A 118,007-nucleotide genomic window follows, 5' to 3' on the forward strand; every position below is an offset into this window, starting at 1 on the left:
GCCCTGTATCATCACATAATAATCTACATCCATCAGATATGTTGTGAGAATATTGTCCACATGCTACACAGTAGCGTCCAGGTGATAACCTATAAGAAGCCTGATAATCCCGCTTGGTATTCCTTTGAAAATGCCTGTCCCTGTTATCCCTGTGATGAGGTTTGGGATTGGGTGATTTTGTAGCCATTTCTTTAACGGTGGATTTTCTTCTATGATAATTTGAGATGGCCTCTATTTTGGCAATTTGTCTGTCTCTGTAGTTAGCTCTTCTCTCTTTAGATTTCGAAGTGTTGGTGGTGTGGATTCTCTTGTGTTCTACACTCGTTGTACAGTTTGTGCAGAGATTCCTTCCAACTTCAAGTGAACCACTCGTGGTAGGTCTACCAAGTTGTATTGTGTTCAGTTTCTGCGAGAGTAGAAGTTCTTCTGCTGGTTCTGCTACTTTTGTCCGCCTGCGGGAAACAGTTTTCCACGAGTCTGATAAGTTAGCTTGAGTTGATAGTGAGGCCAGAGATATCGCATTCAATTCAGGGCTCATATTCCTCTTGCCAATTTGTTCTGATTCTTCTAGATTGGATATTTGTATTTCCTCATAAGCATCGGAGTCTCTAATGTCTGTATTAGCTGAAGGGGTATTTATACCAGGTGTTGTCGAGCGTCCCCGACAAGGAGTGGTTTCCTTACCAGCTTCATCATCCTGCTGGCCTTGCTTGCGGGCAGATGACATGTTAATAGTTGTAAAGTCTTAGAACTAATTGTAAGTTCTTTTAGATGCCAGTGGAATGTTGTACTATTTTTATGATAAAAATAGCGGAAGTTCGAGAGGAGTACAAATAATGGGTATAGTTTAAAACAATCAAGAATCTGTTTAAGTTAACAATTCTTTGCTTTAAATTGTGTTTAGCTATAGATGGGTATGATATATGCTTCACCTATAGTTGTTTCTACGTCGTATATACGTGCGTGTGAGCTTTTGATTGATATTCTAAAGATGTGCGCTAATGCACCCTTATCCTTAATTAAGCTCAACTGTAGAAACACTCCTACTTAACTTTTATATAGTTTTATTTATGGAGTCAATTTGAGCTAGTTAGCTATTCAAGTTGGTTATTAAGTTAAGTAATGTTTGCAGCGGAGTTAATTTGGGTATGCTTATATACTATCGCAAATTAACTTTTAGTTTGCTCAGGAGTCGACTTTCCTAGCAAATTATGGTTGTCGAGAAAAGAAAACAGCAATTTATAATCCTTGTTGAACTCTTACTTCACTCTAAGGATATGTGTTTATAGCCTACGATCTACTTATTCCTGTAAGGCTATTATGAATATAACTTACTAAGGTTCACTCCCAAAGGATCGTCTATATTCTAATAATATTGCAACAATTTTGCCTGAATGTCAAAGATCTCGCCACCTCTTACTTATAGTTGTATTAGGGGTTTCCTTCCAATCCTATAACGTAATTTGCGCAAAATTGGGGCTTCACTTATGACTTCAATTCTTATAACTGTAGTAAGATATACAATTTAGATATACCTATATTTATATATGTAAAGATTGTTTTCAAAATTATCTGACCGGATGTAATCTAATTATAATTAGTAGTAATACAGTATTCAAGTGCAAGTTTACTCTGAGGAAGTGTGAGATCCTACACTAGGTGGCCAACCTATAATGTGGAGGTTGTCAATCAAACTTCAAAGGAGCTTATCAACTTTGAATTAAACAATATTTATACCTTATGAAAACTAATCTGACTGATTTTAGTGCACCCTTTTTTTTCTAACTTATCTAAAAGTAATCTGTTAGGTTATAAAAACTCTGGGCTATATGTAGACACACTTTTATGTTACTTGGTTATAGTCTATGTGCTAGTAAGCCTAAGTAAACATACGTTTCTCGATATGTAAAAAAAATGTATGATTCCGGATATTTAAAGACAGTAGGGTACTTTTCCGTAGTACTTCTGCTACTTCTTTTAGAGACGTCCTACTCTCCCAAGGTAGGCTGCTGCAACCTCCTGCTGCGATTGGTTTATAGAACTTTGTCTCTTAAAGTGTGCTATTCAGTACATATAGGGCCTATATTGTTGACTATACTTTTATATCACTAATGGTCACTATCACTAGTAATTAACTTGTCTTCACTTTCACTGCTGAATCCTGGTGGTACATGAAATAGAAATGTTAGCATTAGCAAAGTAAGTAAAAATTTAGTTTTCATGTCCTACTTATTGTTGAGTGAACTATTTATTATATTTATGTATGTGTTTGTAAGGAACATACAAACAAAAAAGATTTTCTAAGTTAAGATTGAATTAAAACTTTCTAAGTCAAAATAAAATAGAATCACTCTAAGTCCAAAGTTGGAAAATTTTGACTAAGTCCAAAAAGTTTCTAATGAAATTATTCTAAGTACAAAATCAATAAATTTCGGCTTAGGAAAAAAAAATCTGAAAATATTTTAAGTACAAAATTAATAAATTTTGACTAAGTCAAAAAAAAATTTTATTGAAATTATCCTAAGTACAAAGTTAGTGATTTTTGACTAAGTCCAAAAAATTTCTTTTCAATGAAATTATACTAAGTACAAAATTAGTGAATTTTGATTAAGTTCAAAACTTTTCAATGAAATTATGCTAAGTATAAAAAATAGTGAATTTATCTTGAGACAAAAGAAATAGAATTACTCTAAGTCCAGACGTGGAATATTTTGTCCGAGATAAAATTTCCTAACAGTTCATTCACAAAGCTACTTTAGAGATTGCCTATAAGTCAAAAGAAATAGAATCACTCTAAGTCCACTATTGGAATATTTTGACTAAATGCAAATCTCGCTAAGTTAAGGATTTTAAAATTATAAAGTATTAGAGCGTTAGAATTATCCTTCACCAAAAGAAATAGAATCTCTCTAAGTCCATAATTGGAATATTTTGGCTAAGACAGAAATACTCTAAGACAAAATTTTCTTTTAAGTGTGGAAAATGAAATTTGCTAATCTAGTTGGAAAAATCGTAATTATTACAAGTCCGAATTTTGGTAAATTTCCAACCAAGTTCACAATTTCATAAAATTACTATAAGTCCAGAAATTCGAGATTCTCTCTGTAACAAAAGAAATAGAAACGGTGCTAAGTCCAAAAGTGGAATATTTTGCCCAGAGTCTCAGGAAGTCTCTGGAGTTATTTCTCTGATTGCATACAGCAATTTGTCTACACTTATATCATTCCAACCGATCGATGTTGAGAATATCTTTGAGACTTTGAAATACTTTGTTTAACTCAAAATTTTAGAGGCGATAGTTATTTTGATACATCCGCATATAAATCAGAATTGCATTAAGAATATAAGTCCTAGGCATGTATAAGTAAGTGCAAATCTCAGAAAATCGGTTCTAACGGCACCAAAGTATTAGTACAGTTTAACTTGAGTATAAATGCTACAAGTTTGTAATAATCTTTTGGCCCTTTACTACGACTCAAGAGTACTAACTGCTTTCGGCATATTGTTTCAGAAACATGGCTCCAAAGACAATATGTATCCCAACTAACAGCGTTTCCCGTGTTCTATAGGATTTGCTCCTAAGTTTTCATTTAATAAGACAGTTCAAAATGGTCCTTTACAAATAGTATTTTGATAGCTTATAAATGAAAAGTTACTCCATGCTTGATTCTTAATAAGTTCTGGTTTAAGTATCAAAGATTCAAGTATTTCAACACTTAGAGAATTTCCGAATAAGTAAAAATCATACTAAGTCCGAAGATTTATATATATACTCCGCCACCTAGCACAACTCCTAAATTTCAAAATTCTGACTAAGTCCAGAAATCAAAATTTTGCACATAGCTCAATCATAGATTATTCCAAATCAAGTGTTTTACTAAAGAGAGGCGGACATGGAGGTGCCGGTGTGCTGGTATTCTCTAGGGCCTCTAGAGTGTCAACCAGTGCGAGTGTCCTTATAGGGCGGCGACCAATGGCCACAAATATGCTAGCATTCTCTAGGGCCTCTAGAGTGTCAGCTAGTGCAACTGCTCGTACACGAGGCTCTCAATTGCATTTGTGTCGTGCCTTTCAGTCCCTATCTCTTCAAACGCCTCATAGTCCTAACCTTGCTCTCAAATAGTTTCACAGGTTTTGGTAAATCCGATTTTGCCATAACTACAATTATTTGATTTTGGTAAAAATACCTGCCTTAGGCGGTTCGGGTACGGTAAGAAAAAGAAAAAAAAATTTATGAAGTAAAATGTTTTCAAGATACAACCGGTAAGTTGCACCATTGTGTGTGCGAATGGGGCGTTTGTCCATAGTTAGGTATGGAGACCGCTCTTCTATGAGTACTACTAAAACCTAATTTTAATGCAATACACATAGACATTCTCATCGTCGGTTCGTTTGTTTAGAATGCTTAACCCTCTATTCCCACAAGTATAATACGAATTTGGTTGAGCTGGTGGAAACTCAACAAAAGACCCACGCGAAGTATTATGTTGCTTTAACCTAAGAATAAATGGTTGGTTTTGATATTCGATCAGAATTGTATAAGTATATTAAGTATTAAGGAAGGAAAATGTTTTTATAAAGTGTATTTATATCACAAGTGCATAAGTTAAGTATGAAAATATTTACAGGATAAGTGTTAAAATTATAAGTAGAGTAGGACAGAAATATGCCCTAAGTCCCAAGCAGTGAATTGTGCTAAGTGTTAGAGTTCTAACATAAGGCCTGAGCTCAATTCATGCTAAGTACTAAGGGGCCTAAATTTAAACTACAATGCATGCCAAACAACTAAGTCATTACCTTTTAAAGCCAGAAAGAGAAGTTGATGGTAGGAGAGTTAGTAAATAACTGAATAAATTCAAGAGGTACATGCTATAACATTAGCTCTGGACCAGGATTTTAGTGTTTGTCTGTGCAATTAAATATCTGTGTGTTAATATGTGACGTAAATCAGGCATGGTTGTAGGCATACATATTTGAACTAGTTGTTTGTATGATTACATTAACTATAAACATAATATCTTTAATAAACATATACTATTAGCAAATCACATACAGATTACCATGAATAGGCTAGCGTTACCCATATATGGTGTCATATAGGTAAGGATAGGCCTATGAATGCATAAATTGATACAAATAATGCCTTGGGCCTAGCTAAAGTAATTGTGTCTTGCCCCTGAATGCTACTAGTTAATTGCAGGGCACGTGTCAATCAAAGGTTCATAATATGATCTATAAAGTGTTGACTTTATATCAAGCATAGATAGATAGTTGTGGATGCGAAGCATTTCTGTAAAAGTCTCATATGTACGTTCAAAGAATTTGAAAATTGAGGATCGCATCTCCAATTCCTGGGACAACAAAGTACAATATTATAAGCGAAGCAACTCTATAATCAAGTCCTAAAAATGTAAGTATGTCCATAATCATTATCCTGTATCAAGCAGTTTTTCAACAAATTTACTTACAATTTTGCTTTGACTCTTATACATTCGTATTCTGATTATTCAGTTCTGACATTATACAAGTGTTAATGTCCGTTTCTCCTACCGTTTCAGAGCTTCGCTTTTATGGATGTTGTCATCCTTGTTTAACAACAAATTTTTATGTGATCTAATTATCCAATTGATCTAATTTTTTGAATACTGATTCCTGGGACAACAAAGTACAATAGTATAAGCAAAGCAACTCTATAATCAAGTCCTAAAGTAAGTATGTCCGTAAACATTAACCTATATCAAGCAGTTTTTCAACAAATTTACTTATAATTTTGCTTCGACTCATATATACATTATATTCTGCTTATTTAGTTCTGACAAAATACAAGTGATAATGTCAGTTTGTCTTTAATCTTACCGTTTCAGTGCTTCGCTTTTATGGATGTTGTCATCCTTGTTAAAAAGAAAAAGTATGAAATAAATATTTTCGGGAAAAGGTATTAATTCTAGGAGCTTTTTTTCTTAGTTAAATAGTTATAAACCTTTCCAGGACATATGAAAAACTCTTTAAGGTAGATAGAAAGATAATAGGTATTTCGTATCATGGGAATAAATAAAGTAGCGGATTTCGTCGTATTTTCACTGTAGCTTGTCTTCTATTTCTAGCCCCTGCGAGGGCTCTAACCTTGCGGGGAAATCATTAACATCAACCTCACCTAACATGATCTAAATGACCTATGATATTAACAGATTGAAATATTCTGTTCAAACATATTTTGGGATAGAAATATACAATTTTTTGGAATAAATAAAATGGAAACAAGGATGAAACTTTTGTTGACAGTAATAGAATTAAATGAGAAAGATACATTGATGAAACAGCGATGACAGCATCCATAAACTAAAACGGTAGGATAAACGGACATTAATACTTGTATAGTGTCAGAACTGAATAATCAGAATATAAATGTTTAAGAGTCGAAGCAAAATTGTAAGTAAATTTTTTTGAAAAACTGCTTGATACAGGATAATGTTTGTGGACATACATTTTTAGGACTTGATTATAGAGTTGCTTCGCTTACAACATTATACTTTGATGTCCCAGGAATCAATATACCAAAAATCAGGTGAATCGGATGATTAGATCACATAAAAATTTGTTCTTAAAAAAGTAAAAAAATAAACATGTTTAAAATGGACATACGGACATTCTGGTAATGCTTATAAAGTTGCTACACTTTCTAAATTGTACCCAACTACTATAGGAATCACCATGCAAAGTTTGAAATCTATAGGACAATTCTAACATGTATAAATTAACGAAAAGAGCTATCTCACTGTGACAGACGGACGGACGGACCGACCCTAATTATAGAAAAGCTTCGCTTTTAAAAATAAGGGACAACAAAGTACAATATTATAAGCGAAGCAACTCTATAATCAGATCCTTAAAATGTTAGTATGTCCATAAACATTAACCTGTATCAAGCAGTTTTTTAACAAATTTACTTATAATTTTGCTTCCACTCATATAAATTATATTCTGCTTATTTAGTTCTGACAAAATACAAGTGAAAATGTCCGTTTGTCTTACCGTTTCAGTGCTTTGCTTTTATGGATGTTGTCATCCTTGTTAAAAATATTTTTGGGAAAAGGTATTAATTCTAGGAGCTTTTTGTCTTAGTTAAATAGTTATAAACCTTTCCAGGACATATGAAAAGGATAACATTTTCTGTCCAGCGTGTAGCGAGATCCTTTGTTAGATGCAGAAACGCACACACTTAGACATACTTCACGTTACTTTTATATAGATCGAAAGAAAAACTCTTTAAGGTAAATAGAAAGATAATAGGTATTTCGTATCATGGGAATAAATGAAGTAGCGGGTTTCGTCGTATTTTCACTGTACACACCCTGCCTTAACCAAATAAAGGATAAACAAAAATTACCATGAAAACGGACAATGCAGCGTTCAAATAGGACCTAGTGCCAAGTATAATCCATTGAGAATGAAATCCTAGCTGTTCCTTCTTGGCAGATATTTCAGTTTTAAGATTTAAGGTGAAAATCATTAAATTTGCCTAATATACAAGGCAAATCTACCTTTAATACAGGGAGATAAGATACATTTTTTCTTTAAATCGCACTTATGAGGACACTTTTTAAATCAAATAATATCTTAGTCATGTAAAATCAATGAAGCAGTTGTGATTTGACTCGAATCTGGTTAACTTTTCTATGTGTTTTACCTGTTTTCTTAATAATCTCTAATATTAGGGCATAGAATTCTTTACACAATGTGTATTCACTTAGAATAGAGATGTCTAGAGAACACTCTGACAATCAGCCAATAGGATAACACTGGAAGAACAATCTGGCTATGTTTTTGGTAGAGATGTGTACAAATTTTGGCTCAAAAGAGCAAAAAGTTTTCATTTTGTTTGCATAATGAGTCAGCTATAAAAAGTTGCATATCTTAGGATAAAGCTTTGCTTGGTAAAATCATATCCTGTAAAAATGAATTCCCGCATATAATGTAAAATATAGACAAAGGATATATAATAATAAGTCAACTATGAATATTGTATTATTGTTGTATTTCTTAGATAAATAACTCAGATTATGGGTTCAGTTTGACAATCTAAATATACTATACTGTTTGGTACAAACCCCTCTTCCTAATCCTTGCTTATAGGGAAGCTTAGGATTTGGCAATATTTAGCATGAGATCTTCAGTAAACTTAATGTAACAGACCAAAAGTTCTTGGCTTATATTCATCAACCTTAAGGAGTTAATCTTCAAAATCTCTGATTGGTACCAAACAGTTAGAACAGGGAAATGGATTTTTGGATGTCTGAAGAACTAAGATAAGAAGAATCCTTCTCCTCCATCAATAGTTATAATCATATTCACACTCAGCACAAACCGTAGGTTCCACCAAGGCAGCAAGTTTTTATTAAGTATAAAGCTTTACAACAGCCTAAAGCAGAAGAGAAAATGAAAGGTGAAACATTAACTTGAAGGAAACCTCACAACAACAGAGTAGTAGACATACTTTAATTCTTAGTTAGCAAAGGTACATTTGGTACAATTAGAATTAGACTTCCATTTTATTAAACAAATTTAATTAAGAAAAGCTTCTAAAAGAAACTGATTAATTACAAATTATTACTATGCATTTTTGAAATACTTCAAAACACAATATTAAATCAATGAAGCCTGGATTATCATACAGACAAGGAATCAAATAACCTGTATTATCATATCTTAGACCAATAGATATAGTATATCTAGATGGTCAAACTGGACCCATAATCTGTCAAACTTGAAAAATTCTAACATACAAACACAAGTTTTTTTTGTTATGTACAGTCAAATCATATAATACAGCAATGAAATATTTCCACAAAATAATTTATAGAAAGCTAACTTTATCCAAAAGATTCAACTATTCATAGTTGACTTACTATATATGTTTTATCGTATGTTTCACATTATATAAGATAATACATTTTTACAAAATATGTTTTACCCCAGCAAAGCTTTGTCCTATAAAATGCTACTATTTATAGGTGACTCATTATGCAAACAGAATGAAAACATTTTGCCCTTTTGAGCCAAAATCTATACACATTTCTACCAATAGCATAGCCAGATTGTTCTTCCAGTATTATTCTATTGGCTGATTTACAGAGGGGGTCTCTAGATATCTCTATTCTAAGTGTATAAACATTGTGTAAAGAATTTTATGCCCTAATGTTTGAGATGATTAAGAAAACAAGTAAAACACATAGACAAGTTAACCAGATTCGAGTCAAATCACAACTGCTTCATTGATTTTACATGACTAAGAAATTATTTAATTTAAAAAGTGATCTCATTAGCGATTTATAGAAAAAAAGTATCTAATCTCCCTGTATTAAAGGTAGATTTGCCTTGCATATTAGGCAAATTTAGTGATTTTCACCTTAAATCTTAAAATTGAAATATCTGCCAAGAAGGAACAGCTAGGATTTCATTCTCAATGGATTCTACTTGGCAATAGGTCCTATTTGAACGCTGCATTGTCCGTTTTCATGGTAATTTTTGTTTATCCTTTATTTGGTTAAGGCAGGGTGTGTGTAGCTTGTCTCCTATTTCTAGCCCCTGCAGTTGCTTTAACCATTTACTTAACCAAACATGACCTATAATATTAATGGATTGAAATATTCTGTTCAAACATATTTTGGGACAGAAATAAACAATATTTTGATAGAGTTGCTACGCTTTCTAAATCTTACCTAACTACTATAGGAATCACCATGCAAAGTTTGAAATCGATAGGACAATTCTAACATGCCTAAATTAACGAAAAGAGCTATCTCTCTTTGACAGACTGACAGACGGACGGACCGACCCTAATTATAGAAAAGCTTCGCTTTTAAAAATAAGTTTATAGAACTTTAGATAGAATGATAGTTCTACTGTAACCCCTTCCCCTTATATTCAACCTAAAAAATAGACTGTGGGGCTTTCCTTATCCCCCTTGGACATTCTTATAGACATCATATGATTAATTCAGGGAGATTGGACTGGTACCAAAAGTTTTCGTCCATTGTCTTATCCTTTTAGATCCCAGACTATCAACATTTGTATATATCTAGCTTTGACATATAAATTAAACATAGAAGATAAACAAGCAAAGTTATATTATTGTGTCAGGGAGGGTGGGGACACTGAAAATCATATTATCAGTGTTGCGGAGCCTGGAGCTGTGGTGCCGCCATATTTTGCTGGAGCCGGAGCCGTAATTTTCATTAAAAAACGGCTCCGGCTCCGGACTAGATAAAGAAAGAGATTTATTATAAATTATAATTTGGTAACTCTGTTTTGTCATGTGCAAATGCACTTTTTAAGTTTTTCAAGTCCATTTTTATCAAAAATTAAACTTTTAAAACCTTCAAAAGTCAAAAATAGACGTGTGGAAAAAATATGTCGAGTTTTTCTTGATTTTAGATCGGAGCCGGAGCCGCCATCATCACAGACGGCTCCGCGGAGCCGGATCTGGAGCCGGAGCCGCACCAAAATCAACCGGCTCCGCAACGCTGCATATTAGTATCCAAAGTTTATAAACAATGTTATCTCATTCGTTGGCTCAAAAACCTAGGGTTAGTTTATTTAAACTAACAGTGTCAAAATTCATTAACCAATAATATTAATCTAAAGAAGGGTATTTTGGTTTTACATAATTGGGTTTGTACATCAATAAATAATCCATTGTCTTATCCCTTAAAATCCCTGATAGCTGTAGACACTTGTGTGTGTATTCTAAATTAATTAGATTATCATAATTGTATTTACATACATACCAACATGTTATGTCACAGTTTTAATTAATACTAGCGGCTACGCCTCTAGGGGCAATTGATGGGGGAGGGGGTTATTTTCAACGACCAAATCTTTGTTTTAAACTTTAAGAGGTGTTACCCTCCTCCAAAATAGTTATCTTGGGGTCTATGAAAAGCGACCATGTAAATAAGAACCATATCAGTTAAGCAGTTAGCGAGATCCTTTAATACAAACAAACAGACAGACAGAGATCATGTTACTTCTATATAAAGATAGCTCATTCAAGGATAGGACAATGGTATCATATATTGTCCGTTTGTCAGTCTGTCAGTCCGTAAAGCTAAGAAATGTGATTTTCTTAGCTCAAGAAAATCCCCCATTCCGTTTCTAAATGAAAGACGGACGGACAGACAAATTAAATTATAGAGTAGCTTCGCTACTAATAATGATGACTGCATCAATACTTATGCAATGTAACAAAATATTATTCATTTTGGTCTTAATTTGTAGGTTGCAAAATTCCTTTAATACAGGATACTTTGTATTGACGTACTAACGTTTTTATACGTAATTGTAGAGATCTAAATTGGCCCCTCAGGGCTAATAAAACTAGTTTTAGTCTTATCATTTTTAATTTTAATATTCGCGGGAAGCTGTCTATAATACAAGACCTCTGTCCCTGGTTATTAATAACCAACATGTCGTCTATGATGATCAGGAATTAATTAGAATAACAGAACAAATACAACCTTAATGTTATAATTCATCCATGGAGGGAGAGAATAATGGAAGATAAATAAATTATCCTCTCAAAACTTTTAAAACTAGTTTCTGTCTTTAAAAATTGTGGAATTTTACGATGAATAAACAATTATAGTTATTTCATTTTGTGTAAAAGATAATACAATAATAAACATTTAAGCTCAAGCTCATGTTCCGACATCCTTGTATTTTTTGTTAGATTTTGTTTCCAACTAGTTCTACAAAAGGTCTTCTTCAAATAACATAATTTTCAAACAATGAAAAATATGCAAGTTTATTTATTAATTATGTATTTATTCAAGAGTGAATTATTTTTGTTTTTTTAATTCCTAAGACTTCTAGTAATGGTCTATAGAGGTATATAATGTTCTTAAAAGAGAAATTTTTCAGCAATTGAACCAAACAAAAACAAGCAAACTTAACCGAATCCATAAATTGATTAGATGCTTTGCTTTATTGAGTCAGACGTTGTTACATTTTGGATAAAATGATCAAATAATAAGTTTAAGATTTATAAATCAATAATTGATTAGTTTGTAATAACATATGGGCTTTAAAAAATCATGACCAACTTGCAAAACCTGGTAAATTATCATTAGAATTTCTACAATTGAAATACATTGTGTTAATTAATTTATTGTTAGTAGCTACCCAGGACGGAATTAATACCATAAAAAAACCTAGTTTTTACCACTTTTATGGTAAAATTTTACCAGCCTATACGATTTAAAAGGTGGTAAAATTTTACCGTAATCGTGGTAAAAACACTTTTGGTGGTACTCTGTGACGCTTTTTACCAGCGATTTTTACCACAATTATCGGTAAAATTTTACCAGATTTCCGGTAAAATATTACCATTTTAGGACGCAAATTTATACCAGATTTTGACCAATTTTTACCACTTTTTTGGTAAAATTTACCGCAAATTTCTGGTAGATTTTACCGAAAAAGTGGTAAAACTGTTCAACACCTGGTAATATTTTTGCCCTAAACTGGTAAAATTTTACCAGAAATAGGGTAAATATGGTAAAAATTTACCAATAATTGTGGTAAAAACGGGTGGTAAAAATCACGAGAAAGTGGTAAAAAACGACCTTAATTATAGAAAAACATCGCTTGTAGGTATAAATCGCAAAAATAAAAAAAAATTGTTTTCATTTTTATCTTTATTGATTGAAACAACACTTAAACATATTTTTCTTGATTCTACTGCTCTGGCCGCGAAAACTGTTGCGCAACCTCCTGGATTTGCTGGGCACCGGCCCCATTCGACCTCGTATCATGTGATATTCAACCTGGAATAAAATTGCTCATTAGTTAATTAGATAATTACAGGGATATAAAGGGATAAGACAATGGCTGATAAATTGATCTTCATCTCTAATGATGATACACATCGTTACCCCTTCTGTAGATTACAATAAGTGATTGAAATGTTAGGACACTCAACTTAATGAACCAACCAATAAAAAATCAATAAAAGTACCCAAGGTTGTTAGGCCAAAGAATAAGAAAATGTTATTTGAAAACTTTGGGGGCTAGTGTAATTTACAGCCCAATGTCCCATCCCTCCCTACTAAATATCTAATCTATAATACAAAGTAGAACGATGTCTGTCCGTCCGTCCGTCCCAAAGATAAAGCCTATACTCGCTGTTTACGCAAATGTGTCAGAACTTCCCCCCCCCCTTACTCTCACACCTAAATTTTTTCTTTTGAAAGCAAAAATAAAAGTGTGTAGGTTCGACTCCCCCTCTCCCCCCTCATTCATTTCCTACAGGCATCTTGACACGTGGCAAAAAAATCAACAAACTTATCTAACTAAACATCTTTGAAAACGCAGAATGAGAAAAAATAAAGGGAAAGCTTACCTGGAAAACATAATCAGTAACAACATCCGTGGCTAACAAGAACAGGATAGTACTCGGCTTTACTGATTATATGCTTCACGTGGCGTATGGAGCCTTCTTTAAGAAGTTGAGCACAGATTTTAGCAAGGCAGCCCGCTGGGGTAGGCAGTGAAAACCAGGCTTGGGTACATCCTAAATAGAGATAGGTTGTTAGAAGATTTTAGCAAGGCAGTAAGAATGTTTGGAACTTTATACAAATGTCTAACTACGTTTTAAATCAACCATCTCTCTCCATAGGCATTAATCAAGTATAATTTCCCAGGGATATAAAGGGATAAGACAATGGCCGATAAATTGATATACATCCCCAATGATGATACACAAAATTGCCCCTTCTGAAGATTACAATTAGTGGTAGAAACGTTTTAGCAATCAACATAATGAAGCAACCAATTAAAATTAAATAAAAGTCTCAAAGGTTGTTAAGCAAACGAATAAGGAAACGTTATTATAACACTTTGGGGACTAGTGAAATAAAAAGCCCATGCGTTCCTGATAATTTCCCCTGGAACAAAACTGACCTGAACTTCTACGTGTCTGGGGTCAACAACAAACTTCTCCAGGAGCATAACTTCGTCACCAAAGGACTTCATCGGCTCGCGCTTGGCAGACTCCAGCTGGGCCTCGAACTCGCCAGCGGTCATGGCAATCCTCATACCCTTGCCACCCCCTCCGCGGACAACCTATGACAATATCAAATAACAGTTTTCCACAGGTAGAAAAATAAAAACAATATAAAATTTAGCAGCTACTCTACAATAAGGTATGCCGTCACTCCGTCTGACTGTACTATATATCATTACACAATGGTAGAAAAATATAACACTACATTTCTTTACATACATATATATAATTTATATAACTTACATATTCCTTTTTTTTTTAACATTGATTCCCAGAATTATACCTAAGGTATAATGTTATAATCGAGCCTTGAAGTTGAAATATATTATGTCATTGTCCATATTAAACATCCTGTTTTATATTTATATTATTTACTATTTTATTGCGGTACATGTGGACATACTTGTCCTTGTTCCCACCTTGATCATAACAGGGAACCCGATCTTGTCTGCCTCCGCCTTCAAGGTGTCCAGGCTCTGGTCCTCTCAGTGGTAACCGTGGATTACAGGTACGTTAGCGGCTTCCATGATCATCTAAAAAACAGGTTAAATATTAGAAAAATTGTAACGACAGACTTCTTTTAAATACACAGTTGCTTTTCCTAGAGCCTACTTGTGTTTCGTCTTAAAAGAGGATGGTTGGAGGGTTTTTACCAATGAAAATTTTCGAGGTCATTTTTCCAAGAAGCGGTGTCATACCCCCCCCCCCCCCCCCCCGCCAAAAAAACAGCATAAACATTCCCTGAAAATTATGGAAGACCAGAAGATTGAGATCGTACAGGACAAATGAACAGACATCCTGTTACTCCGGTATAGTATAGAGTGTTATTTCTTTCTACTTGAAATCAACCAAAATAAGTTCCTGAGTAGCTACTCTATCATTTACCTTAGATGTAGACTTGATACCCATATCTCTAATGGCAGTGGACGGTGGACCAACAAATATAACTCCTTTCTCCTGATAAAAAAAAAAATTTAAATTAAAAGGTAGGTATCATTCTTATTAATATAATATTACATTCTTGAAATTAACCAGAAAAAAACGTAAGCAGTACAGTGGCGTGCACAGGGTTTTTACGGGAAGGGATGTAATCTTAGAGGTTTTTAAAAAACGGGGGGGGGGGAATCTACATAATTTTAATTTTAAGGGGTGTGTTGTCAACCCCATTCCTCACACTAATGACCGTGGACAAGATAATGAACGAAATATACATATATAAATCCCCAAATATATTGAACAAAACAACACCTTAGATTAGTTCAGACACTGCTAGTTTGAATGAACCAATCAAGATTTAAAGTTGTGAGCTAACGTGCTTATAAAACTTTGGGTACCAGTATAACTTCCAGTCTAATATCCACTCCCTCCCTGCAGTCAAATGGAAAATATTACCTGTCCAGGGATATAAAATACACGTGGATATTATTAATGACATATCATGGAAATTAGGTTCCTAACATGGACTTCATATATTGGTCAGTTCGTTTACCCAGAAGGAGGTAAGGGGGTGTTGTAAGGGAGGAATAAGGGTGTATCTTTATTTTAGCCCGCTGTGAGTACCGCTTTATTAGAGTACATGAAAAACTGGTGTAACATCCAGGTAATAATATATCCATTTACCCAAGAATCTTAAGGGATAAGACAATGGTCGACAAATTGATGTACTGTACATGTACAACCCCATTGATGATACACAAAATTACCCCTTACATAGATTACCTTTTGTGGTTGATACGTTTGGACACTCAACTTAATGTACCAACCAATCAGAGATCACTTAATCCCCAAAGTTGTTAAGCCAACGAATAAGAATACGTTATTATAAAAGTTTGGGGACACGTGTAGTTAACAGCCCATTGTCCCCTCCCTCCCTGCATTTACCTGGCAAAGATTAGCAAACTCGACATTCTCGGAGAGAAATCCATAGCCAGGATGTACAGCATCGGAGCCGGTTTCCGCCGCAACCTAAGATAATACAGTGTATGGTCAATAGTAACTAAGCCCCTAGAGGCCTCTAGGGGCACTTGAGTTAGTGGTGAGTTGAAATAGATCCCAACATTTTTTTATTTTAGTTTCAATAGAAAAAGTAAAAAATCCATCTTAAGGCTTAAATATGATCAGAAAATAGAATAAAACCAACTCAGGACCTATGTGATGCCTACCTAAAATAGAGAACCCAATCGGATCAGTAGTTATTTAGAAAAAAAGTCTTACTGCTTTATATAATAGGATGATGCATATAAGAGTTATTCTAAATCTTAATAGGTAGATTCTTCCAAGTTTCAATTTAAATTATCAATCACACCATTAAGCAAAAAACAACACCCATTTTTTTGCAATGTGAAAGGTGTGGGGAGGGGGGGGGGGCTGGGAAAGAGCCGACCCACTACTTTGAATTTTAATTTTTCAAAGTTTTTAAAAAATAAAATTTTTGGGGTAATTTTTCTTAGGCCTATAAAAAAATCCATGTATAAATTAAAACCTTTCCGAGACATACAATAAGCTTCAATGTAGAGGAGAGACGTGTACGTACGCTAGATATTTCGCTACAAACGAAGACAAACAAACATCCTGTTACTTTTATTTAAGGATTATTTTAATCAATCAATTCTTGTAATGTCCATCTAAAACTAATACCTAACAGTATAATGTCAGAGATATAAAGGGATAAGACAAAACAATGGTCGATAAATTGATGTAAATCCTCAATGATGATTAACAAAATTACCCCTTGGATTAATATTAGTGGTTGAAACGTTCGAACACTCAACCTATTGAGCTAACCAATCAAAATTCACTAAAGTCCTGATGTCGAAAGTTGTAAACCAACGAAAATGTAAACGTAATTATAAAACTTTTGGCACTAGTTTAATAAACAGTATCTCCTCTCTCTGGTATAATATACCTTTAAAATAGTATCTCCCCTGAGATAGCTCTGTTGTGAGGCAGCTGGACCAATTCTAACAGGTTCGTCCGCCATGGCTACATGCATAGAGTTTCTGTCGCTGTCACTGTAAACTGCCACAGTTTTAATACCTATAATAAATTTTGACTAAAACACAATAAAATGTAGGTAACAAAGGAAGGGTTGGGGCGGAGGTGCCACTTTATATAGGAAACAAATAAAAATCGTCGGAAAAAGCCGTTTTTTAAGCAAACAAAAGCGCGTTTTGCTCTATCTGTGAGATATTATGAATAAGATAATGTTAAGATTTGATATTAAGATGAGAAAAATTTACGTTCACAGTCCCTTTAAAGACACAATACCTGTAATAATAATACCCTGGCCTTTCTCATTATAAGCCTAGGCAGAGCCATGCTGGTGAGTGATGCTAGCCCAAGCGTGGACCGTGGTGAACTGTACTTCTAACGCCAATACCTAATTACAGGGTTACGAAAGTTAATAAATTGATGTTTTTTTTTTTAATGTTAATATTAAATGTAATATAGTTTTGTAATGACATATAAAATATATATTCGATAGAATATAAAAAAATATAGTGCATTCAATATTAAAAAAAAATATTTAAATATATATATAGTTGTTAACCATATAGAATCTATTTCCGGCCGGGTTCTTAAAAGATATTGCCGCGTTTTTTCGACATTTTTTACGCTATGAATAACAAGCGCGACATTCGCGAAATCTAAAAGAGTATACAATGATTTATTTAATTATTTCGCTTTTGATGGTACGGCCTTCATAGAAAAAAAAAGATTATCTTCAATCCATTTTTGCTGCATATTAATTAATGCATCTTTTTAGAGCTGTGTTAGACATTAGAAAAATTGCTAAAAAAATAATTTAAAATTCAGTATTTTTATGTTATATACTCTGTTTGAAATTCTATCGTCAACGTTCAATCAATTAATGTCTAAAAAACGCCGAAAAAATGTGGCATTCATCTTTTAAAAACCCATCTCGGTGGTATTTCCGGTTGGCAAAGACAACATAAATATAGAAATCATGAAACATTGTTGTTCCACAATTTTGCCACATTTTTAAACATCTTGCTTAAAAAAAATCTTCCAAACAAATTGTAAATTCTACAAATTTAAATATTTAGAGAAAATTGAGTAGTAATTTACTTCTTGATTCAAAATATTTGATTAAATTGAATCAAAACTAATAATTATTTTTGGCACTCTATATTCAAATAATCATAAGCAATTATCAATAGTGCGCATGCGTGCACAGAGGTGCCATAAATTTCAAAACTTAAAAATATAAGTTTTGTAGCGAAATTACTCTATAATTCGAAATCTCTGTCTTTCTTTTAGAAACATTCAGGGGAATATACGAAAGCTTATATTTATATTAAAGATGAAAAATCGATAAATTCAAATGCACACGGCACATCTGCGTAAACACACAGACCTGGATTTTTTTTCTTTTAATTTTAATTCGTATGAAGCTAGCTCAAATAAGTAAATATTAAATTTGATATATTTTTGACGATGCGGGAGGATGTTTTAAAAGAAATGATGAAATAATTTTCAAGGTTTTAAAAAAAAGTTAGCTTCTTTTATGCGAAAAAATTCAATAAAAAGTAAAAATTTTTACCAAAAAGTTGGTCAAATTTTACCAAGTTTTTTTTTTTGGCAAAGTCCAAAAATTTGGACTTAGCCTAAAAATTTACCTTGTCAATTTTTACCAAAAAGTTGGTCAAATTTTACCAAGTTTTTTTTTTTGGCAAAGTCCAAAAATCTGGACTTAGCCTAAAAATTTACCTTGTCAATTTTTACCAAAAAGTTGGTCAAATTTTACAAAGTTTTTTTTTTGGCAGAGTCCAAAAATTTGGACTTAGCCTAAAAATTTACCTTGTCAATTTTTACCAAAAAGTTGGTCAAATTTTACCAAGTTCATTTTTTTTGGCAAAGTCCAAAAATCTGGACTTAGCCTAAAAAAATACCTTGTCAAATTTTACCAACTTTTTGGTAAAAATTGACCAAATTGCATTTTTGTCTAAGTCCGAAAATTCGGACTTAACCTGAAAAATAGAGTTGTAAAATTGACCACATTTTTGGTAAAACTTCCAAAAGTGGTAAAATTAAAAAAAAAAAAAAAAATTTAAATTTAGGCTTCATTGTATAGAAGTCATTATTTTAAAGTACTACAACTGATTATGAAGAGCTGTTTTGTATTTAAAACACAAAAAACGGGTTTTTTTGTTTCGTCAAATTTTACAAAAAAAATGGTAAAATTTGACTAATTTTTTGGCTAAAATTTTTGCTGGTAAAATTTACCACGAAACTGGTATATTTTACCAGGTTGACCAGCTTTACCACTTTTCTGGTAAAACGACCTTTTTTTCTGGTATTTCGTAGAACCTGGGTATAAACTTATCTATATCTAACTGTGTCTGTCCATCCGTCCGTCCGTCAGTCTGTAACGAGGAAATGAGATTTACTCAGCTACTAATCAAGTAAAACCTCTGATTTTTTAGCCCTTTACTGATAAATAGATTATTAAAGAAGATAATTTGTTAAATCGTTTTTTTCTGAATTTCTTATTATTAACAGTTCAGTGAATTTTATTCATTTTTTGACTGTTAAGAATATTTCACTTATGCATACTTTATTTTTAAACTTGTTCAATGTTTGAAAATTATATGTTTGAAAGAGACTTTTATGTTATTATGTAGAGGTGGTTGGGAACGAACTCTTACAAAAACTGCAAGGATGTCAGAAAATAAAGTGAGAAGAATTGTTTACAGTTTTCCACATTTCATTTTAGTTTTAAATAGAAAAACTGTTTTAATTTATTCTCGGGGCGATTTTTTGGGGCGAAGGGTGGAGGTATTTTGCTCTCCAATTAGTTATAAACTTTCTCTGGACCTATAAGAATCTGTAAAGGAGAACCAAGTCGGTCCAGTGGTTAGCGAGATCTTAGGCTACAGACAGAAGCACTTACTGCAACCTCCTTTTTATTTTTATTTAAGGACTTGTGGCAACTCTTCGAGAGGCCTCTAGGAGCAATTGAGGAAGGGAGGGTCGACCTTCTTATTTAAATTTTGTTTTAAAAGACGAGACTAAAGCCTTATCCAAATATCCTGTGTTGAAGACGACATTATACGTTTGAGACATAGTTTTTCTCTACTTATTATTTCCCCTATAACTCAAAACCACTAAGAATGTCTTCTAAAATAACAGTTATGAATTTAAGGATGTAGTTTATGTTTAAAAATATTTTTTCTCATAATTTCAGAGTTCTAAGTACTACAAAAAGGATTGGTTAAATATGGTAAAAAGGGGAAATTTTGTTAAATGTTTTTTTTCCCGTGCCGTTTGTATTGAGCAGACAGATCAGCTGATTTGCTCAGCTTTCATACAATATGGCCCCCGTACAGCCACGACCAGGCATTTTCAATTCAGACATTTAGTGAAATACATCTAAAAATTCATTGAATTTTATCTCTAAAATGGAGTTTTGTTAATATTTTTCTGAATCATTGCTTACTTTTTACATTATTTAATTATTCTTATGTTTATTTGATAAGCGCTTCGTAATTTCAACCTTAAAAAATGAGTTATATATTAACACTTATCTTTTTAACATTTGTAGGCATTTATACATATATAAAGAAATTAAAAGAATTATGTTTTAACAGGTTAAGATTAATCTTTAGGAGTAAATTTTTTGAGGAATGGTGAGTTTGTTTATTAAAGTGAAGACATAATATTTGTCCTAGAATAAATTGTTTAAAAAAATTAAGAAATAAACTAATTTATTAGGTTTAAAAATGTTTAATTATAGATTTGAAGAATGAATAGGTTGAAATGTTTGTTACTTTGCTCATTTTCTTCTTTAATCTTTGCTGAGAAGTCTAAGATTGCCATTATTGGAGCAGGTTTTGAATTTTGAATTATTCTTATTTCATAATACTAGCGGCTACGCCCCTAGAGGCCTCTAGGGGCACTTAAGGAGGGGAGAGTCGAATTTGATAACCCAATTTCTTATTTCAGATTTTAAAAGAAAAGGTAAAATAAAGAAATTGGGGGTGGTGGTACCCTCCCCCAAAATAGTTATAAACCTCCCCGGGACCTATGAGAAGCTACCCTGTTAAGGAGAGCCCGATCGGTTCAGCGGTTAGCGAGATCCTTCGGTACGTACACACAAACAGACAAACAAACAGACACACAGACAAACATCCTGTTACTTTAGTATAAGGATATTGTAGCTTATTCTCTAGCTGTACTAACTAAAAAATTCTTTGAAAATTGTTAATAGATCAGTGTAGCCGTTTTTGAAATCTTAGCTGATATACTGACAGACCTACATCCTGTTATAAGTATTTAAAGGCTAATATATATATATATACATATGTATTTGCTAAAGCATAAAATAATAAATTGTTAATTAACATAACAGTTCATTTTCTGTCTAATTTTTTTTCTAATCAAATATTTTGTCTGGTTTAGGAATTGGTGGTTCCTCTGTTTCCTTTTACCTGACAGAAAAACTATCCAAGTCAGATGTCAGTATTACAGTCTTTGATTCTGGTCGTGTTGGTGGCAGGCTCGCCACCACAACAATTGCTGGGAGGGAATACGAAACTGGAGGATCTATTATCCATCCTGCCAATAGGAAATTACATTTGAGATCATACCTACTTTTTTTTTATAAAACTAAGTACCAAGTAGTCTGTACTGGAATTATTTTTTAAATATTTTTTTTCTTTTGTAAAGCTTGCAAAGTACAAGTGCTTAATTTGAAAAAAGCAAAAAGTCAATAGAGTTAAAATAAGTCTTACGAACTAAGATAAAATTAATTAATAAGAATTCTCATTTGCAATTTCAAACTTAGGCTAATGGTAGAGCACTTGAATAGATGTGACTTTAAAAGATCACGTAGCCATGAAGATGGCCCTTTTATTATGATCAGCAAAGGTGAAATCATATTTCAAGCCTCAGATGGGTTCTTCGACAAAATAAAGAGTGTTATAAGATATGGGTTGTTTTCATTGCTGAAATTAGATTATTTTGTCGGTAATTTGTTGGAAAACTTTGATTCTGTGTATCCTAAACTCGAGGCTGGACAGGGATATGATACTGTAGCTCAATTACTTGATGCTATGAGTCCTGTGAGTAAAAGTGGCGACCAGTCCAATGAAATGACAAAGCTGACCAAAGTTTCTATCAAGCAAAAATTACAAGACTTGTCAATTTCTGACATTCTAATTAACGAGCTAGGCATGGTTGCGCCTAAAGTTAATTATGGACAATTTCCTGAAAACTTACACGGATTTGTTGGATCTGTTTCATTGGCAGGTATTCAGGGTGGCCTATGGAATGTGCAGGGAGGAAATTACAGGATTCCAGAATGTTTATTACAAAAATCTGGCGCTAAATTAGTTGCTGCTTCTGTAGTGTCCATTAGCAACAATGCAGGGACTAATAATGTCACATATAGGCTTGAAAATGAAGAGATTACTGAAGAATTTGATACTGTTGTAGTTGCTACTCCTTTGACTCCCGACAAAACTATTTTAAAAGTATTAATTGATGGCCAAGTTCAAAGTTTTGCCGGATCATTCCAACGTACTCTTGCTTACATGGTTCATGGAGAATTAAATCCAAGTTTTGGGGTTGACTCTGATGATAACCTTTTCTTTATCGATCCTGAGGAAGTTGTAGCTTCTGTAAGCAAACTTATTCCAGTTGATTTTGACCCAGAGAAGGACACAACTTTACCCCATGTCTTCAAGCTATTCTCTAGAGAAGAACTATCAGATGCAGATTTGTCAAAATACTTTTCATCTATTAAAGATAAGCAAATTATTGATTGGTTAGCTTATCCAAATTACAGCACATATCATGGACTCAACAGCTTCAGATTAGCTACGAATCTATTCTATTTAAACAATATTGAGTGGGCAGCCTCTGCAATGGAAATGTCTGCATTAGCTGCCAAGAATATTGTCAACCTAATTGTAAATCAACCTGTCAATGAAAAAATGCCTTTTGAAAAGGAGCTGTAATTTTTTTCTCCATTTTTAAACAATGCAATACTCTTAAAGTGTCCCAATTCAATATTTTTACTTGCTCAACATAAAATCTACAATTTTATTGCCAAAATTGAAAAATAAAGCTCTAAAAATCAAATCTAATATAAAATCAAATTATTATTTAATTCTAGTTTTAATGCATTTACTCCAAAAAGAGCTGTATTTATTTTTTTAAAATTCATAATCTGTGATATCGATAAGCCTTTTATACTTATTTTTACATTTAGTACTTTGTTAAAACCAGGAAAGAACCAAAGATTTTATAGAATAAGTATTAGAATAGACGAAGCTCAATATTAAAGCTCATTATTTCTGAACATTTGAAGTTTGTTTTGTTGAATCTTTGTTTTTTTTCCTCAATTAAAACTACGTATTTGTTAACCATTAATGTGAAATTTCAGAATTAGGACAAGATGGGTTTGGTTGGCTTAATCTACAATGGCATTGCCAAGAGGACTTCTACCTTAGTGCTTACAATGACAGGTTTGTTTTTAGTTTAGTAATAGTTATTTCTCGAATCGTATTATAAACAGCTTTCCGCGGATATAAAAATGTACAATCATAAGATTAAAACCAGTTTTAATCTTATTATTGTACATTTTTATATTCGTAGAAATCTGGATATAATACGATGCTAGACATAGTTTTTTTCGTATGGGTGAGAACCGGTTCCTATGCACCGGATTTGAATGAATACGAGAAAATCTTTTTAAAAATTTAAATAGAGAATTATCATGGAAGATATATAATAGTCTAGTTTGATGGAATGAATTTTTCTTCATATAGAGTTTGTAAATTGCTGATATTTGTATTTATTCATGTTCAATGATATACCTAAATATTTTATTGTTACTTCGTTTTTTAACCCTGAGGGAGGGAGAATCTATAAAGGGGTAATTTTGTTTATCATTATTGGGGATATATAACAATTTATCGCCCATTGTCTTATCCCTTACGATCCCTGGATAGAAGTATTTTTTTAAACATTTTTATTTATAGAAAACATAAAGTCACACTGAATCTTGTTTTAACTGTCAAAGAACTACTTTTTTCGTCTACCAAAACATTTTTATGACAACGCCATAATTTTTAGTTGGAGCACTTTTCTTCGAGCGTGGCCTGGACTGGACTGCCGAGGCAATCTTCCAGGAGGTGAACAAGGGCAAGCTGTGGAAGGACATCAAGCACAAGTACGAGGTTGCCCAGGAGGAGGAGGAATAAGACAACTCAATAACATTCTTCTCACCACATATAATAGTCGATTGTACTCCTTGGTTTGTTCTATCCTACCCTGGGGAGTTTTGTTTAGGGTTTGGAATCTTAGACAAAACTCCCCATAATTGTAAGTGATAATCACCAATTCCCCCTTTTCCCCCTTTCCTCAAAAAATAGATCAATAAATTATGTTTTATGCTAATATTCATATTTGTATAAAACATTGACACGTATTTATATAGTAGTTATTTAGAGATGACTAAAATCTAGTTGACTTTTCAGACACAAGATGGCAAAAAATTTGAGTGTTCTTGCCAGACAGTTTAGCACCTCCACTGCTAACCACGCCTTGGTAAGTTTTCATTCTTGTTTCTTTAATTGAAAAAAATATAATTTAGTTAGGTACTTTTAATTAACAAGTTAATTTTGATTGGTTGGTTCATACAGTTGCGTTTCCAAACGTTTCAACCACTAAGGGGGGGGGGGGGGGGGTTTGTACACTTATACGAAATAAAAATTTAGTCCTGGACGTTAGAGCTTGTTTTTATAGTTACCAACCTAATTTTTTTTTGTAAACTCTCTTTTATGATTGGATCTATCCATAAAACTTTGAAAATTGAATTTTGGGACTTTTCCTTTAGGGGATAGTGGAGCAAAAAACCCTCTTATATAGTAAATACTAAAATTTTAAGTACTGAACTTATTTTTTAAGATATTAAGCTGATTTTTTTTACTGGAAACTATTTTTACATAACTGAAATAAGTACCTAGTAACTACAGATTTCATATACGCACTATCCTTCTAGGGGCTTTTGGGGTAAAACAAACCCCCCAAATACCAAATTTATAAGTTTTGAGCTTAAAAGCCCCTCGAAGTAAAGTGCAAAAATTAAATATGTGGTGGCTAATCAACTTATTTAATAAAACTAAAAGATTCCATTTAAAAAATCAGCTCGATATCTTAAAAAGTAAGCTAATAACTTAAAATTTTAGTTTTTGGAGGGGTCTTTTGCCCCACTAGCCCCTAGAGGGAAAGTCCTAAAATTTAATTTTCAAAGTTTTATAGGTAGATACAATCATATAAGAGAGTTTACAAAAAGAATTAGGTTGATAACTATAAGAACAAGCCCAAACGTCTAGGGCAAAATTTGATACTAAATTTTCATTTCCTATAAGTGTTCAAACTCCCCCCTTCTTGTAGTCTACAGAAGGGGTAATTTTAAATATCTCTGGGATGTACATCAATTTATCAGCCATTGTATTATCTCTAGATTCCTGCTTTTTAAGGAATTTATGTATCCTTATTGACGGACGTAGGTCATACACCATAGCTTTAGAGTAGATTCCCTTCTTATAAAGAAGAACCTAATAAAACTGTTTTTATTTCTTTCATTTTTATTCATTTTATATCTTCAATCTTGAATGTTTTTAAAGTCGTATCCTATAAATTAAAATTATCTTCATGTTTCAGTTTTTTTTTGTTTTAAAATTCAATTTTGTTTTTAGGTGCGTGCTCCTGTACAAGTGTTCGGCATTGAGGGCAGATACGCCACAGCTCTTTACTCCGCTGCCTCAAAACAGGTTATTCTTGTTTTCAACTTGCAACATTTTTCGAAGATTTTTTTTTCACAATTTAGTTCGTCCTGAACTTATTTTTTTCGACGTTTTTATAAACAAAAGTGGTTATGAACTATTCTATGAAAAATACGACATTGGGGTAATCTCTTAGGTACTGTAATATTAATTTAGAAAAAAATAAATACGTCAAAAAAGGTGTATATTGTTAAGGTGTAATATCAGCTATAAATGCTTATTGGTCTATATTGCTGTTTTTCTGTATTGCTTTGCGGTAAACAATTTTAGATCTAATTCTTCGGAAATCTCTACTTAAGTATCCAAAGTGTCAAAGTCAAATTGTTGGCTTGATAGATATTGTTAACAGACAGACACAAAGACTTCTAGGCACTTTGCTGGAATAAATTTTGTACCTGCTGGTTATACAGTGTGGTGATCGAATCTGCTTGTCCTGTTCTCTCCAGTCTCTAGTCCTCCAGTCTCGGGGTTACCACTGTCCTGTGGCTGTCCGGACATAGGTTTCTGCAATAGGTCGTGGTAGTGGGGGGCAGGTTGATGTTGGTTTACTAAAATAATAAAATATTAATAAATGAACCAAAATCTGAAACCTAAATCTTTATCCTAGCTACCAGCCTTAGTTTTCCCTCCCCTTACATTAGGTACATGGAGGGGTTAGATGTACAGTATTTGTATTAAAGAGAAATGGCTGCTCTACCTGTATATTGGATAGTGCCAGACAGATTTCTCTTAAGAGTCGGCAGACATTATAGATAGACGGTCTGAAAAAAGTTTTGTTTTTGAATGAAGGGAAAAAAGAAAGAACAGACCGAATATTTATAATATCTGCCGCAGTAGACTAAAAGCAACCTTCTGTTCTGGCTCGACCTAAAAATGGACAGCCGTTAGATTGGACTGCACACAAAGTAACTTTTATTTTGGTCTGTAGGTACCAATTTTTTAAAATTTTTTTTCTGTACTTAAAATTTTTCTTTAAATGTTATTAATCCATTGTTCGTATTTAGAAAGCTTTGGATGCCGTAGAGAAGGATCTGACTTCCTTTGTTGATGTCCTGAAGAAGGATGGCAGACTCGCTGACTTCCTCTATGATCCTTCCATCAAAGTCGCTGTAAGTATTTCAATTTATCAGAAGCGCAGCTTTTCTATTTAATTAGGGTAGTCCGTATATGTCTTACTTAAGAAAAGGAATGTTAGTCTAGAATTGATAATTTAATGTACTAAAAGCTTTGCTATACATAACTAGTTATTAATAACCTCTACTATGTCAGATACTTGCAAGTGCAATAACAAAGAGAATGCCTTGGCCTGTAAACACTCGACTCGATACCAATTATGATATTAGGACAAAGTTCGTTAAATAAAAAGTTAGATTTTAATTCTTAAGGGGATGTGTGATTTTACCCTAGTGCAGTGTTATCGATGCATTTATAAGATAACTCAATTTCTAGTCACTCTAATACCTAGTTAAAAAATTATTATTTTAGCTAAAGAACCAGGGTCTTGGCGGTGTTGCCGACAAGTTGAAGATGAATCCCCTCTCCAAGAATCTTCTGCTCGCCGTGGCCGAGAACAACAGATTCAGCTTCATCCCCGCCATCTCCACAGCCTTTAGCACCATCATGGCTGGACACAGGTAGACACATGGATGGATAAGTGTTTGGATAGATATAGATGTTAGGAAAGATGGATAGAAGAACAAAATGAAGGATAGATTGATAGAATAATGGATAGATTAACAGAACACACCCCACCCGAAGGTGTGTCAGGTTAGAAAAAACCCCCCGCGGAAATGGTTTACACAGGATGTACTGGGACCTTATGGTGAGTTTAGAACATGCTTTCCCTAAATTGAGTTATTACCTTCCCATAGTAGAAAATTTTAAAATTACTTTTGGTGATCAAATTTTACTTTTATTTTTAGACTACCTTCACCTGAACTGTTTTATTGTCTTATTTTGTCTTTCATGTTTATCATGCAAATTCACTCACATTACAGTTGAAATGACAGATATTGGGGCTTTCTAAAAAGGTCTCTAACATTTTTCTAGCTCCAATACTTTTTGAGATATCTTATTTCAAAGTATTGCTGTAAAATCATCTTTTACTCAGCAAAAAGTTGAAATATAAAATTAGTTATTTTAGAGTAAATTACATGTATCTTCATATAAATCTCTCTAATATTGCTTCAAATTGACCAAATTGGACAGTTAAGGTGCCTAAAACTATCTAAATTCAATAGACAATCCAAATACTTACTTTTTAAGAATATATAAGTCAATTGGAGCATGCTGAAGTGATTTATAAAAATGCTAAAGGAAAAAATATTTCCTGTTTTTTAAGTAAATTGAAATTTAATTGACTTTAGCAAGGATTTTAAGGTAGGTTATGGTGTATAAAGTAGTCACTTAGTAATTGGAAAGCCAATAAAACACAATCAACTGATATTTTGAACCAATAAAAACATATCTTAAGAAAAATAGACATAATCCTATTATATAAAGTAGTAAACGTTTTTTGTCTGTCCCAAAGGATCTCGCTAACCACTGAACCGATATTGTTCTCCTTTACAGTGAAGCTTCTTATAGGTTCTGGGAAGGTTTTTAACTATTTTTGGGAGGGTTTTATACCCCCCTCCCCCCCAAAAAATGTTTTTTTTAACTCTTTTTAAACTCAAATTTAAAATGAGATAAGGTCAACTTTTCCCCCTCCTACCAGTGCCCCTAGAGGCTTCTAGGGGCGTAGCCGCTAGTCATAGAAAATAAACCAAAAATTGGTTAGAATTTTAAGCATTTCCAAGCAGTTTACAAATGTAATCTACTAATTCTAGTAATTTTTTCTAAAAATAGTTGATTGGCCTTTTAAATTTTTTATAACCTTATGAAACTTGGGCGGGGGCGAAAGTGACACTTTTTGAAACCAAAACTAAAAATCAAAGGAACTCAACTAAAAAAAGAGTTACAGGTCTGACATTTTGCATGGCAGTTGCTTTATAGGGGTACAATATGGAACTGTGAAGAAACGGCGGCGCAACCGCCGAAAACCGCCGAGAAAAGGCCAAAAAAATTCGGCGGAAACCCCCCCTTAGTTTTTGCCACCTTATTAAAGAAAACATAGTACTTAAAAGACTTTCATGGATAATCTCACATATAATAAAAGAAACAATTTATTCTTAGGGCACATATTTTTTGTTGATATACACTATTAGGTACTCTAAACTAGTACTGAGATTTTAAAATTAATAAATCATAATTAATTATGAGTTTCTTGTACCTTAAAACACCTTTTACATTATTAGAAATGCCTTAAAAGTGATTTTTTATTAAAATTAAATTACATTTGTTTCTTTGATATTACATTTTAGCCTTCTCCTGTTGACTTATAAAGTCTCAAAAAGTGTGGATTTGGATTGTCCATTGAATGTAGATAGTTTTAGGCACCTTAACTGTCCAATTTGGTCAATTTGGAGCAAAATTAGAGAGATTTATATGAAGATACATGTAATTTACTCTAAAATAACTAATTTTATATTTCAACTTTTTGCTGAGTAAAAGATGATTTTACAGCAATACTTTGAAATAAGATATCTCAAAAAGTATTGGAGCTAGAAAAATGTTAGAGACCTTTTTAGAAAGCCCCAATATCTGTCATTTCAACTGTAATGTGAGCGAATTTGCATGATAAACATGAAAGACAAAATAAGACAATAAAACAGTTTAGGTGAAGGTAGTCTGAAAATAAAAGTAAAAGGGGGGGGGGTAAAATGTGGTGACTCGTGCCACGACATACCAGCAATTTTATTTTGGGTGCTACTCCCTTAGTTTTAGAGATAATTGGATAAAATCTTTTGGGCTGGGTCAGTAATTACCCCAACTAGAGGTATCTTTCAAAAAAAACGGCGGCGGGACCGCCGCTCCCGCCGCCCGCCGCCGTTTTCCGCCGCCACCAAAAAATTTTTTTTTTTTGCATTTCTCGCCGAATTAGGCAATTTGGAATCATTTGAGACCATGTTATTTTTTTCAAAAAATTTTCCCCTTACAAGCAGCCCTGCGGGGGGACTTAGTCATTTTTTTCAAATTCTCGTATATCAAGGTATATCTTAAATACAGTACTTCTCCTGTTATTTTGAAGATATTGAAACAAAATCTTTTTAGGTTAGTAAGTAAAATATATTTTAATAAAGAAAACGGCGGCGGGACCGGCGGGACCGCCGCTACCGCCGTCCGCCGCCGTTTTCCGCCGCCAACAAAAAAATTTTTTTTTGCATTTCTCGCCGAATTAGGCAATTTGGAATCATTTGAGACCATGTTATTTTTTTCAAAAATTTTTCCCCTTACAAGCAGCCTTGCGGGGGGACTTGGTCTTTTTTTTCAAATTCTCGTATATCAAGGTATATATTAAATACAGTACTTCTCCTGTGATTTTGAAGATATTGAAACAAAATCTTTTTAGGTTGGTAAGTAAAAAATATTTTAATTAAGAAAACGGCGGCGGGACCGCCGCTCCCGCCGTTTTCCGCCGCCAACAAAAAAAATTTTTTTTTGCATTTCTCTCTGCCATTAGTTACTGACCTACCTAAAAATATTTTGTTTCAATATCTTTTAAATCACAGGAGTACCTACCACTGAATTTAAGATATACCTTAATGTACAAAAAAGTCCCCCTGCTGCTTGTAAGGGGAAAAATTTTTGAAAAAAATATCATGGTCTCAAATGATTCCAAATTGCCTAATTCGGCGAGAAATGCAAAAAAAAATTTTTTTTTTGGTGGCGGAAAACGGCGGCGGACGGCGGGAGCGGCGGTCCCGCCGCCGTTTTCTTAATTCAAATATTTTTTACTTACCAACCTAAAAAGATTTTGTTTCAATATCTTCAAAATCACAGGAGAAGTACTGTATTTAAGATATACCTTGATATACGAGAATTTGAAAAAAATGACTAAGTCCCCCCGCAGGGCTGCTTGTAAGGGGAAAAATTTTTGAAAAAAATAACATGGTCTCAAATGATTCCAAATTGCCTAATTCGGCGAGAAATGCAAAAAAAAAAATTTTTTGGTGGCGGCGGGAGCGGCGGTCCCGCCGCCGTTTTTTTTTGAAAGATACCTCTAGTTGGGGTAATTACTGACCCAGCCCAAAAGATTTTATCCAATTATCTCTAAAACTAAGGGAGTAGCACCCAAAATAAAATTGCTGGTATGTCGTGGCACGAGTCACCACATTTTACCCCCCCCCCCCGCTTTGATCACCAAAAGTAATTTTAAAATTTTCTACTATGGGAAGGTACTAACTCAATTTAGGGAAAGATGTTCTGAACTCACCATAAGATCCCAGTACATCCTATGCAAACCGTTTCCGCGGTTTTTTTTTTCTAACCTGACACACCTTCGGGTGGGGTGTGAGAAAAATGGATATATGTACAGAATAATGTATAGATGGACAAGAATGATGCATAGATTGACAGAAAGATGAATAGATAGACAGAAAGATAAATAGATAGCCAGAAAATTTTAAATAGGAAGATACATACAGATGATAGGTAAACAGAAGGAAGGATACAGGATGGATAGATGGACAGAATGATTGATAGATGAACAAAAAATGATTGATTTGCAATTTTAGACAAAATTACCCTTTTTGTAGATGAAAAGTATTAAAGGTTTGAATACTACTAGTTTAGAATTAAGCAACAAAATTCAATAAAAGTACCCAAAGTTTTAAGCAAACAATTAAGAAAAATATTTAAACAATTTTACTGATTGATTTATTATTCAGAGGTGAGGTTGTGTGTGAGGTGACCACTGCCAAGGCTCTGGACGCCGGCATGGCCAAGGAGGTCGAGGGAGCCCTCGGTGCTTTCCTCAAGAAGGGAGAGAAGGCCCTCATTACCTACAAGGTACGTAAGAGGGGGAAGGGGGGATGCTTTGTTATAAGGGATGTATGTATAATGTATATAAAGGGAGGGGGCGAAAGTGACACTTTTTGAAACCAAAACTAAAAGTTAAAGGAACTCAACTAAAAAAAGAGTTACAGGTCTGACATTTTGCATGGCAGTTGCTTTTTAGGGGTACAATATGGAACTGTAAAGAAACGGCGTCGCAACCGCCGAAAACCGCCGAGAAAAGGCAAAAAAAATTCGGCGGGAAACGGCGGTTTTTGGCGGTTGCGCCGCCGTTTCTTCGCAGTTCCATATTTTACCCCTATAAAGCAACTGCCATGCAAAATCTCAGACCTGTAACTCTTTTTTTAGTTGAGTTCCTTTGTTTACTTTTAGTTTTGGTTTCAAAAAGTGTCACTTTCGCCTCCCCCCTTTCTTTCCCTATGAAAAATATTCACCCCTGCATTGTGAAAAGTTTTTTACTTTAAAATCTTAGAAAAGCACAGGGTTTTCTGAAGATCTTTCTAAACTGTATTGTCCGTCTAGTTATTTGCAATTGGACTATAAAAATACATTCTATATTGTAAAAGCTCAGTTTTTAGCCATATTTTCGTTAACATTACCAACATATTTTTCTAATTTCACATAAAACATTTCTATTTTATGTAGGTTGACCCTGCTATTGTTGGTGGTATGGTGGTGTCCATCGGTGACAAGTTCTGTGACATGTCCATGGCCACCAAGCTGAACAAGTACAGCGAGCTCCTGAAGGCCGCAGCTTAAGAAGAAATCAAGTTTACCCCCCCCCCCCTTTCACACCTCCAAATTTTAGAATTGTAAATAACACAAAATGGACACAGAACATTTAATATTAAGTACCTATCTATTACATTATATTTTGTGTTATTCATAATTTTCAATAATAACTCCTAAAAATATTGTTAGTCCAGTTAGTCGGGACGGTGATTAGTTGCATTCTTATTTCTATGTCTTTATATCGACACTATGTCGTAATAATTGCGCCATTGTTGGGATGTAATGTTGATATTATTTAAATATTTTCTGAATGATAATTTTCAGATCCAGCAATAATGACCCTCCCTGAGCCTGTCCGTGTCTCTCCTCTCATCAAAACCTGCAGGTTAATCATTTTTTTCTTTACAAAACCAGGGGTGTATATTCTGCAAATTTGACCCTGCTGAGGCGGGGCTGCTAGGGGAGTAAAAAATAGAAAATATTTGGTTCGGGGGGGGGGGGGGGGAATGTGAAAATTTAGAGAACTGAAAGCATTTTTTTCCATTTTTCTCCCCTCTTTGGTGAAAAAAACTAAAAGAATATGTGGGAAGGGGGAAAAAATGAATAAAATAAAGAGTTTTGAAAATATTTTTTTTTTATTTCCTTCCTTGCTGGAAAAAACTAGGAGTGGAAAGAAAAAAAATTTGCAGCAGGGGAAAAAAATAATCTTATACAGAATATACACCCCTGTACAAAACTCTTATGCATAATATCTTAAGGGATAAGACAAGGACCATGCATTCTATTTATTATGATAAATAAAATTACCCTTTCTTTTGTTTTGGTTAAATAGTTTGGAAACGCTAGTTTACACCAACCAACTGAGTATAGTACCCAAAGATTCTAACCTGACGAATGAGATGACGTGTTTGTGAAACAATAGGTGTCCGTATGATTTATAGTCCAATGACCCCTCCCTTCCTGTTGTTCACATCTAAAGGGGGGGGGGGGGGGGCGAAAGTGACACTTTTTGAAACCAAAACTAAAAGTCAAAGGAACTCAACTAAAAAAAGAGTTATAGGTCTGACATTTTGCATGGCAGTTGCTTTAAAGGGGTACAATATGGAACTGTGAAGAAACGGCGGCGCAACCGCCGAAAACCGCCGAGAAAAGGCAAAAAAAAATTCGGCGGGAAACGGCGGTTTGCAGCGGTTGCACCACCGTTTCTTCACAGTTCCATATTGTACCCCTATAAAGCAACTGCCATGCAAAATCTCAGACCTGTAACTCTTTTTTTAGTTGAGTTCCTTTGTTGACTTTTAGTTTTGGTTTCAAAAAGTGTCACTTTCGCCCCCCCCCCTTTTTAAATTAATCTTCAAATAATGATGTTCAGTTAGGTTTTTCTGTTGGAAGATCAACTCTCAGATAATGCTGGTCCTATCTTGTTAAACTTTTTTAGAAGCAATATAAATGACTCTTGGGTTGGTTTTAGGAAATTTTCTCTTCTCCAACCCCCGTCTCTTTAGAGGCTAGTAAGGGGTGAAACTTGTTGCATTAGAATAACAAGAACGTGTTTGTGTTTAGATGGGGTGCTCTTATTGCTGGTATCTGGTGGGGAACCAAGAGATACGCTGTCCTCAAGGCCCAGGAGGATGAGGTAAGAAAATAATTCAACTAATAGTTATTTCTCGCATCGTATTATAAACGACTTTCCGCGGATATAGAATGTACAATTATAAGATTAGAACTAGTTTTTTTAGCCCCGAGGTGCCGAAGGCACCGGCTAGAAAAAACTGGTTTTAATCTTATGATTGTACATTTTTATATTCGTAGAAAGTTGGATATAATACGATGCTAGACATAGTTTTTTCGTATGGATGAGAACCGGTTCCTATCCACCGGATTCGAATGAATACGAGAAAGACAATTATGTCTGCAATTAAAAGTAGCATATTATCCTAATAACAAATTAACAGGATGTCAGACTGTCTGTCTCTACCGAAAGATCTCGATAACCTACGAACTGATATGGGTTTCCTTTACAGTATAGCTTCTCAATGGTCATTGGAAGGTTCATAACCATCCTTTCAAGAGAAATCGCAAAAAAACATAACTTAATAATCTAGCGGCGATGAAATATTTTTTGGTAAACAGCAGTTCTTAAAATAGATTGAAAAGATTTTTTAAAAGAAAAATAGTTCATAGTTGATATTTGTCCTTTGAAGGAACATCTGGTTAGCTATCGATTAATTGTGGTACTATGTAAGAAATTAAATTTTTTTTATAAAGAAATATTTTCTAAAAATAGTTTTTTTTAGCTCCGTGCCTACAACGCTAAGATGCAACCCATCTGGGATGCCGAGAAAGCTGCCAAGACCGCCGCTGCCAACAGAGAACAGCTTATCTACCTGGCCAACGTCACTGGCACACCCATTCCCGCTGATTTTTAAATGTAAGTATGTCTAATGTTTTGATCCATTAATAAAAAAAAAATAAGACAAATGTATTTTTTGCACTTTAGTACCTAGGTATTTAATATTTTATGTTTTAAATGACAAAGTATTTTAATTAAAGTGTTATTAACCGGAAGAAGTTTTTAGATTACATTTGGCTTGATTTGGAAGATTTTTTGTGTTTGTGTTAGAAGATTTTTAATATTTTTCTTTTTAATTTCAGGAAGAGTGAGTGAAGCATTTCCTACCCTCATAATGATACCCATTCATCTCCTATTTACCTCTTCACACACACAAACAATACAGTTTTAGTAGTCAACCATTTAGAAATAATCATGTACTTGTGTATTAATCGTTATAAGAGCTGGCATATATGATCTTGTAATAAACGTGTTTCATAAAAATGTTTGAGTTTTTCTTTGCTGTTGTTTCAGATAATTTGCAAGCTACCTCTAAAAATGTTGTGATATTGAAATTGAACCTTTATTTAGATACTAAAAGTATCTAAAAGTTCCAGGTTTGTTATTGAGGTCTTTAATAAAACAAGGATGTTAAAATCCAATGTAGCGCACAATAATGTTGCACAATATGTATAAGTGTTATAAATTGACATAACTACCTTAAACATAACATAAATAATGTGTTTTAAATCTAAGTTAAAGGGCAATAGGTACGAAAAAGTGCAAGTATAAGGAATATTTTTGTTTGATATAGGTACCATGTTTCTGTCAAATAGGGCTGATTGACAGAAAAAACAAGGATGACAACATCCATAAAAGCTGAAACGGTAGGACAAACGGACATTAACATTTGTCAGAACTGAATAATTAGAATATAAATGTATAAGAGTCGATGCAAAATTGTAAGTGAATTTGTTGAAAAACTGCTTGATACAGAATAATGTTTATGGACGTACTTACATTTTTAGGACTTAATTACAGAGTTGCTTCGCTTATAATATTGTACTTTGATGTCCCAGGAATCAGTATACAAATAATCTGATCAATCGGATAATTAGATCATATAAAAATTTGTTGTTAAAAAAGTAAAAAAATCAACATGTTTAAAATGGACGTACGGACATTTTGGTAATAATTATAGAGTTGTTATGCTTTCTAAATCGTACCTAACTACTACAGGAATCACCATGCAAAGTTTGAAATCGATAGGACAATTCTAACATGCCTAAATTAACGAAAAAAGCTATCCGTTACGGACGGACCGACCCTAATTATTGAAAAGCCTCGCTTTTAAAAACTTAAGTCTACCTTAAACGAGTCGTGATTAACAAATCATCATTAGGGTTGTGCACGTGCAGTGCATAGATAGTCATATGATTATAATATCGCTAGTTTTGTATATTTCATAACCTTTTTAGCTAAAGACTGATGGATTATTATTAGGTATGGGTTAAGGGTGCTGCCAATTTTACCACTTGCAAAAATACAACCACTGTGTTTTTGACAAAAAGTGGGTGTGTTTTTGTCAATTTTTATGGGTTATAATGTAGATATGTGTCTTATCTAAATTCCATAGGTACAATGCATGCTTTTAAGTTTTTTATTCATAATTATTTTTGCTTTATTTCATGTTAAATGATACCAATTACCATTTTTTTAAATTTATAGTACCAGCCGCTACCGGCTGGGAGGGGCCAAGATTTTGATATGTAAAGAGGGATTGTCACATTTCTATGAGTGTAGCCTAAAAACAGCCAAACGGCTGAGCCGTTATCCGTTACTTTTTCAACTTTTTGTTTAAAGAAATAAGACCTACCAAGGATTACACATGTCAAGTTTCATAACGAAATTCGGATTCTAAGTGCCATTTACCCATTGATGATGAGATGGTTGCATTAATCCCTCCCCCTTTATTTCAAAATGCACGTATGTATATGTATGTGTATCTTTTATAGAATGACCGACAGACCTACTAACCAAGTAAATCATATACTTGGATGCTCATTAGTATAGGGAATCCTCACAAAAATTATGTCAGCAGTCTATTTTTTATAGGATCCGAAAAAATCATTTTTCAAAAATTATTCAGGAAATATGGACATTTCGGATTATAGAGTAGCTTCGCTCGCTAAGGCTGGTTGGTTTTAACCATTTAGTTCATGGATTAAAACCGTCTAATCCGTATTTTAAAGTAACTGATTGTTATCTGTTTGTGTGCCTGAAGCCAAAGATCTCGCTACCTGCAGAACCGATAAGGTTTTCCTTAACAGTGAAGATTCTTATAAGCCCAGAGATGGTTTATAAATATTTCGGGAAAAGCATCTGCACCATTTTATGTGAATCGCTCTGAAAAAAATAATATCCTACCTACCAAAAGTTTTTATTTTTTAATTTGAACGATCTTTCAGGTAAAGACTGAAAAATGTTTCCTGGAACGAAGTATTTCCAGACATTGTCCTGTCCGTTCTTCAGTTCTGGTGGCTGTGACCGACCGTACTGCCATTTTAAACATATTAAACCAGGTACAATATTGACAAGAGTACCTATGAACATTTTTTACTATTTAGATTGTTGTATTATGATATATAGGAACGAAATACAAACATTGGAGATAAAGGAATGTTTTTGGTTCAACGCCTTACGTGGCTATTGTGACAGGGGATTTTTTGTCGTCAATTTAGATTGCTGATATAGAATTCATATATTGTTCAATAGGTTCCTCTATGGTCAGGGGAGGAGGGGGGGGGGGGGTATTGCTATATAAATCAGCTGTGAGAAACATTATATCAGGTTGTGCGAGAATCTCTTAAAATATCCCAGTATTCTATATCCATTACCATAGCTTTGATTACCTCTATGGGGCTTGGTGTCGATTCGGGTTCTAGACCTCTCCACGCTCCTTGAATCATACTCTTATAAATGCATTGTAAAGCGTCCATCCGCCTTATAGACAACCCACCCTTTGATTGCAAGATCTTTGTTTAATAAGTCCTAACTGTGCGTGCATGGTAATGAGTTGTACCTGTTTTGGGCAAAGGCATTCCCCCTACTCTAACTATTTAAGTCATGCACCTGACATAGCAGCAGTAGGAACCATCTTTAACGTCTTTAGTTATGCCGCGGGGATTCGAACATATCACCCCCCCCCCCCTCCCCCCACCCAACGGCGAGCGGATGCACTACGTGTTGAGCCACGGTCGCGGGTTATTATCATAGCTTACTCATTATTACCTAACCCTTGCGTGTGTATGACAGGTGTTCTACCTATTTACACCCTAATCAATGGAACCGAATGATAGTAAGGTGTATGTGGAGTTCAAACCATTACATCCCTACGATAATGCTTTAAGTAGACTCAAAATACGTAGGTACCTAGATAAATAAAAAAAATTCAATGATAGTTTAGACTAAAGTGAAAAGACAGCAGTTACAAAGCATAGATCTTATGAACGCTTCTTATGATTATGTTAATTTTAGACAAGCCTGAAGATGATACAGAACAAATTGAAACTGAACAAGCTAAAAAGCCAGGTTACTTTACAGGTTTGTATAAAAAAAAAAACTATATATAAGATAATCATAAAATACACAAAATTATGGAGATTATTATATTCAAGATAAAACTGAATAAGCAGCCGTTATGGGTTTTACTACCTAAGGAATGTTTTGTTTTAACAACTTCTAAGTCGAATTATAGGCATTTCAATTTAATAACTTTTGTAAAAGTATGAACTACATCTTGCTCGAAAAACAAAACATTTCTTTATTTTTTCAGCTCCCAAAACAGCCGTCCAGCCAGAAGCAGCTGCCCCGCCATTTTCAGTCGCAGCAGCGGTAGCTGGAACACAGGGACCAATACTTAAAAATTTTAGTATTTTTGTCATTTTTATACTGAAATTCTTATCTCTCTTTTCTTTTTATGTCCAAATTACGAAGTTAAATAAGTACCTAATGAAAATTATACCCATACCTATTAAATTGGCAATCAAAAAATATATACCACATGTATTATTCTTAAGTATTGGTCTTGCAACCAGGTATCAGAACCATCTGTTCCTCCCTTTTCTGTGGCAGCTGCTGTGGCCGGTCTTGGCCTATCCCAAGCTGCTGCTGTTAACTCAGCTGCCATCACAACAATACCTTCAGCCGTTGTTATGGATGCTCCAGTAGTAACCACTGCTGCTTTGCCACCTTCAACAACTTCACCAGTCGAAAACAGTTCATCGGCATCTTTGGCAGCTGGGTTAGGAGTGAGTGCAGCTTCAACTGCTGCTTTAACAGCTGCTATGGGACCATTAGCAGCTTTGTCCTCGGTGCTGGAGAAAGATAAGTTGGAAGAAATGATTCAAAATGCTGTCAGAAAGGTAAGCTAAAATCAAATGTTTTTTTATTTTTAATTTAGAGTACAAGAAAACTCCATTATTTCTTAGTAGTATTGCTACTCTATAAATAGTTACCATAAGTCCGTTCTTACGCAATTCTGATGGTTCATTACATACTATAAATTATCAAAGTTGATTTTCATTGCAGCTTTATTTTCCTCAGATTTTTGTCTTGTAGCTTTTAGCTTGAATAAAGTAACTTTAAACAGAAATTAATAACTATTTATTTTACTAGTAGCTGTGTGTAGAGGCTCTGTATTGAAAGAAGGGGGGAAGAAAAATAGCCTAAAACCACTCCAAGGCTTAATTCTAGAAATAATATAGCTTAAATAACGATCCATGGAGACATTTAAAGTTTCGTTTAGGCGAAGAACTCAATCAGTTCAATATTTATCGAAATCTTAAGCTTTAGACAAAAAAATATACTAGGATAAATGATGTATCTTTTTATCTCTATATCAGGTGTTATTAGAAACGGGTGCGGCAGCTGCTATCCAACCCACACTCCCACCACAGACTAAAGTAGAGGTTAGTATCATATCCTTCTCCGTTCTTGTGTAATAAGGATGAGATATTCTAAATAAGTTTTTGTAAATAAACAATGAAGATTACATAAACAAAATAATATTTGACTGTTCTTAGAGGTATATAGTTCTAAATCCATTGTTAGATAGCACTGAAAACTTAACAGGTGTGATTTACAAGAAAGTGCCCTTTGTCTGCTGGGGGCCTTTATGATTTTTTTGTTGAAATAATCGATTCAAGCATTATTTTAGCTTGAACAACACCAGATCCATACAATTAAATTAATTTGTCAGGTGAAAGAAGAGGCGGATGACGATATAATCATTGAATACTGTGATGTCAAACAAAATACTCCTAGTCAATTGAAATCAGGTCTTAGTATTTGCTTCTTCTAGCAGCACTGCAACTCAATAACTATGGTATGTATGTCCAAACCTGATGTCGTCAAGTAAAATGATTTGAATTTCTTATTAATTCTATCACTTTGTTTTGATATTCTTTAGTCAGATATGTTTGACGTTTTGGAAGCTGCATACCTAATGTTTTTATTATTAAAAAGTGGAACGATTTTTATAGTTGCTTTTTTTTATGTATAACTTGGGACACACAAGGTTTAGTTTAGATAAATAATCAGCAAAAGGCTTATAACCTTAGGAACTTGTTGAACAACTCGTCCTTGTTAATAATTATAAGACATTCCAGGGAGGGAGGGGACATTGGGCTGTTTATTACACTAGTCCCCAAAGTTTTATATTAACGTTTTCATATTCATTAGCTTATCAACTTTGGGGACTTTTCTTGAATTATGATTGGTTGGTTAATTAGTCCAAACGTTTCAACCACTGATTGCAATCTACAGAAGGTGTGATTTTGTGTATCATCAATGGGGATGTACATCAATTTATTGTCCATGGTCTTATCCCTTTAGATCTCTGAAGACATTCAATTTTAAATATATTTATAGAACCTGTGAATGCTCCACTATCTCAACCCATGAGTCAGAGTTCTAAACCTGTAAAACTGTTTCCTCTGGCTCCGGATACTCCACAGGAATGCTTAATTATTATCTAAACTGACCAAGCATTATGGCTTGATTTACTTCTGTAAGAGGATTGGTCTTATTTACTCAAAGTAAGTCTGTTAATTGACAAGATATTTTACCAATACAGTCTCTATGCTTTTTACAGTTTACATATGCGCACGCATACCAAAGAACTCACACACACACACATTTAACCGCCAAAAAATACATACAGAAACTCATATAGTGAAAATTTATTAATACATGATTGATTTTTAATTATCTACAGCATTAAATATTTGACTAACTTACCTTACCATTAGATTTTTTATCTCATGCATATAGTTCTTTATTACTTTAAATATTGACTTTTCTAGAAGCAAAGCTACTCTACAACTCACTTTGTCCGTCAGTCCGTAACGTTATGGTGGAAATATTATTTCTTGGTTGTTATTTAGGATTCACAGCTGAAATTTGCATTAATGATTTTCATGGCCTGTTTTTTTCAATAGTTTTTGTGCTTCGCTACTTATGGATGTTGTCATTCATCCTTGTTTTGTGGCTTAGCTTCTATGGTAAATTTTTTTTTTTTTTTGCAAACAACCAAATAATCAAACATGTTACCAGTACATTCCCACTCCAATCAAAGAGCTGGACAAGAGAAGACAGCTGGAAGAGGAGGAGGGTATACACATAGTTGATGCTGCTGCTGCCCCGCTTGAGGATTTTATTGCTGATGACGTCATCACTCACAATCTTGAAGCTGTTACTGACAAGAATGTGCCTAAAGAAAAAGATGATCAACAAAGTAAGCATTTTTTTCCTTATTAGGGAAATTTCGCTAAGTTAGGAATAACAATTTATATAACACATCATTACATTTCCCCCCTTGCACTGCCTTTATCCAATGGCTAAACATCCAAACAGCCTCAATTGTTCCGCTAAATAAAAAGGCTCATAATCAAGACAAATGATAATTTGCTTATCTTCAGGAAACAGTTCCTTGCCCAGTAGTTTGTTAGCTATTGGATCTTCCTTACAGTCCAAATCAGCAGTTACAGCAAAAACTTCAGGTAGTCATTTTTCAATCCCGAAAGACTGCTTAAATGAGAGATGAAAGGTTGAACAACAACAATGAATCAATTTTCTACCTTAATTATATAATATTGTTATCCTTCTGTCTATTGATAAGCTTTTCTTTTTTATTTTACTTTTGATCATAATTTGGATTTGAACAAAGCATTTGACACAGTAAAAATAGAATTTGCATCTTGTTCATAAATGTTTTGAGTGGTTTTGAAAGGCTAATCCATTAATATTGATTGATCATGCTTGTGTTAAAAGTAAGAGCTAAACGTTGTATCTTACAGGAAAGAAGACATTCTCCTATAAACCTCCAACTCTGGCTAGTGATAATATTCTCGGTGATATTGATGATATGAGGTAAGTTCAGGAACAGGCAGAAATTATCATAAAATTGTAGAGTAAGGATAAGTGGGAAGGTTTTGTTTAGTAGTAAAAGATATGTTCTTAGGTATAGTTTTAGATAATACTAGCTGCTGCGCCCCTAGCATATGTATTCGTAGAGAAGGGAAAGCAGAATATATTTCAAAACCATTCCTAGATTAAAATGTAAAAACAAAGGCCTAAAATCATCCTTTGATCTATATGAAGCTATCTTAGAATGAAAATTATTGTCATTCTTTTTAGTTAAAAATAAAATATCGAAAGTAAGACAAGGTCTCAACTGGTTTAGTTGTGACTGTTGGTCAGAATGAACCTCCAAGTGTCGAGGGCGGGCGCGGCAAGGTAGCAGCTGCTCGCCCAGGCCCGCCTCCAGTTCAGGATGATTAAGATCTGACAGAAACCCTAGAGGCACTATACCCGGACCATTATATGTCTGGAAAGAAACATGACTCTTGATAGAATGTCTAGAGGGAATATTGAAGCTAACTACATTTATATTATCACAATGAGAATAAAATATCTTGTCTTCTCAAGCTTGAAGTAGCTCGTTGTTGAAAGTCTAAAATGAATAAAACACATCATGATATGTGAACGTATTAATACAAAAATGTTCACAACTTAGTTAAAGTTAAAAATATTGTCAATTCTTTCATAAACTATCCATGTATGGCAATTTTTTATATACAAATTTTTTGAAATGATTTATTTAGTGAATCAAATGATGAAGATGAAACTCCTGATTTAGTTGGCTCAATTCTGAAGGTAATTTCATATTTCAAATTAAGCTGTCTTTGTGTTATATATTTTTCTGTAAACTGTTATGGTCTGTTATTGTACGGGTGAAAAAATTTAATTAAAGGCAACTTAGTTCAATTTACGTGCCATATATTTCCTGGTGCTTTAAAATTAAGTATGCTTAAAATCAATTTGTACAACATTGTTTTGCCATAAGACTTAATCTTTCTAATTTTATCATGGAGGGAGTGGATATTAGACTGTAAATTACACTGGTACCCAAAGTTTACAAACACGTTATCTTATTTGTTAGTTAAAAAACTGTACTTTTATTGAATTGATTGGTTAGTTCAAAATAGTAGTGTCTAAACTTGTCATCCAATGATTTTGATATTATACCAAAGAGGTAATTTTGGTATTCATCTCTCGGGATGTCAATTAATTTATCGTCCATTGTCTTATCCCTTAGATCCCTGAATTTTATTCATAAACGTAAGAAAATAAAAATTTCAGGCGGGTACTTCAAGTGGAATATTAGCTGGTGGAGACAAAAACTCTTTTGAAGAACAGGTTATAAAGGTAAAATTTATTTTAAATTCCCTCATAATTTACCAGCAGCTACTAAGCCCCAGAGGCCTCTAGGGGCCCTTTAGGTGGGGGAGGAGGAATTGTAACCTTTCATTTTCAATTTTTCTTTTAAAAAGAAAAAGTATTAGGTAGACGAATACAAAAACATAAACTTGAGATCCTGATACTTTTATATAAAGATTATTTAAGGATGGTGAGATTTCAATGTTAAATGATATTAGCATAACAATTTAAGACTGAGAAAATACATCTCTACACTGTTTCTATCTTACTATTAATTGCTACATTATTTATGGACAAAATTGTCCATGATATCAAATAAATTAGGTACCTATACATTTAATTTTGAACTATACAATTTTTTTTACAGGAAAACTGTAAACTATTAAAGAAAAAGTTGGATAAGAAGAAAGTTGAGAAGTCCTCAAAAGATAAAAGAACAGAAGACCAGTGCGATAAGGTAATGACCATTTTTTGACTGAGTTTTAAAACTTCCCAAGCTGAATAATAATATCTAAAAAATTGTCATATTCAGGGATTTATTGATAATTCATGCTTTTACTGCCTACCCATTTAATTTTACTTTTGTAAATAAAAAAACCTGTTGTTGGTTACTTATTTCCTGTGCCTTTTATAGACATAATAATTTTTTTGCAGGTGACAAGTTCAAGTCAGGCTGAGAAACTTGCAGCTGAATCTGAATCTGTCAGTGAAGATTTAGATAAGGTATCATTTATAAGGTTCTATTAATGTACAAGCGGCATTTTAATTTGAGAAAAACTATCATTATATAAAAGTAACAGGATGTCTGTGTATACCAAAGGATATTGCCAACCGCTGAACCGATATGGTTCTCCTTTACAGGGAAGCTTTTATGTATTTTGAGGTAAGGCACCATGAACCTCCCAAGAGAAATCGTCAAGAGGGGCGTAGCCGATAGTATATAATATTAAAACAGTCAGTAGGCAAAAATTCACCCCAATTATAACTGAAGAACATATATTCTTAATCTTTTACATTATTTTATGTTTTTAAGGATTTGTCTGATGTCTCCGATGATACTTCTGAGGATGACGAAGATAGAAAGATAAGAGAAGAACAGGAGGCAATAGAAAATCTTGAAAAGAAAAGACTCCTCCTTGAAAACTTCTATAAGTCAAGAATAAAAAAATTAGAAGAAGCAGCTATAAAAGAATCAAAAGATGATAAGGATAAAAAAGTTGATAAGAAATCTGACTCTAAAAGTAAAAGCGATTCTAGAATAAGGAAAGATAGTGAGAAATCTAGCAAGCACAAACATAAATCTAGATCAAGATCTAAAGATAGAAAGAGAAGCTCAAGATCCAAGGATAGAAAACACAGATCAAAATCTAAGGAGAAAAAACATAGAAGTAGATCTAGAGACTCAAAATCAAGAAGACATAAATCCAAACAATCTTCTACTCATAAGTCATCCAGAGATGACTCTTCTTCAGGTATAGATATTAGTAGCGCAGCTGATCTTCTTGAACTAGGTGCAGGGGTGTATATTCTGCACAAGATTTATTTTTTTTCCCCTGCTACAAAATTTTTTTTTTTTTTCCCCCCTAGTTTTTTCTTAAAAAGTAGGGGGGAAAATAGAAAAATATTTAAAGAACTCTATATTTTATTTATTTTATCCCTCCTACCACACATTTTTTTAGTTTTTTTAACCAAGGAGGGGGGCGAAATCAGGAAAAAATGTTTTCAGTTTTCTTAATTTTTACATTTTTTTTCCCTCCAACCACTTATTTTTTATTTCCCCCCCCCCCCTGAGCCGGGGATCCCATGCAGAATATATACCCCTGACTAGGTGTTGTCCGTCCATACGCTAGTCCCTCTGTAAAAGTATTCATAAAAATACAATGCTAATTTTTTACTTTGATACCTAGAATATTTATCCTAAAACTTTTATCATTTTCTATTTAACATTTTACTGTTATTTACTCTCAAAAATGCCATTACTTACTTCTTTTCATTCAGAGTCAAGATCACCAGTAAAGAGCAGACATAGTAAAAGTTCCCGAAGTAAACATTACAAGAGTAGTAAAAGTGATAAGAAAAGAAGTAAGGGAAGTTCCTCCGAATATTCTACCTCTGATTATGACTCTGTGGGTGATACTGAGACTGACAATGAAAAATCCTCCAAAAAGAATATAAAAGCTTGCACAGAAAAGAGTAAAACTGTTCAAGACTCATCAAAAGACAAAAATACTGAAGAGAAAGATACTCATGATGATTTACTTGATGATAAAGGAGACAATGTGATTGATGAATATGAAGAACAACCAAAAGGTGAGTTTTATTGGTTATTTTAAAAACTAGGTATGCGAATATAAGAAAAGGAATATTCCAATAGTTATTTACTCTTGAAGAAGGTTTTTTCCCCAACAAATTATAGGTATGGGTATCAACTAGCAAATACAAGTAGCACTTATGTTAAAAGCAATAAAAAGTTTTTTATAATGTATATCCTTTTTAGACATCTCTCCAGAAGATGAATTCAAGTTAGCAGAGCTGAAAATTAAGCAACTGCTGGAGGAAAAAATGAAGGCCCCAACTATGGGTAAATACAGCTCCTTTAAACTTGCTGTAGTAAAGCCTGATGTCAAGAAGCCTGAGCCTAAGAAAGATGAAATTGAAGACATACCTGATGTTAATATATTTCTCAAACCTAAACCTACTCCTAAGGAATTTTAGTTATTTTTAATTCATAATGATTTATTCTTTAGTATCGCAGCTACTACAGAACTAAGGCATGTCCATACGTCACAGTCTTTATGAAGTCTAGGTTTCTGTACACATTTTTATTGTTGATGTACAATATATTTGCAAATCTTAAGAATTACTTATTATATTTGCTGCATTACAATTCTTTGTTCCTTTTCACTCAGAATATTAATTAATTTCTGCTTACAAATGAAGAAAATTTTATATTTCTCCCTTTCTAAATGATAACTAAAACTAATCAGGAGGAGGTGCCAGTAAAGCCAGAAATAAAGCTTCGCTCCTTGACTGAACTAACAGGTTCTCAATCTCCTATAGATCCCAAAACTAGGAATATATTTGACAATGAGGAGGAGTCTTTCTCTGATATGATCCAGCGGCACCAGACAGGCTGGATGGACTTGCAGATTCCTGCAGCGGCTGCCAATACTTCCATGGATTCAATTGCAGGTATGCAATAGTTATTTATCGCTTCGTATTATAGACAGCTGTCCGCGGATATTTAAATGAAAAATTATATATGTATAAATTGTTTTTTTAGCAACAAGTGGCTGAAGGCCAGGGCCAACATATTTTGATATTCGTGGAAAATTGACTGTAATAATACGATGGAAGGAATACATGAATATTTAGTATGGCTGAGAACCGGTTCTAATACAGTGGATATTAATCGGTTTCAAAGCCAGACAGGAATATATATTAAAAATATCATTGTTTGTCATTATTATTGGGATCTCTTTATACAATATAAGAACTAGGTAATAATTACACTTTCCTTTGTTTTTGTAGGTATGTTAGTTTAATTTGTTTTTTTTCCTAAAATATTTGTAATTTTTTAAATATGCAAGATACTGCAATTTACTTGGCATAATGGCTTTCTTGTTTTAGTTCCTGAAGATAATATTAATGATGAAATAGAAGCTGAAGAACCTTCTGAAGAGAATCAAACATCATTTCTTGATGCCTTATCTGCCAATGATAAAGCTGTCAAGGCTAAGAAAGTTGACAATAAAAAGAGAGACAGGTCAAAAAGTGATACCTCCAAAGATCCTAAAAAGCACAAAGATAGCCATAGATCTGACAAAGAAAAAGAAAGAGACAGACATAGGTCAAGGGATGACAAGAGAAAATCCAGTGAAAGTGACAAAAAGAAGTCTAAAAAGGATGACAGAGACAAGGACAGACATCGTCACAGTAGTAGCAGCAGAGATAAGCACAAAAAGTCCACCTCTTCCCGAGGTAAAGACGATAAAAGAAAGTCATCTGAGAAATCAAAAAGAGTGGAAGATAAAGATCCAGGTAAACTTTTGATTGATTGATTGATTGATTTTTCATTATTGGATGGGTTTATTAATGTGAACATGTTGAACATTGCCTTTTGATAGAAACATTTGGATTTCAGGGGTGTATATTCTGCACAAGATTTATTTTTTAAAAATTTTTTATTTCTCCCCCTTCCCCCCCCCCACTAGTTTTTTCTCACCAAGTTGGGGGGAAAATGGAAAAATATTTAGGTAAAGAACTCGATATTTTACTTATTTTATCCCTCCTACCACACATTTTTTAGTTTTTTTCACCAAGGAGGGGGGTTGGGGGAATGGAAAAATTGTTTTCAGTTTTCTTAATTTTTACACTTTTTCCCCTCCAACCACCTATTTTTTATTTCCCCCCCCCCCCCCCCCCCCGCTGAGCAGGGGATCCAATGTAGAATATACAACCCTGTAAGATTATTAACTATTCTAGCTTATCAAGAAAAGTAAATAAATTCAGTAATTTGGTGTATTAAGACTTTATGTAATGGATGATTTTGATTATATATTAATTGATTGATTGATTGCAGGTACACCTAGTCAAGTTCCTGATACCACCATGGACGTGGATGATGACATTCCTGACATTTCAGAAGGTACAAATAATATCATAACAAATCAACTCTACAATGTAATTCATAAATGGTGTAGATTTTGACATGAAATCAACAACCAGAACCCAGTTTTGACTCTGTCAAATGCTAATAGTCTAGTCACAAGGGTTTTATACATGTTATAGTTATATACATGTTATAGTTATATACATGTTATAGTTATATACATTTTTAAAGGGGGGGGGGGCGAAAGTGACACTTTGAAACCAAAACTAAAAGTCAAAGGAACTCCACTAAAAAAAAGAGTTACAGGTCTGACATTTTGCATGGCAGTTGCTTTATAGGGGTACAATATGGAACTGTGAAGGAACGGCGTCGCAACCGCCGAAAACCGCCGAGAAAAAGGCAAAAAAATTTCGTCGGGAAACGGCGGTTTTCGGCGGTTGCACCGCCGTTTCTTCACAGTTCCATATTTTACCCCTATAAAGCAACTGCCATGCAAAATCTCAGACCTGTAACTCTTTTTTTTAGTTGAGTTCCTTTGTTGACTTTTAGTTTTGATTTCAAAAAGTGTCACTTTCGCCCCCCCCCCCCCCCTTTTATAGATATTGTTATAATTATGATTATGGTTAACACTTTAAAATTGTTTACGCAATTTGATGGTTTAGTAAAGTTACCTTTTATTGCATTAATGATTTTAGAGTTGGATGAGTTACCTGATTTGGATGCAGACATGGACGCCATGTTTAATTTTGATGATGCAGGTAGGGTTGCCAACATGAAACGTTTATTTTAAAATTTTTTGAGACCTATATCATACATTTTGAAATCCCTGAAGCCTTTTTTAAAATTATCATTTATATGCTTTTAGTATTTTAACATACTTTCCCACAAAAAATTGACAACCCTGTTTATCAGCTGGAGATGATGAGCTACAGAGACTGTTTAATGAATATAAACCTGATGAGAACAGGACTGATCCTTCCAGAGCTAAACTTAATAAACAGGTAGGAAGAAAATAGTAAACAAAACTTCTGCACAATAAACAATAGATTAATTCTACCCCATTTCTGAAAAAAGATATGTACTGAAATCAAAAATAAATCTTTCTATTAATCTGTAAAATAAATATTAATTCCGTCTTAAAAATTTTTGAATGCAAATACGAAGATTTATTAATCGGTATTTCTTACCTACTTTGTCATAAATTTAAATGCAAGTTAGAATTAAAGTAGTTTAGACTACTGAAGAAAGGCGTTTGATTGTTAAAGATTTTTTACATTTGTATGTCTAGATATTCAAAATATTTAATTTTCTAAACTCTATGTGGACAATTAATACCTAAAAAGACGTAGGTAGTGTTCCTACATAAATAAGACAAAAACTCAACTATCATGTTCATTATAAAAAGCTTGTTTTGAAAGCATCAACATATTTGAGATCCCCATAATACATTGGTTTGTACATCCAATAGATAAATAAGAGAACAAGGTCTCTTTTTTAATAGGTATCTAGCACCAGTGGAACATCAGGCAAACAGCCACAGTCCTCTACCAGCAACAAGAAGAGAGTGGCACATGATGGGGCGGATGGAGAACAAAGACGACCTTTGCACATGCGTAAACCTCAAACAAAGACTCCTGCTCAGGCCATGCTTGACAGGTATTACATTGGTTTTAGCCTTCTTTCTTATTTTGTTGAAAATATTTAAATTCTAACTTAACATGTCATAAATATTTTATCGCTTTAGCAGCACGGCTTATCTTTTGTCCTGATTCCTAAAGGAAAACGTTATTTTCTCCGCTGCTATTATAGTTAGATGTGTGAATATTCAATGAGCATCTACTTTATAACACTTTGTCACTACAATGAAGACATAAAATGTAAGATATACGTGAGATTTATTTAATTTCTTGTGAGGATTGCAATCTGTAATTTAATTTGTATTCTAAAAAGTTTCATATTTCTGAATATTGTGTGTTTAGGTACAAGAAAATCCAGCAGATGACCAAACATAAAGAAATGGAAAAAGAATTGGAAGAGATGAACACTGAAGAACCCACTCCTAGCACAAGGGATATTTTAAAATAAAAATTATATTTGAAATTAAAAGTTTTCTTAAAAACAATCACGCCCAAGCTTTTTAGGGGGTAAATGAGGGGTTTCAAAGATTGGAGGGGAGTAAACTAATATATTATTTAAAATTTTGAGGTGGAAAAATGAGGTTTCTTAAGTTTGAGGTGGATAAACATCACTTTACCAACTCCCTCTTAACTTGGACGTCTATGACTAATGACTATACTGACCTTTCTATTGGGCCGACAAAAATAAAATAATCCTATAAATTTTCATTTTCATATAAAAGGCAACAGGTTTCTATAAACCTTTTTTAGATAATATATTATTATTTATGCCAACTTTATTTTAATCTATCTGTCCAAATCAGTGGTTCCAGTAAAAGAGTAGCACATCAGCCAAGACCTGGCACAAGTCAAAAACCAGGAAATCATCCTTTAATTATACTTTATCGTCTCTTGACATTTTTAACATTGGAGAAATCCTTTCACTTCTGCCAATTATTCACCTAAAAGTTGAGTAATAGTATTATCAATTTTTCTATTATAGGATTGTAAGGATTAATATTTTTTCACAGAATTCTTAGATCTATTGTGTCCTATGAAGATTAAGTTGTTTAAAAAAAATTTGCGAATTTACAATATGAAAAAATTCCAAATAAAAAAAATCTTCAAACAGATAATAAAAAATCTTCGAAATATTGAAATTAAATAATTAGAGATTGTTCTCTACATAGCTAAGGGTGTTTATCAAAGTTTCAATACATACAAATTTTCTGAAGACTTTCTGTGAAAACATCTAATTATCTTTGTGCTACATTTTCTATTGCTTTGTGTACGGTGGTTTATTAAAAGCGAAGCTTTTCTATAATTAGGGTCGGTCCGTACGTCCGTCCAACACAGAGAGTTAGCTCTTTTCGTTAATTTAAACAGGTTAGAATTGTCCTAACGATTCCAAACTTTGCATGATGATTCCTACAGTAGTTAGGTACAATTTAGAAAGCGTAGCAACTCTATAAACAATACCAGAATGTCCGTATGTCCATTTTAAACATGTTGATTTTTAACTTTTTTGACAACAAATTTTTGTATGTTAAAAGTATCTGATTCTTCTGATTTTTTGAAAACTGATTCCTATTACAACAAGGTACAATGTTATAAGCGAAGCATCTCTATAAACAAGTCCCAAAAATGAAAGTATGTCCTTAAACAGTATCATCTATTTATGCAGTTTTGCCTCAAATTTTCTTAAAATATTGTTTGTACTGAAGCATTAATATTCTGCTAATTCAGTTCTGACAATCTACAAGTGTTAATGTTCGTTTGTCCTTCCATTTCAGAGCTTCGCTTTTATGGATGTTGTCATCCTTGTTAAAATAACAAACAAACTAACTTAGTTTTACAATTTGCAATTTACTAGAAGTTCAGATATTGTATATTAATGTAAATAAAATGGATGCCTTGTTCACAGTGACCCTCAGTCAGGCCAGACAACAGCTGTTAGCAAGACAGGCGAGCACTACGAGCAGGTACAAATTTTTATTAAAAAGTTTCGGATCATAGAAGGAAAACGAAGTAGCGGGTTTCGTTGTATTTTCACAGTAGGTTTGATAGATTATTTTAGGTAAATGTTAATGATTTCCCCGCAAGGAGTAGAAGTAGGAGAAAAATAACGTGAAAACACGACGAAACTTCGTTTTCTTTCTATGATCCAAAGTTTCTTGGATTATTAATATACTCAGGAAAAAGGAAAAACAAGCAAAAGTCACCGGAGAAAAATTATTATATCAAGTGACACAATAGTTATTTCTATCATCGTATTATAAACCGCTTTCCGCGGATATAGAATGTACAATTATAAGATTAAAACTAGTTTTTTTAGCCCCGAGTGGCCGAAGGCACGGGCTAAAAATACTGGTTTTAATTTTATGATTGTACATTTCTATATTCGTAGAAAGCTGGATATAATACGATGATAGACATATCCACCGGATTCGACTGAATACGAGAAAAAGTTTTCGTATTTTTGTTACTCCTATCATCTATGATACTATCTTTAATTTTCTTCTATTTCAAATTCCCAAAAATTGCTTATTTATGAAATCACGAGTTGGGCAGTGGGCAGACACACCTTAGCTGTAACATACCTCTAAAAAAAAGAGACAAAAAGTTTTTTAATTGGATAATTTCAAACTGATTTGTAGCTTAACTTTTTAGGTATGAGCTGGAACAATCAACAGCCGCCCAAACGGCCAAAGGAAAAGGCCGAGTAGCTCACACGCCGACACCAGCTGCGGCGGCCGTCTTGGCCAAACCAATTGTCACGCCGGATCCTTACAGCAATAAGGTAATATTCAGCTTATACCATTAACGAAAATATCACGAAACCTATCATGTTTTCAGCTGTCGTTGGGGTGTCAAAACTTAGTAGAATTGACGACCTCTACACATCTGCCCCCCAAATATTATTTTGAATTTATTTCGCTTGTTGGTTATACCTTATTCCTGGGTAATATTAAATAAGCAGCCATTTGGCAACTATTTATTTACGGATTTTTATATTTTTTCTGCATTATATTTTACTCAAGCAAAGTCGAAAACAGTTATAGGTACCTATACAACAACAAAAATGCAACTAGAATGAGAGAAAACATTGGTCATTTTTGTGTTACAAAAAGTTTAAAAAATTATTTTCCCTAAAAGAAACAAGTGTTTTTTTCCGCTCATAAAATCATTGACGATTTTAATTGCAATAATAAATTCTCAAGTTGAAGTTATTTATATAATAACTTTACATTAGCTTGATTAAATTTTTTGAATAAATAAAAAAGGGGACGTCAAAAATTATTTTCTGATGCCACATTTAGATCGTGTTAAAATGTTTTAATATAGAGGGCAATTTATATCTTTTTAATTTATTCACGTTAAAGTCGACGATGTGTTTCTTTTACCAATACGTAAGAAATGGCTTCATTAAGATCTTAAATATATTTGAAACCCTAACAGATCACATGTAATACTAAGAGGTTTTCAAGATAAATAATCGTGAAAGTAAAAGAAAAAGCGGCGTTATCCTCAATTTTGAAAAGTTTTATACAACCCCCCTAATTTCCTTTTTGACACATGTACATAATTGTACGATTACTAAAACTTAATTTGCGTTTAAAATTTAGTATTTGTCAAATTGATTCACAGTCAAGTGTTTTAGTTTATTAGTTATGTCATTATGTTTGTTCCAAGAATTATTTTTATTCCTGTTATTGTGGTAATTCATTTATTTTGATTTATTAATTAGGTAAAATTAAAGATTATGCCAAATCCTATTTAATTTCCTTGGTTAGTCTAGAAGTTAAAATTTCCTTAGTCTTACATAGATGTAAAAGGAATATGTATTACTCCAACTCATAGACTATCCTTAAAAAATATGGGAATTGGCCCATTGTGTTTTTTTTTTATACCAAATGAAGGAGGAGGGAGGAAGTTTTGACACATTTGCGTAAACCTGGTGTATAGGCTTTATCTTTGGACTGAGAGGATAGGTTATAAGGGATAAAATCATTCTTAAGCTCCTGAACTTGGAGGCCTATCCAAAAAATCTTTAAACTTGGGAAAATTCATCATATAAGAATGATTTTATCCCTAATAACCTATCCTCTCAGTCCAAAAATAAAGCTTATACTCACTGTTTACGCAAATGTGTCAAAACTCCCCCCCCCCCCCCTTATTACAAGCGCTTTTAGATGTACCCCACTATTTGGGGAAGTGCAGCAGCATCAACTCTTGATAAAATTGTAAAACAGCAAAAAAAGCACTGAGAATAATCACCAACTCAAAATATAATGCACATACTACAATTTTATTTAAAAATTTAGAAATTCTTCCTGTAACTCAACAAATTGTCTATTCTAAATTACAATTTATGTTTGATTACGTTAATCATAGGCTTTTATGTTCTTTTGATATTTTATGGATTAGAAATAGCACAAGAACAACAAGAGTCCTTAGAAATAATCAACAGTACAATGTTCCATTTGTTAGACTTGAGACATTTAAAAATTCCCTTACTCTGATCTACCAAAGTTATGGAATGAAATCATTATTTCTAATACTAATCCTAATCCTGAAAATGAAAATGATAATAATAATGACGAGGTTATTTATACTTTTAGCACAGTTATGTCAAGAAAACAATTTTGTATGAAACTCAAAGATTTTTTGTTGGAAAAACTTAATTTTATTTGTAATAGAGAAAACTGTTCTGAGTGCATAAACAGATCTTGAAAATTGATTTAATAAAAAACCTAGTGATTTTTTTAAGTAGGGGGGGGGGTTGTCTTTTGGCGGGGAGGGGAGTGTTGTTTTTTGGCGGGGAGGGGAGGGTTGAATATAGGGCAAAGCTCAAAGTGGCATTCTATAAAAAAATATTATTTTGAATTGAGAAATTTCTGGGTTTTTTGAAAAATAATACAATGACAAAGGCTTGAAGTATTGCTTTTTTTTCCTTTTTATGTTTTTTTTTCTTTCTCTTTTCTTTTTATAAAAACTTTACTTATTAATCTTCAATGATATTTTAAAACTTGAAATATGGTATTAAAATTATATACAACAATGATCTATCTTATTATTTTTCCTTTTTATTCTCTTTACTTTCATATTAATTTTGTTTTATTTTTCTCTAAATTCCTTCATATATTTTTTTTTCATTTTTCTTATTATTTACTGATTTCTCTAACATAATATGAATGTTTATTTGTGTTTTTTTTACTTTGTTTTACTATCCTCACAACTCAATTTAACTAAATTAAAGTTTCAATTTTCCCTTTCACATTTAATTTGTTTTATATTCTTTTTTTTCTTTTCGTCTTTTTTAAAAAGGGGCTTCAGGAATCAAATACACTATCCCCATTTTGGTCAAGATAGTACTCCTGTAGCTCCTGGTGCATATCCTGAAAATTTTACTTCTTTTCCACCAATTTATATTTAGTTAATAATTAATCTCTTAGTATATATTATTTTATTTTGTATGAGACTAAACATCATAATGTAAACTCTAAATTGTCGATAGATACTAAGATAGCAGCAATTTAGAGTATTGTATGTGCTATCTCCTAAGCTAGGGGGTACCTGGCAGCACCAAATAAACATTATTATTATTATTGTTCGATAACCATCTTGTTATGTTTGTTCTATGAAATTAAGAAATTATGTTCAATGTGTAGTTGATAGAAAGAGAAAAGGGTATAAGACATAAATATTCCATAATTAGTAAGCGTGCTTCTAAATATAACGTGCATTTAATTGCACTGCTCGATTATCATGCCTTGTCTATTTCTATTCTATATGTGCAATGTAGATAAATAATGCCTTTAAAAGACTTTTAATAGAATAAAAACAAAATTATAATTTTGTATTTCTTTAAAATCTTTTATTTTTGTCATGTTATTACAAGCTGGTGTACTATTTAGGTTCCAACGAATGTGAGACAGCGGTACTTGGAATCGATCATTGAGGAATGTCTCAAAATTTACAACAAGGATGTTTCAAAGGTAAGTGATATTGCTCCTCCATTTAAAAAAAAACAAGGACAACATCCATAAAAGCGAAGCTCCTAAACGATATGACAGACGAACATTAACTTTTGTTAAGTGTCAGAACTGAAAATACAAAATATGAAAATATAAGGTTTGACAAAATTATACGTAAATTTGTTGCAAAACTTCTTAAATACAGAATTCTGTTTAAGGACATACTGACATTTTTAATACTTGATCATAGAGATGCTTCGCTTATGATATTGTACCTTATTGTAATAGGAATTAGTAATAAAAAAATCAGATCAATCGGATGATTTTATCACATAAAAAAATTGTTATAAAAAAAACAAAAAAAATCAAAATGTTTAAAATGGACGTACGGACATTCTGGTAACGATTAAAGAGTTGCTACGCTTTCTAAATCGTACCTAACTACTACAGGAATCACCATGCAAAGTTTGAAATCGATAGGACAATTCTAACATGCCTAAATTTACGAATAAAAGCTAACTATCTCGGACGGACGGACCGACCCTAATTATAGAAAAGCTTCGCTTTAAAAAAAACTTATTTCTAGTTTTTAACTTTTCGACCAATTGTTATTTTTTATGCTTACTCGTCCAAATAATCTCTAAATCTTAATTTCTAAAAACGTATGTCTGGGGAATATTGTGATCCCTGATTTATGTATTCATTATAGTTAGTTTTATGTAAGGGGGGGGGGGGGGGGGTAAGTTCCGTCACTTTTGCGTAAACAGTGTCCATGCCCTTATATTATTGTTTTATAATTTTTACTAGCGCTTACGCCCCTAGAGGCCTATAGGGGAACTTGATGGGTGGGGGAGGGGGTGGAACATAATCTTAATACCATTCCAAACATTAAATTTAAATAGCCTAAAACCACCCATATGACCCTGGCTATGTTAAGCTTCCCTAATGCAATGCTAAAAATCGGTTCAGTAGTTGAAACAAAGCAAAACCTTACCACTTTTGACGTAAAATTGAATCATTTTGTCTCAGGCCTACCCACGGGCAGAGAAAGAAGAACAGGACTGTTGTAGGAAAGCAAATAACAACAGGAAAAATCACAATTTACAAATTTGTTATGTGAACCATTGATTCTCCTATGACAAGATATAGGACCATTTTTTATATGGGGGGGGGGGGGTAATGCAACCATCTCGTAATCAATGCGCAACTGGCACTTAGAATCCGAATTTATGAAACTTGGCATGAGTAATCCTTGGTAGGTCTATTTTCCCACAATCAAAAAAACAGTTGGAAAAGTAACGGCTAACGGCTATTGTTAAGCTTTTTAGGCTATTATAGGGCAAATTCGCCAGAAATCCTATCTACACATCATACTCTTTGCCGCTTCCAGACGTTTTTACACGAGTTAAAGCAAAAATATTTTTTAAAAAGTTGATTCCTACGTAATTAATCATATAATTGCCCTAAAAAAAGCCTAAAAAACGGCTGATACGTTAGCCGACACTTTTCCAACTTTTTGTTCGATTTTGGGAAAATAGGCCTACCAAGGATTACTCATGCCAAGTTTCATTCTGTAATTCGGATTCTAAGGACAATTTGATTACAAGATGGTACATTACCCCCCCCCCCCCCCCCTCTTATATTATCTTATTAAACCCTAAATTACACTGGTAACCAAAGGTTTAGAACTTCTATTTGTTGGCTTAATGATTGATAAGTAAATTACACAAAAAATAAAATTCTTTCAGAGAAGACGCATTATAGCCTAATCCTTAAAAAATGATCACTGACACTCAGCTGGGCATATTCTGCAACATGTTGGGAGTGACGCTGTTCCTGTTGGTGGTCTTGTATCATTACATCTCCACAAACCCCAGGCATACATTTACTCCAAAAGAACCAGAGTTTGTGTCCTAATGTTTAATTGGTTAATCGCCCGTTTTTTTATTGTGTTTATTAAGGGGGCCGGGGAAATATCGGACCCCCATTCTCCTATAAAAGGCAATAAATGAGATTATAACAAGAAAATGGATTTATTATTACTTGGATGTAACACCAGCTTTTCATGTTCTTTAATAAGGCGAACTTGCAGCTTGGCTAAAATCATTTTTCCACTTTACCTCATCCACTCATGCTGGATGATCTAACTGATCAATAAATGAGGTACATATAATAGAAGCAACCTAAATTGACGGCAAATTTCCCCCTGTCATAATATTCACATATAGGTATTTTATATCCATTAAATCATGAAATATATTTATGAATTAAAATTGTGATGACTTGCACAGGATGATATACCTGAACCTTGTGGTCAACAAAATTAAGAAACTAAGAACAGAAGCAGAAGAAGCTAAAAAATCAAGGAAACTAACAGTAAAAAATTATCTTTTTACTCCCCCTAAATTTTCATTTGATTTTTTAAAAGAAAAAAAATAGAAAAAAATTGGGGATTTCTTATTTCTCTTAGGAGGGTGAACTCTTCCCTAAAATATTTAGGTATAAACCTTTCCATGACCTAATGGAAGCTTTACTGTAAAGGATAACCATATCGGTTCGTCAGTTAGCGAGATATTTTGGTACACACATTACATAAGGATTCACATGAACATTGAACATGTAGGCTAAGATTTAATAGATATTTAAATCCTTGGATATTTACTGTTATTATGAAAGTAGAGTAAACGCTGGACAAAGTAGTTCTGGAGTGAATGAACCTGGTAAAAAACCTATGCTTACCACTCATTTACAGGTAAAATATTTTCCATAGACCTATACTTGTATATACCTTACTTCGGTATTATCCTTCGTTTATAAAGTGATCGTCTAGAGAATCATGAGCATTAGACGCTTGTCATGAACACCCAAGCATACTAGGTAAAATAAAATCCAACAGCCAACCAACTCTTTGATTGCACGACCTTTGTCTGGAGATCACTACTGTGCAAGTTAACGAGTTGTGTCTGTTTTGGGCATTCCCCCTACTCTAACAGTTCAGTTCAGTTATCCATCGGTGATGGTCAAACCAAAGATTGTGTCCACGTAAAAACACTTTCTTTCCCATTAACCCCCAACGTTCTGAACTACCGATTCACCCCATTCTCTGGCCCCCCAAGGGAGAACAGTCAAATGTACATCGGCAAATTGTGTACAATCCTAGAGTGACACCAGCTCGCCTAACCACCTAGCCTCCTACATCCAATGAGAAACGACGTACAGTCACATGATCAGTGATAAAACCATCTGATACGTTACTTGAGCCGGCTACTCCAACCAATCGCTATCAATTATTCCAATCACGTGAGATAGTAGTGACTCCCATAGGCTTTTGAACAATAACAAACAACAGCTGTTAATCAACTGAGTAAAGGAACAGTGGACACGTGCGAAAATGTCGGTCCAGGATACTTTAATGGACATTTTATTGCAAGTGTGTAAAAGTAGCGCCCAGTTAAATAAACTCAATAACATTGAAAGTAACCTGAAAGCAATAAAAGTGACTGATGAGAATTCCACCAAGATCCAGGCCCTTCAGGAAAGCATTGAGGCCCTCAAGGACACCATCAAGAAGTCCGACGAGAAATTAAATGCTCGTATTGATGAGGCGTGTGATTATTTTCAAAAGCGAAGCTTTTCTATAATTAGGGTCGGTCCGTTCGTCCGTTCGTACGTCTGAGACAGATAGATTTTTTCGTCAATTTAGGCATGTTAGAATTGTCCTATCAATTTCAAACTTTGCATGGTGATTCCTGTAGTAGTTAGGTATGATTTAGAAAGCGTAGCAACTCTAACCATTATAAGAATGTCCATACGTCCATTTTAAAAATGTTGATTTTTTTACTTTTTTAACAACAAATTTTTATGTGATCTAATTATCCGAATGTTCTGGTTTTTGGTATACTGATTCATGGGACAACAACTTTTTTTAATAACATTTTTTTATGTGAAAAAATCATCCGATTGATCTGATTTTTTTATAACTGATTCCTATTACAATAAGGTACAATATTATAAGCAAAGCAACTCTATAATCAAGTCATAAAAATGTAAGTATGTCCATAAACATTGTCCTGTATCAAGCAGTTTTTCAACAAAGGGGTAGTTTCACGAAATGCATTTGCACTTAATTTAGTGAACCGCATATTTTTTGCTAGGTAATGGGTTAAACTATATTTATATGGCATATATTTGAAAGAATTTCAGTTTTCTACCACGTAGTTTTAAAAATATCAAGACTTGAAAATCGTCTTTTTGTGATATATGCAATTTAAAAAGATGATTTTTAATTCTTGATATTTTAAAAACTACGTGGTAGAAAATTGAAATTCTTTCAAATATATGCCATAATAATGTAGTTTAACCAATTAACCAGGAAAAAATATGCGGTTCACTAAATTAAGCTCAAATGCATTTCGTGAAACTACCCCTTTACTCACAATTTTGCTTTGACTCTTATTCATATATATTCTGATTATTCAGTTCTGACACTATACAAGTGTTAATGTCCGTTTGTCCTATCGTTTCAGAGCTTCGCTTTTATGGATGTTGTCATCCTTGTTGGCTATAAGTATCAGAAAACAATTTTCAGTTTTTCTTAGGGGTTTGTATGTCTTTTCTACAGATTACACGAAAAGATAGTTATCTATTTCTATTTTAAAAAACATAAGTTTTTACTAAAGCAATATTGTTTCTTTTAGATTCTGGCTGGCAAAGGGGGAACCATTGGAACTTGGAGCATTGAGAAACCTGTTAGGCTTACAGACGAGGAAATTATCCATTCAACTTTAATTGGCTCATAAAAGAAATATTACGTCCTAAAGTTATCAGCAATAATGAGTTATTAAAATAAGGGGGGGGGGGAAGTTTTGACACATTTGCGTAAACAGGGAGCATAGGCTTTATCTTTGGACTGAGAGGATAGGTTATTAGGGATAAAATCATTCTTATATGATGAATTTTCCCAAGTTTTAAGATTTTTTGGATAGGCCTCCAGGTTCCGGAGCTCCAGGCCTCCAGGTCCTCTCTGTACAGGAAAAAATGAAAAAAAAATTTTTTTTGAAGAGTTAGAAGTCAACTTATGAAACAAAATTTGCATTTTTTTCTTTAAATATGTGAATAACATTCAAAAATATGCATATTTTGTTTCATAGGTTGACTTCTAACTCTTAAAAAAAATTTATTTTTTAAAATTTTTACCTGTACAGAGAGGACCTGGAGGCCTGGAGCTCCGGAACCTGGAGGCCTATCCAAAAAATCTTAAAACTTGGGAAAATTCATCATATAAGAATGATTTTATCCCTAATAACCTATCCTCTCAGTCCAAAGATAAAGCCTATGCTCCCTGTTTACGCAAATGTGTCAAAACTTCCCCCCCCCCCCCCTTGTTAAAAAACCTGTAATTTTAATTTTATGACTTGCAGGAACAAGGGACTAAATCGATATATTATTACTTTGATATTGCTCCAGATTTTCATGTACACTGATAAGGTAATGCTCAGCTCACAGCTGGCTAAAATAACGATATCCCCTTTACCCCATCCCCTCCCCTGAAGCTACCTTAGTTGTATCCAGGGATTTTAATTGAAACGGCAATGGACGATAAATTACTTTAAATCCCCTATTATGATCAACACAATTACCCCTTTGGTAAATTAAATCTTTTGGCTAAAACGTTTTGACTCTCAACTGAATAAAGCATTTAAGTCACTGAAATTAAAAATCACACATAGATGGCTATTGTAGGTAAGAATTTAATCAATAGAAGCTTTCCTTATACTTAAATGGATATTATAATTTGGATAGGACATTGATGAAGAGTTGATGTACAATGTAATGAAGAAATTTATACTCACAGAAGAACAGCTGGTTGATAATGGCTTTCCTAGACCGGATCCTGAGGTATTCATACATAGATACATAGTATGGCAAACAGATATAGATTGAAATTCAGGGATAAGACAATGGACAATAAATTCATGTTCTTACCCACTAACGTGACGATATATTAAATTTGCTAGTTAAAAAGTTTGGACACCGTAAGTATGAACTAAGGGGGGGGGGGGGGAAGTTCTGACACATTTGCGTAAACCTGGTGTATAGGCTTTATCTTTGGACTGAGAGGATAGGTTATTAGGGATAAAATCATTCTTATATGATAAATTTCCCCCAGATTTAAGCTTTTTTGAATAGGCCTCCAGGTTCCGGAGCTCCAGGCCTCCAGGAGGTCTCTGTACAGGTAAAAATTAAAAATAAGATTTTTTTTTGAAGAGTTAGAAGTTAACTTATAAAACAAAATATGCTTCTTTTTGATTGTTATTCACATATTTGAAGAAAAAACATACATATTTTGTCTCATAAGCTGACATCTAACTCTTAAAAAAAAAAAAAAAAAATCATTTTTACCTGTAGAGGGACCACCTGGAGGCCTGGAGCTCCGGAACCTGGAGGCCTATCCAAAAAATCTTAAATCTGGGGGAAATTTATCATAAAAGAATGATTTTATCCCTAATAACCTATCCTCTCAGTCCAAAGATAAAGCCTATACACCAGGTTTCCGCAAATGTGTCAGAACTTCCCCCCCCCTTAATCAAGATTAATAAATAAATGTACCCAAAGTTTTTAAGCCTACGAATAAGGTTTATAATACTTTGATTAAGTTTAATCGACAGTCCAATGTAAACTCCATCCCTGTCCTATTAATATTTATGAAAACTAACTTGATTTTAAAGGCTATTAAGTTTTGAATTGCTGAAATTAATCTGTTTTTTAGGAAATTGGAAAAGCTATTGTAAAAGTGGAGCCAAACGTGAGTGCCTACAAATCAAATGATCCATTCAGAAGGATGTGTACCAGATGTAAAACTGAATACAGGTACAGAGTGATAGATAGATATTTATTCATATAGTTAGATAAATGAATAGATAGATGTATTTATATATATTAGATTTGAAAGTTTGATAGATATATAAATGGATGAAACGATTCATGTATATATCCGGATTTTTTATGTTTATTTGTAATTTCAATAATTTAAAATACCTCTAAATTTAATTGAAAAAATCTATTAATTCTAACATTATTGTCAGTATTAAATTATAACTGAAGATTGCTTAATGATGTTTTACAAATAAACCTTTGTTCATTCTATGTGGCTATATCCGGATAGATCGTTATATAGATGAACAGATAGATCAATACAAAATTGGATAAATCGATGTAAAGAAAGATGGATAAAGAACCCATTTTCAATGAGACATATGAATCGACGTATAAATTTGAAAATAAAATGTACCCTTTTACAAATGAAACAAGGATGACAATATTCATAAAAGCGAAGCTTTGAAACGGTAGGACAAACGGACATTAACACTTGTAAAGTGTCAGAACTGAATGTAAATGTATAATGTTAATATCGTGTGGGTGAGTTGCACCTGGACTGATCAGTCAACTTGTCAACTCAAGGCCAGACTCTTGGTCCTTCACCTCATACCCGTAGTACAGTACATTACAGACAACCAACCCTTTGATTGCACGATCTTTGTCTGGAGATCCTAACTGTGCATGGTAATGAGTTGCGCCTGTTTGGGGCCAAGGCATTCCCCCTACTCTGCATTTTTTATGTCCTGTGCCGAACAATGCAGGTAGGTACCATTATTACCGTCTTTGGTATGACGCGGATTCGAGTTGCATCCTTCCCAACAGTTTCCTTGACACTTTAATTAGAACCTGTGGATAATTTACACGTCAAACTTAAGGGTGGAGAGTTAAGGTTTCGTGATTTTTTGGTCACGGTGTTATTGCGACAATTAATGCAACCAAAGCATGAACATGACGCTGTATCAGCAATGACTGAAACCACATCAAATCCTAAGGACTTTTCAATGCAACCTAGGATCTAACATGACTCCTAGTCGTTGAACTAACAAACGCCACTAATACACTAGTGAGCTACTACACAATGCTAGTCCACAAGGACTTTTCAATCAACCTATGACCTTACAGCGTTTTTCTATCATTAGTGCACCATGCCAAGGACCACCCATGCATACCTGATTTAGGGCTAAGGCTTCCCCCCTACTCTTACTCCAATCTCTAACGCCTGAAAGAGCAGCAGTAGGTACTAATTTTACATCTTTAGTATTGATGCGGTCTGGGGACTCGAACCCGACAGATAGGCGGACGTTAAACCACTGAGCCATATCTGCGGGTTAAATGTAAATGTATAAGAGTAGAAGCAAAATTGTAAGTAAATTTGTTGAAAAACTGCTTAACCCAGGATAATATTTATGAACATACTTACATTTTTAGGACTTGATATTAGAGTTGCTTCGCTTATAATATTGACTTTAGTTGTCCCAGGAATCAGTATAACAAAAATCAGATCAATCGGTTAATTAGATATAAAAAAATTATTAAAAAAGTAAAAAAATGATTATGGAGTTGCTGCGATTTCTAAATTGTACCTAACTACTACAGGAATCACCATGCAAAGTTTGAAATCGATAGGACAATTCTAACATGCCTAAATTAACGAAAAAAGCTATCCGTTCGGGACGGACATACCGACCAACTCTAATTATAGAAAAGCTTCGCTTATAAAAAAGTGTACATATAAATGTGAAGGGGAAAGTTTGATTTTAGTATGAATCATAACCTAACTATGTCTTTCATTCCTAAAAAAATACAATGCTTTGTTATGGCATCTATTCTCAAAAGTCATTTTTTTTACTCTCCAAAGTGTTTTTTTCTTCTGGAATACCAGTTCTGTATTAGCCACTAAAAAGAAATGATAATAAGTTTAAAATTGCTATAATGATCAAAAACTTTTTCAGGGGTGTATATTCTGCACAAGTTTTATTTTTTTTCCCCTGCTACAATTTTTTTTATTTTTTTCCCCCCTAGTTTTTTCTCACCAAGTAGGGGGAAAATAGAAAAATATTTAAAGAACTCTATATTTTATTTATTTTATCCCTCCTACCACACTTTTTTTCAGTTTTTTTCACCAAGGAAAGGGAAGAAATGGAAAAAATGTTTTCAGTTTTCTTAATTTTTACATTTTTTTCCCTCCAACCACTTATTTTTTATTCCCCCCCCCCCCCCTGAGCAGGGGATCCCATGAAGAATATACACCCCTGAACTTTTTTTGATTTCATGAATTAGGCCCCTAAGGGATTTCCACGGATGTAGATTAGTCCAAAACGGCCAGGGAAATTAATGGATAAAACATCGGACGAAAATTAATGTACATGCCAAATGATAATAAACAAAATGACTCATTCCGTAGATTACGGTTTATAACATTTGATAAATGAACCCAATATTTTAAGAAAACGTATTTTAAAACTTTGTGTACTGATATAATCCTCATTCCATTTCATTTCCCTCCCTGCAAACCCTGTGTCAGTGTGTGCCCTTGTACAAACTTTTTAAGCGAAGATTCTCTACTTTTTACTCTGTTTACATCCATAATTTGTCTTTTGTTACCTATTACTTAGTACCTAAGACAGATACCTATTCTATTTTTTTCATAATGTCTGTATGTTTGTAAGTGAAGATTAGAAAAACGGATTTTCTTTCTTGATGGACTTCTCAATTTCTTGAGATGATTCCCCTTACTCTTCTACAAACTCATTTTCTGTCGTCTGTTTGTAAAATCCTATACTTCACTGATTTTAACGTTGTAATCCTTGTTATTATCGTACCAAAAATTAAATCCTAAATTTACTTGGATCTTAATTAACAATATTGTACATCCCAAATGATAATACACTAAAATACTCCTTCTGTAGATTACAATTAGTGGTTGAAAGGTTTAAACACTAAACATAATGAATCAACCAATTAAAATTCAATAATACTCCCCAAAGTTGTTAAGCCAACTATAAGTGAACAATATGTAAAAGTAAGCATAATATTGATCTTCTTCGTTAATTTTCCATGTGAGCTTGCTTTAATTGCACACAAGAACCTCAAATATGCCAGATTTTTTAATTAGACTACAAAGCCAGTTCTTATAATGTCTGGATTAAGTCTTTGTGATCCACCGTTTGACCACAAGCTGCTTTAAAAGTTAACTAAGGCATATTTTTCTTGTGGATTAGTATTATATTCACTAAAATCAGCCTGTTATGTATTACCTTGTAGATTTTTTTTCTGTTAACTTTGCGGATTTTTCATCACTATATCATTAAATGGTCGGTAGTTTGCTGTCAAATACTTTTTATTTTACGAAGATAGCTCAAATATTAAGGGAGTAATAAGCGTTTCAAAAAAAAACCAGTTTACGTTGGACACCCTGTATAAAGAAAACGTTATTACAAAACGTTGGGGACTTTTGTAATTTTAGATTGCACTTTTTTTAGAGTGAACGAGGATGGAAAACAAGTGGACAAGGCTGAGTGTATCCATCACTGGGGCAGACAGTACAGGCAGAGAGGAAATAGGGGTGAGTCTTCTATCACATCATATTATATAGTATATACAGCTTTCCGCGGATATTAAAAAAAATTTAAATTAAAACCGAGATGCAGTAGGCCCGGGATAACAAACTGGTATTAATTTTATGATTTTTGTTTTAATATTCCTGGAAAATTGTCTGTAATACGATGCTACGCATGATTTTTCAGTATGGACAAGAACCTGTTCTAATCCAGCGGATATTAACAAGTTTCGAAGCCATACTGGAATATATATTTCTTGCATGATTTTATAGAATGATGGCAGCGGTAACGTTATTGATACAAAAAAAATATAAAAAAAAACATTCACCACTCTACAACAATAATTACAAAACTTCCCATAAGAATTTAACTTAGAAAGTCTTTTTAATTTCAAAATTTGTAGTGGTTATAAAAGTATTCATCATTTGATAAAAAAGTACAATACCTACTAATTTTTGCTGAATAATGTAGCGTAGAAAAAGTCAAAATGTACATTCGATCTCTTTTAAATACTTAGCATCTGTGCCCTTCGTCGTGACGATGAATGGAGGTGCTTAAAAAATACCAATGGATAACGTTCTGATCTTTTTAACAACTGAACCTATAGGTACTTGTTTTCAAGGAAGCATCACAAAGACGATTTTAGGCTACTTATCATATTTATGTACTAAAGTATTGATGTGTTTTACCACTATCTTTCTTTAATAACCCCACCCCCCCCCCCCTTCAAATACAAAGCCGATTCTAAGATAATATCATTTATCATGTCTTAAATGTAATGTACTACATTTTTACAAATGCAATCCTTAACTTTTTCCTGGCTGTTTTTGGCGGCTGATTTTTATGATTTGATTTGTGTCACCTCTTTGGTAAACACGTACTATGACGTGTTTTTAAAACTTATTTTGTGTTTACTTTTGCCATTTCATATTGTTTCAATGGACAAAACATTAATATGCCTACAATTTTATTTTTAATAGGTAATTATGAAAAGTTGTAATTTTGATTGAAAAATTTATATGAAGATCATATTAATCTATCATTATTTTCTAAAGAAGCCTAATTTTTTCCATAAGTTTTAAAAAATGGAATTTAAGAATCTTGGTGACTAACAGGGATCTGAAGGGAAAAGAAAATTGAGGATAAACTGATATCAATCCGCAATGATGATAAACAAAATTGGCCCTTTATTGGTTGAAAAGTTGGAACACTACTAGATTGGAGCCAACTAATCACATGTAATAAAAGTACATAAGGTTTTCGAGCCAACGTATAAGAAAACTAGTGGGTACCAGTGTAATTTACGGTAAAATGTCCCCTTCCTTCCTGATAACTAATATTAAATAAAACATCTTTTGATTTCCAAATGTTCTATCCAACACTTTAATTATGCCATATTGACACAGAAACCCTTCCTCCAACAAATATATGAGAAGTTCTGAAGTTGATCTATTACAGCTGTATAACATATTAATTGCAGTTTGGTTAAGGCGGAATTCTTTTTGTGTTCATTTATACCTAAGATCTCTGTAACCCACTTAATGTTTGACGTCACTTTTACGCAATTTCATCATATTGCTGTGTGCATTTGTAAACATAAGAAATATTTTTTCAAAAAAGCTATTTTTAGAAGTAGTAAGGAATTCATACAAAAAGATTTTGCCAACAAAAACCAGATTTTATGTTCAAATGATACTAGTCAAGTAATATTTTTAAGTGTTTTGATTTTAAATTATTTCAAATGGACAATAATTTCCCAAAAGATGCCTGCCACTTTTTGGTTTTTGCTGTTGGCAGCAGAAATTAGAAAACTAAACATCAATATAAGCTTTTAGTTGAAGTTTTGAATCTATGATGATTCTAACAAGTATAATTTGAAACCTTTTTTGCCCTCTTTACTATTTCTTTTTAAGCTGTTCCGTTTTGGATAATAAATAGTCTTATAGGGCATGGCGGGAGAATTCAATTGTAGATTTGTTTTATGCACCTTAAGCTTTTCTCAATATCTACAAGCTTCTAAAACTTAAAAGCAGTTTATAACATAGGATATCACTAGGGGGGTAATCAGGGAGGGAAGTGACATTAGATTGTAAATTACAAAGTATTATAAGAGTGAATTCTCGTAACCTAAAATCTTTTATCAAATATAGTTACTAAACTATTCCACAAATGATTTTAATTTACATTAAATAATTCCACTAACAATTTAGTTAAGATAATGGGTAATTATGTCTATTGGGAGACAATTTATCGTCAATTGTCCTATTCCTTTAGATCTATGAGAAAATCAAATGTCCATCTCAAATCTAAGCTTTAAATTATCTTTGACTACAATCTTTTAAAACTTAGTTTTGGTTGCATTGTTCCAACATCCTTATTTGAAACTTTTGCTTATTTGTTCAGGCTGGCCGAGTCTTTTATTTATTTAGTATCGTCATTCTGTAGCATTGAGTACATTGGAGGGATGGTTTTATATTCTATGTATTTAATGATGAAATACAGCTTGGTTAACGTCTTTGATTTTTAGTAAAGTTTTTATTTGGTCCTTTTGTTTTATGCTTGATTATTGAAAGATGGCTAGACAAATGGATATAGAACATACGTGGATATATTGACAGGAGTAAATTTTTCGTCAATTTAGCTTGCTAGTATGGACCTCATTAATTAGTTAGTTCGTTCATCCAGTAGGATGGGATGGGATGGGGTAAAGTGGGTGGATCCCCCATCCATTATTTTAGCCAGCTACGAGTTTATTAGAGTACATGATAATCTGGTGTAAGATCTAAGTAATAATAAATCTATTGATGAAATACTGCTTGGTACTCATTAGATCTTAATGTTTTTGCTTGGTACTTCAATGGTTTGATACTGATTGATTGAAAGATGGCATAAATATGAAATGCTAGATTTTTACTTTAAACGACTTAAAAAATGCAAAAATCATGAGGTACCAGTAAAAGAAAGACCTTGGATTTACTGCTCCTATCATCTTCTCATAATTTATACTTAATCTGAATTTACTATGTGGTGAATTTATAAAAAAAAATATAAATTCTTGGTCTGATAGTTAAATATTTTTCATTAGCATCTTCATTGATTTATTAACGTTAGACACTGTTAGTTCATTATGTACGTATATTTTGCAAAATGGGTAGACTTGACAAAAAAATGTGCTGTTATCAATTTTAACTTATTTGTCTTAAATTGACGTTAATTCTGTTATTTGTACTTGCACAATTAATCGAATTTTCATAATTTTGTTTGCTTGTCAAACATATCTTTTTCTTCAAGTCATTGTATACAGACATTTCAAGTGTTTTCATTAGGGTTGGCAATCCGTATCCGAATCCGGGATCCCGAATCCGCCCAATTTTTGGTCAATTTTGGTATCCGAATCCGTATCCGGAATCCGTTTTTTAAATAGCGGATTCGGATTCTTAATTGGTAGGCTAAAATTAGCGTCTTGAGTGTTTTCTTTCAACTCCCGTTTTTTAAAGGCAAAGATTATCATCATGATATATAAAATCTTTTAAAATCTGGTTCGATTCTCGGGAGTGAATTATAGGGAACACCAAGAACATTAATTTTTAGGACATATGTAGCACTTAATTTTTTTAATTTTTTAAAAAGCCTTTTAAAACATTGCTAGAATCCGGAATCCGAATCCGGAATCCGCCATTTTTTTGGACTCATTCTTGTAAGAATCCGAATCCGGTCCAAAAATTTGACGGATTGCCCTCCCTAATTTTCATTGTACAATGTGAAATAACATCCTGAGCATTCAAGCTTTGGATCAAAATGGTCAAATATTTAGTCAAAATGAAATTCCAACAAACCAACTTTTAAATTTAATTGTTTAATAGGACAATATTTATAACTTTGGTCTTTTATTTTTTTGATTAAGATTTGACACGTTTTAACGTTGCATTTGTATTGTATTATTAAAATTGATTCTTAAAACCAATTCTTTCATAGGACTTTTTCTATAAAATTATGAGATGTAAGTTTTTGTAGGGCAAGCCTATTTTGTGGGGTTTGGAGGGAATTGATTGAATATTTTACTAAAATTTAAATAATGCAACAGATATTTGAAGAAAAATGTGCATTAAAAATATTATGTTTTGTAACAAACAAATCTAAATATTATGTAACTCTGTTTACTTAAGCATTGATACACAATATTTTTATGTTTATATTACAACTTAAAGGGGGAGGTAGGTTGTGCTGAAATTCCTTAAAGGTGTGAGTTTTAAGGTTTAAAAACAGTAATAGAACAATGAAATTTATGTTAACTTTATAAAAAAATTGTAAAAAATAGGTATAGTTATTTTTAATAAGGAATAAACATATTTTGTGAATATTATCGTTCTACTACTTTTTTAAGCCTTAAAATTCACACCTTTACGGAATTTTAGCACAGCCTACCTCCCCATTTTTAAAAACGTGATTTCAGACCTTCCTATTTCGAAGTTTTCATATTTTGTAATTTACTTGATTTAACCAAAGCATGTTTTTTTATATTGAACAATAACAATCCTGTTCATAAGTGGCACAGTTTATTTGTTAATTCCAATAAATGAAGGTAGTGTCAATTTTTCATTGAATATTGAAGTAAAATTTTATATCTCATTTAAGAACCATTTTTTAGAAGAAATGACCAACATGTAAATTTTGGAAGATTTTTCAATAAATCACTCGATAGTTTACAGCCGTTATAAAGTTTTAGAGTGGCTTCGCTACTAAAAGAAACAAGTAATAAGTTATCTATTCAAGCTTTTTTTGACATTGCGAGTATTGCAACATTTTTGATTAATAGAAACAATTTTCCTTATTTTAGTAGTGACTGATTTTAACAATTGAAACTACTTTTTCATAAAGGATAATAAAGACCTTGTGTTTGTTTTCTAATTGATCTAATTGTATGCAAACCTTTGTACTCATTCATTCCCTAGGACAGGTACAAATGTTCTGGAGTACAAGCTTTTAAAAACAAGACAAACTATGATTTAGGATTAAGATTTTGTTGTGTCTCTGTTCCTTAAGATTAGCTAACTGGGATAAAAGCAGCTATTTGACAACTTCTGTAGATTTAAAGGTATTGTTATATAGACAAAATTTGATCAGAGATAAATTTTAAAAAAAAAGATAACTTTTAGACATGGCAACATTGTTCTTTTCTGTCATTGATAGAATATTATATTAGATAGATTATTTTTCGTATTCTATTCCCTGTACTTTTGATTAAATAATATTGTTTCTCTATTTGAATATCTAGTCATCAACCAAACACTGATAGTGTTGACAGGAAGACAAGGATAATTATATCCATAAGTAGCTTGACTTTCATAATGTAAGGGCTATTCTGTTCATTTCTAAACAGAGTTTAGTAGCAAGTTTTCTGTAGTTGAAGCTTTAACAAGAATAAGAAAATCCTTAATAACGAAGATATTGAATAGCACATACGAACATTAACACTTGTTGACTTGTTGTCCTAGGAATCATTATTCAAAAAATCAGATGAATAGGATAAATCAAGAAGTTAAAAGCCATTATGTCGGACTATCTGGTAACTCTATAAACTTAAATGTTACAAGAATTATCATGCAAACTTTGAAATCGATAGGACAATTTAAACATGCCAAAGTTGACAGATGAACGGAGGGACCTATCCTAATTATTGAAAAGCGCAATTATCAATAATACTGACTTTTTCCTTTTTTAATACCAAAAATCTATTTTTTATTACTTACAGACATATAGAGTGGGTATTCTATTCATTATAACATGAATAATGTTTATTTTGTATCAGAGTTACATTTCCATTGAAATTGTGTTCATCTATGTTTCCCCTTTTTATACTTTTTTGTTATATTTGGATTTCTATAGAAATCATAAAATAGTTGCATAATTGCATTTATTTTTGTGAAAATTTGAATTTTAATGGAAAAGGAATGTCAATTTCATGGAAAATATCTTTCAAAGCATTTTAGTTTTGGCCTTTCCACGTATATTATTCTAGTGGATAGGGATCGAAGAGTGGAAAAATAGCTTAAAACCATCCCAAGACTTACATCCCTAAAATAAAATAGCCTAAAACCACCCCGGGACATATGAAAGTTCCCTAAAATGGAGAACTTAATCGGTTCAGTAGTTATTGAAATGTTAAGCTACAGACATAACAACCTAATTTCTTTATACAATAGAAAAATTAAAAAGTATCTTTTTGTCAACAATTTAAAAATGTCCAATCTAAAAAAAATTAAAGCTTCGCTTCTATGTAATGTGTCATCCTATATTGACCTAGGACAATCATGATTATAAGTTGCAATAATTTAATATTTAACTAAATTTAAAAGAAAAAAAGATCAGTAAATTGTAATAAAGAAATTAAATAGATAGCCTTATAACATGTTTAAACATATGTTGAAATTAAAATAGTCAAGCAATGAGAGTTTTTGTGTCTGTGTATTTTTAAATGGCCTGTGCAGTATTTGTATGTAACTGGACGGAATAAGGCTTTGTTGTTTGAATGCATTGATAGTCATAATTTTGTCATTTATAAACATATTGTCAATTTACTACTACGTGACTGACAGTAGCATACCATGTTATAGAGTAGCAGAGCTTCTAACAAACAATTAAGTAATAATATTGCATAAATATTTATTACATTAATATCACAGCCTGTTATGAGTTACATGGAACAATATAAATTAGACAAATACATAGGTACAATTATGAACACTGCTTGTATCTTGAGTTTGGAAATATGGTTGCTCATAGTGGAATATATTCTGATAGATATCATCTCCCTTGATATTCCAAACTAAGGCAAGAATCATGATTCCCAATGTTATCATCAGCGTCACTATTTTTATGGCCTTCTCCCATGCCTCACTTTTTCTGTTTTTAAGCACAACCAAACCGACCATTATGCCAGCAATACCGCCGGCCAAGTGTGCCAGATAGCCGATGTTGTTACTTGTGTCGGTTAGCCGTAGGTAGATGGCATAGGTTATGTCACAAACCGAGTAGATTACAACGGACAACAATCTGAGCAGCCTGTAAACTGAGCTGTTGGTTGCAGATCTCATCTTGTTGGATCTGAACCTGTCACGGATTATGATAATGTCCTCTTTCCAGTTGAGTATCAGTGATGCCAGGTGGGCCATGATGAGGCTGTACACCCCGCCACTGGCTCCAGCTAGATACATGTTAGGATCAAACGTTGAGGTTGCTAGTGATCCAAACAGGACGCCAGATGTATAGACAATCCCAATCCTAAGGCTGCCATGGGACATCTCTAACGGTAGGCCAACAAATAACTGCATGGCCAGATTGAGTGTTATATGAGCTATTCCAGAATGAACAAGGGAATAAGTGAGATATCTCCAGGCCTCCCATCTGCGGGTGGGATTAAATATCAGGGCTGAACACTGGGGGGCAGGCTCGTGCCAGGATATGACCTGACCGTGTTCTGAGGACAGGTGGATGGCATGGTAGATGAAGAGGCAGAGCTGGGCGAAGCTGAGGAATATTAGAAAGAGTGGTGGGGGCCAGAGTTTGTATTCCTCGGCGTGGGCAGTTTTTCTCAGGGTTTCCAGCAGCTTCGACATCTCTGGTCTGAAAATAGAATAAGTTAAGGCCTTTTATAATATATTTATACTAGCGGCTACGCCCTAGAGACCTCTAGGGGCACTAAATGTTTTACTTTTCAATATATGTTATGATAAACTGTTTACCAAAAAATTGTTATATTTTTAGGATTTATTAGGATTTGTTTTAAAGGGTTGTGGTACCCGTACCCTCCTCTGAAATAGCTAAAAACCTTTTTCCGTACCTATGAGAAGCTACACTGTAAAGGAGTACCATATCGGTTCAGCGGTTAGCGAGATCCTTTTGGTAAAGACAGATGGATACACAGAGCTCCTTTTACTTTATTACAAGGATTTACTAACAACTAATTTAATATCCTTAAACTTTCATTTATTAGATAAAAAGGATGTTTGTTTAATGTTTATATTTAATATTTTATCAAGAACTTAAAATTGATAAGACAACTCTAAAATAATTAGATAGACTTTTATTTAGAATTTTAACTAGTTACTCTTCTTTTTATTCATTTTAAATATAAAACAAAAAAATTCTAAAGAAATTAAAAAAGACATTTGTTTAAAAATCAAGGATTTCTTAATGGTTGTTAAAGAGAGAATAGTTAGGAATTTATCGCATGGTATTTTAGACAGATTTTTGAGGATATTAAAATCTAACATTTTAAAGTTAGTTTTGTGTTTATGCTACAAATGATTGTTGAGTATGGCTTAGAACCAGTTCTAATCCAGCTGATATTAATTGGTTTCGAGCATAGACGTCCAAGGGGGGGGGGTAATGGGGCGATTACCCCTCCCAAACGAATTTGGGGGTGCCGTAGGCACCCCCAAATTTTTTTTCATTTACCCCCCCCCCAATTTAAAATTTACCCCTACCCTGGGGGTCAACCATTTAGGAGGGGGTATTTACCCCCCCAAACAATTTTGGGGGGGTAAATACCCCCCCAAAAATAGAAAATCTCTAACAAAAAAAATTTTTAATACTAAATTTTTAATAAAATTTAAATTACCCCCCCAAAAAATTTTACCCCGGGGGTAAATTTTTGGGGGGGGAGTAAACAAATTTACCCCTGCCAACAGATTTCAGGGGGGGGTCATTACCCCCCCTAAGCAAATTTTACCCACGGGTTACAAATTTTGGGGGGGGGTAAAAAAAATTTGCGGCGCGCTTCGCCCGCCATTTTACCCCCCCCTTAACAAAAATTTTACTCCCCCCCAAAATAAAAAGCTTGGACGCCCCTGGTTTCGAGGCCATACTGGGAGAAATATTTTTACCTTTTTCCAGTTGCCTCATTCTTGACAAGGTTATCAAATTCTTGAGGATCGATGTAGCCGTCTTTGTTTTCATCCATCTCTGATAGCAGCCTCATCATTTGTATACTAAAATAATATAATAAGGTTAGGTTCAGTTTGGGTTTAGTGTATCTGCAGGGTTTCTATTGAGAAGAGACAATCAATTTCTGGTGTATAAAACAAGTTTTGTATTTTTAAGAAATTGAATTCATTAGAAAATATAAAAAATACTGTACAATTTTTTTAATTTAACAAATTACATGGTTTTAATTTCTCTATATTTGGTTTTCATGGTTTAAGATTTTGCAAAATTTTGTGTGTTACACATTTTTTCTAAACAGCATAGCAACAGTTTGATTTTTTCAAGCCTATCTCTTTTGCATTTTTACCTTGATTTTCTACTTTTGCAATGTTGCAATTTATTCTATTGATAATATACAATTTAACTTTAGGTAGAAGCAAAGCAATTCTATAGTTTAATTTTTGTTAAAGATAACAAATTTACAACATATCTAATGGCTAATTTTTTTGTTGTGGGTGGGGGGATATATCATAAGATTAAAACTGTTTTGCCCACAACTATAAAACTAGTCAAAAAGCTGTTTATGCTCAATGCAGAATTATGTTTTGTTGTTGATAGCAATAATTTTGTGCAATTTGTCCTATAAATGATTTAAATCAGATTTACAAAAAGTTAAAAAAACTTACCTTTCTCTTTTAGATGTATAGGGATGTGTTTCAGCTTTGGACACAAAGTTCTTGAGCACCTCTTTGTTGATTAATCCTTCCTTCTGTCCATCTAGCCTGTCCAGTCTATCAAAAACATCTCTGTGCTCTCTACAAATAAATAAAATTGTTTATTTGATGCAAAAAATTAAATTTAGCGAAAGCGCATTTTTTGATTTTGCATTTTTAAAATTTTGTGTGTTTATATTTCATAAATCTACGTAATTTGAAATGTTTTAAAAGTCATATGTCGGGTAGAAAATTTGTTATGTATACAAAAAAAATTTGAGACAAATTTTTATTGAAAATAACAGAAAATTTAATGTTCTCAAACTGTTTATACCTGGATAAAATGCTGCTGGAACTGGAGGATGATGACATACTGCCGCGTCTCAAGTGCGGCATGTTCGGTAAACTCAACCTCTTCTTCGACTCCTTCTTGTGCACCTCAGCCAGCGCGGCATTGATGGCGCTTATCTCGCACGTTTCACTGGCACAACGGCGTCGTCTTTTATCACGTGATAGGCGCATTATATCGCTGCGCTCCTTAAACGATCGGCGTATGGATGTTCTTGGTTTGAAGCCGGTTTTTGGTGAGCTGTTGGCACTGCTTTGGTTGCTGCTTCCCGCGCTTTTGTGGTCGCCGGGTAAGTTAGTGTTTTCCCGGATTTCTGAGTTGTTGGTTCCGGCCTGAGATTGGATAATATTGTTGTCCAAAAGGGATTTTAGTTCACTTTGTGTTGGATTATCCAAGGATTTGCGTTCTGATTCCATCACTAAAATCTGTATAATTTCATCTGGGTTAAAATCACTGTCATTGTTTGTGGAACTAGTGTTTTCTAATTTTATTTTGGCGGGTAATAAACCGGTTTCAACTGTACAGTCGTCTGTGACGTCACAACCAGTGGAGGATTCCTCCCTGATAAGGCTCAGCTGTTTCATGATGAGGGGTGGATGGCTGTAACCTCTTTTGTAAGGAGACACTTTTAGTGACTGTAGACTATTGGTAGGGTCCTCTTTGGCACTCGAGTCTTCTGAAAAGAAAAAAATATATTAGTATTTTTTAAAAATCCATAACCCTACTTAAAACTACCATAAAAAGAATTTCCTAAACCTAAATATTAAAAGACTTTGACAAATTGTATTTTATCCTATCTGTAAATGTCATTTAGAATACTTGTTAATATGCGTTGCATTCTCAAGTTTGCTTGCGTAGCGCATTTTTCAGCCATGTTTCATGTTAAAAACTCATCAAAAAATTGACAATGGGCTGATAAATTGTTGACAAACAAATGCTCTGTCAAAAAAATTACACGAATTAAAAAAAAATCTTTTATATTTTAAACCTATCTTTAAGGTTAAGAGATCTTTTAGTACAGACATCTTAGGATTACATTGCATATGTGAATGGGAAATTAAGTTTTTTATTGGTAAAAATGTAACATGGTGAAAAATAGAAAACTTTTTTTTCTCAAAATTTCAATACCTGATTTCATTTCTTTTTAATGATTGACATATTTCATTCATTGATAACTTTAATTATTCACATTTGTTTATTTGTGTGTAAACATAATTCAAGATTTTACAGGCTTGTATCTGTTATATTAATATGTGTAACAGTAATGTTTAGTGGAAAGTGTCTATCAGACATAACTCTTAAACAAACTAAGTTCTGTTCTCAAACTAATACATACATACATACTACTCAGATTTTGTGAAAGCAAATAAAGGGTGTGTGTGTGTGTGTGTGTCTGTGTTTTAGGTGTGTTTTTGTGCGTCTGTGTGTATGTGTGATTGCAGAAGTTTTGGGAAATTCAAATGTCTAAAAATTGATTTAAATGGGTTAACACATATATTTTTTAGATATCAAAAATATGCAATTTAATATTAATCTTTACTGAGACAAATTGCACTGCAGAAATTTTGGTAGAAAAAGTCTGTTTTTAAACATAACACTCTATTTAGCTGGGGTCATTTCTATCAATGACATGAAATTATATTTAAATAATAATAATCTAGAACTTATTTGCCTAATCCTATTTCACTGTTTCCATAAGGCAAACATGCATTTTTAAAAATTCACAATTTATGTACATGTTAAATACAACTTTTATCCTTTTTTAAAATTCCTAGTGATTCATTAGAAACATATTTGCTTAAAAAACAAAGTTTTTCTAAGGTAAATATTTTATTTCTAGAATATTTAAGATTTTTCTTAGCTATTTAAATGTAAAGTATTTGTAGTGAAAGTTTACTGACGCTAATCAGAAGGAAATAAGCATTCAATAAAACATTTTTAAGGACAGAGTCCACAAAAATGTTTATAATTTTTTTTAAAAAGTTTTACATCTTTTAGTATCAAGTAGCAGGTTTTTTTTTGTCTGAAGCTAAAAATCTCGGAAATTGGTGGGTCGAATGGGTTAAACATTTTAGAGAAGCTTTAATACAGTCTTGTACAGTAGGTTTAGGATATTTTTTATACTCCCCCCCCCCCCCCCCCGTCCCCCAACAGAGGCTAGTGGAGAATCAACTAGTTTTATATGTAATTAAATCACTTTTGTTATAAAAACATCCAAGAGTCAAATATATAACCTGGATTTTTATAATCCCATAAATGCAAAATGAGGAAAATTGAATATAAATGCTATGTTATACAAGTAGAGAACAAGCAAGCTACAGTGTTCATGACATGTTCATAAACAGAGATATGTTTTTCTCGTATTCATTCGAATCCGGTGGATAGGAACCGGTTCTCATCCATACGAAAAAACTATGTCTAGCATTGTATTATATCCAGCTTTTTACGAATATAAAAATGTACAATCATAAGATTAAAACCAGTTTTTTTAGCCCGCGCCTTCGGCACCTCGGGGCTAAAAAACTGGTTTTAATATTATAATTGTACATTTATATCCGCGGAAAGCTGTTTATAATACGATGCGAGTAATAACTATTCTAAACATATTCATAACCACCTTCAAAATTAAATGAGTTTCAAAAAAAAGTTGATACAGGGTATTCGGAAGCTGATGTATTTGGGTTTTTAAAATAAACTAAATCTTCTCCTAGGACCTCATCAAGTTTTTATGAAAGTTGTGAACCTATGTGTCCACGTTCACGAGATCTTAATGAACATGCACATATATCCAACTTCTTTTTAAAAAATAGAACACTTTTCCATATTTTATTTATACTGAGAACAGAGATTTATCCCTTTTTTAAACAATTTTTATTACAAAAATGACCTTCCTTAGAAGCTAAAATAAACAAAAAGATTGATGTAATAATAAAAAGTTTTAAAAGCTAAGATTTTCTGTAATTAGGGTCTGTTTCTTCTCTGAAAAATTATATAACCTTCCCCATCCTTATGAAAGAATGTACCTATTACAAATTAATCTCCTATGAAATAAATACTTAATTCAAATTCCTAGGAATGTTCTAAAATAGTTTAAGTACTAATTAATTGACCTTAGCGCATACCTATAGCCAATATTTAGTAGCGCAGCTACTCTTTAGTTAAGTCTCCAAATGACATTTTAAGTTATTGTTCCCAACATGTCACAAAACAACAACCTTTTTGCTTTGCTACTTTTACACATTATTCTTTTTTTTAAAACATACAAAGAATGAAAGTATTTAAATTAGTGTTTTAAACTTGATATTGACCTATATAATAAAATTTCATCATCTCTAAAAAAAATTCCATTGAAAAGGAAAGCGCCCGGGAAACTTTTGTCCTTTTTATACACGAAAAAAAAGAAAGATTTTTTACTCAAATTTTTTTGCATTCTAGCTTAATCATAAAAACTTGAACAAGCGCTTTACATTGCGGACGTATATACATACCATGATTATAGAGTAACATTGCTACTAAAAATATTACACTTTTAGGATAATATATTATCAAACAAGGATGACAACATCCATAAAAGCGAAGCACTGAAACGGTAGGACAAACTGACATTAACACTTGTACAGTGTCAGAACTGAATAATCATAATATAAATGTATAAAAGTCAAAGCAAAACTGTAAGTAAAGGGGGGGGGGGGGGCGAAAGTGACACTTTTTGAAACCAAAACTAAGAGTCAACAAAGGAACTCAACTAAAAAAAGGGTTACAGGTCTGAGATTTTGCATGGCAGTTGCTTTATAGGGGTACAATATGGAACTGTGAAGAAACGGCGGCGCAACCGCCGTTTCCCGCCGTAATTTTTGTTGACTTTTCTCGGCGGTTTTCGGCAGTTGCGCCGCCGTTTCTTCACAGTTCCATATTGTACCCCTATAAAGCAACTGCCATGCAAAATGTCAGACCTGTAACTCTTTTTTTAGTTGAGTTCCTTTGACTTTTAGTTTTGGTTTCAAAAAGTGTCACTTTCGCCCCCCCCCCCTTTGTTGAAAAACTGCTTGATTCAGGATAATGTTTATGGACATACTTACATTTTTAGGACTTGATTATAGAGTTGCTTTGTTTATTACATTATACTTTGTTGTCCCAGGAATCAATATACCAAAAATCAGATCAATCGGATGATTAGATCACATAAAAGTTTGTTGTTAAAAAAAGTAAAAAAATCAACATGTTTAAAATGGACGTACGGACATTTTGGTAATGATTATAGATTTGCTACGCTTTCTAAATCGTACCTAACTAATAAAGGAATCACCATGCAAAATTTGAAATCGATAGGACAATTCTAACATGCCTAAATTAACGAAAAAAGATATCCGTTACGGACGTACGGACGGACCGACCCTAATTATAGAAAAGCTTCGCTTTTAAAAAGTTGTCTTTTATTGGTTTAAAATGTTTTGGAAACTTTTAAGCTTTAAGACATATTAGAACTATGGTTATTGCAAAATGGGTTTTATTTGGTTATATCTGGAAAAGGCTAGCCTTTTGGTCTATTGTGCATTATAAAAATTTATTGTCATCTATATAAAAAGGGCTTGAAAAACATAGCTGGAATCAAATCTTTAAAAGTATTATTTAAATGTAAATATTTATATAAGTAACAGGTTAACTAACAAAAAAATTATGAAATGTACATATTTATTCGGACATTTCCTTTAGTTTGCTCTCAGATATCAATGTTTATAAATATTTGTATATTTTTTAGTACCAAATTATCGTTCAAAACTATACAAGTTAACACCTAAGCAGTAACCTATAACCTTCATAGGTTTTATTTTTTATATGTGTTGGAAAGTATTAAAGTTTATTTACCTTCAAATAATTTATTTTCAACAAACTCCTATTGGGTATATATGTTCTGAATAAGAGTTTAAAATAAACTGATTAAAGGCATGTAAGAGGTCTTTTTATTTGTTGCACACCTAGTTAAAACTACTATTTCATCATGTTTAGAAATATACCATCCCTTCAGTTGTACTTTATAACCCAATTAAATATAGACTTAGATTTTTATATCACAGAAACTTAATATAGCATAAAAGCACGGCTATTTAAAAATGCTAAACAATTCTTTTATGAAATATGCTTTATAAATATATAATTATATTGTTTTTTTTAGAAATAGTTATAAATGCCTTTGAAAGTTTATGGTAATGTTATAAAAAATTATACCTTTTATAATAGTTGATTTATTTTAAATGACATTGTATCATTATAGAAAATACTGTTTTTAATGTCTTTATACTTTCACTGTTGAAATTAAACTCAATTTTCTATGAAACATGTTGAATTTTTGATAATTCTAAATTCTCGTTTAAGACTGAGGAGTGAGAGATAATGAGAAGGAGCGTTGCGCTCAGCTGTGCTTAGGCCGGACAGTACGCGAGGTGTGTGTGTGTGTGTGTGTATGTGTTCGCCTAGGGGGTGTTTCTCAATTGCCTCAAATTTTTCATTATAGTCATGAATTATGGATTAAAAAATGAATTATTTCTGGTAATTATACTGCTTTAATTTTACGCTAATAAGTCTCAGTAAAAGAAACTATCCAATGGATTGTGGGTTGCATTACTGACACACATATCAAACTTCTTCAATTTACGTAAGTTTTTGATAGAACCATTTTTTTGCTGTTTTCAAACTACTTTTTTGTACCTATATGATAGTAAACATTAAGCTAAGCTGTTTTGGCTTGGAGATAAAGAGAGTTTTAATACAATAGGGGCATTCGTTTAAGATATAGAAAAGGGCAGTACTTTTTGGTATTGCGGTTTTTAGTGCTTGATAGTGAATCATCCCAGAAAACTTACTACCTAGGTAGTTTCAGTAATTTGCTGTGTATTTACACTTTTTCTGAGCACTAGAAATCTGCCAAAATAAGCACTTGAGTCAATCAAAACTTATTTTTCACGTGGAATCCCCATTTAACCCAAACCTACAAAGAACAAAAAAATGCGTCAAAATCCCAAACTCTTGCGTATATGCCTTATGTTGCCTGACTTTCAAATTAATTTTGTATTGGAATAGGTATTTAAGTTTTATAGAATAATTTTAAATTTTGGACCAGTCCATAGTTTTACATTGTTCATTTAAAAGGTAAATCCCCTTTTACGCGGATTATTATGAATGATATTATATGGCTAGAAGCATTAATTAATAAGGGGGGGGGGGAAGTTTTGCCACTTTCGCTTACTCCGTGATTATTGGGCTAGGTATTTAAGTTAGACTATAGGTTATTTGGGATAAAAGTTTACTTTTGGGTAGTAGCTCACGTATTTTTAATCATTTTTTGGATAACCCCACCCCCTAGCCCCCCGGGGCTCAAAAACCCCCTAAAAATAAACCTAACCTTAATTTTCTCAGAAACAATTTGACCAATAGAGATGATTTTTAAACTTAAGCTTTTATGCTTATAAACTAACTTTTAGTTTAGAAGTCACCCCCCTGCCGCCAACCCCTAGTCCTCCGGGGCTCAAAAAAAACCCTAAAAATGAACCTAACCTTAATTTTCTCAGGAACCATTTGACCAATAGACATGATTTTTAAAACTTAAGCTTTTATGCTTATAAACTAACTTCTAGTTTAGAAGTCATCCCCCTGCCGCCAACCCCTAGCCCTCCGGTGCTCCAAAAAACCCTAAAAATGAACCTAACCTTAATTTTCTCAGGAACAATTTGACCAATAGAGATGATTTTTTAAACTTAAGCTTTTATGCTTATAAACTAACTTTTAGTTTAGAAGTCACCCCCCTGCCGCCAACCCCTAGCCCTCCGGGGCTCCAAAAAACCCTAAAAATGAACCTAGCCTTAATTTTCTCAGGAAACATTTGACCAATAGACATGATTTTTTAAACTTAAGCTTTTATGGTTATAAACTAACTTTAAGTTTAGAAGTCCCCCCTGCCGCCAACCTCTAGCCCCCCGGGGCTCAAAAAAACCCTAAAAATGAACCTAACCTTAATTAAAATTTCTTATTTGAAGAGTTAGATGTACACTTATTAAACCAAATATGCTCATTTATGGATGTTATTGACATATTTGCTGAAAAAATTAGAATCGGCCTCCAGGTTCAGGTGCTGCAGGCTTCCAGGTCCACTCTGGAGACATGTAAAATTAAAATTTCTTATTTGAAGAGTTAGAGGTACACTTATAAAACTAAATATGCATCTTTTTGGATGTTATTGACATATCTGCTGAGAAAATGAGAATTGCCTCTAGGTTCAGGTGCTGCAGGCCTCCAGGTCCACTCTGGAGACAGGTAAAAATTAAAACTTCTTATTTGAGGGGTTAGAGGTACACTTTTTAAACCAAATATGCATCTTTTTGGATGTTATAGACATATCTGCTGAAAAAATTAGAATCGGCCTCCAGGTTCAGATGCTGCAGGCCTCCAGGTCCACTCTGGAGACAGGTAAAAATTAAAATTTCTTATTTGAAGAGTTAGAGGTACACTTATTAAAACAAATATGCTACTTTTTGGATTTTATTGACATATCTGATGAAAAAATTAGAATCGGCCTCCAGGTTCAGGTGCTGCAGGCCTCCAGGTCTACTCTCGACAGGTGAAAATTAAAATTTCTTATTTGAAGATTTAGAGGTACACTTATTTTACCAAATATGCTTCTTTTTGGATGTTATTGACATATCTGCTGAAAAAATTGAAATCGGCCTCCAGGTTCGGGTCCTACAGGCCTCCAGGTGGACACTGGATAGGTAAAAATAAAATTTCTTATTTGGAGAGTTAGAGGTTAACTTATAAAACAATCTATGCATTGTTTTTGATGTTAATAACATACTTGAAGATAAAATTTAAATCGGCCTCCAAGTTCAGGTGCTGCAGGCCTCCAGTTCAACTCTAGACATGAAAAAATTTAAATTCTTAATTTAAGAATTAGAGGTCAATTCACAAGAAAATAAGCATCTTGTTGGATAATATTACCATATTTAAAGAAAAAAATAAAATCAGCCTCCAGGTACTGCAGGCTTCCAGATGGCTTTTAAGGGTATTTTCAGATATTTTCGCTGTTTTTTTAGACATGTTAGGTATCATATTCATTGATACTTTTTGATATGGACACTTTTACCTGCGTATTGGTGACCGCTGGTTGCAGCTGGCCAGGTGAATATCTGAACTTGGAGCCAATTTAATATTTTTTTCCAGAAATAGTAATAACAGCCAAAAGATCCATATTCTGTTTTATAAGTTGACCTCTAACTCTTCAAATACGAAATTTCAATTTTTACCTGTCCAGAATAGACCTGGAGGCCTGCAGCACCTGAAACTGGGAGCCGATTTTAAATTTTTCAGCAGTTTTGTCAATAACATCCAAAAGGATGCATATTTGGTTTTTATAAGTGTACCTCTAACTCTTCAAATAAGAAATTTTAATTTTACTTGTCTTCAGAGTGGACCTGGAGGACTGCAGCACCTGAACCTGGAGGCTGATTCTAATTTTTTCTGCAAATTTGTCAATACCATTAAAAAAGAAGCATATTTGGTTTAATAAGTGTACCTCTAACTCTTCAAATAAGAAATTTTAATTTTTACCTGTCTCCAAAGAGGACCTGGAGGCCTGCTGCACCTGAACCTGGAGGCCAATTCTAATTTTTTCAGCAGATATGTCAATAACATCCAAAAAGAAGCATATTTGGTTCAATAAGTGTACCTCTAACTCTTCAAATAAGAAATTTTAACTTTTACCTGTCTCCAGAGTGGACCTGGAGGCCTGCAGTACCTGAACCTGGAGGCCGATTCTCATTTTTTCAGTAGATATGTCAATAACAAACAAAAAGAAGCATATTTGGTAAAATAAGTGTACCTCTAACTCTTCAAATAAGAAATTTTAATTTTTACCTGTCTCCAGAGTGGACCTGGAGGCCTGCAGTACCTGAACCTGGAGGCCGATTCTCATTTTTTCAGCAGATATGTCAATAACATCCAAAAGGATGCATATTTGGTTTTTATAAGTGTACCTCTAACTCTTCAAATAAGAAATTTTAACTTTTACTTGTCTCCAGAGTGGACCTGGAGGCCTGCAGCACTTGAACCTGAAGGCTGATTCTAATTTTTTCTGCAAATATGTCAATAACATTCAAAAAGAAGCATATTTGGTTTAATAAGTGTACCTCTAACTCTTCAAATAAGAAATTTTAATTTTTACCTGTCTCCAGAGTGGACCTGGAGGCCTGCTGCACCTGAACCTGGAGGCCAATTCAAATTTTTTCAGCAGATATTTTAATAACAAACAAAAAGAAGCATATTTGGTAAAATAAGTGTACCTCTAACTCTTCAAATAAGAAATTTTAACTTTTACCTGTCTCCAGAGTGGACCTGGAGGCCTGCAGTACCTGAACCTGGAGGCCGATTCTCATTTTTTCAGTAGATATGTCAATAACAAACAAAAAGAAGCATATTTGGTAAAATAAGTGTACCTCTAACTCTTCAAATAAGAAATTTTAATTTTTACCTGTCTCCAGAGTGGACCTGGAGGCCTGCAGTACCTGAACCTGGAGGCCGATTCTCATTTTTTCAGCAGATATGTCAATAACATCCAAAAGGATGCATATTTGGTTTTTATAAGTGTACCTCTAACTCTTCAAATAAGAAATTTTAACTTTTACTTGTCTCCAGAGTGGACCTGGAGGCCTGCAGCACTTGAACCTGAAGGCTGATTCTAATTTTTTCTGCAAATATGTCAATAACATTCAAAAAGAAGCATATTTGGTTTAATAAGTGTACCTCTAACTCTTCAAATAAGAAATTTAAATTTTTACCTGTCTCCAGAGTGGACCTGGAGGCCTGCTGCACCTGAACCTGGAGGCCAATTCTAATTTTTTCAGCAGATATGTCAATAACATCCAAAAAGAAGCATATTTGGTTCAATAAGTGTACCTCTAACTCTTCAAATAAGAAATTTTAACTTTTACCTGTCTCCAGAGTGGACCTGGAGGCCTGCAGTACCTGAACCTGGAGGCCGATTCTCATTTTTTCAGTAGATATGTCAATAACAAACAAAAAGAAGCATATTTGGTAAAATAAGTGTACCTCTAACTCTTCAAATAAGAAATTTTAATTTTTACCTGTCTCCAGAGTGGACCTGGAGGCCTGCAGTACCTGAACCTGGAGGCCGATTCTCATTTTTTCAGCAGATATGTCAATAACATCCAAAAGGATGCATATTTGGTTTTTATAAGTGTACCACTAACTCTTCAAATAAGAAATTTTAACTTTTACTTGTCTCCAGAGTGGACCTGGAGGCCTGCAGCACTTGAACCTGAAGGCTGATTCTAATTTTTTCTGCAAATATGTCAATAACATTCAAAAAGAAGCATATTTGGTTTAATAAGTGTACCTCTAACTCTTCAAATAAGAAATTTAAATTTTTACCTGTCTCCAGAGTGGACCTGGAGGCCTGCTGCACCTGAACCTGGAGGCCAATTCTAATTTTTTCAGCAGATATGTCAATAACATCCAAAAAGAAGCATATTTGGTTTAATAAGTGTACCTCTAACTCTTCAAATAAGAAATTTTAATTTTACCTGTCTCCAGAGTGGACCTGGAGGCCTGCAGCACCTGAACCTGGAGGCCGATTTTAATTTTTTTAGCAAATATGTCAATAACATCCAAAAATAAGCATATTTGGTTTAATAAGTGTACATCTAACTCTTCAAATAAGAAATTTTGATTAAGGTTAGGTTCATTTTTAGGGGTTTTTTTTAGCCCCGGGGGGCTAGAGGTTGGCACAAGGGGGGTTGACTTCTAAACTTAAAGTTAGTTTATAACCATGAAAGCTTAAGTTTAAAAAATCATCTCTATTGGTCAAATGGTTCCTGAGAAAATTAAGGTTAGGTTCATATTCAGGGTTTTTTGGAGCCCCGGAGGGCTAGGGGTTTGTGGCAGGGGGGTGACTTCTAAACTAGAAGTTAGTTTATAACCATAAAAGCTTAAGTTTAAAAAATCATGTCTATTGGTCAAATGGCTCCTGAGAAAATTAAGGTTAGGTTCATTTTTAGGGTTTTTTGGAGTCCCGGAGGGCTAGGGGTTGGCGGCAGGGGGGTGACTTCTAAACTAGAAATTAGTTTACACGCATAAAAGCTTAAGTTTAAAAATACATGTCTATTGGTCAAATGGTTCCTGAGAAAATTAAGGTTAGGTTCATTTTTAGGGTTTTTTGGAGCCCCGGAGGGCTAGGGGTTGGCGGCAGGGGGGTGAGTTAAAAACTAGAAGTTAGTTTACACGCATAAAAGCTTAAGTTTAAAAAATCATCTCTATTGGTCAAATGGATCCTGAGAAAATTAAGGTTAGGTTCATTTTTAGGGGGTTTTTGAGCCCCGGGGGGCTAGGGGGTGGGGTTATCCAAAAAATGATTAAAAATACGTGAGCTACTACCCAAAAGTAAACTTTTATCCCAAATAACCTATAGTCTAACTTTAATACCTAGCCCAATAATCACGGAGTAAGCGAAAGTGGCAAAACTTCCCCCCCCCCCCTTAATAATGATGTATTGCGCCCGTATTTTTTTGCAATATTTGTAAAGCAATAAATAGCTTTTTGCAAACTTAAATTTTTTATGAAAAGAATTCAAGCAAAATAAAAAGATACAGAATTTCGAGTTGAATTTTATATGATATTATATTTCAATTCGCCTGATTTTGGATTGTTGATTTCCATATCAACAAGGTGCAATGTTCTAAGCAAAGCATATTTGTTGTTTTTATATAATTTATTTCGAGTTAAACATGAAACAAACTATGAATTTATGTATTTTTAAATGTTTATAATAGATAAATTACGAATTAAGGAATATAAATCATGTACATTTGAAGTATGAGATATTATTTTTTCGTTTTAATAGAAACTATCTTTAACCAAATACTGAAATGTTTTTTTATAATGTCCATATTAGGTATCATGTTTTTTAAGGGTTTCTAAATAATTTAAAAGCGTTGACACACTTTTTTTCTGGTGTTCGTTTAAGCTTTGCTTTTTTGGATCCTTCATTCTTGTTTTACATAAAAAGCATATTAACAGAGAAAGTATTTTTGAAAAAATTAAAAAGAAGTATTGATTATTCTTTACCCTTTTCAGCCTTGGGTGGTTCCCAGACCGCTTTCTATTGCTGCCAACAGCCAGCTGATAGTAGCGGATGTGTCGTAAGTTTTTTTTATTAACAGCGTAGCTACTTTATAATAAGTGTTGATAAAAATGTTAGTCTCTGGCTGTTGGGTTGCCTGGTTTTATGACCACTAGCATATTCAGGACGGAATACAAGTTGAATACACTATGATATCTTATTTGGGGGTACCTATGAAACAAATTTTGCTTAATCATGTGCAAATTTTATGTGCCCAACGCCCTAAGGAGTATGACCCGGCCTTTTTTGACATTGATATTATTTTGTTTATTAGCTACAAAGGAAAGGGGACAAATTTGATTAACATGTATTCATTGTTAAACTTTTTATTATTTATGATTAATATAAATTTTAGGTTGGAAAATCTCATGTAACAGAAGTGTTGGATTACAACAATATGCGGGGATTTGTCAGCACGCTGCCACGGCTCCCGGGCAGGAGTGCTGCCAGTGCTGGAAAGGTAATATTTTAAAAGCCAGCTGCCACGGCTACCTGGTAGAAGTGCTGCCAGTGCTGGAAAAGTAGGATTTTAAAAGCGAGCTGTCGTAGCTTCCTGTCAGAGGTTCTATCACAGCTGCTTGGCAGGAGTACAATCGCAGATCCAAGGCAGGAGTGCTGCCAGTGCTGAAAATGTGTTATTTGTATCAGGAATTATGAGATCGGCCATAATTTTAGCATCCAGATCCATTATGGATTTATCTGAAAATTTTTATATTAATGAAATATCTTAATCTATAGGTATTCATTTTTTTTGGGGGGGGGGGGCAGAATTCATGCGATTTCCTAATCTCATTAGGTGAAAAGTGGTAGATTATCACCTCTGATGTTTTGTTGTGGATTTTTCAGGTATTCGCACTTGATTGTGAGATGTGTTACACGACCCAGGGGAATGAGTTGACCCGCGTGACAGTCATCAACTCCGGTGGCGAGGTCATCTATGAGTCATTGGTGAAGCCAGACAATGAAATTGTCGACTATAATACAAGGTCAGTGTTAACGCTTGTTTATTTTTTACTTTTAGGCAGATTGCTGCAATGGATATAGAATATACGTAGAAATTATGACAGGAGAAAAATTGTTGCTAACATGGAACTCTTGTATTGGTCAGTTCGATCATCCAGAAAGAGGGGAGTGGATAAAGTAAAGAGGGTATCGTTATTTTAACCCGCTGCGAGTTTCACTTTATTTAAAATCCATGTAATAATAAATCCAAAATTGCTGTCTGTTTGTAAAGATTTAGAATTTTTGTAATTTATTGAGTAAGGATTGGTTATTTGTCCTCTTTTACAATTGGTTTGGCTTTAGTCTTCTTAGTTCCTTTATGAGCTACTAGCAGCTACGCCCCTAGAGGCCTCTAGGGGCACTTGAGGAGGAGACAGTCGAATTTAATAACCCAATTTCTTATTTTAGATTTTTAAAAAAAAAATTGGGGGGGGGGGGCTGCCCCGCATCCCACTCATTTTTAATTTTAGTTAAAAAAAGATTTAAAAAAATTTTTTGTGGGGGGGTTGGGGTGTCTCACCCCCCAAGAAAATAGTTATAAACCTTCCTGGGACCTATGAGAAGCTACCCTGTTAGGGAAAACCCGATCGGTTCAGCGGTTAGCGAGATCCTTCGCTACAAACAAACAGACAGACAGACAGACATCGTTCTACTTTGTATTATAGATGGTATGTCTGAAAGGTTTGAAAGTAATGAAAAGGCTTATTTTTGCCTAAGCCAATACTCGAACCCTGCAACTAGCGGACACGTTTAATTCTTATAATTTTTTAGGTTTAGTGGCATCACGGAGGAAGATTTAAAAGATGTTACAACCAATATTACTCAAGTTCAGGTAAAAATATGTAAATTTTTTTGTGCTTTTTCTAAAGTCACTAACATGTACATGTAATACGTCCGGTTTGTCCACAAGTAGGACAAACGTATTAAAATATAATCATACTAGCGGCTTCACCCCTAGCATCTAGGGGCTTTGCCCCAGGAGGTGATAAAAAAAATTAAGGTGAAATTCGTAAAAGGACTAAGGAAATCTCCTGCAAAAAAAAGGACCAGGGAAATCTTCTGCAATAAAAAAAAGGACCAAGGAAATCTTCTGCAATAAAAAATAAAAATGGAGGGTTTTTTGTTTTGTTTTTGGGGGGGTTGGGGGTGTCCCACCTCCCAAGAAAATAGCCTAAAACCACCACAGGACCAGTAGGTGTATACCCTGAAGAGTAGAATCCAATCGGTTCAGTGGTTACCGAGATCTTAAGCTTCAGACGGACGGACGGACAGACAGACATCAAGCTACTTTGTATTATAGATAAAAGATTCTATCTGTCTCGCTAACCTCTACCTTTCCAAGAGAACTCATTTCTAGAATTATTTTGCTTGAAAAAAATAAAAGTGACAAAAAGATGTAGAAAAATTCGTTTAGTAAACACTAAAAAGGGTTTAAAATGAATTATTTAAAAAAAAACTTATTGTAATAAAATAACCGTCAACAAAGTACGTTAAAAATATTTTCTTATCTCAATACGGATTTATTCTGTCATTGTATTCATATTTCAAATTCTTTATTTATTACTTTGACATAGTGCGTGCACAGAACTTTTAATGATGTATGCGTAAAGTACAACCATCCCCTCCCCCCTCCTGCGTAGGGGTCTCATTTAGAGGGGGGGGGGGTGGTATTATATATTAAGGTTTGTAAGAAAACTACCATTAACAAAGGGATAAGTCAACCGAAATATACACCATGATCATTGAAGGGTTTATATACACTTCACAAATGGAAGGAGTTTTCACCAGTCTAGAGACCACTTCTTCCCATTTATTTATTGGGGGGGAGGGGGAGGGTTTAAACATTTTCAACACCACCCATTTCCGCACGCCTCTTATCTAAAGCATTTCCTAATAACTTTATATTCATAAATTTTAACATGTTATAATCATTTATGATAAAATGTACATAAACAAGGACAATCATTTGACAAACAGTTCAGCATAAGCAAATCAAAAATATTTAATGAGTTTACATTTAAACAACCCTATCAATTAGAATACAAAAATATGACTTCAGATATCAATATGTTAGGGTCTATTTCTTATTTTTAGTTACTTTTTGCTTTTGTTTGATTGACTGGTCTTACCAGTTGCATGAATGACAGACTGACCAACTGACGGCTTGGAGAGTAGCTGCGCCACTATATGTCAGTATCGTGGCGCCCGACATGTCATTTTCATATTACAGAGCATGTTTGTACAGTGACTTTAACACAAATAATACCGTTTTGGTAATTCATGTTTTCTTTAATATGCCTTCATGATTTTAAATAGGCAGTTTATTTTTCATCTGGTAGATTAGCATAAAATATGAGATCTTTTGTGTTTTTATGAACCAAAGGGGTAGTTTCACGAAATTCATTTGAACTTGATTTAGTGAACCACATATTTTTTGCTAGTTAATGGGTTAAACTATATTTATAAGGCATATATTTGAACGATTTTCAATTTTCTTCCACGTAGTTTTTGAAATATCAACACTTGAAAATCGTCTTTTTGTGATATATGCTATTTTAAAAGACGATTTTCAAGTCTTGATATTTTAAAGCCTACGTGGTAAAAAATTAAGATTCTTTCAAATATATGCCATATAAATGTAGTTTAACCAATTAACGAGGAAAAAAATATGCGGTTCACTAAATTAAGTTCAAATGCATTTCGTGAAACTACCCCTTTTGTTTACTGATGTGCATACCTGAAACAGCAGCTATAGGAACTATTCTTAACGTCTTTGGCTATGATACGATATTGGGCCGAAATTCTAACCTATAATTTTACTGACAACTCTATGTGTTAAGCACGCCATTTTGTTATGGTAAATAAAAATTAAATAAGAAATGTAAAATAATGTTAGTTTTATGTCGAAAAAAAAACATTATGTTATCTATGTATCATGTGTAATTGCTCTATGTTTTATTGAGTTTGTTCTTGTATGAACAAAATTGTTTAATTGCATAAAAGAGACGAATTACAAATAAGAGACGAATTACAAATAAGAATTTCAAATTCTATAAGTAGTAAAGTACAGATAAAGGGAAAGTTATCAATCACGTCCGCAAAAGGACTCGGGGGGGGGGGGGGGGGGAGGTAAATATAGACACAGAATGGATAGGAATAGAAGTTGAAATAATTCAAACCTGGAAAAGACACAAAGGGTCATATCTACTTCAAATTGCAGCTTTAAAAATCAATCTTATCAAAATCAAGAATTTTTTATAAACTAATCCAGTTTTGACTGAAGTACAACTTCTGTTTGTTAAAACAAACATTCTTTTATCATCCGTAGAAATTTAGTAAAACAAACTTAAGTATAAAAATTTATAATAATAGTAAAATATTTTCAAAAATCATGTGATTTTACTAAAAGCTATTGAAATATTAGTTCTTTCGAAAGTTCCTAATTTATAGGCTTGTCAGCAAGAATTCTATTGTATGCTTTATTTTCTTAGTTAATACAATAGGAGGTGGTTATATCCTATTTTCCATTGAACCTCTGTGGATTTATAAAGTTTTAGTGGACATGATTAAACACCCAAATGAGTCAGATAATTTGTTTAGATTAATCTAAATAAAATCTGTGAAAATTTAGATGTTTTACGCACACAAATATTTTTAAACTGTTTATTCAATATTTTTGCAGGTAAAACTGAGCCTCAAAAATAGCTTAATTTTGAGGCTGCTGCTTAAACCTCTAGGGGTATTCCCTTAAGTGTAAGTAAGGGTTAAGTGTAACCGTAACAATTTCTATATTATATATAGCCGTTTGAAAGAATTTACTATATATACATATAGAGATTGGACTAGCTGCTTCGCATCTAGAATGGAGGTGGCACTGTAATCTTATTCTTCAAAGATCCATGGGTCCAGTGGTTAGTTATATATTAAGTAACAAAGAAACAATGGTATAAAACATCCTATTACTTTTATTTAGAATATTATTGAGGTAAAAATTGTAAAACCTGAATTTTTTTAAACACTTATTCAACGGCTTAAAGCAATCTTTTTTTTGTATGATACAAGCCACACCATGTAAGCTAATATTATACTTACAAGTCTATTTATAACCCTATTACTATTCATGTCTACGTATTCGCTCTTGTAGTAGTATAAATATTATCTATTTACAAGTACATTTCTTGGAAATCATTCAAAATTTTTAAAAATATCTAGTTATTATTTAATGTAGGGGAAATGCATATTTCTTTCTTTTGTGTATTTTTTTCGAGGAGGGGGGGGGGGGATATTGATCTAAAAAGGGGGGCGAGGGAATCATTTACACCCTCTTTATAAAAATGTTGAGTTTGCCTATGGCATCCAATTTACATGGAGTTAAAAATTTTATAATAAGTATTAACATTAATTCTAACTCTGGACAATAAATCAATCTTTCCTTACATAAAAAAATAAAATTAAGATAAGGTAATGATTCTCCTATAAAAAAATAACTTTTGGTATTTTGTAGGCTGTGTTACTGATGAAGTTTGACGCCAAAGATATTCTGATAGGTCACAGTTTAGAGTCGGATCTCAAAGCTTTAAAGGTAAGTTTTTTAAAGGACAATTTAATCTATAAGAAGCACAGAAAAGATAGTCCAACAGAGCAGATTATAGGGTCTGATCTCGAAGCTTTAAGGGTAAGGTTTAAACAAAGACAAGTGTATTCATAAGAAGCACAGCAACGATATTCTCAATATATCTCAAAGCTTTTGAGGTAAGTTATTAACAAGGGCAAGTGTGTCCAACAAAAAAAAGATATTCTCATAGTAATACAGCAGAGTTCAGAGTCGAATGTGAGTTTTTAACAAAGACAGATGCGTCCATAAGAAGCACAGTAAAGATATTATAACAGAGTAGAGTTCAGATTAGGATCTCAAAGCTTTAAATGTGAGTTTTTAATAAAGACAAGGGTATCCATATGAAGCACAGCAAAGATATTTTGAATGGTCAGAGATTATGGTTGTATCTCAAAGCTTTAAGGGTAAGGTTTAAACAAAGACAGTTGTTTTCATAAGAAGCACAACAAAAATCTTGATATCTTGATTTGTCAAGGTTTAGGGTCGGATTATGAAGCTTCAAATGCAAAGTTAAAATAATAATACATTTGGATCCACAATAATTATTGATATCCTTTTCAGGTAAACTAAAAGAGAATGATAATCATTAGTAGAAAAAAACTTAAGATATTTTAAGGATATATTGAAGAAATTTTCATAAAGGATAAAGCCAAAAGACTCTCTTTCCATAGCTTAGGAATGGGTTAATTGATGAAAATTTATCTTTACCCTATAAGTATAATTTTACTTTTACTGAAAGATTGTTAGTTTTGTTAATTTAGGGATAGGGGGAGGTGGAATATTAGTCCTTCCTTTAGCTTTATATCTCGCATTGTCGCTTTTTTAACATTGTGTAAATGTATAAATATCTTGCAAAGAAATTGAATAGTACATGATACTAGTAAAATGTAAAAATCATTGAAATTAATAAATAAATAAATAAAGATTGTTAACCCGGACTTCTGACAATATTTTTATAATAATCTTTGCGTCATGCAATAAAATTTCTTATCATTTAATTCTTTCAACAGCGAAGCGGCTTTTTAAGTAATTATTAAAGATTGTTTATCTAGCTTTAATTATATTTTCATGTCCTTGATTTGAGCTCTATGAAAAAAGACACATGGCTATTCAGTATTCAAGTATAAATTGGCCAATCTTGTTTTGCTTGATTTACTTTTACAAGAAAGTACTGAAGATGGTTATTTTATGCAACAGAAATATATTTATGATCGAAAGCAGTTTTTTTAAGCATAGATTAAAACACCTTCCTATTCTATTCAAATTAAATCTATGCTGCCATTGAACAAAATTGTTCCAGTTTAAAATTTAGATAATTGTTATTGCGTAATTGACGCATTTTAATACGGATATAAATAACAATTTCATATCCTTCATGATAAGAGACTTTTTTATAAAGACTCCCCTGCATATGCATATAATGAGGATGTTTTTTGGAGTGTTTGTTGGTCTGTATGATTGTCAGTATGTATGTTATTTAATTGTACGTTTGTTAGTATGTACTTCTGTCTGTTTTTAGGTCAGCTTGTTATAATAATATTTATTAGAGTTGGTCCGGAAATCCGGATTTGCCAGACATCCGGCCATTTTCAATATCCAGCCAGATACTGATTTATAATGCCGGATATTTGGTTATCCGGTCGGGTATCCGATAATTTGCGGATATCCGGCCATATACCGGATTTCTGGCATTATAAATCAGCCGGATATCTGGTATCCGGCCAAAAAAGTATCCGGCCCAACCATAATATTTATATTTCAGATGCTACACAATACAGTGGTAGATACAAGTGTTGTTTTTCCTCACAGACTGGGGCCACCCTTCAAAATAGCGCTCAGATTTTTGGCTGCTGATCATCTGAAAAGAATTATACAGAGTGATGGTAAGTCAATATCTCATTCAATCTTCATAATAGATTTAAAATTAAATGGTAAGTCTTCAGACTTAGTCTCGTTAAATTAAGATCACCTAAACGGCTCAACCAATTTGGCTGTGTCTAATACAAAAGTTTTTGTTTGGTGCGCTGAGGGCCAGGGACAATTTTAAAAAGATGAGAGGGGTATAGATAACAACTATTGACTAATAAGCAAACACTCTAATTATTTTTACATTTGCGTTTAAAAGTTTGGGTATAGTCCTTTCCATGACATCGCTCCATATGGGGCGATGATTTTCTATAGCTCCTTCAAGGAGCTATAGCATAGCCTCTTATCATATGGAGCGATGTGATAGCCCCTTTTAAGGAGCGTTCATATCGCCTCTTATGATAAGAGGCTATGCTATAGCTCCTTCATGGCCTCTTAATAGCTCCTTTGAAGGGGCGTTAATATCGCCTCTTATGATAAGAGGCTATACTATAGCCCCATGATGGCTCCTTCATAGCCTCTCCATCGCCCCTCCATAGTCCTTTACCTCCATCGCCCCTTCATCGCTCCTCCATCGCCCCTACATCGCTCCTTCATCTCTCCTTCTTGAAATTTATATTACATTGTACTTTGATGACCCCTACATCGCTCCTCCATCGCCCCTACATCGCTCCTACATCGCTCCTCCATCGCCCCTTCATCGCTCCTTCTCCAAATTTATATTACATTGTACTTTTATGGCCCCTACATCCCCTACATCGCTCCTCCATCACCCCTTCATTGCTCCTCCATCGCCCCTTCATCGCTCCTACATCGCCCCTTCATCGCTCCTACATCGCCCCTACATCGCTCCTTCATCTCTCCTTCTTATAATTTATATTACATTGTACTTACTTTGATGGCCCCTACATCGCTCCTCCATCGCCCCTACATCGCTCCTACATCGCCCCTACATCGCTCCTTCATCTCTCCTTCTTGAAATTTATATTACATTGTACTTTGATGGCCCCTACATCGCTCCTCCATCGCCCCTTCATCGCTCCTACATCGCCCCTACATCGCTCCTTCATCTCTCCTTCTTGAAATTTATATTACATTGTACTTACTTTGATGGCCCCTACATCGCTCCTCCATCGCCCCTTCATCGCTCCTACATCGCCCCTACATCGCTCCTCCATCGCCCCTTCATTGCTCCTACATCGCCCCTACATCGCTCCTCCATCGCCCCTACATCGCTCCTCCATCGCCCCTACATCGCTCCTCCATCGCCCCTACATCGCTCCTACATCGCCCCTATATCGCTCCTACATCGCCCCTACATCGCTCCTTCATCTCTCCTTCTTGAAATTTATATTACATTGTACTTTGATGGCCCCTACATCGCTCCTCCATCGCCCCTACATCGCTCCTACATCGCTCCTCCATCGCCCCTTCATAGCTCCTTCTCCAAATTTATATTACATTGTACTTTTATGGCCCCTACATCCCCTACATCGCTCCTCCATCGCCCCTTCATTGCTCCTCCAAATTTATATTACATTCCACTTAGATGACCCCTACATTGCCACTCAATCACCTCTCCATCGCCCCTCCATCGCCCCTCCATCGCCCCTCCATTGCTCCATCTCCAAATTTTGAAGGAGCGATGTAGGGGCCATCAAAGTACAATGTAATATAAATTTCAAGAAGGAGAGATGAAGGAAAAATGTAGGGGCGATGAAGGAGCGATGAAGGGGCGATGGAGGAGCGATGTAGGGGCCATCAAAGTAAGTACAATGTAATATAAATTTCAAGAAGGAGAGATGAAGGAGCGATGTAGGGGCGATGTAGGAGCGATATAGGGGCGATGGAGGAGCGATGTAGGGGCCATCAAAGTAAGTACAATGTAATATAAATTTCAAGAAGGAGAGATGAAGGAGCGATGTAGGGGCGATGGAGGAGCGATGAAGGGGCGATGGAGGAGCGATGTAGGGGCCATCAAAGTACAATGTAATATAAATTTCAAGAAGGAGAGATGAAGGAGCGATGTAGGGGCGATGTAGGAGCGATGAAGGGGCGATGGAGGAGCGATGTAGGGGCCATCAAAGTACAATGTAATATAAATTTCAAGAAGGAGAGATGAAGGAGCGATGTAGGGGCGATGTAGGAGCGATGTAGGGGCGATGGAGGAGCGATGTAGGGGCCATCAAAGTACAATGTAATATAAATTTCAAGAAGGAGAGATGAAGGAGCGATGTAGGGGCGATGTAGGAGCGATGTAGGGGCGATGGAGGAGCGATGTAGGGGCCATCAAAGTACAATGTAATATAAATTTCAAGAAGGAGAGATGAAGGAGCGATGTAGGGGCGATGTAGGAGCGATGGAGGAGCGATGTAGGGGCGATGTAGGAGCGATGAAGGGGCGATGGAGGAGCGATGTAGGGGCCATCAAAGTAAGTACAATGTAATATAAATTTCAAGAAGGAGAGATGAAGGAGCGATGTAGGGGCGATGTAGGAGCGATGTAGGGGCGATGGAGGAGCGATGTAGGGGTCATCAAAGTACAATGTAATATAAATTTCAAGAAGGAGAGATGAAGGAGCGATGTAGGGGCGATGTAGGAGCGATGAAGGGGCGATGGAGGAGCGATGTAGGGGCCATCAAAGTACAATGTAATATAAATTTCAAGAAGGAGAGATGAAGGAGCGATGTAGGAGTGATGAAGGGGCGATGAAGGAGCGATGTACGGGGCGATGGAGGAGCGATGTAGGGGCGATGGAGGAGCGATGAAGGGGCGATGGAGGAGCGATGTAGGGGCCATCAAAGTACAATGTAATGTAAATTTCAAGAAGGAGAGATGAAGGAGCGATGTAGGGGCGATGGAGGAGCGATGAAGGGGCGATGGAGGAGCGATGTAGGGGCCATCAAAGTACAATGTAATGTAAATTTCAAGAAGGAGAGATGAAGGAGCGATGTAGGAGCGATGAAGGGGCGATGGAGGAGCGATGGAGGAGCGATGTAGGGGCCATCAAAGTACCATGTAATAAAAATTTCAAGAAGGAGAGATGAAGGAGCGATGTAGGAGCGATGAAGGGGCGATGGAGGAGCGATGTAGGGGCCATCAAAGTACAATGTAGTATAAATTTCAAGATGGAGAGATGAAGGAGCGATGTAGGAGCGATGAAGGGGCGATGGAGGAGCGATGTAGGGGCCATCAAAGTAAGTACAATGTAATATAAATTTCTAGAAGGAGAGATGAAGGAGCGATGTAGGGGCCATCAAGGAACTCAGATATATATATAAAATCGTGAAGGGGCCATGAAGAGGCGATATTTTATTAAATAGCCCCTTGGGATAAGAGGACATATCATTACCTCTTTAGAAGGAGCGATTATGGAGCGATAAAGGATCATTTAATCGCCTCTTAGGGCAAGGGGCTATCAAATCGCTCCTTTCAAGGAGTCATAACATCGCCTCTTGTTATAAGGGGCTATTAAATCGCTCCTTTCAAGGAGCCAATACATCGCCCCTTGTCATAAGAGGCGATCAATTAAAATCATCGCCCCATATGGAGCGATGTCATGGAAAGGACTATACCCAAAAGTTTGGATAGAAAAAAAGACAATTTATTCATATATAAAGTAACTTTTTATTATGAATCCTGCTTTACTTTGTGGAAAAGAGTAGACATATGTTTAAAATGTGCACTAAAAGTGTTCAGGATTTTGCATTATTAATAAAACAAGTGGTTAAAATTTTGACAATATTTTTTCTCATATCATGCATACTCATAGGCTAATTAATGAGTTTAGAGTTTTTCTGATTTAAAAAATATTAAAGGTTTAATGAATGGATTTTAGGGAATAAGATAGTGAAAATTAATCTCAATAGCAAACATAAACTGATAAAAAGGTTTTTACAAAAATGTTTTTTTTCACACCTTTCCTAAAATTCTGTTCTTTGACCTTATTTACATACAAACATCTTATTTATTTGTTTAGAAGGAGGTCATGACTCAAAAGAGGACGCTTTGGCCTGTCTTGACCTCATGAAGATAAAGGTCAAGGAGGAGGTCAAGAGGTTGCAGAAGAAGGCCAGGCTACAGGCAATGTACCAGTAGAAGTTTTGGGTTCAGCAATAAAGACTGTTTGTTATACATAAAAAAATGTAATTCATGAGCAATAGAAAAATTGTATAAAATTATCCTATGATTGGCCAAAAATAATCAACCTTCCTTTCTTTAAATCAAAACTTGTTTTAGGCTCCTGCTTGGATCCTTAATCTAACATACAACAAGAAGAAAAAATACTTGTCGAGTACATTATTGGCTAATTAAAAAGTTTTGCTAATTTTGAAAATTATTGTTAACTATTTTGATACAAGTAGATACCTAACTTAACAATGTCAGTACCTAAACTAATTTGAAAGATAGTCGAAATTAATGATTTCTAATTCTATTTAAATACTGAAGTCAATACAATAATATTTCATTCAAGTGTAGTGGCCAGACCTGACTATAGGCTAGCTGTGCTCCCTTTAAATGTATAGTCCATATGTTAAAGAGCTGCTATCGTCTATAAGTAAGGGTGAGGCTATTTACAATTCGTTTAGCCTTACGTTTCCGCAGGACTATAAAAGATCCTTTTAGCAATTGTTGTAATTTGGTCTTCTGAATGAAAGCAAACTGGTTTTTTTAAAAGTTTATAGTGTTACCTTATTAATAAAGTTACCTTAATTTGAAGTAAATAATATGTTATTTAAAGTCTATTATGTTTTTTTTTTTTTTTTATTTTGAATGTCTAAAAAACTAGTTTTAGCTAATCTTTTTTATTCATTTGTTTAGAAATTATTGTGATGCAAATGAATTTTAAAATTATGATAATAGTTGAAATATAAAAGGGGACTAACATAAAAAAGGATACATTTGTATCTAATTAGTACTTTTTGCCTACTACCCCATATCTTTTTTAATAAAAAGAAAAGAAAGATAGTAAGCCCATAAAATACATTCTTACCAAATTAACCAAAGACAAACATCCATGTTTTAAAATTTCTAGCTAATACTTTAATATATTTTGTATTTTACCTACCTAGGTATAGATAATTAAAGTTAATTTATAAGAATATTTAGAATACGAAATGTTAAATTCAGAGGAATTAACCTTTTTTACCCTTGTCTGTTTTAGGGGTCAAGGATGCTGTATTCATCCTCTTAATTTTGCCAGGAGGGTGGATACACCCCCTTTCTGCACGCTTCTGATAAAAGTTAATCCTAAATTTCTGTGTTTTTTATCGTTAAATTGTTTGTTTTTGTTTATTTAAGTTTACTGCCTTTTTATTGGATATCCATAGTAATTTAATTTTTTGGTTAATTACAGAAATTTTGTTCGTAGTAAAGTTTTATTGCGTTGATAAAAACTAAGTGTTTTTCCCTAATTCTTTATAATAAACTAGCGGCTTCGCCCCTAGCCTCTAGGGGCTTGGCCCCAAGAGGTAATTAAAAAAAATTAAGTAATACTGTTGCTGCCGCCAGTAGTTTTATGTGAACTAACTTCTCCATAAGAAAAAAAATCTAACTTCTCTGCAAGAAAAAAAAAATTGGAGGGGGGATTTTTTATTTTTAGGGGGGTTGGGGGTGTCCCACCCCCCAAAAAAATAGCTTAAAACCACCACAGGACCAATATGTATATACCCTGAAGAGGAGAATCCGATCGGTTCAGTGGTTACCGAGATCTTAAGCTTCAGACGAACTGACAGACAGACGGACAGATGAAAGGACAGATGGAAGGACAGACGGACAGATATTCAGATATTTATACTACCATTATAATGACAGTATTGTCTATAATCTATATCCTAAGAAATATTTACTATTTTGGCAGGTATCTATTGCTAAAATTTTTCTCCTCTTATAAAGAGAAGTAAGATTTTTTGTCTGAATCTTAAGATCTCAATGACTACTGAACTGATTAAGTTTTCCTTTTTAGGGAAGCTTCACAAATGTCCTGGGATGGTTTTAGACTTTTTTTATTTAAGCCTCGAAATGGTTTTAAGCTATTTTATCTCTTTCCCTAGATGCTAGGGTCGCAGCCGCTAGCAATGTATTATGAAATATTCACTATTTTGATATTTAAAGTTAAAATTTTTATATTGTATAAAGAAACCTAAAACAGTAAAATAATAATAATAAATATTGTTTCAGAAATAATGAGATGACAGTAAAGAATTAAAATGGCGGATATTGAAAAAGTCCGAGTTTTAGGGATTTGACTTGTGAATATTGGTTAATTCATTGTTGAAGACGGTTTTTTTCGATATATTTTATCATGAAAAAAAGTAATATTGCAAAAAGTTAAAAACATTTCCAGTAGGTATAGCATTCTACATATTTACAGGCAATTTTTCCACGAATATTAAAATAAAAATCATAAAATTAACACTAGTCATGTTAGCTTTTTGCCCTTCTGGGCTAACAAAACTGGTTTTAATCTTATAATTTTTTATTTTAATATCCGCGGAAAGCTCTCTATAACAAGATGCGATAATTAACTATTATAATAACTATTAATTTTTTTAAATTTAATTGATAACTTCTCCATCTATGTATTAAACCATCCTTGCTATTGAATTGAAGTCAAATGCTGTGTTAAAGTTGTGGGCGATAGTGGAGTGGGTAAAACAGCTTTAACCAACCTTATTTGTCATGGAACTGTTCTAAATAGTCCAAGTAAGTAATACAGCTACTGTACAATTAGGGAGTTTCTGTATTTTTTATCGACCAAACGTTGAAGCAACTGACACTCAAAGATAACCGAGGCAGTGAGGAATCAGTGTCTTTTATCATACAATCACTATATAAAGTAACCGGATGTCAGTGTGTCCGTTTGTGTGTACCGAAGGATCTCGCTAACCGCTTAACGGATATGGTTCAACTTCTCCTTAACAGTGAAACTTCTACTATGTCTAAGGAAGGTTTATAATTATTTGGGGGGGAGGGTACCAGCGGCACTAGTGTTAGTTTAAGCAACAGAAATCCAACTCATTGATTGTAAGTTCTTTGTCATCCAGTCCAATTGTGCTTGATAACAAATTCCAATTAATTATAGATCAAGACATTTTCTATATTTATATCTTTAGTATGGCTAGACTTCACAGACTTATTTAAGATATAATGGATAGGTAAAATACTGGATGAATTTTTAAATATTTTTTTTCTAATATTCACCTTGTAGATTGTTTTCTGATGTTTGTTTTAGGTTGGACAATAGGCTGTTCTGTTGAAGTGAAAATTCATGAATATTTGGAAGGAACAGCTAGTCAGGTAAAAATGACCTCAAATTTTATTTATACAAGTTCTCGTATGTATGCTTATTAAATCAGTGAATAATCCACCCCCCCCCCCCTCCTCTCCTTTTCCACCCTCAAATTTTCACAAGTTCTGGTATGTCTGCTAATCAATCAGTGGATAATCAATACACCCTCACCCCCTCTTTCTCCTATTGGGTGTAATGCATCCATCAGGTTGCATTAAACAAGGCTTTAGTAAGAGGCAAGAAATAAAGTATTTTGGCAAAATAAGCATATTATATGTGCCAGATGTCTTCAAATTATGCTTTACAACTTAATATAAATGAAGTTTTTTTGTCATGTTTATTTTTAGAGAAGTTTCTGTATTGAGTTGTTTGATATTGGAGGTAGTCATGCACATAGAAATACAAGACATGTCTTTTATAATTTAGGTAGGTAATGTATATCATATATTTTAAGTGATAGGTTTTGTGATTAATATTACCAATTAATTCTGAAAAAAAACGTTTTTGTTGGGAAACCCCCATATTTTTATGTTTTTTAAAAGTTAGATTGGGTAGAATAATTTTCGGATAGCATCGCAGGCTTAGGGCGGCTTGCAGATACTTAATACATGTTTTATTAAAGGTTGGACTGAAAAATGCAAGGGTAGTGGAATTCTGTCGGTTTATATTTATTTTATCATCCTTGCTTTGAATTATTATTTTCTATTTCAGTTCATGGAATAATTCTGGTGCATGATCTATCTAACAGAAAATCCTGTCTCAATCTCAACAGATGGCTAGCCGAGGTACATTTTTTGTGATTGTTTGTTAAGGACTTGTTTTCTGAACTTCCAGAAAATTTCGAGGAAATAGTTATTAAAAATAAGATATTCCTTTAAATTAAAAAAAATAAAGTATTGCAATGAGTCACTCTTCCATAGTGTAGTGGGTAACACATTACGCTGTGGTTGAGAAATTTTGTGTTCAATTATCCTCATAGACTTTGAACTTGAATGACAATTAATTTAATTTGCAATTTGTCATAAATACTATTTCGCAACCTCTCTGTGATGCCTCTGCCTCTAGGTTGTAAGAAGGGAGGTTCGTAGTACGTTAGGACCCTACAAGTCAAGCAAATTAAATCATGCTTTCCCTCATCCATGCTCTTCATTCCTATGCAGGGTTGGTAAAAACCCGGGTTTTTTAAAAATAACCCAACCCATTGGGTTTTATTAATAAAATCCGGGTTTTTTGGGTTTTATTGTTTTCTAAAGATTATTACCTAGGAATTTTAAGATATAAGGTTAAATAATTATTATAAAGTAACAGGATGTTTGTCTGTACCATAGGATCTCGCTAACCGCTGAATCGGTATGGTTCTCCTGTACAGGGTAGCTTTTCATAGGTCCAGGGAAGGTTTTTTTTAATTTTGGGGGAGAGCACCAAAAATCTCCTAAGAGAAATCTGCCCCCCCCCCCCCCCTGTGGGCGAAGCTTACCAATCCAGCAATGGGCCAAAGGATTCTCACAACCAATCTCCGTATGCATCTGAATCCTAACTTAAGAGAATCAGGGTTACTACAACAAAAACATCAACTCTACTGCTTACATAACTCATGTTTTAAGAAATATTTTAAATAACAGGATTTATTTTTTATAAATGGAAAAGTTTCACTAAAAATTTTTATTACTTTTTAAAAATACATTTGGTCAAATAAAGATTACTTAAATCTCATGAGAAACTCTGCAATAACATCTGGAAATTGTTTGAGTCCATCTGAATAACTTTCTGCTATGAACAATGTTACATCATCACTCAATACTTGCAGTGCTCTTAAAATAGTTTAATGATAACGAAAAAAATTATTGGTTGAGACAATTTAAAAAGATATACCTAATAAAACTTTTATGAAAGAAACTAAAAGATATGTTAGTGACAAATCTTTATGAACTAGCGGCATATTTTTTGCTGATAAAGTACCTAATAGGCAACAAAATTTAATTCTAAAAAAATCTCAACGCTTAGAACGTATTCTGGGGATACTAGAATAGTTATTTAACGCATCATGTTATAACAGCTTTCTGCGGATATTAGAATGAAGAATTATGAGATTCAACCCATTTTTGTTAGCCCTGAGAAGCCAAAGGCCATGGCTATCAAACGTGTATTAATATTATGATTTTTACTTTTTTATTTGTGGTAAATTGTAATACGATGCGTTACATGAATTTTTAGTATTGCTGAGAATCAGTTCCAATCCTGCTGATATTAAGCGGCTTAGAAAGAAGACATACTAGAAAGTGTTTGAACTTACTCTGCGGTAGTGACAGGATGTGTTGGATCTCCTTTGGCTGTTACAATCAGAATTGGAATATCAAGTGCCTAAATTATTAATCTTAATTGAGAAATATTATATATAACATGTTTTTTTTTCACAGCTTTCCCTGTACTAAGACAATCTGAAAATTCATCATATTTGATGTTTCTCCCTTTGTAGACAAAATTCAATAATCTTTTTAACTTAAATGCAATATATAGATCTTTAACGTCTAAGGGTGGGGGTAAAGGAGTGTATACCCAACTCAAGCATTTAAAGCACTCATTTAACCCGCCCCCCCCCCCCCCACCTTAGTATAAAAAGCATTGATTATATTGACACCTACCAAAACTTATAAAAGGAAGTTATAATTTCTATTACCTACTGACATGAACTATGACATGAAGTATGAATTGATAATATTTTTCTCTTATTTTGAAATATTCTAATATGTTTTTTCTTGTAAAACAAATTCTACCTTTTCAAGAGTATCAAGAGGTGGTAGGTCAGAGTATGCAGACCCATACAGCACATTGTAGTAAGGACTCTCTGGTTTTAGTAATTGTAAAACTCTAAAAAGAAAACTATGCTTATTTGTTTTATTTTACTAGCGGCTCACATTTAAGGTAGATGGGAAGGAAGTCGACCCACCCTCCATATCTCAATTTTAGTTTAAAAAGAAAAAGTAAAAAAAAATTGTTGGAGGGTTATTCTTTTCTGTGGGCGATTTCTCTTGGGAGGATGGTCGTAACCATCCCTTAAAATAGTTATAACCCTTCCCAGGACATATGATAGAATCATATTGGTCCAGTGGTTAGCGCGATTATTTAATTTAAACAAACACAGACCTCAGGTTACTTGAATATAAGGATTTGACCTCCAGATAATTAAAAAATATTTCAAGTCTTCAATTATCATTGCTAATTAAAAATTATACCTGGCCCCCTCAATAAGCTGATCTTTTCTGGCTAGTCTCTCTTCCCAGGCGGTTGGTGGTCTCATCAGGATCATACCATCAATTCTATCTTTCTGTAAAAACAATGATGAGGAATTAGCATATGTTTTTTTTCCCACAACAGGACATATCTATGCAAAGGATATTTGACTTATCATGGTTTGTTAATCTTTATCTAAAAGTAACAGAATCTCTGTGTCTGTCTGTCTGTACTGTAGAATAACCCTGAATGCTACACCAAAATGGTTCTATTTTACTATGATACTTCTCATGGGAGGGTTTATTTTAAGGGAGTGTATCAATACCCTCACAAGAGAAATTACCCAACAAAAAAATTTCTATGTTGTCTTTTTAAATGTAAAATTCAAGATGTGGGTACGTTATTGACTAAAACTCCCCAGCAACCCCCCCCCCCCCACCCTACCCACTAAAAAGGGGGTTAGCCTCAAAAATTGGAAAACTATTAAAATTACTCACATTCTGTAAAGCTGTATACAAAGCAGTAGCAGAACCCATGCTGCTTCCACCTACAATAGTATATCCATCTGCCAGCTCATAGTTCTTCACAACCTCTATCATATCCTTAGCCAACTCTGCCCAGGAAAACTAAACAAATAAAAAATGTTTCATATAATAACAATTATGAAGCATTATGAACTTTTTAACGACTTATTTGATTTTTGTATCTATGACTCTTAGAAGGTTAACAATATTCAATTATTGCATGCTTCCAAATTAACAAAGAAGCAGTGTTTCATCCTAAACTTAACCAAAAAATTGTTTTTATCAATTCTTTGCCTGAAGTTGGTCTTCATGAGCAGTATCCTCCCAACCATGGCTACTACCGTGACCTCTTGCATCATAACATACTAACCTAAACACCGATTTGATAAAATTGGGGTTTGTGTCAAAAAGGAAAGAGGGGATAATGGGCTCTTTATAACACTAGTCCCCAAAGTTTTGAGAAAGATAATTTTGAAAATTAAATAGGAAAGGAAAAAGAAATTCAAAAGGCTTCCAAATCCATTCAGTAACACTCACCTGGCATTAGCCTTTTCCATTCCTTCGTATGAACTATTGCTTGACTTGTCATTAAATCTGTAAATATAAACAACTTAATATCAAAGGCATGAGTTATGGAATAGAAAAAGTTCAAATTTTTCTTTTCCAATTTTTGTTTATAATATTAGAATCACCAGAACTTTCTCAGGTTGGAGGGTACATTGGGCTGTCTATTACACTAGTTCCCAAAGTTTTCTTATTCGTTGCCTCAATAACTTGGGGATGTACATCAATTTATCGGCCATTGTCTTATCCTTTTAGATCCCTGAAACTTTCTACTACAGTCTACAATTTACCTTGTCCTTAACTCTGGATCCTTAGATCCAAGTCCATGTCCCCAGACAAGTTTGACAGGAGCATCAGCTGGTCCCACCAGGGAGGCCAGGGTGGTGGCTCCATTGGAAACTGATATCTACAAATATTCAAGAAAGAAAATACCTTTCTTCATTTAAAATGCTTATCATCCAATAACCTTTTTTAAGTTTTTATTTTATTTTAGAAGATAATCCTTTAAATCGAAAAATTCCATTTTAGAAAATTATCAAATGTTTATAACTTTTTCACCTCTCTAGTTTCTCCAACTTCAATATTACAGCTTGCCATTTTCACTAGCAAAGTAAAAAACAAAGACTTTATTAACATTGTATTGAATATGTTTTTTTCCTTTTTTAAACCACAATTGATATGGCAACAGTTTTTCTGTCACTAAAAGATAAGAAATTATACTTATTTTATGTTTATCTGTACACAAAAAAAATGTTTATTCTAATACAGAATAATCATGACATATATACTTTTTAAATGCAAAGAAAGTTAAACCCTTTTATTAAGGATAAAAATAGAAAATACCTAGTCCTTCATTTTATACAGAACTAGTGGCATCTCCCAACTAGCCCTGAAGTGCGAGGGGATTTACTACTAAATGAGGGGGACAATAGCCTAAAACCATTCAAAGACATATGAAGCTCTCATTAAATGAAAGATCAAATTAGTCATATCCTAGAATTTATGCTCTAGACAAAAAAGCAACTTGCTAGTCAGGGAGGAAGGCGACAATGGACTTAAAATTACTCTGGGACTTATTATTATTATTATATTATTCATAGGCTAGAATTTTTTTAAATTTAATCTTGAATGGTTTGTTCCAAACTAGAAGTGTCCAAACTTTTTAATCAATAATTTTCCTTTACAGAAGTTGTAGTTTTTGTGATCTTAGGTGATGTAAATCAATGTATCTTCCATTGTCTTATCCTTTATAAACTTTATTTTCAGGTGACTCAATCTGAGGCTGGAACTGGAAAGTTTGGAAGCAGAACAACTGATCAGGCCTGGGAAGATCCAGACATCTCTGGCAGGGATATTGGTCAGGTATGCCTCAACTTAAACTCTGGTACTGAAGTATTACCTATTAATTCAACATCTTAAAACTAAGTAGTAAGTATTTCATCCCAGCATTTGTTGTGTGAATTTTGGAGATTGATATAGAAATAATAAATAATTAAGAAAAAGTTTCATAGTTTAAACTTGACTTTAGGTAAACAACAAACAATATGATTGAGCTAAGAATTGTAAATGATATTATTAAACTCGTTGGTTCCCTCAAAATGCCTACTCAAGCACAGAAATCCTAATGGGGGGGGGGGGGGGTAGGTTAACATGAAGAATTATTTATTTAATTTTTAGGGAGTTCAATGTTCGCTAGGTTTAATAAGATTCTCAATATTTTAGGTTGATATTCCAATGCTAGTTGTTGGAACAAAGATGGATGCTGCTAAGGAAAAGCGGGGTTTGCCTACGCACCAAAAAAGGTTACAAAATAAATTTGAAAGCTTTTTGCAATCTTTGAACAATGCCATTTTTTACTATAAACTTTATTATATTTTTGTTCATGAAATGTAAGACTTTTATTTAGTTATAAAAGGCATTTGATCCAAAGCTTTGCTTTTAAAATAATTTTGTTCTTGTTTAGGTCAGATATAGCTGAAGAATATGGTACTGAAGAAATACATTTAAACACTGGAGATCCAAGGAATTTTTCAATATTTCATTCACTGCAAAGTTCTTGCCTACATTAGAGTTTCTGGTGTTTTTTTTATAATAAAGAGGAATTTATACATTATTGACATTTATGGGAAGCTTTGTTTGAGTTCATAATTTGGAGTTTTATTGCTGTACAATGTGATTTTGCATATGTATATCCTACTACTATTGTCTTTGAAAACAATAACAACCCATTTAAAGAAAATTGGACTTTTTTCTACGTGATGATTTTTTTATGAAGCTTAAGATTTCTAAAACTACAGAACTGATTGAGTTCTCCCTTTTAGGGAAGGTTAACATAGGTCCCGTGATGGTTTTAGGTGTTTTTTTTATGGCCAATCTCACCCCTTCCAAGACAAAGTCCTTATAGGCTAGGGGCGCAGCCGCTAGTTCTACTTGATAAATAAAGAAGAAAGTATTACTTGAATAATTGAAATATAAAAATGTCTAGTGGATTGGCTCCTGGTACAAGTGCTGCAACCAAACTTGCCAGATTTTTTGATAAGGTAATCCTTCTCTTTATTTTGCAACATTCTTCTATATTTTCCGTTTTATTTCTACATAATAAATTACTGTCAACAGTGCTTACTGTGTACAGGATTTGCCTGAAATTGGGGGGGGGGGGGGAATTTTGTGTGGTTGAAGAAAAGGAAAAGGCAGATTTACAAAATTTTAATGTTTAATATCTACACTACATACCCCTTTCCTAGGAATAATTGAAGTTATCAGAAATATGTGCCAAATCACAAGACATATGGAGGAAAATAAGGGCATATTTTTTTATTTACTATTCGTGGAAAACTGACTTATCATACAAATATTATTTTCTAGGTTATAGAGAAACAGTATTACATGATAAAAGAAAGAAAAAACAGCATTCCACATGCAACTGATAGGAAAAAGCAAATTAGATTTTTTTGATCTTTATAATTCGATCTTACTTTTATTTTTTTTTAACCAAGGGCTTTGGAATTGATTGTAACATTCTTTTTCAAACTGTCGGAGGTAAAATTTTATTAGTCGGCGGGTAGGCGGGTAGTAATCTTCCACACCCCCCCCCCCTTGATTGCCTTCTACTCCTACCTTTTTACTCTTCTCAGTGAAAATTTGTGGCGAAAAAAAGTTATGGTAAATAATTCAAGATTAATTTTCTCTTTAAATACTACCACTTAAATAACCTTATAATAAAGAAACAGGATGTCTGTTTGTCTGTCTCTCTGTGCCGAAGGATCTCGCTAACCGCTGAACCGATCGGGTTCTACTTAAAATGGTAGCTTCTTATATTTAGGTCCGGGGAAAATTTATAACTATTTTTGGGGAGAGTACCACCACCCTTCCAGAGAAATCGACAAAAATACAAAAAAAAGCCGCCCTGCAAACATTTTCGCAATTAGCTAAAAACATAACTAACACCATACATAGGCGAAAAAAGTATTTTTGGTAAATAGCTGATTTGAAACTAGATAAAGAAAAAAAATTTATGTGTCCCTAGAGGCCTCTAAGGGCGTAGCCGCTAGTAGTTTATTATAGGAACATTTTGGCCACATTATTGGTTAGAAAGTGTACACTTTTTGGTTAAAGAACAGCTTTATTTTATCTAATCTCTAATAAGTCAGCTTAGGATATTTAAATTTCATAGGATAAAGTTTTCCTTGAGAAAATTTTGTCCCTCGTATATTGGAGTTTGAATCATCAGTGACCACAGCTGATCTGAAGACTAAACGGGTCCTGCGGAGGATCACACAACAAGTTGATGAAAACTAGTAAAATATGATGCCCAGGGAACCAAGAACTGGTTTTGGTTAAACTGTATGAGTACCTTCTCTACTATGATTTTTTTTAAATTACTTTTTCTTCAAATTTGGGAAATTTCAGAATTTTTTTTGATTCTGAATTGAATTTTTTTGTTATTTTTTTCAGTTCATGTGTCACTTTGGGAGGATCATATGTGTTCTGACACCTCTTGATGGGTTCCACCCTCCCTTTCCCCAGGGGCTCCCCCTCCCTCCAACCATTTCTATCTGAAATTTCCTCTACTAAGCGCTAATTTTCAAAGTTAGGAGTCTAATTGCATCTATATTTACTATTTCATAAATTCACTCACATATTCAGGGGTTTGTGACCCACAGATAAGAAAAGAAAGGTCATTATCTGGCATGTTTAATTTATTTTTCAATAAATACCTAAGAGTTTTTAAATTGATAAGAAATTTTGAAAAGGCTGAAAATTCAAAAGTGCATATTTTTAAATATGTTTAGAAGAAAATTCTATTACTGCACGAAGTAAATGGTCTCCATATATAGGATTATCAAGAGAATTGATCCTATATTTAGACCAAAAGATCTTGAATTTCTGATGAATAGACTCACCAGCGTGTCCTGACACAACACCTAATCCTCTGCCTTGTAATACAGGGTTGAAAAGTGCTGGTATTAGATGGTAAAATAACACATGCATCTTTGGTGTGACACTGATTTCAAGACCCATGTATGATATCACTACCTCCTTGAGTAGATCTTCAACCTTATCTTGATTAACAATCTTAGTGACAAAGCAGTGGCTAACAAGCTTGTCCATGGCTTGGTATGCTCTCACATAGGGTTGAAAAGTATTAGATTGGTATCCCCCAATACATCTTCATCAAGCATTCTGTGAGCTTGTTTAAGCATATCTTTCCCTTAAAATTGCACGCCATGATAGTCCTTAGCTATAGCATTAAAATTTTATGGAAACTTTACAGCTTGCTTTCTACACCTAACAACTTTAGCATAACCATCCCAAAAGGTGTGATTTACAAACCCCATCATAGCATGCTATTCTTCAACAGGACACTTGTCAGGAACTTTAATATCAGCTTCTTCTTTCAGATGTGAAGCTTCAACTGTGCTATATAGTTTTTGGCAAACTTCCTGTTGGAATCATTAATTGTGGTACATCTATATATATCAAGGCTTTCCTTTAAGTTTCCATATGTTCTTTCATCCCATAGATCTTCAAGTAGAACTTCAGCTGTATCATCAACTGTAGATGTGATCTCTCTGAGAGGAACATGACAATAAGGGCAAGGATATGGTGCTGATTATGTCTGACAACCCAGACATATTTAGAGAAGCTTATTATTAGCAACAAATAGAAAGCTGATTCTATTAAGCTTCTATTCAGCTTTGTAATAGCAGCCCTATTACACCCTCTAGCATCAGTTATAGCAGCGACTAGTTCCTCTGCATCTGCATAAATGATTGGTCTTTTCACCTTTACACCCTCTTTGTCTTCATGTATGGGTCTCAAGCTTGGATAAATCATACCTACTCTTATAACTTCATTTGAATACCATGAACACGTAACCACTTGGCAATGTTTTTCATATGTTTATTGGATATATTGTTGAGGTATAACTGTAGAATATTAAGAGCTTTGTGGGAGAAATTAACTTCACTTGTTTAAAGAGAAGGATTCAGGTTCACTCTAGCCTTTGAACCCTTAGTAGACAAAGTTACTGTGTTGTTATGGGATCCTTGTTGTTGAACATGAGACTTAAGCATTGTTGTTGTAACCTGCTCCTGTTGTTTTATTGGAGTAGTTTTAATCTGTTCTACCAGATTACCAGATGCCTGTGCACCTGGTACTGTCCCACATCTTGTTTACATTTTTTACAAATATATCTTGTGGTTTTCATCTTTTTTACTACCTCTTTATTAGTAAATTTATCAATATAACTAAAGGCAGCTGAACCAGTTTCTGTCTCAATACAATCTGAATTAATTCTTTTGTTTTTTTCTGTGGGACTTAGCTGTGAGACAGATATTACAGGAACAAGTTGTATTACAATAGTCATGTATGTCTATGGGTCACAAGCCCCTGTAAATGTGAGTGAATTTAACAAATAATAAATACAAATAGATTCCTAACTTTGAAAAATAGCATCAAATGGAGTAAATATCAGAATGGATGGAGGGGGGGGGGGAGAGGGTACCCCTCAAGAGGTGTCAGAATACATATGATCCTCCCAAAATGACACATGAACTGAAAAAATTAACAAAAAAATTCAATTCAGAATCAAAAAAATCTGAAATTTCCTAAATTTGATGAAAAAGTAATTTTAAAAAAATCATAGTAGGGAAGGTACTCATACAGTTTAACCAAAACCAGTTCTTGGTTCCCTGGGCATCATATTTTACTAGTTTTCATCAACTTGTTGTGTGATCCTCCGCAGGACCCATTTAGTCTTCAGATCAGCTGTGTGACTAGATTGAATCTAATGATTTATAAAAATTTCAAAAAAAAAGTTAATTTGCTTTTGATTTAAACAGAAGAGGCACAAAAGGTGGGATTATTCTTTCTCCCTGGTAATAATTGTGGTAATAATTGGTGATATACAGGTGTCGTAAGGGATAAGCCATTGGACGATGAATTTATTTACCACCCTCATGATGATAAACAAAATTAGCCAAACTTATTAGTTGAAAAGTTTGGAATTACCAATCACAATTCACTAATAGTACCCAAAGTGTTTAACCAATAAAATAACGTGGTTATAAAACTTTGGGCACCCCGTGTAATTTACAGTCCAATGTCCCTTCCCTCCCTTGTGATGTACATAATGATGTCATTTATTTATTCATAATTTTCCTTGAATTGACACTTTGACCACAAAATTTTTTATTAAAAGATGTTTATGTTAGGTTTAGTAAGGTTTAATGTCATATGCTTAATAATTTTTTCTTTTAAAAGTTGAAGGATGGGGGTTTCGATGGTCCAATTGTCAGTTAAAGGGATTACATGTAACTATTTTGTGATTTTATAGCAATAGTCTTAAATCAATATCAAAATATAAAATTCTTTGTTATTGAAACCTAGTTATTAAGAACTAGAACTTATGTCAATTGTTCTTTTGTTTTAATTATAAATAAAAACAAAGCAAAAGTTTATGATTGGTTTTTTTTAAAAAAAACCTTACTTTAATAGGTTTTGATCTGTGACTATTGTAAACGTCTGAAATTGAGTAGTATTTTAAATATTGACTTTTTATGTATAATCTAGATTTTAATTTTTACTTCTGATACTTTCAATGTAATGGAATTGCCAATAAAACAAGGAAAATTGTGTTCCAAGGTAGAACAGCATTTGACTTTACATACCTTAGTTATAGCAGTGTTGCGGATCCGGATCCGCAAAAAAATGCGGATCTGGATCCTGGGGTATAAATTTATGGAAAAATCTACCTAAATTTATATAAAATAGTCACTTACAAATTTTGAAAATCAGACATTCTCGTGATGAGAGCCAATCTTTAAGGTTTAGGTTCAGACTTGAAAATTAAAAGTATTTTTGACTTCGAGATTAAAGAATAAATATTTTTTGAAAAATTTGGTGATTTTATTTTTATTGTCAAGGATCCGGATCCGCACTGACCAAATTTGGAGGATCCGGATTCGTATACAATCAATGCGGATCCGCAACACTGAGTTATAAAGTAGCTATCTAAACTTATAGTTTAATTTTAAATTCCCAAGCATTTTTTTATGTGAATTATTTGATTGATTTGTATGTTTATAATAAATTTTGAAGAAATAAAACCTTTTTTATTTTTTAATTGTTAAGCTATTCTCTATATCTACTTGTAAATGTACGCCTGTCATAGACTTTTATTATTGGATGCTATTTGATATAGAGGTCTCAATTTTAATTCCTCTGATTTCTAATCCAAATCTTTCCTGAAAATTGTAAAAAAGATATCAGAATAGCCGTTTGAGATATCTTGCTGGAAGTGGACATATATCTTACTACTTTAGTTTAATCAAGGACATTTATATCGATAACTAGCTTAGCATTATAGGTTAAGAAATACAGTAACTGTTATTTTATAAATAAGAATTTTGTAAAAATTAAGAAACATAAAATAAACTACGAAGGTTTAAGGACATAGCCTCATTATAAGAATAGCGGCATTAATGATAATGCTGCGTATGTTAGTGTTTCATAAAAAGATGAATCATATTAATAATCGATATACTATTACTTGGATTTTGCACCAGATTTTCATGTAATTTAGTAAATTGAAACTAGTAGCTATCTAAAATAAAGATACCTCCTTTACCCCATCTCCTACTAGATGAACGAACTGACCAATAAATGATGCCGATGTTAGTATACTAAATTGACAACAATTTTCCCCTGTCATAATATCCACGTATATCTTATATCTATTGATATATTTTCCCACTGCTTTCACTAAACTCAACACATCATAGTTGTAATCACTTTTTACCGTTTCTTCAGTGTCCGACTTTTTAGAATTTCACTTTCAGTATTACTTTATAGCTACTACTTGCTGCGTTAAGTAAAGAGTGATAGAATAAGGGAAATTTTTAAAAACGAAGTTTTTCTTTAATTCGAGTCGGTCCGTCCGATTTAGGAATAATGATTCATATTAAGCATCTTGTATTTGAGTAATTTAATTGCTTCTTAATGTGGTTGATTATTGAATGAGTTGACACTTTATAAATGCCAATTTTTTTTATTAGTAGCGAAGCTACTCTATAATTCACTTTGTCCGTCAGTAAGTCCGCAACGCTATGGGGAAAATGGGATTTACTCAGCTCCTATAAAAGATAGAATGCTGAAATTTTTTGACAACATTCCTATTAGTAAGGAGCACAATTAACTATTAAACATCAATGGCGGTCGGACCGCTTTTTAGCAGGTTTTAGGCTATTTTTCTGCATATCTTTGGTGTTTATGGTCCGATTTCCAAAATCTTTTCAGTTATAGAAATCAAAATTAAATTTCCTGTCGTTTAAAGAAACAACTATTGCGGTCACTTTAAACAGGTTTTAGGCTATTTTTGTATTTTTCACATTTTTCTCTATATCTTTGGTGTTTATGGTCCGATTTCCAAAAATTTTTCAGTTATAGATATCAAAATAAAATTTTCTGTCATTTGAAGAAAACAACCATGACAGTCAAACTGCCTTTTTGCAGGTTTTTGGCTATTTTTATTTTTTTTCCTTATTTTTCCATTTCTCTTATGTATATAGTCTGATTTTCCAAATTTTTTAAGTTAAGGTAATCAAAATTAAATTTCCTGTCGTTTTAAGAAAACAACCGTATTCCCATCCATGAATTTTTGGGCTTCGCTACTTATGGATGTTGTCATCCTTGTTTAGTCTGATGTTGTTCAGCTTGACTTTTAAGTAAACCTTGTTTTATTAGTAGTCTGTCTTAGTTTGGGGGAAACGTGATTTACTCGGCTCCTATAAAAGATAAAAGGCTGAAATTTTTTGACAACATTCCCATTATTAAGGAGCACAATTAACTAGAAAACATCAATGGTGGCCGGACCGCATTTTAGCAGGTTTTAGGCTATTTTGTATTTTTCACATTTTTCTCCATATCTTTGGTGTTTATGGTCCGATTTCCAAAATTTTTTCAATTATAGATATAAAAATTTAATTTCCTGTCGTTTAAAGAAAACAACCACGATAGTCAGACTGCCTTTTTTGCAGGTTTTTGGCTATTTTTAAATTTTTCCCTTATTTTTCTATATCTCTGGTGTATATAGTCTGATTTTCCAAAAATTTTAAGTTAAAATTATAAAAATTAAATTTCCTGTCGTTTTAAGACTGTCGGTCAGACCAGGGGCGTCCAAGCTTTTTATTTTGGGGGGGGTAAAAATTATTTAGGGGGGGGTAAAAATTATTTAGGGGGGGGGGTAATTCGTGTTTGGGGGGGGGATAAAATGTCGCGCGAAGCGCGCCGCAAATTTTTTTTACAAAACCGAAGTTTTTCTACATATAAGTTAAGTCCGTCCGCCTGTCCGTACGAGACAGTTATGTCCTTTTTGACGAACATTGTCAAATATAGAGTGGCTGTACATAAAAATTGCGGAAAATTATATCTATCTATCTATCTATCTATCTATCTATCTATCTATCTATCTATCTATCTATCTATCTATCTATCTATCTATCTATCTATCTATCTATCTATCTATCTATCTATCTATCTATCTATCTATCTATCTATCTATCTATCTATCTATCTATCTATCTATCTATCTATCTATCTATCTATCTATCTATCTATCTATCTATCTATCTATCTATCTATCTATCTATCTATCTATCTATCTATCTATCTATCTATCTATCTATCTATCTATCTATGTATCTATCTTTCTATCTAGCATAATTCCTATCTATCTATCTGTATATCTATCTATCTTTCTATATCTAGCCTAATTCCTATCTATCTATCTATCTGTATATCTATCTATCTTTCTATCTAGCATAATTCCTATCTATCTATCTGTATATCTAGCATAATTCCTATCTATCTATCTATCTATCTGTATATCTATCTTTCTTTCTATCTAGCATAATTCCTAAATAGCCTAACAATGACATTTGTAAAATTTGCTTGGAAATTTGTATTGATCCTACTTAGT

The 118,007-nt window shown here is 33.5% G+C and overlaps 9 protein-coding genes across 15 annotated transcripts; 6 read left to right on the top strand and 3 right to left on the bottom strand.

Annotated features, from left to right (window-relative positions):
* Positions 1-12,172: 12,172 nt before the first annotated feature.
* LOC145313106 (methylcrotonoyl-CoA carboxylase subunit alpha, mitochondrial-like) lies at positions 12,173-17,458 on the bottom strand. Of its 2 annotated transcripts, XM_080152369.1 has the most exons (6): positions 17,330-17,458; positions 16,968-17,098; positions 15,944-16,027; positions 14,948-15,019; positions 14,482-14,595; positions 14,021-14,121 (listed from the first exon to the last, which is right to left on the bottom strand). In XM_080152369.1, the coding sequence occupies exons 2-5, from the start codon at positions 17,052-17,054 to the stop codon at positions 14,548-14,550; spliced, it is 291 nt and encodes a 96-aa protein (XP_080008495.1). In that variant the 5' UTR covers positions 17,055-17,098; positions 17,330-17,458; the 3' UTR covers positions 14,021-14,121; positions 14,482-14,547. The 2 variants fall into 2 exon arrangements, with proteins under 2 accessions (XP_080008496.1, XP_080008495.1); XM_080152370.1 differs by lacking the exons at positions 15,944-16,027; positions 16,968-17,098; positions 17,330-17,458 and adding exons at positions 12,173-12,824; positions 13,400-13,570 and having other exon boundaries at positions 13,960-14,121; positions 14,948-14,982.
* A 2,993-nt stretch (positions 17,459-20,451) lies between these two features.
* On the top strand, positions 20,452-23,473 carry LOC145313111 (prenylcysteine oxidase 1-like). Of its 2 annotated transcripts, none has more exons than XM_080152377.1 (3): positions 20,452-20,913; positions 21,485-21,647; positions 21,867-23,473. In XM_080152377.1, exons 1-3 carry the CDS (start codon positions 20,829-20,831, stop codon positions 23,041-23,043), a joined length of 1,425 nt encoding a protein of 474 aa, XP_080008503.1. In that variant the 5' UTR covers positions 20,452-20,828; the 3' UTR covers positions 23,044-23,473. The 2 variants fall into 2 exon arrangements, with proteins under 2 accessions (XP_080008503.1, XP_080008504.1); XM_080152378.1 differs by lacking the exon at positions 20,452-20,913 and adding an exon at positions 21,018-21,168.
* ox (ubiquinol-cytochrome C reductase complex subunit oxen) lies at positions 23,437-24,568 on the top strand. Its single transcript, XM_080152385.1, has 2 exons — positions 23,437-23,553; positions 24,164-24,568. Exons 1-2 carry the CDS (start codon positions 23,484-23,486, stop codon positions 24,289-24,291), a joined length of 198 nt encoding a protein of 65 aa, XP_080008511.1. The 5' UTR covers positions 23,437-23,483; the 3' UTR covers positions 24,292-24,568.
* On the top strand, positions 24,522-32,830 carry ATPsynO (ATP synthase subunit O, mitochondrial). The gene is made up of 6 exons (XM_080152381.1): positions 24,522-24,637; positions 25,792-25,866; positions 26,883-26,987; positions 27,364-27,512; positions 31,647-31,767; positions 32,419-32,830. The coding sequence occupies exons 1-6, from the start codon at positions 24,575-24,577 to the stop codon at positions 32,530-32,532; spliced, it is 627 nt and encodes a 208-aa protein (XP_080008507.1). The 5' UTR covers positions 24,522-24,574; the 3' UTR covers positions 32,533-32,830.
* On the top strand, positions 32,753-35,341 carry ATPsynE (ATP synthase, subunit E). Of its 2 annotated transcripts, none has more exons than XM_080152383.1 (4): positions 32,753-32,890; positions 34,069-34,141; positions 34,803-34,940; positions 35,161-35,341. In XM_080152383.1, exons 1-3 carry the CDS (start codon positions 32,841-32,843, stop codon positions 34,932-34,934), a joined length of 255 nt encoding a protein of 84 aa, XP_080008509.1. In that variant the 5' UTR covers positions 32,753-32,840; the 3' UTR covers positions 34,935-34,940; positions 35,161-35,341. The 2 variants fall into 2 exon arrangements, with proteins under 2 accessions (XP_080008509.1, XP_080008508.1); XM_080152382.1 differs by having other exon boundaries at positions 34,803-34,936.
* A 23-nt stretch (positions 35,342-35,364) lies between these two features.
* Positions 35,365-102,100, top strand: LOC145313108 (uncharacterized). Its single transcript, XM_080152371.1, has 43 exons — positions 35,365-35,454; positions 37,306-37,419; positions 38,375-38,440; positions 38,673-38,743; positions 38,932-39,261; positions 39,742-39,807; positions 40,098-40,176; positions 40,769-40,851; positions 41,450-41,633; positions 41,818-41,898; positions 42,196-42,268; positions 43,003-43,054; positions 43,541-43,606; positions 43,986-44,075; positions 44,273-44,341; positions 44,652-45,090; positions 45,617-45,928; positions 46,116-46,322; positions 46,604-46,810; positions 47,249-47,659; positions 48,201-48,266; positions 48,926-48,988; positions 49,143-49,231; positions 49,732-49,886; positions 50,210-50,297; positions 50,669-50,723; positions 51,768-51,828; positions 52,517-52,646; positions 55,765-55,845; positions 56,854-56,908; positions 58,112-58,188; positions 58,502-58,576; positions 60,522-60,588; positions 61,625-61,722; positions 62,594-62,694; positions 66,186-66,268; positions 88,389-88,453; positions 88,790-88,894; positions 89,281-89,420; positions 90,208-90,268; positions 93,941-94,018; positions 95,814-95,934; positions 99,897-102,100. Exons 2-43 carry the CDS (start codon positions 37,320-37,322, stop codon positions 100,013-100,015), a joined length of 5,019 nt encoding a protein of 1,672 aa, XP_080008497.1. The 5' UTR covers positions 35,365-35,454; positions 37,306-37,319; the 3' UTR covers positions 100,016-102,100.
* LOC145313109 (rhomboid-related protein 3-like) lies at positions 72,909-81,677 on the bottom strand. 2 transcript variants are annotated; one of them, XM_080152374.1, is made up of 5 exons: positions 81,477-81,677; positions 76,236-76,926; positions 75,875-76,003; positions 75,149-75,253; positions 72,909-73,886 (listed from the first exon to the last, which is right to left on the bottom strand). In XM_080152374.1, exons 2-5 carry the CDS (start codon positions 76,832-76,834, stop codon positions 72,977-72,979), a joined length of 1,743 nt encoding a protein of 580 aa, XP_080008500.1. In that variant the 5' UTR covers positions 76,835-76,926; positions 81,477-81,677; the 3' UTR covers positions 72,909-72,976. The 2 variants fall into 2 exon arrangements, with proteins under 2 accessions (XP_080008500.1, XP_080008499.1); XM_080152373.1 differs by lacking the exon at positions 81,477-81,677 and adding an exon at positions 77,379-78,387.
* LOC145313113 (rab-like protein 3) lies at positions 102,081-115,137 on the top strand. 3 transcript variants are annotated; one of them, XR_013877248.1, is made up of 12 exons: positions 102,081-102,155; positions 102,546-102,622; positions 103,152-103,216; positions 103,556-103,634; positions 103,920-103,993; positions 108,794-108,889; positions 109,250-109,329; positions 109,491-109,548; positions 110,011-110,067; positions 110,393-110,455; positions 113,870-114,403; positions 114,527-115,137. XR_013877248.1 is itself a non-coding variant. In XM_080152380.1 (11 exons), the coding sequence occupies exons 1-11, from the start codon at positions 102,127-102,129 to the stop codon at positions 113,909-113,911; spliced, it is 720 nt and encodes a 239-aa protein (XP_080008506.1). In that variant the 5' UTR covers positions 102,081-102,126; the 3' UTR covers positions 113,912-115,137. The 3 variants fall into 3 exon arrangements, 1 of the variants encoding a protein (XP_080008506.1); XR_013877249.1 differs by having other exon boundaries at positions 113,870-114,370; positions 114,568-115,137; XM_080152380.1 differs by having other exon boundaries at positions 113,870-115,137.
* On the bottom strand, positions 104,816-108,241 carry LOC145313112 (uncharacterized). Its single transcript, XM_080152379.1, has 9 exons — positions 108,086-108,241; positions 107,818-107,933; positions 107,501-107,557; positions 107,258-107,333; positions 106,937-107,065; positions 106,442-106,533; positions 105,983-106,076; positions 105,502-105,569; positions 104,816-105,019 (listed from the first exon to the last, which is right to left on the bottom strand). The coding sequence occupies exons 1-9, from the start codon at positions 108,161-108,163 to the stop codon at positions 104,908-104,910; spliced, it is 822 nt and encodes a 273-aa protein (XP_080008505.1). The 5' UTR covers positions 108,164-108,241; the 3' UTR covers positions 104,816-104,907.
* Positions 115,138-118,007: the final 2,870 nt, after the last annotated feature.

This window comes from Acartia tonsa, chromosome 3 (assembly GCF_053477335.1).
Source record: "Acartia tonsa isolate MP-2025a chromosome 3, ASM5347733v1, whole genome shotgun sequence".
Classification (NCBI taxonomy): domain Eukaryota; kingdom Metazoa; phylum Arthropoda; class Copepoda; order Calanoida; family Acartiidae; genus Acartia; species Acartia tonsa.

Excerpts from the sequence above, each read along its gene's own strand:
- LOC145313106 (XM_080152369.1), bottom strand. The coding sequence starts at position 17,054 with ATGCATGTAGCCATGGCGGACGAACCTGTTAGAATTGGTCCAGCTGCC. Across the intron at positions 16,028-16,967 it reads GGGGAGATACTATTTTAAAG|GTTGCGGCGGAAACCGGCTC; the intron begins GTATATTATACC and ends GTATTATCTTAG. Across the intron at positions 15,020-15,943 it reads AGTTTGCTAATCTTTGCCAG|GAGAAAGGAGTTATATTTGT; the intron begins GTAAATGCAGGG and ends TTTTTTTATCAG.
- LOC145313111 (XM_080152377.1), top strand. The coding sequence starts at position 20,829 with ATGAATAGGTTGAAATGTTTGTTACTTTGCTCATTTTCTTCTTTAATC. Across the intron at positions 20,914-21,484 it reads GATTGCCATTATTGGAGCAG|GAATTGGTGGTTCCTCTGTT; the intron begins GTTTTGAATTTT and ends TGTCTGGTTTAG. Across the intron at positions 21,648-21,866 it reads TCTATTATCCATCCTGCCAA|TAGGCTAATGGTAGAGCACT; the intron begins TAGGAAATTACA and ends CAATTTCAAACT.
- ox (XM_080152385.1), top strand. The coding sequence starts at position 23,484 with ATGGGTTTGGTTGGCTTAATCTACAATGGCATTGCCAAGAGGACTTCT. Across the intron at positions 23,554-24,163 it reads CTTAGTGCTTACAATGACAG|TTGGAGCACTTTTCTTCGAG; the intron begins GTTTGTTTTTAG and ends CATAATTTTTAG.
- ATPsynO (XM_080152381.1), top strand. The coding sequence starts at position 24,575 with ATGGCAAAAAATTTGAGTGTTCTTGCCAGACAGTTTAGCACCTCCACT. Across the intron at positions 24,638-25,791 it reads CCACTGCTAACCACGCCTTG|GTGCGTGCTCCTGTACAAGT; the intron begins GTAAGTTTTCAT and ends TTTTGTTTTTAG. Across the intron at positions 25,867-26,882 it reads ACTCCGCTGCCTCAAAACAG|AAAGCTTTGGATGCCGTAGA; the intron begins GTTATTCTTGTT and ends GTTCGTATTTAG.
- ATPsynE (XM_080152383.1), top strand. The coding sequence starts at position 32,841 with ATGACCCTCCCTGAGCCTGTCCGTGTCTCTCCTCTCATCAAAACCTGC. Across the intron at positions 32,891-34,068 it reads CCTCTCATCAAAACCTGCAG|ATGGGGTGCTCTTATTGCTG; the intron begins GTTAATCATTTT and ends GTTTGTGTTTAG. Across the intron at positions 34,142-34,802 it reads TCAAGGCCCAGGAGGATGAG|CTCCGTGCCTACAACGCTAA; the intron begins GTAAGAAAATAA and ends AGTTTTTTTTAG.
- LOC145313108 (XM_080152371.1), top strand. The coding sequence starts at position 37,320 with ATGTTTCCTGGAACGAAGTATTTCCAGACATTGTCCTGTCCGTTCTTC. Across the intron at positions 44,076-44,272 it reads CAGAAGACCAGTGCGATAAG|GTGACAAGTTCAAGTCAGGC; the intron begins GTAATGACCATT and ends ATTTTTTTGCAG. Across the intron at positions 46,323-46,603 it reads CAAACCTAAACCTACTCCTA|AGGAGGAGGTGCCAGTAAAG; the intron begins AGGAATTTTAGT and ends CTAAAACTAATC.
- LOC145313109 (XM_080152373.1), bottom strand. Across the intron at positions 76,004-76,235 it reads TCCAGCAGCATTTTATCCAG|AGAGCACAGAGATGTTTTTG; the intron begins GTATAAACAGTT and ends ATTTATTTGTAG. Across the intron at positions 73,887-75,148 it reads AATGAGGCAACTGGAAAAAG|ACCAGAGATGTCGAAGCTGC; the intron begins GTAAAAATATTT and ends TTCTATTTTCAG.
- LOC145313113 (XM_080152380.1), top strand. The coding sequence starts at position 102,127 with ATGGCGGATATTGAAAAAGTCCGAGTTTT. Across the intron at positions 102,156-102,545 it reads ATTGAAAAAGTCCGAGTTTT|AGTTGTGGGCGATAGTGGAG; the intron begins AGGGATTTGACT and ends ATGCTGTGTTAA. Across the intron at positions 103,994-108,793 it reads TCAACAGATGGCTAGCCGAG|GTGACTCAATCTGAGGCTGG; the intron begins GTACATTTTTTG and ends CTTTATTTTCAG.
- LOC145313112 (XM_080152379.1), bottom strand. The coding sequence starts at position 108,163 with ATGTTAATAAAGTCTTTGTTTTTTACTTTGCTAGTGAAAATGGCAAGC. Across the intron at positions 107,934-108,085 it reads AAGTTGGAGAAACTAGAGAG|ATATCAGTTTCCAATGGAGC; the intron begins GTGAAAAAGTTA and ends GAATATTTGTAG. Across the intron at positions 107,558-107,817 it reads GATCCAGAGTTAAGGACAAG|ATTTAATGACAAGTCAAGCA; the intron begins GTAAATTGTAGA and ends TTATATTTACAG.